We start from the raw sequence: 129,979 nt of genomic DNA on the forward strand, positions 1-129,979 counted from the left end.
TGTGTATTTAGTTACAAACTGCCCAGCTTTGTTCTGACGATAATCAGAATTTTTAAAGCACTTCTTTTTGAACCTCTGTCCAGCAGTTCTGAGGACCTGCAGTGGATACCATGCCCGGTGCTTTGTGCCCATATTGCAGAGCTAGGCGGAGGCCGGGTGTGGCGGGTGCTTTATGCCTGTGGGTCAGATAGCAACGCCAAGTCTCCTCCTCTGTTACTCATTGTGCGTGCCCAGCTCCCGACATGTTGTCTTCATCCATTCTCACAGGGCAGGACATTTGTGGATTATCGACAGCATTGCAGACAGACACTTTCTGTGGCAAAGCTGAAGTGGCTTTGTTGAGCACCTCACACATCTCTTAGTTTCCTGGAAGGAAAAGGTTCTAAGAAACACGAGGGCTTTTTAAAGCAAGCGATGCAAATAAGTCTTTAGGTTGTGTCCAAAGCAAATGTCACACAACGGTTACCTCGCAATCACACAATCATCATCTGTTGAGTTCAATAAAATAAGACCCCAAATAATGGTGAATGAGCTTTAACATTTTAGTAGACTTCAAATAAAGAGGTTTTCCATAGTTGACTATGTCACGGGATATTGATCAGTTTACCTAATTTGTGAGCATCTGCCAATAAGGGTGATGGATAAAACAGATGGCCAAGTGTTTGGTCCAACAGTGTCTCATTTTTAATAATCAGCTATCACTTTATTCTCTCAAAGCTATTGCTTATTCGCACAAAGATAGTCATCTAAAGTAACTTTTGGAAGCCATAATACTGCAAAGCATGTTGTAGCTTCCTTCATTCGCTGAAGACTGCGCAGCGATGCCACCATTCACTAAAGTAACACCAAAGATGCCCAGACTCTCCTTATTATTCATTTCCACATTTTCCTTAGTTGCCAATCCAATAAACACACGTCTAGGCTGACTTTGGTCAGGGTGGGCAGGCGGGGCCTCGCCAGGGCCTCGGTGGGGCCTGGTGGGGCCTTGGTGGGCCTGGGCGGGACTCTCTGAGAACAAAACAGTCTTGAAGACACTTCAGGCTTCCTGTTAGCAAGTTTCTAATGGGAAGTGTCCTTGTCCACAGTGGGTTTATGTGTGTGGGGACCCAGGGCGTGGAATTCCAGGGAAGAAAGGACACTCAGAGCTCACCGTGGCCTCCCCGCCTTCTGTCCTCCCTTCCCTTGTCCCCCATCCCACACGCTTGTGGAGCACGAGGGCACATGCTCGGACACTGGAGAGGTTCCCTTGTGCAGTTGCACCTCCCTTTCCCTCTCAGAATGCTCCCGCAGGCTCAGCTCTACCCACATGCATCCCTGCTTGGCACTGGAAAGGAGTCTGACTTTTCCTTGAGCGGCGAGCATTTTCCCTTTAATCCTGGAAGGTTTTTCCTTTTTCTTTCTCTTATAGGGTGTGTTGATCTTCTTGAAAAATGAATATTTGTTAATTCTAGACTGAGTTGGAAGAGAAGGGGAGGGAAAAGAGGGGGAAAGAAGGCAGGGACGGGGAGAGGCGGGGAGAGAGGACACTGGTTTGCCAGGCACAGTAGCACAGCCTGTGTAAATCATTAAACTGCAACCACACCACTGGGTATTATAAATCATGCTTTGGGAAAATGAGATTTTGAGAGTCATGACACCTAGTCTCATTTTTATTTTTCATGTGATTAGGGGAAAAATGGTCTATATGAAAGAAAATAAAAAAGTTTCTCCTCTAATAGAGCCAGTTTAAACTTTGCAACTGCGCCGTCCATGAGAGATAGGAAGTCAATTCATCATTTTTTTTTTAAAACAATAGATGAGGATCACAGCCTACCACATGGAGGGTGAGCTTCACAGGACAAACTTTCTGCTGAAGAAAGGTACTTGAACAAACTGCATGAGGGACCAAAAATTCTGCTTGCCTGGGATCTGTTCTAAACAAGGCCAGGAACTTTGCTGGCATGGACTATTGCTGTGGAGAGCCTACGGCCTCTCTGACTTGCCGATCTCTTCTTCAGGGCTTGGTTTTGCAGAGGTTTCCTATGTTGCCCCCTGCAGGACTCTCCATCAAGAAAGAAGGCTCAGCAAGGCCCAGAGCAAAAAGCACCCGGAGCCTTGCTGCAGTGAGCGTGTCTGAGAAGAGCAGGGTCTACAGTCAGATTCTGCAAGGACTCTGGGGGCCGTGGCTGCACCCGTCAACGGAAGGCTGGGAGAAGCGTGGCTTGGCTTGGCCTGCCTCGGGGGAGCATGGAGAAAGAGGCTGAGCAGAACACCAAGCGCCGCGAGGTAAGGAAAAACGCAAACAGTGCTGAACAGTTCTAGAATTCGCTCCATGAGTTCACGTTGGTGTCTGAAAGCTTTCCCAGACAGGGGCTGGACGGTGAACCGCAGGGCTAGTGAAGCAGTAGGAGGGGAATTATAGCAGCACCGAAGCATCCGAGACTTCCCAGTGCTAAAGGAATTCAGCTTGGAGGATAAACACGTACTTTGCTCATTTTCGTGGATTCTGTCTGGGGCTGCAGAGAGGTGTGCGCCTTCCTCATTTTATCCATCGCGTTTCACAGACGCAAGGCCCAGTGTGTGCGTAGTCACACGGAATATTTGAAAGGCAGCCAGACCCGTGTTTATTTGTATGGGTTAAAACAAACCCATGTGTTTAGTGCATTTTATGGGAAGTATCGAATTCGTGACTCCGTCCACATTTCTAAGGAAATTAGCCCACGATAGCACGCCTTAGCATGGCCGTGCCTCCGCTGTGCTGACTTGATATGAGGAGGAGAAATATTCATTCATTTCTGCTTGAAATTTTGACATGTAAAGATAGTTAACGCGTTATATTAGAATGTAGCTGTCCCTTGGGGAGCTAGAATATATTTGCTGGTGGTGAGTTCTCTGTGTGTTTGTTTTCAATGGCTGGCCTTAAGAAAGAGTGAATGAACTCGTTTTCAACGTGTCCTTTCATTTTCCAAGAAGCAAAATGTAGTGACTTCAAAAAAGCTAGAAACAATATCAAATATAGGAAAGAGACATGTCATGGTAACAGTGCAACCTGAGATTTGAAATAGACTTGGATTAGAAGGGTGCCATTAAAAATAGAGAGGAGAGAGAGAGAGAGAGAGAGAGAGAGAGAGAGAGAGAGAGAGAGAGAGAGAGAGAGAGAGAGAGAGAGGGGGGGGGGGGGTTGAAAGAGCTCTATATGAAATGAGTAGCAAAATATTCAGTCTGCTCCTGGAAAACTGACTTTTATTCCTTCTGCAAGCTGTGCGCCTCATGCGTCAGCGGTCCACATCAGAATTGTGAGCAAGGACGCTGGCTGGTACCACAAGGGTTAAGTTCCTTTTGCTTTTCCAGTTTCAAATTACAATGAGAAGCCTCTTCTACCCCAGCAGGGTTCTGCTGACATTTCTCCTTAGATCTCTCTTGAAGAGGGCCCTGGGCCGTGCCTGCTGGAGGTGGAAGGAGCCCTGAGCGGAGGAGGTGGAGGAGGAGGACCGGGTGAATGGGCTGGCAGGCCAGGTCTCGGGGCAGGGAAGCTTACTGGCTCACCCAGTCCAACCTGGGGTCCCACGTCACACCAGCAGGACCTAAGGGTTTCCCCTGTGCTGCAGGACCCTCCTCCAGAGCAGCGCCCAGGGGCTGATCCGCCTGGCCCTGGGAGTTTATCTTGGGAAGAGCTCAAGAGCAAGTGAAGACACCTTGGGAGAAGATCAGCCTTCGCCATTGCAGTGCCAGAGGCCCTGCTTATCTTGATTCAATTCAGACAGGAATGCCTAGGCCATCTGAGCAAGCCAGATTAGCCATCTCTCCCTACACTCCCGAGGCAAAATCTCTTCACAACTGTGGATAATTGGGAGTCTGAGGTTCAGCTTTCTTAGAAGTGAGTGCTCCTGACACGGTCCAGAATATTTAAAATAGGCCCTTGAGGTGGGTGAGGGTGCTGGGCTCCACTGGCTGAAGAAGAGTGGGTAACTTTTTACAGCCACTGGGAACCTGTGTCTCCAAGGACTGAGACTCCTCTTCCCCCCCCCCCCCCCCCCCGTCTCTTTCTCTTCTTTTACGTAGTGGACTCAAAGGACTGAAATCCCAACGTTTCCTTTGGACAAAAATGCATCCGAGTGTGTTATTTTTGCTGCGGGGCACTGTGGGTTTTCTCTGGAGCGGCTGGGTTCTGGTGGCTTGTGCAAAAGGAGGCTTGGGAGAAAATCACGTTCACTCCAGCTTTATTTATAGAAGACTCCGGAGCCACGAGAGACGGGAGATCCAGAGGGAGGTTCTCTCCATCTTGGGCTTGCCACACAGACCCCGGCCTTTCTCGCCCGGCAAGCAGGCGTCCTCTGCGCCCCTCTTCATGCTGGACCTGTACAATGCCATGGCCAGCGAGGAGAACCTGGAGGAGCGGGGGTACTCAGTGGGGGCATCCCTGGCCAGAGAGAGCCGAGGGGCAAGGAGGGGACCCCCCGCCTCTGCCAACGGGTGTTCTGGCCACACACAGCTGTCCCGAGCAGCCTCGCTGACCACCCAGAGCCCCCCGCTCGCCAGCCTGCATGACGCCAGCTTCCTGAACGACGCTGACATGGTCATGAGCCTGGTCAACTTGGGTATGTTGTTCCTTGACCTTCTTGTGGGCTTGCTTTCTCACCCAGGGGCAGGACTTGCTCCCACTCCCAGCAGAGGAGGTGGTTCTGCTGAAGGAAAGCCGCACCTAGCCTTCTCCTCTCTAGCTTCTGTTTCTTTCTTTCTTTCATTGAGGCAATGTAAGGTTTTTGCTTCAGGCAACCAAGTCCATGAGTCTGTATGTACTCGCTATGTGTACTCTATCTAATGCATACTCTATATTATTGAATGTGAGCAGCTGCAATTACACAGTCACAGTGTGACCGTGGGGGGAGATTTGGATCTTTTCAGATCTTGTAAAAATCTCAGCCTCACTTAAATATATACAAACAAAAAGGCAATAGTCTAACACAGGGAAATTTATGAGGCAAACTGTGCTTTGGGCAAAGAAGAAAAATAGAAACAGGCGCGGAGATATGGAGACGTGAGAGAAACCTTCTGGAGCCTTTCTGCTAGTTATTTAATGAGCCTATAAACAGACGCCCATTCCTACTTAAAACTTCTCATGTGAAGGGAGCTGCTACTGTCAAAACATCCACGTGAATTACCCAGCTCCTGCAACACCAGAAACTGTGACGAACCCAGAGTCCAGATGGGCTTCTGGAATCCCGTGGATTTCAGAATGCATCAAAGTCTCAGCCCAACATTTCTTAATCACGTTAGTGATTAAGTGACGCCACACCTAGTTGCTTTTTTTCCTTGAGAAAAAGAGGAAAGCTAAAGCTGCGGTGGTCTTGGCCTCTGCAGAGCTTTCTTTTACTTTAAATTATGGTTCAAGGAGCAATGACAATATGACTGAATGCTTTAAAAGCTCACTTTTACTCAATGCTTGGCTCTCCGTGGCCATTTAAAAAAATACGAACGTTATCAAGCGGTGATGTTTGATGTCTAGTATTTATTTCCTTTCTCAATGATTTTAGGACTTACCAACTTGAAATGATTTCACAAAGGCTGTAAGCGTTCTGGTACAAATGGAAGGTGAATGTACTGCCCGCAGACATTCAAAGGAAAACAACATTTGAACATATCTATTTTTGAAGACTAAAATTTGTACCCATAAATTGAATCCCCAGGAAGGGAGTGAGAACCTAATAATGTGACATGGGTTTTAAAATGCAATCTGTCCCGGTGTAAAATAACTGTACTTCATTTAAAAAGCCCCCTCGTGCAATGCTTCCCAGGAAAGTCTTTCAAGGGTGAGATCACCCCAGATCTTAGTGGCCCAGCCGTGCATTTGCAGTATTTGCCCAGTAACCTCTCCTCATCTGTTGTGTGCAGTGCTGTCCCGGGTCGGAGGCCAGGCCAGCAAGCAGCTTGCTAACCCGGTGGAGGGTGGAGGGGTAGCACTCAAGGGCCTGCCCCGGGTGCTGGCTGCACGGCTCAGGTGCTGGGGCATGAGCAGGCTATGCTGGGCATTCTAACTGGAGGGAATTACTAACCAGTTTTATCGCTTCTCCCTATGTGGGAGGCTCAGTAATGTGGCTCCTGGAACTTGTCACGCTGCAGCATTTCTGGAATACTAGTCCCCCATTCCAGTTCCACTGCCTCAGTACAAAACAACCCGCATAACTTAGATGTTTCAAAAGAAATCACAAGAAATGCCCGTTGGGGGTGGCAGGGGGGAGGCCGACTAAAATCTGACAGAGCAGAACGTGTTGTAGTTCAGCTCTGCCCTGCCCTGACAAAATGTTTATTGTCATTCAATATTTTGATCATTTATAATCATTTATGTTGTAGAAAAGTGTTAAGTACAGTTGCTAACTTTGTGTGCCATTACTTTTGATGAGTATAGAGTAAAAGACACTGACCAAAATGCATTGTACATCTAAACTAACAGGTGAAGCTAAAAAACCCCCAAGAAACAAAGAAAAAGTTTTATTTAATTATTTTTAACATCTTAAAAATCTTTATGCGATCATTTTGCTTTTAAATCAATACATGTTTGTTATATTGCTCATATTATAATACAGCAATTCATGCTTATGAGTTACACCAAGAAACCAATTCCATGTGGTCTTGAGAAATAATTTTGAATCTTAAAGTTTGGAAAACATTACTTATTTTATATCACGCTTGCTCACTAGTGATTTATCCTCAGCAAAGAATTTCTCCTTTGTGTAGCAGTTCTACAAGAAATGTCTGACAACAACAAGAAAGAAAAAAGACCGTACAGCTGGTTCTGAGGGGAGATGAATGCCTAGTAGAGTGGGAGAGACGGGAACCCCAGTTTTATGGTCTAGACGATGCTTCTAAAATACCCAGCTGCCACCTCGGGGGAGGGGGCGTGGGATTTCACCTTTGCATTCCTCCTGGGCAAAGGAGAGCAGAGCACACCCTTAGGAGATGATGAAACAAGATTTTCGGAGTCCTGTGGTGCGGGCTTCCTGCGCTGTTTCACACTCTTAGGACTCGGAGCCCTCCACCTTTCCAGTGTCTTAAAAGAGGTTCGTGCAGTAGAGGCCCCGTGGCAATAAATGGGCCAATTAGCAGCCACGAGGGGTCTGTTCTGAGAAGTCATGAGCTGTGAATACGTGGTAGGAGTTTAACCAGAATAAGGTCAATCAAGTTGAAGGGATCTCCAAACAGCCTCTTTGAGAAATGCCTGTTTTCAAGTCAAATGATAGATATTCTGCAGTTAGTGTGTCATTCAGGAAGATGTTTCTTTTCCCAGCCCGTGTTTTGCAGAACAAGGATAATCTAAACGTAATCCAAATGCACTTTCGTATTTACTAACACGTCTTCTTAAAATTCAGTGAGATTGACTTTGTATTCCTAAGGAAAAAGAAATATAATATACTAAAGGCAAAAAGAGAGGTAAAGAAACAGACTTAAGGCATATAAATATGTAAATATAACATCAAACATGTTATGTATTTTACCTTTAAACTACTTTATTTTGTCTTAAAGAAATCATATAAATGATGAATTGGGACTAGAAACTTTCCATTCTCTCATACATAATTCCTGGGCCAAACTTTGGCAATCATGTGTTGTAGACCGACAGACTGAGTTCTCTCATGTTTTTTAAACTAAAGTTATTGAATGTCAGTGGACTTTTTATGTAATCACTACCACTTAACTTTGTGAATAAGAAAAATAACATTGCGGTACCTTTTTATTTTTTTTCTAACAACTCTTAAGTGTTACCTATGCAGCTGAAAAGAATGATTCGATTACTGCCTCCAATATTGGAAGTATATGTCCTGCTTACCTACACATGTGGTGCGTTTCCAAGAGTCTTTTACAACCAATTTTTCATTTAACCTCTTCTGACACTGGAAGGAAAAATATTCTCATGTGTCGCACTGACAGATCTGTAGGAGGAATTTGTGTGCAGACCCACCAGGAAAGGCTCATCCCTGCAGTCTCTCCTGCAGGGTTGTCAACGCACATAGAACATAAGCAGATCCGTGTGCAACAGGCGCATGTGCAAGGCCTTCTGGGAGGGCCTGGTTGAGAAGGGGTCTCCCGGCTTCCTCATGGGTTATACCAGCCATACAAGGTAGCAAGTACTGGTGTTGCATTCAGCAGCAACCATTCTTTACAAACTCGTCCCTTTCCCAGAGAAATCCACTCCAGGCCCATGCTCGGCACCGTGACCAGCGTGCAACAGCTGGTGTGAGCCCAAAGGTGGGCATCATTGCTTAAATTCTTCTTTTAAAAAAGATTTTTTTTTTGCCAGTCCTGGGCTTGAGCTCAGGGCCTGAGCACTGTCCTTGGGCTTTCTCAAGGCTAGAACTCTACCACTTGAGCCTCAGCACCACTTCTGGCTTTTTCTACGTCTGTGGTACCGAGGAACCGAACCCGGGTCTTTGTGCGTGCTAGGCAAGCACGCTCCCTCTAGGCCATGCTTCCGGCGTCATCAATGGCCAGTTCTAAAATTGTAGTAAGTAGCAGCAGAATTAGAAAGGTGACCAGTGGTGTGGCCTGGGCAGCCGGCAGCCTCTCCTCTCTGCGCTCCTGCCTTCCCGCTCTCACCCGCCCAGCCCAGGGAGCCCTGGCGCCCTCCCTAGCCTCCCCCCTCCTCCCCCCGCCTCTGGTCGGAGTTCCTTCATAGTCACTGGTGCAGATTGGTTGAAAATCAGTTCATTGCACTTTGAGACGCTGGGGAGCCTCTCTTGCTTCTCCTCCATGGAGAGGGTTGACTGCCAGAGGCGCCTCTGCCCAGTTGAAAACCTCCGTCCCCCCCCACCCCCATCCCCACCTTACCTCACTCACCCCACCTCACTCCATCCCCACCCCACCCCCACCCCAGCCCATCCCCAGGGGAGATCACCCCTCCCTCCACCCCCCTCACCCCCACCCCACCCCATCCCCAGGGGAGATCACCCCTCCCCACACCGCCCCCCACCACCCCAGCCCCTGCTGAGGCGTCTTCTTATCCCCACCGCGTCTCCCAGGAATCACGATGCTCTCTCCTTTTACTTTTATCCTTTTGGCCTTTATTACTTCATCAGGTAATAACACGTTTCAAGGGGAAAGGGAAGGGAACAATGCCACAGTAGACGTGAATACCATGAACAATCCACCACTGGATGCAGCTAGTGGATCTGCTTTATAGAGGCCTCCTTTCCTTGCCGTCCCTCCCCACCCGGCGCTGAGATGGAGGAGAGGACTCGGGTGCACACAGGATGGGGGCAGTGAGGCGTCCTCAGCCTGGCTCAGTCCTGAGGGGAGCGCCAGGGACACACCGGGGAGATGCAGGGAGGGCGCCGACATGGGGTGTGTGTGTGTGTGTGTGTGTCCTGTGTGTGTGGTATGTGATGACTGTACCTGCGGTGTGCAGAGGTGTGTGTGTGTGACGGGATGGTGTAGTGTAGGTGGTGTTTTTGGATGTGTGGGTGTGTATCTGGTATGACAGTATAACATATGTGGCGTGTGGGGTGGGTGTGATGGTACCTGTGGTGTATGACGGTGTGTGTGCAAGGAGCACACGGACGGCTGCTCACACCCATCCCCAGCCATAAATCCTGCAGTGGCTGGGTTCAATGGCCCCGGTGTGGGGCCCTGTGCTCAGGCGTGTTTGTGGCCCCGGTGTGGGGCCCTGTGCTCAGGCGTGTTTGTGGCCGGTTCCCGCTCCCCACTTCACAGTGCATTTCCCCACCTGCTCATCTCTTGGACTGATGGCCCTGGCTAAGCTGTCTTTTAAGGCACGGTCAGCCCTGACCGGGCCCGGGGACTCGGAGGAGAAGAGGTTTGTTCTGACTCTGGTGTCGGGTGGGTGTTTCAGGCTCAGCTTGCAGAGCATCACAGCAAGATCAGGGTTGGGGAGGGGGCCCACCTGCTCCCCTCAGACGTGGGAAAGAGTCCCCAGCAGAAGGAGCTCCTGGTTTGCACGAGTTTTATCCAGTCGTGGTGGATGGATTATAGTCTAGAGGCAGAAGTGAAAACGCTGACGTGTTTAAGCCTCGTGTTTAGATCAATAAGGTCTTTCTTAGGTTGAGTAGCAAAGTAAACATTGACCTGCCTCCATGTCCAGAGAGAGAGAGCTTCCTTCTCTGTTCAGAGTGCAGAGTTAATGGACCTGGGGTGACGCCATGCACCACGCTGGAGAGTTTGCAGAGAACTTCAGCGAGGAACCCGCAGTTTGGCAATTTCTGAGCCGGTGGCCGTCTTTGTTTTGTAATGATAAGTCCTGTCACATTTCCTTTCATAAGCCGTGGAGTGTTGATGCTGTACAAGAAATCTTCCTGCGTCTTAGAAGCAAATGAATCTGGTCTCTTATTTAATTTCTCCCCGGAAGTAAATGTTGGCAGCCTATGTGGTGATAGTGAGCTAGGTTTTCTGGAATTGTTAGGAAGAAAATAGATAGCTCACAAAAGTCAGAAGTGACAGATGTCAGCCTGGCTTGAATTGTACTCGGCACTCCAGGACAAGTCCAGATGAACACAAGCCTTGATTTTTGTAAGGCTGGTGACATTCACCACCTGTTTTGTGCTATCACACTATGAAGGGTTCCGTATTCCTTATTACGCTCAGCTTTCATTCCTGCCTCCCCGTCCTGCGCATGCCGCTGCTCCTGTGGCTTCCAGACTTTATTTACTATTAGACAGAACTAATTCCTTTTATGTGTTTTCAGTACAGAAGTAGATAGCAGAGAGGACGCCAGGCTGCCAGATTAAAGTCCTGTGTTCTCGTCTTTCTAGCAGTGTGGCTCTGAGAAGTTGCGTGAGTTCTCTGTGCCTCTGGCTCTTCACTGGAGAAGTATGGCTAAGCAGAGCCCCTTTCACGTTGGGTGGTGGCGCTATTAAGTGAAACACAGTCAGACCTCGGTAACTATGGCATTGTATTTAGATCCCACATCTGCAGCACAGGGACAGGAGTGGCTGGACAGTCTGTGTAGCCCAGTGCAGAAGAACAAATGTGAGCCTCCCATTTCAAAATCATTAACCATCACCAGACAGAGTGCGCGGCACACTGGGCCCGGGCAAGGCCCAGCGTCCTCTAGAACTGCCCTGCACACACCCCCGGCTCGTGCCAGGCCTGCAGGCCTGTGGACAGGGGGGAAGCTGCGTCTCCATCCTGCATGTCCCCGTTCACCAGCCAGAGCAGCATCTCGCTCACCGCTCCTTTTTACCATCCTGCACGGGGCTCTCGGGGCCCCGGGTGGGAAGAGACTGCAGGCACCTGTTAAATCACTGGAGGAGAGTTTACCTGTGCCCTAATGCTTCTGCAGGGCAGTGCAGGTCCGGGGAGCAAGGCAGACGGGCGACCCAGCCTCAGGGGAGGCCTGCCTGGGAGACTGTGTGGATGACAGCCTGGCTGTGCTGGCACCATGCAGCCAACCCACAGACACGCAGCAGAGGGAGACCTAGGAACGAATTCCCCCAAGCTGCTCTTCTGTTTGTCAACCTTCACAGATAGCCACAAGGTCAGAGACCCCTTTGGCAGGGCTGCTGAAGGTCAGCTATCGGTTCAAAAGGCAGAGTGGTGAGCAGTGCACAAGGTGCCAGCTCAAAACGTCCAGCGGAGACGGTCAGACTTGGTCAGTTCCCGAGGTTGTCAGCACCAGGGCACATATGGACGGAAACCTTGTATTCTGCTACATTTCAAGACAGATCCATAATTTATAGTAGAAGATAATTACCTTAGGACTTGAAGTAAAATGATTTAAAAAAAAAACCACCACAGTTTACTGAAAGCATTCTGAAAGTTGGTTATATGAGTCAGTAATATCAGTGAATATAGTAAAACCATTTTCGAGAAAACTGTAATTGGCAATAAAAAAACAAAAAGCAAAGCCTCTCAAAGACAAACTAGCACAATCAGGCCTCAATCCAAATAACAGACTTAAAAAATTCCCAGCTAAGGAATTCAGCAAGGAAATCACTGGAGTAGAGGCAAACATAAGAAGATCTGTCTATGTATCTATGTATCTATCTATGTATCTATCTATGTATCTATCTATGTATCTATCTATGTATCTATCTATGTATCTATCTATCTATCTATCTATCTATCTTATTTCAGTCTTCAGGATTGTTCTCAACTCTGCACTACCTAAAATGACCTAGAATCCCAGGTTAAGGATCTCGAATGCTGAGTAGAATTAGATGACATTCTCACAGGCATTATTTGTATTCTACCACTGGTGTTCCCATCAAGTCAGCTGGGGTTATTATTGTCTTTCTTGTTTACAACCCCTGTTGTCCCCAGGCACTTCTTGTAAGTCAGGAGACAAAATGAATGGCAGAGCAGGCATGCCAACTATTTGGTTCTCATCAACAAGCCACTACTAGACCTCCAGGCAGGAACCCTCTCTGCCCTCTGACCCCGGAGGAGGCCAGGGGCACACAGCCCCACGAGGTGGCCTGTTTCTCCCCACAGCTGCCAGGGCGGAGGCTGGAAGGGCAGGAAGATCATTCCCAGCTGTGCCTGAGGGAGGGGTCCTGGGACAGACTGGGGGAGGGGCAAACAAACTAACAGCCTGTGCTTTAGCCTGAATGATATGCTTGATAACATTTTTAAAAGAAAAAAAAAAACTGTGGCTGCAGATTAGCTGATTCTGACCCCCCAGGACTGGAAAGTGTGGAAATGCCACAGACCTCAGCTGTACCCGCTTATTATCCCGAGGGCTCACCTAGAAAGGTTACCAGATACACTGACATGGCTAAACGAGCAGGAGTAAACCTGGAGACCCAGACAACAGAGTTCTTCAACAGAAACCCCACCTCGTGAGTAAGATGGAAAGAGCACACCTGGAAAACAAGCACCAAAATTACAGCGTAAGAAGTTTAACCAGGCCCTCAAAAATGAGGCTCATCTGACTACACCTTAGGTAAATTTAAAAAAGCATCCATCAATTCAAGGACAAACCCATTTCTTCAGAAAAGAGATGCCACATGCAAGTTTCCTACCAATCTCACTGACGCTCTCACGTGGCTCTTGGATCTTAAAAGAAGCACAAAAAATTGGGTTTGAAATAACAAGAGCAGTGAGCAGGAGGACGAGGAGGAACAGGAAATGTAGTGAGCTTCCTGCCAAATCCTAATGTGGTTGATACAACTCTCGCAACGATCACAACACTTTGTAATGCTGTACCTGTAAAAGTAGGCTAGAATTTGGGTATAACAGCATGAAGAGGGTGTAAAGCAAGCAGTTCAACCACGTAGAATCACCCAGTGTGCCCTAAGTGCATGCTCACAAATTAGAAGGGAATTAATGTTTTATTAATAATCCATCCTTATTTTGAATCACTCACTTGGGAAAATGAAAATGGAAAATGGAAATGGAAAATTCTTGGAAACAAGATAGCTAGATTTAGCTAGATCACAAGTGAGAAAGTTCTCAAGAATAAAAGAAATAATTGATTTGATTAAAAATGTTTAGTAGACCATAGAGGAAATATAAATATTGGCTAACAAATGTTTAATAAGCGTGTGTAAATTAATAAAATAGTCAGACCTTATTAGATAAAAATATCAAGCTGGGCATGGTGGCTCACGCTTGTAATCCTAGCTACTCAAGAGGCAGAGATCTGAGGATCGTGGTTCAAAGCCAGCCAGGGCACTAAAGTCCATGAGACTCTTATCTCCAATTAACCACTAGAAAACTGGAAGTGATGCTGAGGCTCAAGGGGTAAGGGGGTAGCCTTGAGCTGAAGAGCTCAGGGACAGTGCCCAGGCTGAGTTCAAGTCCCAGGATGGACCAAAAAAAACCCCAAAACAAAAATCATCAAGACTGGAATAGACATTCGATTGAGCCCTCTGAAGGGAGGGGATGGCTTTCACATCCATTTTTGAGAAGGAATCACGAAATGTCTGAGGAGAAATAGACCAATATTTCTGTTAGCTTAGTATCTGGGAAGACGTGTTTTCCCTACCCTTCTTTATATTTTTCTTTAGTATTAAAAAAATATACAGTAGCATTTATATAGTCAGTCTATACAATGTCTATACCAGTATTCATTTTTTATATTTTATGTAGGTTCTAGAGTTTTTCTCTGATATCTTTTTTCATAGTCAACAATGTACTTTATTATACATCTAAATTAATACATTTTATATATGCTTTTAAAGCTTCAATCAACAGTTTAGTACCAAATAAAAAAATATATGTATATACAGCAGTGGTTCTCAGGCACAGAAGCGAGGAAGTGGCTGGAGCAAGGCTTTTTTGTAACCTGGCAAACTATGCCTACTTTGAACTATGATAGTGGAATATATTCTTCTACGTAGCTGCCTTCTTGACTAGATTTTATTACAGCAAATAGGCTTGCTGTGAAGCAGTGAGTGAGAGTTGAGATCAGTGTGTGTGTATATATATATATATATATATATATATATATATATATATATATATGTTCTTGAAGTCTTTTAGACCTAACTACTTCTACTAGAGCTCTAATGTCATTCGTTGAAAATACATAGAATACAAACTATCTGCCTAAGAACCACTGCCTATGGTTATCCAGTGTCTTCAGGCCGTGCAGGATGGGGTAATGGTACGCTGGCTTTCTTCTCAGTATCCCTGGAAAGTGCTTTCCTCATGTCGTAAGCGTCCTCACCGGGCCCCGTAGCTGGCTGACTAGCGCTCTATGACTGTCCTGGATGCACTGTAACCCAGCCGCTTGTACACGTTCACTGCAACTTGGTTAGACACTCGGACGAAGAGATCAACAAAAAATCCACCCTTCCTTTCTGCAATCTCTTCTAATAACTCCGTAAGTTTAGCAGCCAAACCAAGGCGTCGAAATTCAGGGGCAACAGACAAAGCCGTAACATGTCCACGCCGTTCTTCTCTAGGACTGAGCCCCTGCTTTACCCATGATGGAACCCATCAACTCTCCACCAGGCCTCAGCAACATACTCTGGCCAGAGGGCAAGATACTGTCAGTAAAAAGGAATTCCATAGCTTCTGTAAGAGGATCCGAGTTAATGTTGTTGAAGCAGGCGTCCTTGAGAAGTCCCGCGGGTGGCATCCCCCCGTCCCCCGCCCGTGCCCGCTCACCCCGCGCCCGTGCGCCCCCGGAAGTTCTGATGTCTTTTTCTTAAATTTATTTTTAGATGAAGCATTGATGACTTTCAAATCCAGTTTTAATCTCACATGCTTTCTGCCTTGGGATGATTTCAATATAGTGAGAATAAATATATAAGAAGTAACATTTCTAATTTATTTATATTTAGGATGAAATGCTTGGCACATTGAGCGTTTCTCTCTCTCTCTCTCTCTCTCTCTCTCTCTCTCTCTCTCTCTCTCTCTGTCTCTCTGTCTCTCTGTCTCTCTCTGTCTCTCTGTCTCTCTCTCTCTCTTTAGCAAAAGGAAGTGTGAAAGAATGAGTTAATAGTGTTTCATCCAGAATTTACTGAAAAGTCAATCCTAGCTTCTCTTCTAGACTCATACAGTCAAGCTATCTGCATGACGAATTACGCTTCTTTAAAAACGTACAGTCCAGCTCTAAATGAAACGAAGCTTTCCCGACTTCATTGATGAGAGGAAGTCACAGGAAAAGGCGGCCGCTCCCGCTCAACTCTGAGCTCTCGGGACCGTGGAGCCCAGTGGCTCTGCTGCCTGGACCCAGCGGGCGCGTTTCAGCCTTGTCTCCTCTGCGGAGGACCTGCGCAGGCCAAGGCTTCTGACTTCCCTACCTCTCCCCAAGGCTTTGCCTCTTTCCTGACATGCACGGCACAATCTCAGAACAACACTAAGTGAGGGGCCTCGCCTCCACTTTCTGTCTTAAAACACGGTCAGCCTCCGAGTGAAAAAGTCCGGGGCCGGTCCGGCTGCTTGGGTGGCAAGGAAAGCGGAGGCGGACGCACAGATCCCCTCTCCCTCTTTCTATTCAACCAGCACACGGAGCAGACGAGACACAGTTCCAGCAGCTCACCACACCCGGCGTTGCGCCATGAGACTTATGAAAGACGAGACAGAGCCACTTTTAAGGTGGGCTTCACAATTGCCAAGTTCCAAAGACGGTGATGGGAATAGCGGCCTGGGATTGGTCATCAGCTGGGGAAGCCACAAGAGGCCGGCCACCGCGCGCCCGGCCACCGCGCGCCCGGCCACCGCGGCCCGTGTCAGCCTTCACGCCATCCTGAAGTCCTGCTGGTTGTCCCTATTGAGCTCTGAGACACCTGGGTTTTTATAACTGATGCGGAGATGGCTTCTTAACAGAGCCAGCCAATCTCTATACATTCAACCGTGACGCATGCATGTCGACAGAGCAGTCAATGGTGACAAAACCAGGGCTTACGGAATAGGGGACTGCCATGTCAGACAAGCATGGCTGCCACAGCATTGTAGGTAAGGGGCAGGAACACCAGGGTAGAGAGAAAAGTACGCAGAGGAAAGCAGGCCGTGGGCAAGATGGACAACATCAGAATTACACAGAGGGCTGAAAATTCAAGAGGATGCGTTTGATTGAGGGTGGGGGGCACCCTCACACACGCACACACTCGTTCTCTGTGTGTCTATCATCTATCTATCGTTTATCTAGTCTATTAGTCATCTATCTAACCATCATCTCCCCATCATATCTAAAAATGCATAAATTCATATACATTTCCACAGGCTTTCCTATTAGGTAAAAGCAGTTAACATTTATACACTCATTGGCTTTTACCACTCATATTCTAAGCAATTTATATGTATCATATCATTTATCCTACCGCGACAATGATAAATATCATTAATAATCTCCATTTTAAAAACAAAATGAAGCATAGATAACTCCAGTAAGATTTTAGAGGCTGTCTGGCTTGGATAGAACCTGGCAGATAAAACCTGATTGTCTAAATCCTGGTTATCCAAGAAAAGGCATTGCTTTAGGGACAAATTCGAATTTCTGCTCTAGGTTTAGGTCTAAAACCAAAAGAAAATACAGCCCTGACAGACTGTAATTTACATGTGAAAAGACCATCGGCTTAAAGCCATAGCTTAAGGACAAGTAAGCGTCATCAGAAAATGTACTTCACATTTTGGGCTTTATTAATAGAACAGCCATTTTCAAGAGTAGACAAAAGTAGTCCAGTGCACATAGAGAAATCTGGAATTGTTTTTGTCTTCTCCTGGTCCTGCTGATTTAAGAGTTGTGCAGAGAGCGTTCAGGAGAGGTGACCGCTGGCTGGGAGCATTTGGCAGTCACTAACGAGAATGTCCAGAATGGACTGATGAGCTCGGGAGCCCTGTCGTGGATAGGACAGCAATCCAGCTCCTTACCTACTCTGCCACGGAAGCCCTCGGGGAACGGTGTGTTTTCTGGCGAGCTCCCCTGGCTTTCTCCACGGCTCCTGCAGACCAGCACGTGTGCTGAGCCAAGAGCTGAGTGAGGAAAGGGTGTGTTCACTATGTAGTGCATGGAGGTACACCACACAAGCAGTGTGGCTCACGTATGCCTGCCATGCTTCAGGTAGTGTGACTCACATGCACAGCACACACACGTGTTGTGTGTGTGGCATGGATTCTGTGGTACAATGCGTGTGCTTGGGTGGCATGCATGTAGTATGAGGCAGACATGTGGCATGCATAGGACGTCCTTATCTTAAGGTGTGTGTGCGTGTACTGGCCAAAGCCTGACTCTGGGCCCATGGGCTCTGCGCCCTGACCATGGCATGGTAGTTTTCTCCAGTGGCAAACGAACTCGCCCAGAGCAGGGCGTGGGGCCTGCAGCCAGCTGCGGCAGGTAGCTCCCAGCACTGACTGGCTGGGACACAGCTGGCCTTGGCTCAGAGAGAGGGACAGCACAGGGACAGGTGTCACCTGCACAGCGGTGTGGTGGGGCACAGCCTACAGTGGAGCCAAGGCCCCGGCAGGATGTCTGGGTTTAGGATAAGCCTCAGTGAGTGAGTGAGTGGAATGTCCAGTGTCCTCACTCACATGGACACGGCGTCCTTACACGTGACGTGGAGGACAGGGAGGTGAGAGTGGAATGTCCAGTGTCCTCACTCACGTGGACAAGGAGTCCTTACACATGACGAGGAGGACAGGGAGGTGAGCGTGGACTGTCCAGTGTCCTCACTCACGTGGACACGGCATCCTTACACGTAACGTGGAGGACAGGGAGGTGAGAGTGGAATGTGCAGTGTCCTCACTCACGTGGACACGGCGTCCTTACACGTGACGAGGGGGACAGGGAGGTGAGCGTGGACTGTCCAGTGTCCTCACTCATGTGGACACGGCGTCCTTACACGTGACGAGGAGGACAGGGAGGTGAGCGTGGACTGTCCAGTGTCCTCACTCATGTGGACACGGCGTCCTTACACGTGACGAGGAGGACAGGGAGGTGAGCGTGGACTGTCCAGTGTCCTCACTCACGTGGACACGGCGTCCTTACACGTGACGTGGAGGACAGGGAGGTGATCGGGCTCTGTGGGGGTCAGGGGAGGAGGGAGAGACAAGGTGGGGAGCTGGAGGGTGAGTATTGTGCTCTGTCCACACTTAGAGATTCAAATAGATGAGGGAGTCTGTTGACCTTGCTCCTACAAGGGGGGGAATGGAGGGGAGGACTGTGCGGTGATCCTGAGCCTTGGAGACACCCTCACAGCCAAGCTCCTCTGTCCACTGATGTGTGTCCACCAATGGAGACATGAAGCACATGTGGAAGGCCCAGGTGTGTAAGGTGGGTGTGTGGTGTGGAAGGTGTTGGGAGGCCCAGGTGTGTAAGGTCGGTGTGTGGTGTGGAAGGTGGTGGAAGGCCCAGGTGTGTAAGGTGGGTGTGTGGTGTAGAAGGTGGTGGGAGGCCCAGGTGTGTAAGGTGGGTGTGTGGTGTGGAAGGTGGTGGGAGGCCCAGGTGTGTAAGGTGGATGCGTGGGTGTGGAAGGTGGTGGGAGGCCCAGGTGTGTAAGGCGGGTGTGTGGGTGTGGAAGGTGGTGGAAGGCCCAGGTGTGTAAGGTGGGTGTGTGGGTGTGGAAGGTGGTGGGAGGCCCAGGTGTGTAAGGTGGGTGTGTGGTGTGGAAGGTGGTGGGAGGCCCAGGTGTGTAAGGTGGGTGCGTGGGTGTGGAAGGTGGTGGGAGGCCCAGGTGTGTAAGGTGGGTGTGTGGTGTGGAAGGTGGTGGGAGGCCCAGGTGTGTAAGGTGGGTGTGTGGGTGTGGAAGGTGGTGGGAGGCTCAGGTGTGTAAGGTGGGTGTGTGGTGTGGAAGGTGGTGGGAGGCTCAGGTGTGTAAGGTGGGTGTGTGGTGTGGAAGGTGGTGGGAGGCCCAGGTGTGTAAGGTGGGTGTGTGGTGTGGAAGGTGGTGGGAGGCCCAGGTGTGTAAGGTGGGTGTGTGGTGTGGAAGGTGGTGGGAGGCCCAGGTGTGTAAGGTGGGTGTGTGGGTGTGGAAGGTGGTGCAAGGCCCAGGTGTGTAAGGTGGGTGTGTGGTGTGGAAGGTGGTGGGAGGCCCAGGTGTGTAAGGTGGGTGTGTGGTGTGGAAGGTGGTGGGAGGCCCAGGTGTGTAAGGTGGGTGCGTGGGTGTGGAAGGTGGTGGAAGGCCCAGGTGTGTAAGGTGGGTGTGTGGTGTGGAAGGTGGTGGGAGGCCCAGGTGTGTAAGGTGGGTGTGTGGTGTGGAAGGTGGTGCGAGGCCCAGGTGTGTAAGGTGGATGCGTGGGTGTGGAAGGTGGTGGAAGGCCCAGGTGTGTAAGGTGGATGCGTGGGTGTGGAAGGTGGTGGGAGGCCCAGGTGTGTAAGGTGGGTGTGTGGTGTGGAAGGTGGTGGAAGGCCCAGGTGTGTAAGGTGGGTGTGTGGTGTGGAAGGTGGTGGAAGGCCCAGGTGTGTAAGGTGGGTGTGTGGTGTGGAAGGTGGTGGAAGGCCCAGGTGTGTAAGGTGGGTGTGTGGTGTGGAAGGTGGTGGAAGGCCCAGGTGTGTAAGGTGGGTGTGTGGTGTGGAAGGTGGTGGAAGGCCCAGGTGTGTAAGGTGGGTGTGTGGTGTGGAAGGTGGTGGAAGGCCCAGGTGTGTAAGGTGGGTGCGTGGGTGTGGAAGGTGGTGGAAGGCCCAGGTGTGTAAGGTGGGTGCGTGGGTGTGGAAGGTGGTGGGAGGCCCAGGTGTGTAAGGTGGGTGTGTGGTGTGGAAGGTGGTGGGAGGCCCAGGTGTGTAAGGTGGATGCGTGGGTGTGGAAGGTGGTGGAAGGCCCAGGTGTGTAAGGTGGGTGTGTGGTGTGGAAGGTGGTGGAAGGCCCAGGTGTGTAAGGTGGGTGCGTGGGTGTGGAAGGTGGTGGGAGGCCCAGGTGTGTAAGGTGGGTGTGTGGTGTGGAAGGTGGTGGGAGGCCCAGGTGTGTAAGGTGGGTGCGTGGGTGTGGAAGGTGGTGGGAGGCCCAGGTGTGTAAGGTGGGTGCGTGGGTGTGGAAGGTGGTGCGAGGCCCAGGTGTGTAAGGTGGGTGTGTGGTGTGGAAGGTGGTGGAAGGCCCAGGTGTGTAAGGTGGGTGCGTGGGTGTGGAAGGTGGTGGGAGGCCCAGGTGTGTAAGGTGGGTGTGTGGTGTGGAAGGTGGTGGGAGGCCCAGGTGTGTAAGGTGGGTGCGTGGGTGTGGAAGGTGGTGGGAGGCCCAGGTGTGTAAGGTGGGTGCGTGGGTGTGGAAGGTGGTGGGAGGCCCAGGTGTGTGAGCTGGGTGTGTGGGTGTGGAAGGTGCTGTGTCCTGTTAGAAAGCATGCTCGAGGTGGGGTGTGGTGAACCCTGGTGGCATTGACGGATTGAAGGTTGCACGTGGATGACGTGGACAACGTGGACGATGTGGACAACATGGACGACGTGGACGTGTGAAGAGGGGCTCTCAGCAGGCAGGCGTCTGCTTCATGAGAACAGTTCCTGCCACATCCTGGGTCAGCTGACCCCAGGGTTGGGACCCTCGCTCCTGGAGTCCTAGGGCTGAGAGAGCAGAAGCCACACAGAAACCAAGAGGCAATAGGAAGTCATGCTCTCTGCAGGCGACAGAGCCCGCGGCCCCCTTCGGGGCCTCCCTCATCAGTAAATATTTAGGGAACTCCTGCCACATCCGGGCCCTGCGTTAAACCCTTGCGTCACAGCAGCACAGGAGGCCATTGGATTTTGTTTGTTTCTCACCGTGCTGCGCTCTCAGCAGGACCCACACGCGTGTGTATACAAGTTACAGTGTGTATCTTGAATGTATGAACTGAATGGGTAGATTGAAGTATGAGCCAATTGCCAGCCAGCTGAACTTTGTGAAAACCAGGGCGGGAGCAGAGTGGCACAGCGGGCAGGTCCGTGGGGATGGGCTTTGGTTTCGTTAGGACTTTGCATTCCTTTGGTGGAGGTCAGACCCCAGTGACAGATGCCGGTCGGTTAGCAAGTGGGAGTCAGCTTCATTTTTTCTCTCTTGCACGATATTTATTCTTACATTAGGGTGGTCTTCCAGGAAACAGAACAACAAACAGAACCTTTTATAAGCAGTGTTAACCGGAGGATACACACAGGAAGCCTGCTGTTAACAGTGGAGACTCCTGACCTCACGAGCAGGAACTATAAACGTAACCCAGCTACAGTAAGAGTTTTGACAAGGAGGGCCAACAAGAACTTTTAAAAGGTTGTCTTAAAAAATAATAATCACAGGGGTGGGAGTGTGGCCTAGTGGTAGAGTGCGTGCACGAAGCCCTGGTTCGATTCCTCAGTACCACATATGTAGAAAGAGCTGGAAATGGTGCTGTGGCTCAAATGGTAGAGCTCTAGCCTTGAGAAAAACTCAAGTCCTGAGTTTCCCAAGCCATTACGTACCAAATTTACCTGGAAGCAGGCAAGCCATCAACCTTCAGATCCCAGGTATGGTTGCCAGCCTCGCCAAAGGCTCATTTCTGTTTCCTGGTGAATCTGGGACGTCACGACTGGAGCACGTAGAGATGTCACGTCGTCTGTGTAGTAGGCAGCGTATTTTCCTCGTCTCCACCTATCCGTTTCCGTGAGAAACTCAGGTTTCTTGGCAAATGGAAATGTCACAAGTGGAGGCCTTGTGTAGGTATGGCCGCCCTGTTCCCGCCTGCAGGCTGAGTGCCTGCCCGCACTGGCGCATGTCCGCGGGTGGCTTTCCAGTTTTACTAAGTTTCAAAGTTAGAATTAGATGTGACAAAGTCAATATTACAAAAATGCAGGGATTTTTTCGGTTTGGTGGTAAGCTATGTTACTATGTTCTAGGTAAGTTTAAATTCTTGAATGTTTCATCTACATAATGTAATCAGAATTATTCTGAAGTGCTTATGGCAAGAATCCAATCATACTTAACCAGATTTTAGAGATCAGGGAATGACATTTCCACAGAGTATGTAACCGTGAGCGTCACTTAGCTTCTAGGTGGTAAGCTCAGCTCTCCTGCGAAGATTTTACCACTTGATCCAGGCCCCCAGTGCTTTTGCTTTCCATTTGTTTACTCAAAGAGGGCATGGAGTTAAGTTTTCGTGAGCTGGCCTGGAGGCACGGTCCTCTTGCCTCTGTCTCCGGAGTAGCTGGGCACATAGGCATAAGCCAGCATGTGCTGGCTTGTTTTTTTTGAGCTAGGATCTCGCTAACTTTTTCCAGAGACATCCTGGACCTGCAATCCCTGGTGAAGCTGTCTGCTGAGAAGCTCAGACCACAGATGTGAGCCTCCACATCTGGCTCAAGAGGGTGTAATTGATTATTTTTTTAAAAACAAAAGTACTGGCATTCCACTTATTGAGTGCGCGTTGAATTTTAATGACAGGCTGTGAGTTATGTGAGAGTCTCAAGTTTGAGAAACAATGCAGCTGGATTACTCATGAAGTCATTCTTTAGGAAAAGTTCCTCTATGGAAAAAAACCCCAACAAAACAACTAGTTTAGTATGTTACATAAAAAGGAATTCTTGCCTCTAATCCTAGCTGCTCAGGAGGCTGAGATCTGAGGACTGTGGTTTGAAGACAGCCAGGCTGGAAAGCCCATGAGACGCTCATCTCCAATAATCTACTGGGAAAAAAGTGCAAATGTGGCTCAAATGGTAGAGCATAAAAGTTTAGGAACAGCATCCAGTTCAAGCCCTAGGATGGGCACACATGCAAATACAGAATTTAAATGTTCTGAATTATAGTTTTACATTAGTTGCTTAATTTCCTGATATTGTCTCTTACCTTCATTATTAGTTTGTTTTTGGTGTTTCGAAATCTTGCTGCTTTTTGAGTGACGTCTTAAGGAGGTAAATTTGGCCGTATTTGTATTTGATGAAACAACTCATAATGAGATTAATAAAGGCCCTGTCCTCAGGGCAGTTAAACAGAGGGTCAGGTTCTCCAGAGCATCTGAAAGTTGGCTTTTCCCCCCAGAGCTTCTGCCCTCTTCAGTGGGCAGCCTGACCTCATAAAGTACTTAATTTTTAGGTTATTGTGAGAATAAAAAACTTGCCCAAGTAGAAACAAGCCTAACATTGATTTCCATTTTCAGTTACTAAAATGAAGGAGAAAGAGCCCTCAAATAGAACGTTTATTAGTTTGCTCCGATTATCTTTAGATAGTGATGTAGCTTATCCTCTACCTTTGATCAGAGTATATTGGTAGCTTATTTTTTTTAAATCTATTTCTGAATGGCGTCTGTGCTTAGCAGAGGTTCACCTAGGCTCTCAGGGAAAAGGGCAGACTAATCTACTGGGAAGTTTAGCCCCATCCCAAGTTAGATTAACACAGATAATCAAATGTCCTAGCAGAAAAATTAACATGTGTTTCTATACGATGTAGCTGAGCAAATCATTCTTCCTTTAATTTTTTTTCAAAGTTTGAATATTCTTCAGTAGATTGGTTTTCTTATTCATGAGGAAGTTTATTTTTCCTAAATTCTATATAGCCAGAAGAGCAATGCAGAGTATCATGGAAACATGCTACAGGCAGCTGGTATCAAAGTGAAGTCATCTTTTCTAAAAATGTATCTTTAGGTGGTTGTACAAAGGTGTTGCCCGTTAACAGAACAGTTTTTGAATACAGTGCCTTTTGATCTGTGTCACCTCTTTCCATATTCTCTCCCCCCTCCTCTCCCTCCCCTCCCCTCTCCTCCCCTCACTCCTCTTAATTTTGTAGGATGTGCAGTGGATTCTTGACTGCATTCTCCTCCTCTTCTCCTCTTCATTCCTCTACTTCTTTCCTCTTGACTCCACTCTGCCCCTCTCCAGTCCTCTCTCTCTCTCCCTGGCCTTTCACTTTGCTGAATTTTGGCTTTGCCTTTCTAAGGAATTACACTATTAGATATCTCCCTTGAATCCATGTGTGTACACGTGCATGGCACTCAACATATTTACTTGTGAGTGTATAGTCTAAATCCAGCTTCCGCAGATAAGGGAAAACATGCAGCCTTTGTCTCTTGGGGCTCGACTTACTTCACGGAACCTAAATTTTTCCCAATCTTTCCATTTCTTTGTGGATACCAGAGCCTTGTAGATGCTAAGCAGGAGCCATGCTGAGTGATATTCTCAGCCATAGTCTTTTGTTTTCTACATTTTACATGCCTAGGGAAACATGTTATTGCATTTTATTGATTGGTTGATTTATTTGCTCTAAAGCTTTCATAGGAGTTTGTGTCCACTGACCAGGACCAAGCAGTCCTCCCTCATTTCAGAGAATTGAGTGAAACACCATTTCACAGAGCATAGTCATTATTTTAGTTCACACACACACACACACACACACACACATACATGCACACGCTCATGCACACCTGTGGTCTTGGCCACCACACGTCTGTGACGACATGCACTCTTCTATTGATAATAGCAAAATGAATGTTTGGGTGGCAGACATGGGTGCTAAGCTGCCTGAGAGATGGGACCTGGTCTCACCTCAAAAGAGAAGCATGCAAAACAAAATAAACACAAGAGGTAGCTGAAACAAAATCAAACAAACAACCTCCAGCGAAACTGGAGGAAGAGCAGGTGGGTTTCTAGCCTGAAGAAGCTGTCAGTGGATGTCAGCCTGCACCTTGGCGCCCACTAGCCCGGGTTTCTGGGGTGGTAGCAGGAATAAAGAAGAAGATGGAGTCCAAGAGAAGAGCAGGAAGAGAGGAGGAGGCGGAAGGAAGGGCCAGGGCAAGCGGGGACGGGCAGTGGTGTTCTCAGGTCTGGACTGGGGGTGAGGGAGCTGGGTGAAGGCCGGCAGAGAGATTTCACACAGGGAGCGGGGCCACACAGCCCACTGCAGGACCAGTGGAGCAAGCGCCTGCAGACGCCCTGAGGTCCAGTGAGGGCCCTGAGGTCCAATGAGGGCCCTGAGATCCAGTGAGGGCCCTGAGGTCCAGTGAGGGCCCTGGGATCCAGTGAGGGCCCTGAGATCCAGTGAGGGCCCTGGGATCCAGTGAGGGCCCTGAGATCCAGTGAGGGCCCTGAGATCCAGTGAGGCCTCAGAAGCCTGCCTTTGGGGCCAGAGGACCCCGGCAGGGACAAGCCCTAGAATTAAAGGAAGGCTACAACAAATCCTTCCCGGATGGGAGGATTCACCAGAACAAGCTCAGCAAGCCCCAAAGGCCTTCTGTAGCCCGTGGCTCCCCGGGCCTGACTAGAGGAACACTCACTGTGTGCCTGAAAGGCACAAGGGTGAGCCAGGGCTGTCACAGAAGGCGACTGGGAGACAATGCACAGAGACACACCGTATTTCAGCTGCTGATAACCACAGATGAAGGAACATTGTAGAGGTAGCCGGAGGAAAACAGACAGACAGAACATTTAATAGAGCAATGATTCAAGCCAGGTCTGACGTCTCATCTGACTCAATGGAAAACAGATGACAAGAGAAGAATATGATGAAATCATGTCAAGCAAGGATTTTATAACAAAAGCACAGCTAAAATAAATACAGATTTACGGTGGATGAGTGAAAATGGAGATATTTCAAAGTGAGCAAACCTGCTCTATGAGAAATGCTAGAGGAAAGGTTAAGGGTCTTGAGTAAGGAGAACAGAATCACTAGAGATATTTACACAGAATCTACAACTGACAGACCAGGTGCTCAAATAAAATACTGAATGGCTTCATCCTAAGATGAGAAATAAAGCGATCTTCTCCATACCTTTCCATTAAATGTTACATTGGAGGGGTTTATTTTTGGTTTTGTTTCTGTGTGAATGTTATGACAAATGGCTTCTATTGAGTTGCTGTTTTACTATTCTGAGTTTTTGTTGAAAGAGTGTAATATAACTATGCCTGATTTGAATCACTTCTCTAGTATATATAATCAAAAGAGCCTTTGTGTGGCTTCTGTGTAGCTATTGGTTAAACAGTTTTGAGGTTTGGATGGAATTACAGAACACTACTAGATCGAAAAGAGGTGTGGAACCAACTGCTATTTATATTTACATATTACATTTACATTTTTAGTGTTCCCTGGAAGCATAGCACCAAAAGCATTACGAAAACATCTTCAGATGGTTCTTCAGGTTAAAACAGATCCGAATATATGTCTTTAAGAGACTTATATAACTTGGAGAAAGTCCAGGTCTAGAAAACACTTCTTAAGGTGTTTAAGAACGCATTAAAATGAAACAGCTTTGAAAGATGGGTGTAAAAGCCATTTAGCTCATCCTCCTGCTCACTCTATCTTCTTAAAGGTGTCAAAGATCCTTTTGAAATTTGTTTAGACATGATCTACGCTTTATAAGAGCAGAGCAAATTCCTTTGAAATGTGCCACTGAGGTGATTTTCAGTCTTTCTCTTCATAGTTCCAATGCTCCCAAACCCTATTTGATAGATGGCTTGATGCCTCAAAAATTTAAAGAAACTGTTCAGAATTTATTTTGATTATACCTCTCCAGTTCATTTATAGCAAGAATTGCTAAGTTTTAGAGTGAGACGATAATGAGATTGGAAGGCCTTGCTAACGTTGTAGGGAAACGAGAAGCTTCAGGGGTGGGGAGGTGGATGAGAACCCCGTGGAACAGAGTCCTGGCCTGGGAATGCTCCTTAGCTGAATTTCTTTCCCCTCAGGGAGGTAAAGGCTTTTATTTGTTGGATTTTGCTTCCCAAATGCATTATCCAGTCTTTAAAAACCGTTTCACATGTGTACGTCTTGCTATAACCTGACAATCACTTTCAAGATTACTTTTTACTTTGGTTATTAAACAGTGCCTTGCTAGTTCTTACTTTATCGTGAGCGCCCAGTCAATTCCATGTGTAAATAAAATAATTGTGTTGGGGTGTTTCTTTTTTGGTCAGTCATGGGGCTTGAACTCGGGGCCGGGGTGCAGGTCCCCGTGCTCTTTTGCTCAAGGCTAGCACCCTATCACTTTAAGCCACAGCCCCACCTGGGTTTCTGGGTGGCTAATTAGACTTTCTTGCCCAGGCAGGATTTGAACTGTGAGCCTCCTATCTCAGCCTCTCGAGTAGCCAGGATTAAAGGTGTGAGCCACCGTGCCTAGCTTATTGTTGTGAATATTTTTATGAGCCTTTTGTGTATCTCTACTTCACCAATTTGTTAATTTTTTTTCATTTTGCTTTGAGTGAATGAATTAAGACATATTGCTTTCAGTTAAATATTTATATGGTGCCATAATTTTATTTAATATTCAAGAAAGAAGAAAGCCAACACTTCATTACACTAAATCAAAAACATATTGAAAACATACCAATAATAGTATAGATTTTATGCCTTATTTTTTAGTTTGAAACTCATGCTGTTTCACTGTAAATTCATCTCTCGAGGTAGTTTTAAATTTAAACTGAAAAGTGTTTGTAACTCTTTCCCCCAAATTGCTTCTGACAGAAAATTCCTTTCTTTGTCCCTTGCCACCTCCGTGATTTCAAGTGTTACAAATCTGCTCTATCTGTTGCCTTTCCTCTCGAACCCCACACATGCTATCCTTGGCATCTTAGAAAGGAAAAATGGGTTCCTGCAAGTTGGCTGTAAACCAAGCCGAAGACAAAGGGAGATGGGAACATGGAACTGCTTGCCCTTGGGTGCCGAGCCGTGTGGTTCAGCACAAACCCACGCGTCCTCTCTGCAGTGAGCATTCTCCACAGCTTAGTGTTTCCCCTTCACGACCTCAGCCCTCCATGTTGTGCATAACAGGTGCTCAGGAAAGGCACAGAGAAGTCCCTTGGAATCCAAGTCTGTCTGTGTGTGTGTGTGTGTGTGTGTGTGTGTGTGTGTGTGTGTGTGTGTGTGCTGCACTGCTACACTGAATTTCTTTGTACTTGTACGTCGGAGTCAAGCGTGGTCCCTGTTGAGCTGCTCACATAGGGACATAAGGATTTCCCCCTCTGCAGTCCTATACAATTAGTGTTATAAGCTTTTGATAATATCTCCAGTGTCATCTGTTCATGATGGGAATTTCACGGGGGAAATTTGAGACAAGGTCTTGGTTCTCATAAAATGATTTATAGATAGCATCTTTAGAAATAAAGTGAGGAGGGGCCAGGAGTTTGGCCTAATGGTAGAGGGCTTGCCTGGCATGCAGGAAGCCCTGGGCTCCCTTCCTCAGTACCACATACACAGAAAAAGCTGGAAGTGGTGCTGTGGCTCACATTGTAGAGTGTTAGCCTTCAGAAAGCCCAAGGACAGTGCCCAGGCCCTGAGTTCAAGCCCCAGGACTAGCAATAAAATAAAACAAAATAAGCCAAATGAGGATTTTCCCCAGAAAGGAGTGTTTGGTTAAGGACTCACCAGGTCACTTTCACAGACAGGCTTCTCAGACGCATGGTGCCCAGCCTGACTCCACGTCGGGGTGTTGGGAGAACGTACACCATCTGATCCTGCCGACACGAACACCTTGTATTTGTGAGTTGGGAAGACTGAACGTGGTTCACGCAGGGAGGCTCACACTCTCGGTCCCTCAGCCACCCAGCCTAGCGTCAGGCCAGGAGTTCAAGGCAGGACCAGACTCCAGGTAGGCAGGCGCTCTGCCACGCGAGCCCCGCTTCCAGCATTCTTGAAGTTACTGGATCACGATCGTGCATCTTGTGCGTGATTCATGACGTCACGGGGATGCCATGATTCAATGTGGGGCCTTCTGCATGCTTCCCAGAAACAAGCGGGGAGATGGCAACCTCGTGCCTCTTCCATGGTTTACCTTCTCGGTGTTGTCCAAGCAACTGTTTAAGAAAATTCCTGAGAAATGTGTTTTGAGAATTGAAAGTGTTGATATCTTCCACGGGTGAAAGGCACATTGTTGTATTTAGTCTCCGATACTTTGGTTGAATTTCCATTTCAAGGCTGAACACTGGATGAGTTTCTGACCTGACTTGGAAGGCCCAGGGCCCTCTCCTGGCTTGTGCAGGGGCTGTGCTTTGCTGGGGGTGTGGGGGGCATCACTGGGGATGGAACTCAAGGCCTTGGGCTGGCTATGTGGGTGCTCTCCCAATCCAGTCTTGCTTCCAGCCTGTTATGCTTTGGTTATTTTGAGATAAATGTCACTTTTTGCAGCCTGTACTGCGAACCTCCTAATCACGTGTCACCTGTCACTGAGATGACCAGTGCGACCTCAGCAGCTTTTAAATCAGCTGAGACAAAGCCCGCGTTAGAGTCTTGGGGTTTCCATTCACTGCCCACCCACAACGAGCAGCAGCTCCAGCCCAGGTCACACGGTTTTGACTCAAGGCACGTGTGCATGGATTCACATCACGGGTGAAGATGTTATCCCCGTGTCTGCGCTCAGGGTGGTTTGGGACTGGGCTGGAGGCTGAACACACAATAGCGAGATAAACACAGAGACATTGCGGGTGTCAACCTCCAGATCTGCTGCAGGAGAGGAGGCGCGGGGTGGGGACGAGGTAAACCATCCCGTCTCGGAGACGGGCCCACCCTGGCAGCAGAGCTGCTCGCGTGCCCCTGAGCGCTTGCTCAAGGCACTCTTACAGTTTGATGCCTCTACCTAGGAAGTGTAAAACCAGTTACCCTGTCACTGTTAACGTCATAGGCCAGAGGGCGTAGTCCATTGCTCTGTAACTTCCTTCTCTGTACTGATAAACAGTCTGGGCAGAAAAAATTATATATATATTATATGTATGTATGTAGATAGTTTACTTCTGTTTCAAAATGACAGATTGAACTGCAAATTGAACTTGAGTGACCTCTATAAAAGTTATCATACCGATTTAAGTTTAAAGCAGTTAATTTGAGAACGACATTTACGTATTTATTCAGCTACAAACATTCTCCTGCTCTTTAAGCTCAGCAAACTCTTTTCAGCCCACTTGCTATTTCTGCCATGGAGAAATTTTGAGGCAAATACAGTCTGATTGCCACCTTTTACTTTTTTTTCAAGGATTCTTTTGCTTGAGTAAAACAATATTTTTTTCTGAATGAAATGTTTTCTGAATGCACCTAAATTAGCTATGAACGCATTCAAATGCAAGAGAAAACATCCTCACGGTACAGATGAAAATATGCAAACCTTTATTTTGGACAGAATCGTCGTGTTGCTGGGGCGCCATCTGTAAGGAACCTGGAGATGATGATCCCCGAGTCCTTGTCCTGGGAAGGGGGCTGGGCACGAGTGGGAGGGGCCACGGTGCAGCAGCCTCTGGACCCTGGCTCCTCACGGTAGCCCAGGAGCTCCCTGGTCTCCCAGCTCCCATCAGCAAGGGCTGCTTATCTGTCCCCCACCACACCTGAGAGCTCCAGGCTCTGCTCAGTTATCAGCCATGAGTAGCAGGCACCACTCGATTTCACACACACAACCCCCACCCCCAAAGACCCCCAGTGAAAAACCCTTTGCCCTGGGTTTTGAGATGATCCCAAATGCAGACAAGACATCACTGCATGGACTGCACCGGGCCAAGGAGACGGCTGTCACCCTTCCGCCTGTAAGTGGTCGGAATGGACGCTTGTACTTTACTGACAGATCAGAAGAATTCATGGGATCCTTTAGTGAAATCTCGTGAGATTAGAGGAGTTGACCTCCGACTTGCATGCAATCTACAAAAGGAACAGAGTTTTCTCGCACACAAAAAGAGACCTAAATATTTACTAAAATGTGATTAGCAAACAGTCGTACTCTTTACAGGCAATCACATAATTTTCCCAAGTGTTTGTGCTCAGTGAGATTAAAACCCATTCCATAGCAGATTATATTTGTTTATTAGGAACTATTTTCTCTATACAGAATAAATTAATCAAGAATGATCTGTGATAGAAGTTCTAAGCAAAATTTCTACTATCAATACATTTAATGCACATGATATGATAGTGTTTTATTTATTTATTTATTTATTTATTTATTTATTTATTTATTTATTTATTTATTTGCCAGTCCTGGGCTTGAGCTCAGGGCCTGAGCCCTGTCCTTGGACTTTCTCAAGGCTAGAGCTCTACCACTTGAGCCTCAGCACCACTTCCAGCTTTTTAAACTTTCATTTAATAATTTCCCATTTAAATGTTCATTGTAAAGAGTAACAGAAACTTTTTGTACATTGGACATTTTCAAAAATAATGAGATAATGTCAAGTGTCCTTTAAAAATCCGATCAGATGTATGAGACGAATACTGTCTGCAACCCAGCCATGTTAAAACACAGCACACTGCAGGCCCAGCAGATGTACAATAGCCAAACAACACGCCGTGATTATAGTTAGATCTAGCTGCCCACTGTTGTAGAAATCTGGTCTGAAGACTTTCAAACCCCATAACAACTTTTAAAAACCACAGTAGCATTGTATTTTTATTAGTAAACCCATTTTCTAGATATATACACTCATATTATGGTCATCGAAATCTTTGGCTTTGCAAGTGTATGTAATGAAATGTTGGTTGACTATTATTGGGACTGACTGAGAAACACACAGATAAAACACCAAACGTAAAAAGTATGAAACTTCTCTCAAGTGTGCTATTGGGTGACAACTATAATGTGAGATAGTGATTGTAACACATGTGGAGCAGAATTAGCACACCCTACTGTGTTCTGAGAGCATGCTGTTCCAAGACAGATGCAGAGACCTCTCTCCTCTCTTTCTCTCTCCCTCTCCCTCTCCTTCTCTCCCCACTCATCTCTGTCTCTTTCCAGCCTGGGCTACGTGCATGACTTTGTTTCAAAAACAATCAGATGAAAAAGGAACAAGCAAAACCAGAAGTTCCTCCTCAGACAATCACTTCACAAAATCCCAACTCGTCCTCTCCGACAGACCTGTGCTGAGAGCCGTCACACTCCATCGTGCCTCGGGTGACACGGGCCAGCGCTGTGATGTCACCATGATGACACCGCCGTCTGCGGGGCTGTTGCCAGCATTCGATTGTTCCTGGGGCTGAAGTAGGGTTAGAGAAGTTGAGTCCACAGGCAGGGAGAGGGGCGGCTCACGCCAGCCCCTGGGCCGGGGGAAAAGCGTGGTGAAGAGAAGGCAGGCAGCCTGGGTCCACGGGTGAGGGATGGGCAGATGGAGGTATCAGTCCTGGGTTTGTGCTGGGCTGTTTTAGTCCCTCTAAACCATAGGGGAAATAAACAAGAATCTACCTTTTGAGTCCAATAAGGGATAGAGACAAATGTGAAGCATATTACTTTTGTCATTATTAATTAATTTGTTGTCGTGATTGTTTATTGATGATTAATTTCATCACTGTGGGTGTTGGTTTCTACCCTGCTTCCTGACAGCTCATGAGACAGGAGTTCACCCTGTGAGACACCCAGTGCCTCACATCAGCTGCAGTGTGTGTGCTCTTAAAGCGCTGGTGTTTGAAACAAAATGATAGGGGAGTTTGGGATAATCCCGCCTCCCTCCCTCCCTCCCTCCCTCCCTCCCTCCCTCCCTCCCTCCCTCCCTCCCTCCCTCCCTGCCTCCCTGCCTCCCTCTCTCCCTCCTCCACCTCCTCCTCCTCCTCCTCCTTCTCCTCTGTCTCCTCCTACATGTTCCTGTTCTGTGTGGATCCTGGGTCTTGAACTCAGGGCCTGGGTGCTGTCCCAGAGTTTTGTTGTGCGAGGCTAGTGTTTTGCCCCTTGAGCCACAGCTCCATTTCTGGATTGTTTTTGGCTGGTGGGGGGTGGTCAACTGGAGACAAGCCTCATGGACTTGCCTTCTTGGGCTGGCTTTGACCCTCCATCCTCCATCTCTGCTGTGTAAGGTGCTGGCCAGCGCAGCTCATCCAGTTGCTTGAATTGCTAACGTTTCGGTGACCGGGGCTTTCCTGGTGGTATTAGAGTATTTACAGAAGTTAGCCCTCCCTCGTTCCTGTGAGTCCCTCCTTCCTGAGGTTGCATTCATGGAGTGTGCAGGGCGGTGGGGTTGTGACTGGGGACATTTCCAGCCTCCAGCGAGACTGCCCTTTGCAGCGGAGCGTTCGGGGGATGGTTGGCTCGCAGTCAGGCCGCACACGGCCATGTGTTCAGAGGCTCCGAGGACTGGGGGAATTTGCAGTTTACCGCACTCTCTGGGGCGGTTATTCATTCACGGGCAACATGAACGCATGCATTCACCGACCAATAAATAGGTCTTTATAGAACCAAGTGTATGCTTCTCACCGGGCAGACTGCGAGGGGTGTCCTGCGAAGCTGTGCGTCCTGGGAGTCACGTGATATCTTTGCAGGGTGGGGGGCGGCTTTCCCTCCCCCTTTCTCATTTAAAATGCAGCACAGATAAGTACTAACTCGGTGAGTAATGTCTTAATGACTTTTTGCACTCAGCAGCGAAGGATGATATGCGTTCTCCCTCCAGCTGGCGGGGCTCCTGGGATAGCTATCTCCACGCTGCAGCCACCGGCACTGTTTGTGTCTTCTGACTTACAGCTCGTGGATGGGAGATGAAGACGGATTGTCCTTGAAAGCGTGCTCTTTAAACTGCAGATAAATCACTCACAGGATAAGAGTAGAATGCTCTGTTAATTAATTTGGGGCTTCAGATACAGGAGGCAGGAACCCAGTTAGCTCACGAGAGCCCTGTCCAAGTTCGGGCTGTGATAAAAAATCGTTCAGGGAGGTGTCTCTTTGGGGGCAAGAATGACTGTGAGTCATTCATTCATCTGTGGTGTGTGGCAACAACAGAGCCGTGTCTGAGTGGATCCTAGAGGAAGTTCAGTCTTCCATGTTGTGGCGTTTTCCCACTCACCATGCAAGGTGAGCTCTGTGGTTCACATTTTATTTCCTGGATGTGTTTCCAATACCACTTTTTGAACCTAAGCAGGACAATAGCTTATCTCGCTTGCTCTGCCGCTGCTTTGGATCAGGCTGTGGCTCTGCTCAGTTAGAGATGTCTGGAGTGTAAATAAAAAGCTAGAAACCGAGGGAATCCTGTCACCACCCCTATCACAACCGCCGTTCCCGTGAAATGGAGCTGCCCTGATATTTTGATGGATTGTTTTCAGTGTGTGTGTGTGTGTGTGTGTGTGTGTGTGTGTGTGGTACTGTTAAAGAGCTCTTCATCCTGGTCACTGTGGTTGACCGTCAGCTCAAGTGGAGAGCACCACATGGTAGGGCTTGTGTGCAAGGAGGATTTTACCCACTACACCGTGGGCTTGTGGACACAGAGTCATCCTGGAGAAAAACGAGGGGGGTGCTGGGTGCACGGGGCTTTCTCTTGTCATCTTTATTTCATGCTTGTGACAGAATGTCAGACAGTGAGGGAAGCGGTGACATCATGGATCCAGGCATGGCTGATGGATAAGTGTGGAATTCGTGTGTCGTCCTGTGAGCAGGCGTGAGCAGGCGTGTGTGTCTGCACATGATCGGATGGGTGCGTGTACGCGTTAAAGGCAGTTATGTTTGTGTCTTGTCTGGTTCACATAAGAAGCCATACTCATGACTTGCGGTAGTGAAACTTTCTCCACCAGAGAACGTGGCTATGTGTCTGTCTTCTGTCCTTCTGTCCGAGGCTGAGTCTGATTTAATGGCATAACTGCCAGACTTTTTTCTTTTTCTTTTCTTCCCTTTCTTTCTTTTCTTCCCTTCTTTCCTTCCTTCCTTCCTTCCTTCCTTCCTTTCTTTCTTTCTTTCTTTCTTTCTTTCTTTCTTTCTTTCTTTCTTTCTTTCTTTCTTTCTTTCTTTCTTTCTTTCTTTCTTTCTTCTTTCTGTCGTGAGGCTTGAACTCTGGGCCTGGGTGTTGTCCCTGAGTTCTTCAGCTCAAGGCGACCTCTCTACCACTTGAGCGACAGCGCTACCTCGCATTTCCTGGTGGTTAATTGGAGACAAGAGTTTCACAGACTTCAGTTCCCCCGGGTTGGCTTTGGGCTGTGATCCACAGATCTCAGTCTCCTGAGGAGCTAGGATTACAGGTGTGAGCCATTGGCACCCAGCCAGATTTATTTTTCTTTATATTCAGGAATACAGAGTGTTTTTCCCCTCCTTCTATTCCATTAAATAGAACCAGGACTTTCAGGGAGGCTTTCATATTTCTGTCTAGTGAAATTAATTTTCTTAAGAATTATAGCAAAGAAGATTTGGGAGACACATGATGTTTAGTTATGTAAGATATACACCGAGGGAAAAACTTCAAAGGAAAATATTCAGTGCAGCTCACTAAAAACCAATGATAGTTTTTGGAATTTTTCTTGTTTTCTTGTGTACCACGTCATCTTCTCAAGCCATTGACTACTGTGGTGGGCTATGAGACATGGCAATGAGGGGACAGACAGACTGCTTAATTCTTACCAAGTCATCACAGTACAAACTAGAGACCTCACCTAGTGTGAGGAATATTCATTGTGTTTATGTTACTTGATAAGGAATATTATTATGAGGAATACTACATCCTTATATAAGGACTATTGTTATAAGGAACAGTATAAGGGGTATTATAAGGAACATTATTATGAGGGATTTTAATTGTGCATATTTGTCATTTTTCATCTATTTGGGGATTTTAATGTGGGGAGGATCAAGAGGAGAAAAGGCCGGGCATGGGGGCTTTGATGGAGAATAATTACAAGTATTTCAAAGGTGAAGGCTACCAGTGCAGTTCAATGAATGGTGTCATGAAAGTGTACTCATGTCTGTGTCAGTAACACAAACTGTGGATGCCATCATTTTTTATTCATCAACACTTCTTTAGATGAGAAATGAAATCGACAGTAAGGATAGACGAACACATTTAGCTTATTAGATAAAGATCGTAGGTGTGTTCTAGAATGAACGGAAGCCACTAATTTCACTGCATCTATATTGAAGAACAGCTTTTGAGGAAAAAGTTCTTTGAAGAAAGGAGACTAAAATAATTTTCTTTCCTGAAATAATTGTATTGATAACACTAACCAATAAAACCTTCTCCAGGAAATGCACACGGAATTGTGATGATGAGGGCCCGGGAATGGAAGTTTTGACTTGGGAGAAAGTCTTTCATTTTCAGTGATAAGGACTGGCATCTTGAGTAAGACGCGCATGCGAATGACACGCGAATAAGGTGTCACATGCCAATGGCATTTCAATGAGCCATTGTGCCTCCAGAGAAGCAGGGGTGGGGACGCGGCGGGGCCACAGAGGTTGGAGGTGGACTGGATTTCAGCTCCCCCAGGACAGCTCCTGTCATCTGACGATGAATAGCCTGAGTGATGTGGATGCGGATTGCACCTTGGTCATCAGAGCCCCTTATCCAGCCTGCCGTCCCCCATGTGTGCAAATACACCATCAAGGATGCACTCACGGGGCACTACCCTCGGTGTGGAGCTCGAGGCCGCCACGTGCAGAGGTGCCAGCAGCGTTCAGCCGAGACTCAGAACGAGGCCACCTGATGGGATCCACGGCCGCCGCCTGGCTGTCCTCACCTGGTTCTCGTTCTTGAGCCAGCACCGTCACATGTGTCACCGCCAGGGTTGCAACCACCCTTGCAGGATGCTGAGAGGAGCTGGGTGGACATTTTTGAGCATCCCGGGTGCTCAAGGCGACACAAAGCCAAATCATCCCGTTACTCACTCCTTGCAATTTACTGCTGCAATGATGGCTCCAAGCAGGAGGATACAGGAATTCGAGTCACCAGACGAATCCACCACACAACTGTGAGAGGTGTAACGATACAAATTTTTATTAAAGCCTTTGCAAATGGGTCCCCTTAGGGGGCTATGGCAAATAGCCTGGATGCGAACACTGACATTTTATACCAGTGGCTGAAATTCTAGCCTTCCATGGGCATCTCACCAGATTCGCGGGCGGCTGACTTCACAGAAGGCGAGCTCCGTGGTGATCTGCCCTGTGCAGGTGCACATATTAGATTGGATTTCGAGGAACAGATGCCCCGGTGCTTCTAGAGCCACACCTGTGTTTTTGGCTCGGGTTTCATGAACAAAAGCTGAAGTTTCTGAAAAACTGAGTCGCGGCACTCATCACTCGGAACTTTGACTATTGCCTCTTAGAACGGAGGAAATGCATTTGTGCTTCGTTGGAGAGAATACCATGCGATGTGGCAGTCCCTGCAGGGATGGGGCTGGCACATGCATGAGCATCACATGGAGAAGCAATAACTGCTCACCCGACCAGTTCATCCCCAGTTCATCTGCTGAGGAACGGGGAAACCAGACTTTCACTTCTCCCCAGCGTTTCGTATGAGCCTTGCCAATGCAAGACGGAAGAGCTATGCTGCCGTGTGTCTGTGATGGAGCCGGACACACCACGGGACTACTAGAATGTGAGCGGCGGCCATACATCTGGGCTCGTGACAGCCACATTCTGAGTGGCGTGCCCTCTGCGGCACGATCAGTCCTGATTTATTTTCATCTGGAGGAAATAACAACATAGTGGGTTAAGCTAGGTTCTCTCAAAGGAGAGGCTGGACACTGAGTTGTTAACTGTCCAGTGAGGATGATTTTCTACCTTCTCCCCGTCCAGGTCTTATTAGTGTGTCAGAATTTCACAAGCAGTGTCACTGTATTTCCACATATCATGTAATGTGCTGTGGTCAATTTCACCCCATCCTGCATTCCCTGTCGTCCCCGCTTCTGGTCTCTGAACATCTGTCAACATTCGTCAACATCCTTTAATCATGTCCACCCTCTTCCCCCGCCCCTCTCCCTGCCCCCTCCTCCCCTCTCTCCCCCTCTCTTCCCCTCCTTCCATCTCCTTCCCATCTCCTCCCCCCCTCCGTGTGCAATGGCGCTTTCCTGGGGAAGTCAACATCTTCACATCACCTGCATTATTGCCAGCAGACACAACATCTTCACACCACCTGCATTATTGCCAGCAGACACACATGCACCCTATACACTTGTCTCACCAGCATGTCACCAGAGGACAATTGATTGGCTAAGGCCCTGGGGACTTCCTGAGGGACAGGACAATGGCATCTTATGAAAGCATGGATTTCCTGACCTGGGTGCCTGGGGCTTAGAGGAGCTTCCTGCCAGCTGCCCCCACTCTTAACCCAGAGGCTGTGTGGGAGGGTGCAGGTGAGGATGGGGGCGGGGGGAGGACCGAGGGGATCTCGCCTCTGGGTGGAGCGTGTGTGGGCTTGCTCCCGATCCCGCTGGGCACGGCCTCGCCTCGCAGCCCCAGGCCTTCCTCTGGCGCAGACATCTGCACTTCCACATAGTTATGTGGCAATGCTGACCCACATCCACGCATCCTCTAGACGTGGTTTGTGTGGAACTTGGTGAGTCCACGCATACCACTGGGAAAGCTTATAAATCTTTTCGTAATAGGATTTTAGCAATAAAACATGCCATCCGGAAAAATCTTGTTTTCTTTGTGTATTTTTGCTGGTGTTAGACGAAGGCGACGTCAGAGGAAGAATACGTTTCTTCCTGGACCGTGTGGCCTCTTCCCTTGTCCTCTCCCAGTTTTCCCGTCCTGTCCCCACACATCGTACAGTTCATTTTCCACAGTGCCCAGTGAGCACCACTGTTTAATTTGCTCACCCTTTGTCCCTTCTTTCTGTGCTCACTCACCTCCCCAGGCAGGTAAATGAACAAACAAGACAAAAATGAAAGAAATTGAAAGCAACAACCAGGAAAAGCAATCCTCGCTTCTGTTTCTTGGCGTTGATTTGGACACCTATTATGTATGTCGCATGGTCAGCACACCTCGGTGCCTCCGTGCGGGAATGCCCACACACCTGAGTCATCCGCCACGTCCTGGGTTTCTTCCTAACCATCCCATGTGTTCACTTGAGAACTCATTCCAATGGGAAGTAGAACGGGAACGATGGCTGCCAGGCTCCTTCTATGAAGCCAAACCAGGGAGGGACTCATCAAACAGAGAGAACTATAGACATCCGTGCAAAAACTTCTCAAGGAAGTTCTGACCAACCGAATTCAATAACGACCTTCCCAAATCAGCCGCTGTGCTCAAACAAGCCTCACTCCAGAGATGCGAAGCTGGCCCACCAAGACAGCGCGCGCCGTCCATCACCCCCTCACACGCCAAGGCCAGAGCCCCACGGTGGAGGGTTTTCACACGTGTGGGGCATTCCTTTTTGAGCAGTCCCATTCCCTCCATGTCCACAATGTCAGCCTTCGTGGAGATTCTCACGTTTGTGGCCAACGGAATGACTCCGTGCTTCCTGAAGGCACCGCTGTCTCTCCTCTTCCCCTTTGTCCGGGTCAGTTTGGCAAATGACTGGAAGATGGCCGTTCCAGCCAAAAGGGAGACACTGGAGACCGTCCCTCCTGTAGGGTGTGGGTCAGGCAATGACGTTTCCGTGCGCAGCCAGGCAGAGGACGAGGACGGCACCCGTGGTCACAGCAGCGTCCCAAAGCAGCAGGCGAGGCTGGCTGTGTCCTCCACAAGGAATCGTTGCAGGCCGCATTTGACCACTGTAGATATGTGTGCAGATGGCATGTCCAGGATACCGACTGCGGTGCAAATAACATTTCCTGTGGAAACCATGTTTCCTGTAAAAGTGTCTTTGCCGGAGCCATGAGAAGGCACCGACACCATCCTGTCACATCTGTGACGTGCCCGTGTCCTGGTGCTGGGTGCACGTGGTGGCGTGGCAGTTGAGGACACCCCGGGGGAGCCTCTCTCTCAGGGTCCAGGCACCTGCAGGATGCCACAGAGGCCAGGGGGCTTCTGACGGGCATGGCCGCCGGCCTGTGGGACTTCCTTCCGCTGGAAAGCACACTGGTCTGCCGTTTCAGTGTTTTCCAGCGCCGCTGTCTGGTGTGGGTTTTTCTTTTCTTTTTCATTTTCAAAAGGGGGAACTGACCATTCCTTTGCATATTTTTCTAACAGGCCAACTCTCTTCCCTTCTCTCTTCTTAGTGGAACGAGACAAGGACTTTTCTCCCCAGCGAAGGCACTACAAGGAATTTCGCTTCGACCTGACTCAGATTCCGCACGGGGAGGCAGTGATGGCTGCGGAGTTCCGGATCTTCAAGGACAAGAGCCACGAGAGATTTGCAAACGAAAGCATCAAGATCAGCATCTATCAGATCACCAGGGAATACCCCAACAGGTACGAGGCCAGCCTGGCACCCCGGGCCCTCTCCGCGGCCCAAGCCAGCACCCACGCCTACAGCAGAGGCTGCTCGGGACAGCTCCAAACCTGCCTCCTTCCAACCAGGCAGAGTGGTGCGGGGAGCGCGGGATATGAGAATTCTTTCCTGCGATCCCCAGAAGGGGAAATCTGTATTGGTAGATAGATTCTTTCCACCCAGTCCAGTCTCCTTAGTTCCTAGATTCTCTGTGTGGGGTTTCTCCGCATGCTCGAGACTGGAGTTTTGTGAATTAATGTGGTGTTTTCAAGACATCGCCTGACTCATTAACCAAATAGTCTATGAATTCTTTGCTCTGTAACCAAATTTAAAAACTTACAAATCTATTGTGTCATCTCTTCCCCCGCTTATTTATCTTAGCAAAACTTACAGCCCTTGAAATTAGTTTTTCCTCCTGCCATCTCCCAACCTCTCCATTTAGGCTTACACATATTTAAGACGTGTGCAATTTAAAGGAGAGTTCTGACACTCATCCAAATCTTTGCTTTTCTTGGTCAGAAAATGTTCACACATTCTGTATCATTTCACTGATTTAATCTTTTCATATAAGCCCGGCACGGCCGTACTCTCTGTCACAGGCTGTTCCTCAGACACACCTCATATATCTGGTGTTACTGGCAAATGAGGTTTCCACATGATTGAATTTTCCAGATAATTCCGCTGAGTTTGGCTTGCAGGCTTTGGTTGAACAAGCACAGAGGACCAAGTAAATAAGAGCTCTGAAGCTTCTAGCCTGGGCCCGGGGCTGTGGTGGGCCCTGCCTCACACAGACTTGAATAACTGCAATACAACGTGCTAAGCAGAATGACGTAAGCAGGCGCGAGTGCTGTGGAAATAGAGAGGAAGGAAAATGGACTCTTTATGTGGGAGGGCCAGACGCCTGAGGAGAGTCTCAGAGGGGTTTGCCTTTGACTTGAGCCTTTCAAGTGATCAAGACGGAGACGGGGGACGGGGAGGAGGAGAGGAACCATCTTAGAAGAAATACTTCTAACTACTGAAGTGCTCACACAGAACGGTACACATGGACAATTTGCACTCGACAATTGCAGCCATCGCTACCGGGGCTGCTCATAAGCGCTGTCACTACCGTTCTGCATTGAACACGTGCCCGCTGTGGGTCTGCGGCTGTGTGACACGGCCTGGCTGGAATTAAAATGTTCACGATCATGGTCGAGATGAGATGCACACCCCACAGAGATGCGCTATGCCCGTGTGAGGCCTCGGTGCCTGCTGTGCCTCTGCCCTTCACAGGGACAGCTAGTGTCCCGGGCTACCCCATGCACCCTATGCAACCGTCCTGGCGTCCTCCGTGCTGCTCGAGGCTCCCGAGGTGCTCACCTCCTCTCAGCTGTCTTGGGAGGTGACATGGGGAGGATGCACTGCCAGGAAAGCTGCTAAGTGTTTACAACGTCATGGTAGTTTAAAAACTTGGGCACCGTGAAAAATTGATTTTCTTAATGAAAATGTAACTTTTTTTGGTCAGTCCTGGGCTTGAACTCAGGGTCTGAGCTCTGTCCTGGACTTTCTCTACCACTTGAGCCTCAGCGCCACGTCTGCCACCAAGCCTCTGACATCCACAGTGCAGCAGTGTCCTGGAGACCAAGCCCTTCTTAGATGCCCGGGTGAGCCGCCTGGACTCGAAGGGGGAAAGCAGGAGGGCCGTGGGCGCTGCAGGCCCAGCAGAGCTCCTCGGCAGACCTGGGCTCCCTCCTCCCTCCATCCTCCCAGCGTAGAACCATCTGGGCCCGCGTCCACTCAACCCTGAGCCACCCAGAGGGGAGCTGGCTTCCTGAATCCCTGTCCAGGCGGGAAACCAGCATGGGAGGTGAACAGGCCACAACCCCACGCCGGGAGGCAGTGAACGAGCCAGCCGTGGCCCGAGACGTGTCTCCGGCCGTGTTTGGCCCCATCAGTACCCATCTTGTTCCAGGCTGGTTGTTCAGCTCAAGCTGCTGGTGCTGCAGTCCTGACGATTTTTCAGAATAACCAGCCATTTTTCAGAATAAGTAAATAAATGAAGGTATGGTTTGGGACGCGAGTTGTTATTTTACGAGAGAAAATACTCCAGACCTGGAATGTGGGAACCTGCGCTCCGTTTCCTCCAGCTGGTGGGGAAGCTGCTTGATTTGTCATGAAATGTTCTCGTGAAGGGTTTGGCGGAGCAGTTCCTGTGCCCACTTAGCTCTAGTTTCCTGACTCCCTGAACCACCTTCAGAGGGAACACAAGTCGTCCAGTAGACTGCTTCACGGTAGACATTGCCAGGCACACGCTCCTTCCCGTCTCCTCGTTGTGAGATGGTCTGCGTCCTGTGTTCAGCTGGAGAGGCGTGGAGGAAGCTCTGCAGGCTCACCCTGCTTCCGGCAGGAGTTTCCCGTGGTTCCGGGGGTGCCCTGCTCGTGCGCTTCGTATTCCTCCTTGACTGTGCACATGGAGAATGGATTCTCCTGGTGAAAATCCCCGAAGAGACATAGCGATCAAATGGACTCAAGGAGAAGGTCAATATGTGCACACGGGCATTTGTGTATAGATGCAGGTGAGCTGTGACTGCACTGGAGTAGTCAGAATTCCACTAGGCGGGTAGTGTAAGGAAGAGGACCTATTTTATACGAATTATTTTAGATACGTACATCTTATGTAAATTTTACATTTGATATCAATTACATGTTTTATATATTTCTGTTATATCTATATGTCTGTGTATTTTATTTAGATGATTATGCATGTTAAATAATGTACTAAGCCATATTCCTTACTTTACTAGCAAATTGGCATGATATTTTTTTTTTTTGTCAGTCTGGGCTTGAGCTCAGGGCCTGACCACTGTCCTTGGACTTTCTCAAGGCTAGAGCTCTACCACTTGAGCCTCAGCACCACTTCTGGCTTTTTCCTATGTATGTGGTACCGAGGAATCAAACCCGGGTCTTCATGCATGCTAGGCAAGCACTTTAACCACTAGGCCAAACTCCCGGCCCCTTGAAAAAGAGTTTTAACAAGTAATGACATGAATCCCAAGCTAAGATTTAAGATCATTTGAAGGCAATATAGCTTCCAAATCATTCTTGGCTATGCTGAGATTCAACTGTAGATTGTCTTAAATCATCCTACCTACCTACCTATCCATTCTTTCTCCCCCCCCCTCTCCTCCCTCCCCCACCCTCCCTCCCTCTCTATATCATCATCTACCTTTCTGCCATCTGCCTCAGGACCTCTCTATAGATATAGACATATAGATATGATATATATTACACAGCTGTAATTCTGTCTCCAATGTAGTCTTGATAAGACATTTCAAATATGAGATTACTGTGCCACTGTCCTATCATGCCGTGTTTTACACACGAGATCCTGGGCGGGAGGACTTGGTTAATCACCTCGGCTTTCTAATTGCTCCAGTCCCTGCTAGCCTATGGTTCAGCAGGGATAGCAGTAAAAAGGTGTTGAGAGGGGGCCAGGAGTGTGGCCTAGTGGTAGAGTGCTTGCCTAGCATGCATGAAGACCCGGGTTCAATTCCTCAGTACCACATACTTAGAAAAAGTCAGAAATGGTGTTGAGACTCAAGTGGTAGAGCTCTAGCCTTGAGAAAGTCCAAGGACAGTGCTCAGGCCCTGAGCTCAAGCCCAGGACTGGCAAAAAAAAAAAGGTGTTGAGAGTTAGCCTCTAGCTCCTCCTCTCCCGTCATCTTACACAAATAGGTTCGGCTTCTCCCTCACAGTCTGGAGTTTCCGTGTGCGGGGGGAGCAGTGGTGGTTCCAGTCGTGGCCACCCATCTTTTGGGAAGGTACTTAGCCTTCTGGTGTGGAGGACATCTAAGTCTTAGTTGAAGCAAAGTGCTTTACCTTTTTAGTAAAACACACACGCGCGCGCGCGTGCGCACACACGCACACACATACACACACACGCACACACAGTGAATCCAAGCCTCCCGACCATTTTCCCCTGTGCTCATGTTTAAAGTCAGCTCTGCTCAAATACGCCCATATGAACTAAAACGTACAGACGGTTCTTGCACAGTTATTTATTGATTGTGAGTGTTTATACTTAGTTCCCAAGAAAGTGCATTTAAGTCCTTCAGAGCCTTCCTTCATCCGTTAACCACGTCCTGCACCATCTGCCCTAGGACTTTGGACTGTCAAGAAAATTATCATGCTGACTTCTGTCATACTGCAGGAAAATTCTACAATTTGCCCTGAAAAGTAAAAATCCTAGCGATGGGCGTGTCTGCAGTGTGACTGTCCCTTCACAGGGCACTAACGGTTTCCCACGCCACGCTGGTTGGCGCGCTTGCCTCCCGTGCAGAGCTGGCGCTCCAGTGGAGTAGAGAAGGCTGAGCTGGAGACGGGGCCCCGGCAGAGGTGACAGCTCAGGTGACCCTGCAGGCTGCTGCCGTATGTGAAGGGAGTCTCTGAGGACGGACCCCGAACAGAATCCCCTTAGACCGCGTGAGCAGAGCCCCGAGAGCACTTCTGTCTACAGATCCGACATTTGTGGGACTTGAACTCTGGGCCTGGACGCTGTCCCTGAGCTCTTCAGCTCAAGGCTATCACCCAGCCCTTGAGCCACAGCACCATTCCCATCTTTTAGTGATTAGCTGGAGGTAAGAGTCTCACGTTCCTTAGGGACTGGGCTGGCTTTGAACCGTGATCCTTAGATCTCAGCCTCCTGAGTAGCTGTATCCGTCTTGTGTTCAAACCCTAGTCTATATGGAAGTGTGACAGCTTTAGGAAACATGCAAATATGCTTGTGAAATGCTTGAATACTTAGGTTTATGTGAATAGTCTTTATTTCCTTTTCTAAGGAGCTGATTTTATTTTTTTTGGTTTTGATTTTATTATCTAGTTGTGTGAAATATAAAAATCTTACCATCATTTTGGCCCAAAGTAAATGTGTCTTTCCACATATTTTCCTCTCTACTGCATTCCTCTTAGATGAATATTTGCGATTTCCTTTTATTCAATATTGTAAGCTTGCCTTTGTGTGTGTTTGTTGTTGTCTGAGACAGCGTCTCACTGTGTCACCCAGGCTGGCCCTGTACTCCTCCATTCTCTCCCTCTCAGTCTCCCGAGTACAGAGATTACAAGCGCGCTCTACCACACCCAGCTCGTAAGAATTTCCTTTAAAAGTCAAATAAAAATAGTGAGACAGGGCAAATTTAACAGGCCTATTTTATCCTCTTCGGAGGAAATACTTAGGACATTTTACTATTCCCAGTGACAGGGGTATAGCATTTTAGTGGAGAAATGGTATATTGAGGGGGAAAAAAGAGAGAAAGAGTCACATGTAGTTTTTTACAGGATTAGTGTGGATTTGTTTTTAAGATACAACTATGGAAAGTATTATGTGAGTAGAAATTACAGACTTAGTCTCATTTTGTTCATTAGTAACAGACAACTTTCCCAAAGTAAATTCTGATGGAAGTCTGAAAGACTTATGTAAAAGCAGAAAGGACAAAGGGACGGTATCATTAGCCAAGAATAAAATAACTTTGCGCAGGACTCGACAACCATGGCGGGCCCAAGAAAGGATTGTACTTCCTCAGTTCTTCAGACCTACACTAGAAAGAAAGAGACTTTTGAAACCTAGCCAGTCCCCAGGTTTGAAAGACAGGACCTATGTTTGCACCACTGTAACTCAGATATTTAAGGCTTGCTTGAGTCTCTTGGATTAAAACCTATAAAACTGTACTTGTTTTCATCACAGAAATATTAGAAAAACTTCGGATGTCATCGTGGATAGTTTGGTGATTTCTTTCCTCTTTCTTTCTTTCTTTCTTTCTTTCTTTCTTTCTTTCTTTCTTTCTATAAACTTGTCAAAGAATACAAGAAAATACCATTTAGAGATGGCTGCTGATTGGTCCTCAAAGTTTAAACCTTCTTTTCCTATGTTTTGTTGTTCTTTTTTTTTTGCCAGTCCTTGGCTTGGGCTCAGGGCCTGAGCAGTGTCCCTGGATTTTCTCAAGGCTAGAGCTCTACCACTTGAGCCTCAGCACCACTTCCGGCTTTTTGCTATGTATGTGGGGTACCGAGGAATTGAACCCAGGTCTTCGTGCATGCTAGGCAAGCACTCTACCACTAGGCCAAACTCGGCCCATGTTTCGTTGTTCTTGTTCTTGTTTTCTCTGTTTTGATTTAAGTAGTTAGATGAGGATTTAATCCCACAGGTCAGCTCGTAAGTACAGTGTCGCCTTTCACCACTCTTCCTCTTTCTTCTGATCCCATCCTGCCCCTCCTAGTTCTCCTAGTTTCGTAGGACATGCATGGAGCGTTGTGATTGCGTGCTCCCCCTCGCTCTCCTCCCCACCCCCTTCCCCTCCTCCATCACCCTTTTCCAACGTCCCTTTCCTGGTATTCATCTTGTTGGGCTATGAGTTAGTTTTCCTAAGAAAACGTGAATTCTCCCTGGCAAATACCACACTTCAGCTAATACTTTTGTGTACACTTGCATATGACCGTGTTTGTGTGTGCTTGTACATTTACACATTAGTTCCAGCAGACTTCCCTTGTCTCTCTACGCCCGACTTACTTCACTTAATGTAATTGCTCGGGGTCGATCCATCTTGGCAAATGATGCAGGATCCTGGTCCTGATGGATGGCTAAAACTCCATTGTGTACGTCCACACGTGGTGTGGATCCACTTGTCCACTGGGCTGTCCCACACCTTGGCTACGGTAAAGGTGCAGCCGTGACCACGGTTGTGCTGCTGGCTCACTGTGTCCTCCTGTGTTCAGGGGTGTTGGTTAGCATGTGTCTGCCATGTTACAGGAGAGAAGACTGGATGGCCACTCAGTGTCCAAGATCACAGTCTCACAGACATTTACCAACTCTCCCCAAACTAATGGAAATAGGCCAGGCGCCATCCTTATCTGCTCAGGAGGTTGGGATCTTAAGAAGACAGTTCAAAGCCAGTTCTTGAGATTCTTGCCTTCAATTAACCACCCAGCTGGAAGTAGAAATGGGGCTTGAGCAGTAGAGCACCAGCCTTGAGCAAAAAATGCTCGAGGACCGGACCCAGGCTCTGCGTTCGTTTCAGGACTGCTCAGTATATATTATTCAGTAGCTAGACGGCTTAACCATGTTACAGTTATTTTAATTTTACTAGGTCAGCAGGAGAGCAGCATGTGTCAAGTTGAAGACACAAAGCTGTAGTTTCTAAAACAGCGCCAACATTTTTTAACTTTCATTTTTGTTAAGAAGAATAGTTCAACTCTTCAGTTTCAGTCTTTCCGAAGAACTTATGGCAATAGATACGTGCAGAATTTCCTTTCACACTTTGCAAGTCACCTCTGAGGAGACCTGTGTGACATGGCTCACACATACATTGCTGACTATGTTGTCTGTGCGGTGGTTATTGACATGCAGCTTCTTTTCCACAGCCCCCCCCCCCGCCCGTCTCCAGGGACTCTGATGCGTGGAGGCGTTCACACAAGTCGTGGTCACTCAGATCACAACATGCAACCATGGCGCTTCTCTCTGAACCCCCTCTTGACCACATTCTTAATAACCAGGTACAGGATGAGAAACTGCCTCCAAAACGGATGCCTGAACCCAACCTGCCTGCGCTCCGATCTCAGACACTCCACCCCGCACGCGGACGGGAGCAGTGACTCCCGAAGTCCCCTTCCTTTAGATTTCTGTTCTGGTGGATGATGGTTTGGGGAGCACTGACTGATGTCCAGGGATCAAATGCAGAGTGACATCAGCTTGGAAAGAGGTGGTGGTGGGGAGGAGGGAGGCCTGGCAGGCTCTGCACTCTGCAGAAGAGTGACCTCCCTGCCGTAGCCCTTCCCCTGCCCCCTCAGCCTCGGTCCACTCGTGGTGTTTCAGAGCGCGTTGGAGGCGTCTCCCTCAGGCACGGAACCGGTGATCCTCACGCGTTTCTCCCTTCCCTGTCTCGCTAGGGATGCAGATCTGTTCCTGTTAGACACGAGGAAGGCCCGGGCTCTGGACGTGGGCTGGCTTGTTTTTGATATCACCGTGACCAGCAACCACTGGGTGATGAATCCACAGAACAACTTGGGGCTGCAGCTCTGTGCGGAAACAGGCGAAGGTAAGCCGGGCTGGCTGCCCAGGCGCGGGCGGGAGGGGGTCACGCGCACACGCCACGTCCACGGGGTAGTGGGGCACTTAGGAGACACGCGTCCCGCATCCACTCGCGGCTGGGCTTCCGGGTCGGAGGGAGGAAGATCAGATTCTGGCCCTGCTCTCCCGGTCCGTGGCCTGTGTGGAGGAGCTGAGTGGGAACAGAAAGCTGTCGAGAATTCCCGGGGCCATGTCTAGATCGTGACTACAAACTCTGTGCCTCTCAAACCAGTCGATGATTATACACCAGACAAGTGAATAGAATTCCAGGGCCGTGTCTAGATCGTGACTACAAACTCTGTGCCTCTCAAACGAGTCGATGATTATACACCAGACAAGTGAATAGAATTCCAGGGCCGTGTCTAGATCGTGACTACAAACTCTGTGCCTCTCAAACCAGTCGATGATTATACACCAGACAAGTGAATAGAATTCCAGGGCCGTGTCTAGATCGTGACTACAAACTCTGTGCCTCTCAAACGAGTCGATGATTATACACCAGACAAGTGAATAGAATTCCAGGGCCGTGTCTAGATCGTGACTACAAACTCTGTGCCTCTCAAACGAGTCAATGATTATACACCAGACAAGTGAATAGAATTCCGGGGCCGTGTCTAGATCGTGACTACAAACTCTGCTCTCAAATGAGTCGATGATTATACACCAGACAAGTGAATAGAATTCCGGGGCCGTGTCTAGATCGTGACTACAAACTCTGCTCTCAAATGAGTTGATGATTATACACCAGACAAGTGAATAGAATTCCGGGGCCGTGTCTAGATCGTGACTACAAACTCTGTGCCTCTCAAATGAGTCGATGATTATACACCAGACAAGTGAATAGAATTCCGGGGCCGTGTCTAGATCGTGACTACAAACTCTGCTCTCAAATGAGTCGATGATTATACACCAGACAAGTGAATAGAATTCCAGGGCCGTGTCTAGATCGTGACTACAAACTCTGCTCTCAAACGAGTCGATTATACACCAGACAAGTGAATAGAATTCCAGGGCCGTGTCTAGATCGTGACTACAAACTCTGCTCTCAAATGAGTCGATGATTATACACCAGACAAGTGAATAGAATTCCAGGGCCGTGTCTAGATCGTGACTACAAACTCTGCTCTCAAACGAGTCGATTATACACCAGACAAGTGAATAGAATTCCAGGGCCGTGTCTAGATCGTGACTACAAACTCTGCTCTCAAACGAGTCGATGATTATACACCAGACAACTGAATAGAATTCCAGGGCCGTGTCTAGATCGTGACTACAAACTCTGCTCTCAAATGAGTCGATGATTATACACCAGACAAGTGAATAGAATTCCGGGGCCGTGTCTAGATCGTGACTACAAACTCTGTGCCTCTCAAACGAGTCAATGATCATACACCAGACAAGTGAATAGAATTCCGGGGCCGTGTCTAGATCGTGACTACAAACTCTGCTCTCAAACGAGTCTATTATACACCAGACAAGTGAATAGAATTCCGGGGCCGTGTCTAGATTGTGACTACAAACTCTGCTCTCAAATGAGTCGATGATTATACACCAAAGACGAGTCAACATCATCGTAGCGCATTTTACCTAAAGCATGTCCAAAATGACCAGTGTGTAACAAAAAGTGCTGGAAAACCAGAGGAGGTGTGGGAAGGGTGGGAGGACGGGGAGGAGAAGGGGGAGGAGGGGAAGGAGGGGGAGGAGGAAGACCGAGCAATGCTCTGCTGCCGAAGGTGATGCTGGCTTCCCCGAGTCAGAGACGTGCCTGGAATTATGAGAGGGGGATGCAGGGAGTGTGTGTGTGTGTGATATGTGTATGTGGTGTGTATGTGGTGTGTATGTGTGATATGTGTAGTGTGTGTGGTGCATGTGTGGTGTGCATGTGTGTGTGTGCGTGTGTGTGGGGTATGTGTCTGGTGTGTGTGGTGCATATTGTGGTATGTGTGTGTGTGTAGTGTCTGTGGTATGTGTGTGTGCATGTTTGTGTGCGTGTGTGTGGAGAGCGCAGTCCAAGAACACGAGGTTGACCTGTGCCGGGAAGGCTGCTGCGTTAAGGGAGCCAACTGTGTTCATGTCCTGTGTTCAGCCCTGGATGCCAGGGAGCCAGAGCCAGAGAGCACTCAGGGAGCACTCAGGGAGCACTCAGGGAGTACCCAGGGAGCACTCACAGCAGTGGTCGGAGCTGAGTGGCCATGCAGCCAGGCGAGGGGTGAAGCCCGGGGCGAGCCGTCCACACAGCCCACAGGCAGCCTGTGGAGCTTGGCAGCCACAAGGCAGAGCCCAGGCCAGGGGCTCAGATCGTTGTCCTCATGACAGAGACAGAGCACACCATCATAAGGAACATGCTTAGGACATGCACGTGTGTAGAGACGAGCTGCGCCCGCCTCCCGCCCCCCACCCCCGGGCACGCGTTCCCACCAGGCCTGGATTCGGGGATCCCGAGCAGGATGAGGGAGAGATCACTGCCTGCGTGTTCCCCAGAACCAGGCCAGAAGACGCCAGGCTGGAGGCCGGCTGCCCGCGCGTCTCCTCTGTGTGGCGCGGAGCCCCTGCAGGAGGAAAGGCGGGCTCAGGTGCCCTGGCTCCAGCCGTTCAAAGTGGGGGTGTGGTGGGCACAGAGCAGGCCGGCACCCCCTAAGGTGGGGGTGTGGTGGGCACAGAGCAGGCCGGCACCCCCTAAGGTGGCGCCACGCGGGGTGGCTGCCAGGGCAGAGCCGGCACTGGCGGCGCTCCACGGGTGGACGGAGGTTGGCAGACACAGCCTACACCCATCACACAGTGGGGTATGAGTTTTGTGTGCTCCCAGCCCTGGTAGAGAGGAGAAGGCATCTCATGGAGACTCCTCTTCTGCCCCATCTCCCAACCCAGCCAGACCTTGCTACTGATTTTAATTGCAAAGCTGAACTTTTGATGTAAAAAAAACCAAAACGTGGGAGTATTTAGGATTATAGGTTATTTTCCAATTAGGGCTTTGAGATTTCTGTTAAGGATAGTTAGGGTTCAAGCATTTTATAAATGTTGACTGGGAGGGGCATACATTTAAATAATCTCCCAAGAATTCCTCCAACATGAAACTACTGTACATTTATGGTCAGAAATGGGCCTGGGAAGGCAGCTCGGGGGCGGGGGGCCACCCTTGGTATGTGGAGCCAGCAGGGAAAATTAGATTAGTGGCATGTTTTCCTCCTCCTCTTCTCCTGGGAGATACGCTTGAAATGTCTAACTAAACAAGCCGAGACCTCGAGGAAACGCGACCAGATGGCTTGCTGTCTGTTCCGCCCCCCACCCCCCTACACACCAGTTTATGGAGTTGCTTTTACGTTCTTCTAGTCTTGTACCATTTTTCTCTCTCTTCTCCCAGTTACATGAATTTAACTTCTGTCCGGCTGTGAATTTGTCTTTTTCTCCCCGAGAAGTACTTTTTCTATTTCTGATTTATTACTCCAAGATTTCATGGGTAAATCTTAAGGCGCCATTGTATTATGTATCTCCTTTGAGCCAAAAGGAGAACTGATGTTTGTGTTGAAAAGATTTCACGATTTTTTCATTGAAGGGTGATGCTGGAAATAAGCAGCTTGTTTTCTGGTTTTTCTGTGTTTCTCCCCTGTTGTCTCACATGAAGAATAGCGAAAGGGTTATCTTCTCCAGGCTAAGCCCTCAGACCATGCTGGGGAGGTGAGTCACGTCCACGAGCGCTCCGTGTCTCAGGTTCACCGGAGCATCCACGCGGTGTTTTCCCACATGTGGCAGCTCCACACACTGCCACGGCCAAGCTTGCCCTGCAGGCCCGGCCGCCTCGTCACTGTGCAGAGTCACTTTCAAGCCTGTAGTGGAGGATGTGCTGGAGACATCTATTGAGAGAGGACGAAATGGGCAGACAGAGAAACGTGGCCGACTTCTGCCAGAATGCAGAACCCGGTGCTGAAGACCTGAGCAAACGCGATTCCGTGTGGGTGCTAGGGAGACCTCGGGAGGCCTCGGGAGGCCAGAAGCCCAGCAAAGGCCGCGTGCAGCGTGTTTTCTGTGATGGTCACAGCTGGTGGGGTTTGAAGGAGTAGAGGTGAGGAGGGAGGGAGGGGTGGGCAGGGGTGGAGTGGTGGCGGGTGCCATTTCTGGGAGAGGAAGTGAGGAAATGCCCCAAATCTACATGGCACCGCTGGGGAAAGCTCAGAGCCTGGCATGGGTCCGAGCAGCTTTCGGAGTCAGGTTGGGGTGCAGAGGCAGCCAGGAGAGTGGGGAGAAGCGACTGGAGGAAGACGGGGCCTAAGTGCCCAGCCGTGCAGGGCGGAGTGGCGACTCACAAACACGGCCTGGCGTGGTTCCTCCGTTTAGTTTGGTGGCTCAGCCGTGACCGTGTTGCTTGGTTTCATGATTACTGGGGGACTGAACCTCTTCTCCCGTGCCTGCCACGATGCCAGGCTGTGCGTGTTCAAACCTCTCTCGAAGGCTCTGCATGAGCTCTTAGTTAAATGAGGCTCTGAAGGTGTGGACACCTGGTTGTGGGGGCACTAATTAGACGGGGTGCCCCCCCAGGATTTTGTAAGACCCAAACCACAGGGTGGCAGTTACATAGTCGAGGTCGTAAGGCGAGGAGAGATTCAGTGATGTATGGTGTTAGATTCTGCGCACGCCACTGCAGGGAAGACAGAAAGAAGTTGGAATATATTTTGGAAATCCAACCCCATGTTACAACTCCTCAGAGGGCCCGCGGAACGGCGTCCGCGCGTGGACATTGGACACAGGTACTGGGAGCTGCCACCCCTTTCCCTGCTGAACCACTCATTTCCCCACCCCCCTGTGCGTGTGTGCGCCAGCAACGCAAGAGAATAGAAGAGGAAAGCAGAAAGCTGCCCCGCTGGCCAGCGAGGCCCGGCTGAGTCATTCTGTCCACGGCGAGAGACAATTTGCCCTGTGACATACTCTCCCACGGTGGCTAACAGAGCTGCTAGTTCACGTCTCCATGTTTCAAAGTTATTATCTTTAAGTCGTTGTTCAAGCAGTTTATGAACACAATATGCCTCGATCCTTTCTCCCCGTCAGCACTCTCCCCATGTTTCCCTCCCCGCCCTGCGCTCGCTCTTCTTGATTTTGTGGGCTCTGCAGTGGGTGTTTAACTGCCCTCGCCCTCTTTTCCTTCATTCACTGCCCTCTTTCCAGTACCCTCTTCCTGAGGTTTTGTTTAGTAGGCAGTAAGTAGGCTCAGATCTCTGTTCTTCCCCAGGTTGGAAGAGCACATCAATTATCTGACTCATTTAGGTCTTTGTTAGTTTTTCTAATCAATTCATGCCAGTGCCGTGCCTTTTGCCAGCACACACATGTGTGCACTTTATTACGAAAGGAGACGTTGAATCTGGCTTTTAAGGTTTTGGTGGTTCCTCAGAAACAGCACGGTTTTCCATTGTTTGGAACTTTATGTAGTTTAAACCTTCCAAATAAATTAATTTTTTCTCTTTCCAATAGGGGTTTATAGAATCATTTAAAAATGGAAAAACAAGGACAATATTTTGAGGTTCATTAGGATGTCTTTTAATAAGCCCTGTGTTCAGACATTTTGGGTTTGGCAATACGGAGAATGAATTTCTGCCAATGATTTTTTTTTCTTTTGATTCAAACCCACTTATATGTCAAGGAAAATTCAATCCGTATGTTTCCGATTCATTTATATTCAAGTCATCAATGTTGTTTTGCCAGAGTATTGTTTAATGGCCAAGAATGGTTCTTTGAAAAACAAGACTATAAAGGTCCTATTACTTTGAATCTCTTAATTTCCAACTGTATCAAGGTAAAAAATTCAGGTTTAAATTTAGAGATTTCCCTAAATTTTGGGTACTATTCAGGAAAAACAACTCCAGGTTTTAAGCTATCAAGTTAAAATCAAGAAAAAAAGGTATCAGAGGTGGTACAGAAGAATCAAATTAAATTCTGTTGTGATGGATATTCCAGTGTCAAGGGAAGAAGTTTATAAATAATTTGTTTAAGGCTTTGACATTGCATGTAAATAAGCTCTGCTCTGGATCGTGAATGATAGATAAGAAAGCTATCAGAAAAGCAAATTATCAAGTCTGACTAAAAACAAAAACAAAAACACTTTAATACTTTTTTTTTTGCCAGTCCTGGCCTTGAGCTCAGGGTCTGAGCACTGTCCTTGGGCTTTCTCAAGGCTAGAGCTCTACCACCTGAGCCTCAGCACCATTTCAGGCTTTTTTCTATGTATGTGATACCCAGGGCTTCATGCATTCTAGGCAAGCGCTCCCCTCTTTAATATTTTTTTTGCCAGTCCTGGGCTTGAGCTCAAGGCCTGAGCACTGTCCTTGGACTTTCTCAAGGCTAGAGCTCTACTACTTGAGCCTCAGCACCACTTCTGGCTTTTTTCTATGTATGTGGTACCGAGGAATCGAACCCGGGTCTTCATGCATGCTAGGCAAGCACTCTAACCACTAGGCAAAACTCCCAGCCCCTTTCTTTAATATTTTAATAGCTACAATAAAATGGATATAGTAGTAATGATGAAATTGCATTAGAGGGAAGTTTCTAGCTCCCGGCAGTCGGTGCGTGTGTGCAGGCATTTTAGGCACTGTCGCTGAAGATGCAGTATCTGTCTTTCAGGACAGATAAATTTGCCAGTTGTAGTCTACCTGGAAAAGGTAATAGTAATATATGTTCGGAAACTGAGTTGGCAGCCCAGTTCCTTATTGGTTTGGCTATTAAGTTCACGATTAACAACTTGGCCAATAAAATGACTATTAACAAGAAACATTTTTCTGTGTGTGTGTGTGTGTGTGTGTGTGTGTGTGTGTGTGTGTGTGTGTGTGATGGCACCATGGCTTGAACTCAACGCCTCACTTTCTTGTTCAGTTTGCTTGCTCATGGCTGGCGCTCTACCTCTTGAGCCATGCTTCTTTCCCTACTTTTCTTTGGTCAGTCGGAAGTGGAGTCTCATGGACTTTTCTAGTGGGCTGGCTTTGAACCTCGGCCTTCTCAGTAGCTGGGATTGCAGCGGGGAGCCTCCACCAATACCCAGGAGCACCTTTCAAACATGTTCTGATACCGGACCTGAGGTTCTTGGGTTGGAATGGGAAGAGGAGAGTCCTGGTGTGAAGGCCAGCCACATGGTGGGCTCTTCTTCATCGACCGCCACGTGGCTGCGGTGACCCCACACGTGGTTGTGGGGTCCTGTTCCACGTGGCAGCTGGCTTGGATGGTCGGTTCAAAAGTGTGATAGCCAAACCATGTTAATAGTGTCGACAACTTTGCTCATTTTTATTTTTTGTTTTGGTTACTTTTTTTTTTATTATTCCAGCCAAGATTTTTGTGAAATCTTGAAAAGTCTTTTGTGTTCTCCATGACACTGTAGTTAAAAGTGGATGATTTCCATTTCCAAATTGTACCCAGCAGGGAAATTGAATATATTTAACTCTAGTATAAAAAAGCAGTGGGATTTGTGTGTGGAAGGGGGGGGTTGAGAGAATGATGGAAAAAACAGTAGGTGTTTTGAAATGTTAGTGTCCAGATTTTCATCATCATCTTTATTATTATTAATATTGTTATTATTATTATTGCTGTTATTTTCATTCCTGAAATGCCTACAAGTGCCATAGCTATATTGACAAAGGACTAGTCTTTTTCTATGACTTTGTGTTGATTTTCACTTCCCGGGGCTCCAGACTGGGACAATGATTTATCATACTGATGTGATCTATCCCAATCATAGTAGCCCGCACTGCTTAAACAGGCCTTGTAGGCCAAATTTTCCTAAAAATGTCATGATGTCTTTTTATAGACAGCATATTCATAGACAGAAACATATCCAGGTATCTAATGTTTTCATGTGGTTAAATATTAGGCGAATGTGTTGGGCTGGGAGTGTAGCCTAGTGGTAGAGTGCTTGCCTAGCATGCACAAAGACCCGGGTTCGATTCCTTGGTACCACATACATAGAAAAAGCCAGAAGTGGTGCTGAGGCTCAAGTGGTAGAGCTCTAACCTTGAGAAAGTCCAAGGACAGTGCTCAGGCCCTGAGCTCAAGCCCAGGACTGGCAAAAAAGAAAGAAAGAAAGAAAGAAAGAAAGAAAGAAAGAAAGAAAGAAAGAAAGAAAAAAGAAAGATTAGGCAAATGTGAAAGTGTCTGACTTCATAAAGTCTTTTAACCCTTACTAAGTACATGTGTGTTTATATGAGATAAAAAGCTCTCAAGTTAGGTTTCATTTGAATAAGTCCCAGGACCTGTTCTTTCAAATGAGGGTTTCTGGCTAAATATGCTTCTGCACTTTGCTGAAGACCCCTGGGCACTGACTTACACTCCAGGGAAATATCTGAACTACGCCTCTGTGGTGTCAGAGGACTGTTTATCTGTGTCATGAGTCTGGTGATGTGTGTGGCTGGTTAAGCTGAACGTCAGCTGACAGTGCTAATAAGTAGCAGAAGAAATTCGGAGGTCAAGGGTGATATTTTTCTTTTTCTCCAGCTGTTTTGACTACAGTTTCTCATTATTATTTATCCAAGTTCAAAAAAGTTGAACTATGTCCACTTATCACAAGAATCTCTTAAACATTTTATGATTTGATAATATTCCCTTCTCTTATCTGAATATTATCTTATAAGGCAATTAAGTCATTTTTATCTTAAAACCATATGGTTCCCTTTCTGCTGAATTTATGGAGAAGACAGTTGGGTTCAGGTAAATATATGAGGGGAACTGTAAGAATCTCAGCTCTTGCTATATGTTCCGAAAGGAAAACCTCATGACTGTCATGCACGTGTGTGTGTGTGTGTGTGTGTGTGTGTGTACTAAAATTACTCTCATATTATCTAGTGCTGAGGGATGGAGTTAGAATTTGAATAAACTTTTAAGCATAAATGAGGAAAAGTGAACAACAATCATTTTTAAATACTTTACAAAATAAAATGAAGGCAGACATTTTCTCCATAGCCCGGAGTTCTAATCAGTGTGCACAATGGATAGATCTAAGGCCAAAGTGCAAGAAAAATAGAGCCTGAAAATGGAAGCTAAGAGCCATGGAGCTGTTTGCTCTGCAGGGGAGCAGCTACATGTGCTGGAAGGATTTATCCTTCAGCTGACCTTTAGCCTAGAGATTAGTACTTTGGGGGAGATAATTTTCTTAGGTCAGTACCAAGGTTACTCCATAAAATGATAAACATTTACAACCTAGCTGTATATTTATTTTTAAGTATTATGCATACATAAATACTGTGTCCACAGAGAAAGCAAAGAAAGTGTGTGTGTGTGTGTGAGAGAGAGAGAGAGAGAGAGAGAGAGGGGGGAGAGAGAGAGAGAGGGAGAGAGAGGGAGAGTGTGAGAAGGGGAGGGAGGCAGGGAGGGAGGAAGGAAGGAGGGAGGGAGGGGGAAGGGAGGGAGGAAGGAAGGAGGGAGGGAGGGAGGGGGGAGGGAGGGAGGGAGGGAGGGAGGGAAGGAAGGAAGGAAGGAAGGAAGGGAGGGAGGGAGGGAGGGAGGGAGGGAGGAAGGAAGGAAGGGAGGGAGGGAGGAAGGGAGGGAGGGAGGAAGGGAGGGAGGGAGGAAGGAAGGAAGGAAGGGAGGGAGGGAGGAAGGGTACTCCGTGCCACCGCGCGCTCCTCCGACGTGCTCCCCCCGTGTGAGGCTCGTGGAGGAGCTGGACACCTGTGTGGGGGCCGCGCTGCCCTGTCACTCGCAGGTGAGAATTTAGGAAAGTCTGCACTGGGAAAATGCCTGTACTTGTGTGGAATAAATGAATCCGTGTCTACTGAAAACACCCACGAGGCCGTTTTCCCCGAGGGGGTGAAGTCAGTGTTCGTGAACCTGCCACCGCGTGCTTCCCCTGCTGTGTCCATGCGTTCGCAGGCTCACAGCCCCGTGCAGGGGACGGCGCAGGTCGGCCCGTCCTGCTGCCAGGACAGACCTCTCCACCATGCCCTCCAGAGCCGGCACTGTCCCCTCCACGGAGAAGCTCAGAGGCCTCATCCCTGCTCAAAGGCAGCCTTTACATTAAGACGCTCCCCTCCCTCCCTCCCTCCCTCCCTCCCTCCCTCCCTCCCTCCCTCCCTCCCTCCCTCCCTCCCTCCCTCCCCTCCCTCCCTCCTGTCTCTCTGCCTCTCCATTTGGTCTTTGGTGGCCCTGGGGTTAGAACTCAGAGCCTTGCACTTGTTGGGCAGGCACTGTTTTGCTCTAGGCCTCCCCCCGCCCCTGTTTTCTGCCTGGTTATTTTGCCTCCTGAGTGGCTAGAATTACAGGCATGAGCACCAGGCCTTGGGTTTTTTTTTAATATCTATTTTTTTTAAGAACAGCGTTTACCTCCCTTCTTCCTTCTACCCGTTCTTTTCTTCTATATCTCCTTCCCTATCCTCAGCCCTAAAATACAGTTTTGCCTATCTTCCTCTTGGCGTCCCTTCTTGTTTTTGAACTTGTTGTGTGGCCTGTTTGGCTTTAAACTTACCTCCTTCCTGCTCCATCCTCTCTTGTGCAGGGGTGAAAGGCGTGTGCCACCATGCCTGGCTCGACTCCTGGGGTTCTGAGAGAGTTTGTTGAGCTGGAAGCGTTCTTTATGTGTTTTGGATTGTCCTTCATTGACTATGTCTTTGTGTGTGTGTGGTGGGGGAGTCGTGGGGCTTGAACTCTGGGCCAGGCGCTGTCCCTGAGCTCTTCAGCTCAAGGCTTGGCTATGTATTTTGCAGACACACTTCTCCCGTTGGCAGCTAGGCTTCTCATTTTCTTGAGAGAGAAGACAGTTTTAAGCGGAGCGAGGTGGGGGTCGATGCGCCTTTTCTCTCCTGGACCAGGCCTTTGTGGACCTTAAAATATCAGTGGATCCCCTGGAGCAGGGAGCAGCGAGCTCGCCAGACGGCACTCCAGCGTGTGACTTCTAGAATGTGCTATTCTTCCATGAGAGGCTCATGTAAAATCCACACTTTCTCCATGTCACCATCCTCTGTCCCCATAGCCACGCTGACAGCCAGCCAGCATTTCAGCCTTTCAGGGAAGCCACACACGGGGGCAGTTCTGTCCCAGATTCCCTGTGAAGGAAACCAGTTTCCACTTGTCTTTGTGCCTGGGTTTGTGGTGTGTCCTGCCAAGAGCGGCTGCCCTCGTGTCTTGAACAGGATGGTTGCAAGCATTCGGCCACAGTTACAATATTTAGTTCTGTATCACGGATCCTGTGTGATCTTTTTCTCCCATTGCCCCTCTTATCACATGACATCTCTTAAGAAGGAGTTATCCTGCCGAACACGCTCAGGGCCAAAGCGAAAGGCTCAAGTTGGGTATTTGATCAATCAGTCAGTGCTATTTTAAAGCGACCTCTTAAAAGTGGATTTCTCGTGTTTTGTTATAGCATGCCCCTATTTGAACAGAGCTACATGGCAAACACACTCGATTTATCCGAAGCCTGGCATGCCAGCTCCAGAGCATCCATGCAAAGGCGTCCCGCAGCGAGGGGCAGGGTGGCCGCTGGCTCCTCCTGACCGCGTTGTGTTTCGGCATCTCCTGATGAAGGGCGATGCGGCAGTGTTTAGCGACATCTGCGTGTCTGGTTTTTATTTTCCCTAACGCGGAGCAGGCACGGTGAGCCCCCGCCTCGCCAAACGAATGCCTTGTGAGGAACATACTCCAGCTTTCCTTAGGGCTCTGACTCTGCCCTGCTAACTCTGGCTAAACTAATGATCTGATGGGTAAATGCTCTTTGTGGTCATATCACGTTACGGCCACAAAAAAAAAAGTGAAGCGTTGCTTATTACCATTGCACACTGGAGTTAACCCCGTCCGCCCCGCCTTTCCCGGAGGCTCAGCGTCCCATAACCACTTTGCCAGCATGCCCTGCAGTCACTGTGAGCACGGGCACTGCGGCTGAGCCCGTCGCACACGGGGTGCGACCGGAGGCGTGGTGATCGAGGAGGCCGGGCAGGCGTTGCGTTTCTGTGCTGCATGGTGTGAAGACCCGACGTGCAGGATGTCAGTTCAGAAGAGAGAGGGGAATCCAAGACACAGGTGGGCGAGCCCCAGGTCCGCCAGCGAGGCCGCCAGGCTCAGTCAAGCCTCGCGTACAGCAGTGCACGAGCACCCTGGGCCCGCCAAGCTTCACTTCACCCTGAGGGAATCAGGAAATGGGGCCACCTGCCTTCTACAATGCCCAGGGGCCCCAGACCTGCGTTCTCCTGTTCACCAAGGAAAATCTACTGCCGTGTGTGTGTGTGTGTGTGTGTGTGTGTGTGTGTGTGTGTGTGTGTGCTCGCGCACGCGCTTGTGTTGGTTCTGGCACTTGAACGTGGGGCCTTGTCCTCCACCTTGGCTTTTTTGCTCAAGGTTAGTTCTCTGCCACTTGAGCCACACTTCCTGCTCCAGAATGGCTGAGAATTTGGGCCGAGCCGCTGGCACCTCCCCCTGTGTGTGCCTCAGACGTGCAGAATGGGTGTGCATTCTCCATTCCCACCGTGTCCTGCTGTGGACATGGGAAACCAAGGCGCAGAGTTCCACTTCCTTCTGTTGAACAGCGTGCTTTGTCATCGCGTCGTCCTCTAGGAAGAAAAAAATTAGATCCCAATGGCTTAACTCCACAGTTTGGGGGACAAAAGTTAAGACATATGCCAGGTAGCTCAGCCTTGATTCGCCAGTGAACATTTTAGAAAGTATGCCTCATTTCCCATCATTCCTCTTTAGTTGTAATAAAAATAATTTTTCCCCATTTTGGGGAAACAGCCATGTTCTAAAGACTTGGGAAGTAATTTAGGATTACAGATTCATTTATCAAGTGCAAAGGGAGGGCCAGATATTTAATGAACTATGATTTTCTGTATGACAAAAAATTTTAATAATATGTAAACCGGTAAAAAAAATGTGTTTCCTTTAGATACTCATAAATTTCTCAAGTCAGTGAATTAAGTGCATTTAACGACAACTTTCACCGCCATAGATAAAATGCCAAGTATTAAATTAATTTCACTGCTGTGAAGCTAGCTCAAGTGAGTTTGAGGTTTAAAAGCTTTTTTTATTGATATCATAACACATGGTGTTTGAAAAGACTTTCGGTTGGTTTCTGCTGAAACTGCTTCACTCTAGTTCTGTTTAAATTTCCTCCAGTTTTTTTTTTTAAAGAAAGAATTCTCTGTAAGTCCACTATTTTTATTTTTATTTTTTAAAAAAGTCACATAATAACTGGAAAACAGACTAAAAATAATAGGGCTTTGTGAAGGGAACATTTCTGCTTTCTTAAAATAAACGAGGGCTGTAAAACCAAGGGCTCTCCAGTCTTCCTGGACACGTGGCAGACGGCGTCTGTGGAGTGGCCTGGCCTGAGGAGAGGCGCAGACACATGCAGACAGGAGTTACTCAGGAAGAAGCCTTGGCACTCTGGGCCTGAGCTCTGCATTCCCAGCTTGCTGAGAACTGGGTGTGTGTGGGGGGGGGCGGCGCATCTGTTAGACCTGCCGTGCAGAAGAGATCCAGACCCTCGTGTCGGACCTGAGTCCGCAGAGGACCTGGTTTCCCATCATGTGGCTCTGCAGCCCGTGCAGTGAAACCCTGGAAGGTTGGGACAACGTCACAGCCTGGCACAGCCCTCTGGCTTTTCTCTGCTGGGTTCTCAGATTCTTCAGCCCCGTCACGCCTGCAGTGGTCCCGGTGTTTCTGACTGAATATTCCCATTTCCTCTGTGACTCCCCACTACACTTCCAAGTGGGGAGGCAGTGCAGACTCCTCTGCACAGCTTTTGGGAATAACGTCAAGACTTTCCCCAGGCTTCAGAGGCTTCTCCCCTCCAGCAGCCCCTTCCACTGCAGACAGTCCCAAGAACTGAGGCGTGAGGTATCCACTGAAAACTCCTAACTTGTGATTAGGCAATATTCGATATAAAGCAAAGTGGTTTGTTTTAAATTACTCTTTTAAATGTTGGGATAAAGGACAAGGGAAAAGCCAGCAAAGACACGGAATCTGTTGTTTGTTAACCAGAAAAGGAGAATGACTATGAACACTCATTTTTACCTCTTCCCTTGTCTTCTAAAACTCCTAACAAAGTCTCACAAATACCGCCTCACTATGTCTTTCCAATGTCCCGGGAGCAGCTGACAAATCCCGAGTTTCCTTTGATTTTCTTGGGGTTTATAAGGTCATGTAAAGCATTTTAAAATCTGAGTAGGAATGTGAAATTATGGTTGCCACACGTCAGTTCTGCGTGCTTCTCTTTGGAAACGGGAAACCTTGTGGTTTTATTTTTTTTCTTGCCAATCCTGGGGCTTGAACTCAGGGCCCGAACACTGTCTGTGAACTTTCTCAAGGCTAGATCTCTACCACAGGAGCCACAGCACCACTTCCAGCTTTTTTTCTATGTCTATGGTACCGAGGAATCAAACCCGGGTCTTGGTGCACGCTAGGCAAGCACTCTACCACCAGGCCAAACTCCCAGGCCGGGTTTGTATTTTTGCTCTAAAACTGAAAGGATGCACATTTTTTTCATGAAAGCATCACCACATTGCAGCGAGAGTACAGTATGTCTCATTTAAGTTGAAGCGTATGTGGCATTTAGTAGACGGAATTCTCTCCTCCCTGCACTCCTTAAAATCTGATAGAAACCTGATTTAAAGTAGAGAATGCTGCACACTTAAAATCATCTGTTTCCAAAAAGGGTAAAACTCTAGTATAATTTAGAGTCACGGAATCCCTAATTTCAGGGTAGCAGAATCAGATGCGACCGCAGGAGGGAGAGGCCGCTGTGGTGGCGGTGCCTCTTCCCGAGGTGAAGGTGGCGGAGGCTCTGGGTGGTGGAAACGGAGGCCGGGTTGTGTCTGCACAGGTGTCGTCACCTGTGTGTCGGGTTCCAGAGTCCATGGCTGTGGCTGAATGGGAGAAAGGAGCAAACGGGAGTCTGTGGGAGCGTCGGAGGGCACGCCTGTCAGTGGGCAGGCCAGATTCCTCCCCAGGACTGCTGGCACGCGGGGCGCTGCCCATTCTACCCCCTCTCACAAGCTCCTCTCACACCCTGGTTTTGTTGTTTCTTCAAAAGAATCAATAGTATGACCCTTATATGTTTCAAAAAGTCCCAGTCTGAAACGCAAAGCCAGCAACTTGCAGAGACATGTCTGGGCACTTGGCTCTTAGCTCTCTGATTAGAAATTTGAAATACTCTCCGCTAGGTACCTGGGTAAACTGGACCACAACGTTTTCCTCAGTACTTTCACCAGTTTGAAAGGGTCGTGGAGGAAGTCTTGCCAAAGGGACAGTGACCTTTAGCGGGTCTAGATGTCCAGTTCTGTCTGTGCTTTAGGGCCTCACCCTTCCCCCGGGAGACGCCCTGCCTGAGAACTAGCTTAGTCTTCACTCACTGCGGACCTGTTGAGTCAAATCTACCAACGCCCTCAGTCCCTACACATGTCTGCATTCCAGCTTGCGGAAGCTGGCTCAAGTTATCCTCTCCCCACCTTTCATTTGAGTGCTAATTGCCTTACGCCATTCTGTTCTTATTTCCTGTCTGTCTGTCTGTCCGTCTATCATCTGTCCCTCTATCTGTCATCTATCTCTATCATGTATCTGTCAATGGTCTGCTATCTATCTGTCTGTCTGTCTATCTATCTGTCTGTCTGTCTATCTGTCTATCTATCTGTCTATCTGTCTATATGTCTATCTATCTATCTATCATCCACTTCCTCCCTCCCTTCTTCATGCCTAGGCTAGAAACTGTTCAAAACATGAGCATCAGCTTTGAAATGTAGGTCCATATTGATTCACAGACATGTGCCTATGTCCTAAACTAAAGTGCTTTAGGCTTCCTTAGTGGTACTTTTGTAATAACGAAGCATCCTGCACATCCAATAATAAAATTCACAACGTTCAGGTGACGCTTTGGTGAATCGTTCTGTATGTGTAATACATGCAGTGCAGTGCAGACGGTGTCAGTGTGAGGAGTAAATCCACTCTTCAGTGGGGGGGGGGGCGGCATCAGGCTTCTCCCAGGCAGCTCGGGATCGAGGGCTAACTGTGCGAGCCCGGGCTCTGGGCACCTCCCCAGCACCTCCTTGCTGAAGGAAAACGGAAACGGAGGACCATTAAAGCTTGTTTTAAAGGCAGTCCCGTTGATCTGAGAGCTGTTTGGTTCCACATTAAGAAAACCTACCCGTGTAAAGCCAGGAAAACAGAGTTTATAACATACTTCTTTAGCGTGTGTGGAATACACATTTTGAGAGCCACCTTGTTTCGCTACAGATAAAAAAGAAAATATTGAGAGTCTTTGGAATAAGACTAAAAGAAACAATCTTGAAAACTAGAGGAAATCTGGACCACTGAGCTAAGTGCAGATTTCACTATGAAAGGGCCAGTGTGTGGTAACAAATGGAGACCCGAGTCTACTGTATCCCACATCTGCACATCTTAGGGCAACCTAATTCTCTATTAGAAAGACCGTATATTCAAAGCAATTTCTGCCGTCACCATTGTATACAAGTAAAAATTTAATTCCTGTTAAATTAACACTTCATTAAAATATCAAAAAATAAGAGCTTCAACAAATACTTTCATATGTTGTATTCCAAGTCACAGAAAGATTTGAAGAACAAATCGCTAGTTATTCCATAACAGTTATGCTTCTAGATTCCATTTTTTCCCTTTTCTTTTGCTGAGTTCTCTGTCACTGAAAACATCTTAAACCAATTTCAAGTGGTACACCTGAATAAACATGTTGTAAAAGTGTTTATGTATTGAACTGGGTCAGTTCAAGGTATGGTATTTGGCTTGAACTTCTAATTTCTCTTTTTACAGAGAAAGGGTTGCCAGAAGGAGTGAGTCTGAGCTGAATTAATACATTTGTTACAGTGGAAGTAGAATGGAAACTGCTCTGACCACAAATCAAACTGCCTCTTTCATTTATGCCAGTGATAGAGTTTTTCTAAGAAATACAGATGCTGGCAGGCAGCCACTGTAAGTCTGCCTGTAACAGAGAAACCTGTATTCTTATTTGCTCACAGTTTGGGTTTGCCACTTGGCCATTTATGAGTTCTTTTTCTGGGAAGGCCGAGTGCCGTGGCGTATGTGAGGCGAGCAGACACCCCTCAGGCGTGTGCTCTGGGCAGGTTTTCCCCGGCGGAGGCGGGCTCTGGGCCGTGTGGAAGTGTGCAGACCACCTCTTTAGTGCAGCATCTCCACATCTCCACCCTGGTGTGCACGCCACGCCGGCAGCTGCGTGCCCTCACCAAACGGGTCTCCTGTCCTGACGCACAGCACAAGTGTCCACACAAGTGCTTTTGATGCCAAAACAAATGTTGGGAAGAGCAAGGGGTTTCTCCGTGCAAGCACACAGCTCTTGTCTTCCATGGTGGACTGGCTCTGAGCGCGGACGAGGAGCTGGCACGGCAGGCGTTACTGAGTACATAGCTGAGGAAACACATATTTCCCAGGGGCCAGCCAGAGTCAGTCATGCTCGTGTGTGTGTGTGTGTATATATGTACACACACACACACACACACACACACACACACACACTGGCCTGGCTGGAGCATGCCTTCTGTATGGAAAGCACTAACTTCACGAGCATTTTGAGCAGTTCTCCTCTAAATGTACAGCTGAAGGTTACATGGTCCACCCTATCTGAGTGATTTTCGTGGAGCCACATACAAGTTAATGGTTTTCTTTGTGTGCTTAGATATTTGGTGTATGAAGGGCACAGCATATATATCGCATATATTATTCATTTCTACATAGCACATAAAATTTCAATGACTTTTCCTTTCCTTCTCTCTTTCTTTCATAAATTACTTCTTTATGATCCTGTAGCAGCTTTTTAAAAGGGTCCCGGTGACACATAGTTAGAGCTCCTGTGGATCAGGGCCACTTCCTCGATGCCCCCAAAGTACCTCCCGTCAGCTCCATGTTCACATCTGGACCCAGGATCCCGTGACTGCCCCACTCACACCAGTCGCTCTTCAATTCCAACTACTTTAACCCAGAAGAACCTGGTAGAAAGGCATTTTAAATAGGGGCCTCCTAGTTCCCAACTCCTGTAGTACTGATGAAATCCTTTTAAATAAGGCATGGGAGCCCCTAAAACACTCCCTGCCCCCCCACACACAGCAGGCTCTCCTAACACACAAGACAGGCCCTCTGCTCTAAGCGTTATTCCCTGAGTCCTAAGTGACGCAGAGCCTGGCTCTCTGGCTGCACCTTTATCTTTGGTGCCCTAGGCAAGCTGAGAGCACAGACGAGTCAGAGTCCACCAGGGGATATTTTTGTTTTCTTTTCTGAGTCCCCGGGTTTGGTTGGCCTCTGTTGAATTTGTTTTTCTGTATGGGAGCGTTTGGAGGTTTCAGATCCGAGAGGGAGCCCTAGAACTCACACATCTCTCCATCTACTCAGAATTACAGCGACTGGACCCTCAGAGGCATCTCTCCTTCCCCAGGCCTTGCCCACTGAGCTCTGTGAGGTGTGCGGGACCCTGGCCATGGCGGAGGCGGGTGGTGGGCCATGCGGATCACGAGTGCAGAGTGGACACTGGCCCGAGGGACTGGCAGATGTGGCCAGGAAAGCGGGGACTGGGCTGGGAGGCCGTCGTAAAATTTAAATCAACAGCAGCATCTAAGCGTGGTTGTTTGTCTGTCTGTCTGCCTGCCGCCCCTGGGCCTGTCAAGCAGAGATGATGTTTGAGCACGGTTTCCCCTTTCCCCCCAGGGTCCCCCGAGTTCCCTGACCCCCGGTGCGCTGTGTCTGCCTTTTACCAACCCCGCTGTTGCATGCTGCCTTCCAGGACGCAGCGTCAGCGTGAAGTCCGCGGGCCTGGTGGGGCGGCACGGGCCTCAGACGAAGCAGCCCTTCATGGTGGCCTTCTTCAAGGCCAGCGAGGTCCTTCTTCGGTCCGTGAGAGCAGCCAGCAAACGGAAAAACCCAAACCGCAATAAATCCAGCCCTCCCCAGGACGCCTCCAGGACATCCAGCGCTGGAGGTAAGAGGACATGCGCCACCTCGGGGGCAGATGGTGATAAATCCACCCTCCACACCCACTCTCCCCGCGAGCTCCCCGGTCCAGGGCCCCTCAGCCTCTCGCTCAGTAATTCACTTGAAGATGCGTACGACTTGCCTGTAGACACCCCGAGATTCAGTTCACGCTGGGCTCAAGCTGGCAGTAATAGAAGGCTGGCCTAGGCGAGCTCACCCCGAAGGCTGCGGGCGCTGGGCCCATCTCCCCACGCCTGGGCAGTCAACCGCAGGGCTTTCTACCTGAGCACTGTTCTGTCTTTTTGGAGTTCTTCCCGAATGTGGGAGGACAGACTGTGTGAGGGTGAAGCAGAGTCGACCAGTTGGTTAGTCCTTGGGAGGGCTGTGTTCTAGCATCTTCTCTGGGCGTGCGTCTACTCATGTGGAGTCTCTCAGAAGATGGTTACGTGCACAGCTGATTCCCATGACCTTGGACTTTAGCCCATCTGTCGGGAAATGGAGGTGAGATCGCATCTGGTTTCTGCAGGGACTTCAGCCTAGAGCACGACACCACGAAGCGGGGGGGACGGAATCCCAGCGCCCCTGCCTGCTGGCCCGACACTGCCTGTGTTCACAGGCGGCAGGCATAGTTTAGGAAGCTGTTCTCAGATGACACTGAGGGCCATTCTAGTGTGAGGAGTGGGAAGGTGGATTCCCACTCCGGACCCTCCCAGCTCCCGGCTGCCAGCTCCCAGCTGGCTCACCAGTGTGCCTGTGTGTCTGTCCTTCCTCATGTCCTTCCATGCTCTGCTGGAATGCTCTGCCCGGGCACCGAGGGGTATTGTTGTGAAGTAGAATTCTAAAGCCTTTATCCCGAAAGCCTTCAGTTTTGTCTTTTTTAACGACTACTGTTTAAAAATGTAGGGGCAGATAAGACATTGTGACTCCGTGAAACGAGAGAACACGGTACTTTTGCTATCTGGGACTCTTAACAAGAACAGCAGACAGAGCTCAGTGGGTCCCGCCAGGCGGGCAGGTGGCGGCCACGTTAGAAAGAAGCCCTCGCGCCTCGCCACAGAGACAGTCCAAAGAACTGCGGACAGGTCTGCATGCTCCTGAAATCAATCCTGCAAGTCCAACGGTGATTTCAAATCATCTTCTACTGCAGACACGCGAGCACCTCCTCCTCCAGGCGGTGTAGCACGCCTGCCTTGTGCTGTGTTACAGAGCTGTTTGGTGAAGCTCTTCAGAAGATATTTAGTTTGGCAAAAAGGTGCAACTGCTTAATATGAAGATGGAGAAAAATAACTTTCTAAGACCTTTTCTTCCTTGTAAATACTAGCTTGTCAAAATTGTATATTTTCCCTTTCATGTAGAATGACTCCGAATCCGGCTGAAATGGGTTTAATTTAATACAGCAGACCACATTCAGAAAAGGGCTCAGTAATGGTGAACAGAATGGTGAATAATTATTTTTTTGGAAATTACAAAGGGAAAAGCAGAAGTCATATGCTTATTCTTAGAGCTCACGGCGCCTCTGGCGATGGCGTCTCGCTATTGGCTGAGCCCGTTTACCTTTTCCTGACCACAGCAACAATGCTGTGTCTGTATCCGCAGATGGGTAAAACACGTGGAGAAAAGTCACGGTGCTTTTCACCCGGGACCAGCACCATTTACAACACAAAATTATTCTAATGGAGACCAATATTTTCTTTCTAAAGGTTTTGTCATTGGCAACCATTTCTGTAAACTGTGTGGTTGCTGGTTTTGGAGCATGCTCCTGTTTGGATAGGAGGAAGAAAGGAAGAAAGCAGCTGGTGTGTGTCTACCAGACGACCTTTCAGTAGGTAGTAATCAACAGACTGGGAAAACTCTCACAGGATTTGTCCTAAAAGCCAGAAGTTGAGTGAAAGGGAATGCGAATATAAACAGAAAATTTGATACCTAGTGGGCTTGACAGGCCAGCGAAATTTAAAAATTATCCAACTATAAATAATAAATGTTAAAATAGTACCAGGCTTTTATAATAAAAGACTATAAGAAGGGTCCCTCGCTAAGAAGGGATAGAGATCGGAGATTACAGAGTTGTGTTAGATGTTTGCCTGATACACACATTATATATATATATATATATATATATATATATGATAGATACTATAATATATATCTATGTGTATATGTATTCAGTGCAATGCATGTAATGAAATATTAAAATTTAAACGGAGGTCATTATTGGTCACTTTAACCCATTTCTTTGCTGGTTTAAGCGTTTCCGTCCCAAGTGTAGTGGTTCGTATCTATAATCCCAGCACTCAGGAAAGGGAGCAGGAGGAGACGAAGGTCAGCCTTGGTGGGAAAGGTTCTCTCTGTTCTCCGCCTGAACACAGACCCCTCATTCCCAGAACCTGCCTTCCGGGTTCTGGAAACGACTGAAACCCCACTCCAGGTGCTCTGACCGTAGCCTCGCTGGGTTCTGAGAGTGCGCATGTACCTTGGCCCCCAGGTTCTCTACCCCACATGGAGCCCCGCTGCCTGTTTTCTGGCTGTACATGGAACCCGCTCCAGGTTCTCTGGCTGCACAGCGACCCCACTCCTAGGTTTGGGCAGAGTTCTCCCTGCCTCTGCCCGTGGGGTTAGGCCAGGCTGCTTGGGGGCCCGGGTGACTGGCTCTCTGAACTTGGCGTGGTTTAGGTTGAAGCAGCCGCTCCTGAAGACACAAAGGCAGGGCTGGGAGGTGTCCAGCTTGCTTGCTTGCTTGCTTGTTTGTTTGTTTAGAGAGAGGTCTCGCTAGCTGGCTTTGGATTCCAGCTCCTCTTGCTTTTCCTTCTGAGTGTCTGGGCTTGCAGGCCTGCACGACTTTGGCTCTGTTCCTCTGCACTTACCGTGTTCCATTTTTCGTGGGTAGTTAGGCGCTGGCTTCCTGCTCCCTCTCCCTTGCCTCTGAGAACTGTTGGTTTTGGAGGAGTGAGGGCGTTCACTTCTCCTCGGGCTTGAGCAGCAGGCTCGCCCCATGCTTGGCCCACAGCAGCCCCGGTCATGCTTCAACCTTAGGTTCCACGGTGGGTGTGTCCACGGCTCTTACACACGGGCGCACGGCCAGCTGGGGCCCTGGAGGGACTCTGCCTTGGGGAAGCGCTGGGGACACCAGGGGGGCCGGGACTTGCTCATTCGTGCTTTTTTCTGCATGTCTACACCAGCTTACACTTATTGGCTCTGCAGGGACTTGTGCTTGCACTATTGAAATTCTCTGTGGAGCCAGAAGAAGATTTTTTTTTCCTGGTTGCAACTTGGAACTGAACTCAGGGTCCCCTGTTTGCAAGATGAGTGCTCTACCACTTGAGCCAGCCGCAGCGCGGCATTCTTTAATAATCTGGCCCAACACATTTGCTCCACTCAGGACCCATTCGTGTTTACTTCTGACAGCATGAGGATATAGTCCTCTCTTAGGCTCTGTAACACCTGACGGGGGACCTGCTCCCATTGTAAATGTCATTGCTTGTTGGTTTTATGCGACACAGCACATATTCTTCTTAGCCTGCATGAAAGCTACCTTGGTGAAACAGATATTTGGCCTTTTAAGTTACATTTTATTTTGTATAAGCACACAATTCAACTAGCCTTGCACTCTTTTTATGGCTTCCCATATGTATTTGTCTACTTTATGCCCCTTGCCTGAATAAAGTTAAATCTTTATCTATTATTCAGGTTGGAGACATTTTCCTGAAGGACAAGAGGCCAAGTCTCAAGTAAATTCTTTTCCCTTCGTGAGCCACTGCCCACTTATTTGATTTAGAGCATCAAATTGCACAATAGGGACAACTGGTTTACAAATAAGAACCATCGGTTTGTGTCCAAAACATAGTGCTTTATTTCTTGAGACTGATGTTAGGAAACCACATACAGCAGAGGAGGAGACAACGTGAGATGGCTGGGTTTGTCCACGGGCGCCAGGCTCATAGAGCCTGCAAACTAAAACTGGAAGGAATCTCACCTCAACTCAACTTTCTTTGAAAAATTAATTTTATTCTTTCCTTTCCCCTAATCATATTTCAGATTGTAAATAAAATGTAAGTTACCTTTTGTTGTTGAAGTTGTTGGTTGTGGGGCTTGAATTCGGGGCCCGGGTGTTGTCCCTAAGCGTTTTTTTTGCTCAAGGTCAGTGCTCTACCACATTGAGCCACAGCACCACTTCCAGGTTTTAGGTGGTTAATTGGTTTAAAATATGATTTCTTGCACCTCCAGATTATAATACAAGTGAACAAAAGCAAGCCTGCAAGAAGCATGAACTCTATGTGAGCTTCCGGGACCTGGGATGGCAGGTAAGCGTGCCCGGTCAGCTTGAGACTATCTCTGCTTTCCCAGAAATACTTAGGCAGCCATCAATAATTTCTGACAGACCGTATACTGTATTACTTAATAGCGGTGTATATAACTTGCATATCTTTACACTATTTACATGCATAATAACTATCTGAAGAAATGAAGCTCTGATATGTAGGAAAGGAAAAAAGAGTCCTATCATCTCAGAGTCCTTTCAGCATCCCACACTGTTTTCTTTTTTCTTTTGACAGTGCTGGGGTTTGATCTCAGAGCTTTCCACGCTCGCTGTGTGAGTGCCGGAGATTTTAATTCTGTTATGTACAGATTTATTCAGTTTAGTATAAACACCTTCATTAGCACATTTTTGCTCTCAAATTGTCAGTCTAGGCAATAGAACTGTCAAATAAACGGCCACATCATGAGGAAGACAGCCTTGCACCTTTGTTTCACTGAAAGATCATCATTTTGTCTCCCACGTATGCTTCGTAAAGAAGGAGAGGGAGAGAATTTAACCAAAGCACTCTTAATGGCTTCTGAGAGAACAGTTTAAATGAAGTATTCAGATGTCTTCACATTTATTATAATGGATTTTCAGTGTGTGAGCTACCTTATTGAGAAATAGTATTGAAACATATGAATATTCAAATTTTATGATAAGCTTTCACCATTGGCTAAATCTTAGAGATTTACACCAAGCTTAACTTCACTGGGGAGAAAACCAGGGCATGTGCTAAATGTTTAACTTCCTAAACCTTTCAAGATACAGTTTTTAGTAATTGGATTTGTTTTCTTCGAAAGGACTGTAAGGAGAGTAGATGGTTGAAAACAAAAGCAGCACACGGGACATATACTAAAGCCTCGGGAGGCCTCAGACTTCCAGGTCTGGGAGTGAGTGACCCAGAAATAACGACGGCTTTCTCCTCGGAGTTTCTCCTCCTCACTGGCTCCCTAGACTTTTCCCGAGTTTGTTCCTGGCTCTTTAAACAATATTCAGAATGCTGCTTCCCGGTTGTGGTTTTATTCTTGATTATGAATTCCTCACACAGTGACCTCCTGCGGGAAGTCAGAGCGGACAAGGTCTTGGGGAGATGGCATGCTTTTGTGATAAGCTTCCACTCGGGATGGACGTGTGGAGGGGCTGTCCTGTTAGAGTAGCTGCTGGCTCAGAAAGGGAAATCTGTTCAGGGGAAATACTCTGGACTCGCCTTGGCTGTGTCACTGCTTTCATGTAGAGGGGCTGCCTGTTGAGCGTCTTGTCTTTGTGCTCTGCAGGACTGGATCATAGCGCCGGAGGGGTACGCAGCCTTCTACTGCGATGGGGAGTGCTCCTTCCCGCTCAATGCCCACATGAACGCCACCAACCACGCCATCGTGCAGACTCTGGTACGCCTGCCCTGGTGGGATTGTCGCGTTTGGGCTCAAGCCCAAAGGGGAACTGGTTTGAGTCTCTGCTCATTGAACGGATGGATGGCCACAGCCACCTTCTCCCACTCCCTGGTGATGCTGCCGAGGTAACAGGCAGGGGGGACCCATCGGGGATTGTTACAGAGAAATCCAGAGTGGAGAAGGATGCCGCCAGGAAAACTGAAGTCCCTCACAGGCATCCATCCTGCGCTGAGTGCTTTAGCACGCCAGTCCCCGCGGGCCCATTCGACCGTGGGGATTCATTAGTGATGGCTGCCCAAACACGGAGTGTTGTTGCCATGGACATTTCTCTGGGATCTTTTGATCTGATTACATAGGCACTTTCTTTCTGTTGTATTTAAGCATTTCCTATAACGTATTTTGACATTATAAAAGTACCCATGGCTACTTTCCACTTTGGTGATCATTCCTGTCTCCCTCCTCCTTTTCTCTCCTCCTCTCCATCCTTAGACTTCAGGAATCGTTGCCTCTTTAGCAACCTTGGCTGCTGCTTCTTTTTGTGTGAACAAAGTAGTAAAAGGTAGACTTGGCGGGCTCAGCTCTCACTGCACCTAATGAGCTTACCAAACCGCCTGTGAGTCCGACAGGCCTCAGAAAACCAAGCTCTGGAAGCTGGCAGGCTCCTAGCAGGTGTGCCATGCCGCGTGACAGGCTTCTGCTTAGTGTCTGGATTTGTAGGACTAATTCAACTCTGTATTGGGAGAAAAAACGGGGAACATGTGACTTTAGAGTCAATACCTAAGGATGAAAGTGGGCCCAGGATAAAGAAAGGAAAATGGTATTTAAGAGAGAGGGAGGGAGGGAGGGAGAGAAGAGAGAGAGAGAGAGAGAGAGAGAGAGAGAGAGAGAGAGAGAGAGAGAGAGAGAGAGAGTTGAAATTGTTACTTTGAAACGAGTGCTGGGTTATCTGTAGATTTTTATTTCGAGACCGTTTTCTCACTTCCGTCATCACGAGGACCTGGCACAGCTGTAGGAGTTGTTGTGCAGAGCTTCCTCGTGTGGACAGGCTGTAGCGTCACCATTGTGTGCCTAGCCTTCGGATTTCTCAGGCGGTCACTGAAATGGCGCCTCCCAGCGTCAGCGTCTCCGCATTCCCCCCAGGATGCCAGACTTCTTCCCTGGAAAATGTTTCTCCTGCGCTTCCCGCAGACTCGTCCCGCTGGGAGGGGGTGGGCTGGGACCCCAGCACTGGGTAGAACTGGTGGGCTGGTTCTTGGCCTGATGAGTGAGGACTCGATCTTTACTCTTGACTTCTAAGGCCCCCTCAGGGGCAGAGCCCAGGCCCTGAGTTCAAGCCCAGGACTGGCCAAAGACCAACAACAAAAGCGTGCCTGGTTGCGTGTGAGACGGCAAAGCTGCAGACAGCATGTGGCTTGTCTGTAATGAAGATGGTTTTCTCTTTCCCAGGTCCACCTCATGTTTCCGGAGCACGTGCCCAAGCCGTGCTGTGCGCCAACCAAGCTGAATGCCATCTCAGTGCTGTACTTCGATGACAGCTCCAATGTCATTTTGAAAAAATACAGAAATATGGTGGTACGTTCCTGTGGCTGCCACTAGAATCAGATGATTGCAGCGGCAATAAAAGATCTGTATTAAGGTTTATGACTGCAATAAAAGGAAGGCAAAGGGGAATTTCCTAACCTTTTTTTCTGACTCATTTCATCTTTCTTTCCACATACAATATCGTGTATATAGTCATTTTTATTTATTTGAAGATATATATTCTATGTTAAAAAGCTATGTCACTGTATTACATAATACATCACCCACTCCAACCTTCCATGTGTTAGACGGGGTCCAATTTAATTCTGTGTCAACATTTTTCCAATATGATTTTTATATCATTTTGGAGGGTAAACAGAGGTTTTTTCTTCTTTGTTCTCTGGCTCTCGCTCTCTCTTTCTCTCTTTCTCTCTTTCTCTCTTTCTCTCTTTCTCTCTTTCTTTCTCTTTCTTTCTTTCTTTCTTTCTTTCTTTCTTTCTTTCTTTCTTTCTTTCTTTCTTTCGCTGTTTAGTATTATCAAAGGGAATCAAACACATTTGGTTATATGGTGCCAGTGGAAAGGATAATGGGCTATATATTTTTAGAAAGACCTTACAAAATAACAACTCAAATGAGAAGTGCTTGGATAAACACAGTTTTTGTTTTATGGTTTCTGCTTCATGAGGTGAAGTGAAACACTGGACTGGATTGGGATAAGTAAAGGGCAAGGCAGAACCAGGAGCTGAAGCCAGGCTCGGAGGCCGCTGCGTGGCTGTCAGAGCTGGTGAGGCCGCCGGCCGGCCGCTCTGCCTCAGCTGGAGAGCTGTCTGTTGGCTTCTCCAGGAAAGCAAGGCTTTGGGAAATCTGCAAAGACAGGCTTAATGGAGCCTGGGCCCATTGCTTTCCAAATTAACACCAAAAAATATAGATTGCAGTACAGCCTTCCGACCTCAACGAGTCTTGTCCAGCTGCTGAGGATTTTTGTTTCCTGATTGGCCAATTTAGCCCAAAATAAAGACCCATTTAAACATGCGTGGCTCTCCGTGCAGACGAGAATCTCCTGCACACTGGCCCGGACCTGAGATACCAGCAGAGCCACGGTCTACTGCAACCGAGTTTGCAGACTGAGATTTTTATTTAGGGGAAAGTCACTGAAATCAGGACGCCTCCCTGGAAGAGAGGACCAAAAGCCTGAGCGGCTTTGGCAAAGATGCCCTTTCAAAGCAACACAGGGCTACACTTTGCATGTCTTTGAGAATGAGCCCCATGAAACACTATTTTATGAAAGGATTTTGTAAACCTTCCTTCAAGCACCAGTAGTTCTGGCGGGGGTGTGCACGTATGTGTGTTCTCACATGCACATGGTATATGATGTGTGTGTTCCATGTATGGTGTGTGTAGATTGGTATGTGTGTGTGTGCATGGTGTGACGTGGGGTACATATGTGTGTATATGAGTTTTCTTCCCTCTGAACTTCCTCTCTTCCCTCTGTGGCAAAGCCTTCCAGGCCTGTCTCTTTTCTCTGTCTGCGGCAAAGCCTTCTGGCCTGTCTCTACCCCATGCTGTCACTGAAGAATGACCTTCAGAGAGACACAGGGGTGGACCCTGGTCAGGCTCACATATAGTCCTTCCAAAATATCACAAAGCACCACTTGTTAATGACCTCTTTGAACCCTTCACACAAAGGATGTTGGGAATGGCTTCAAGATTATGATAGTTTATGTGAAATTCAGTTATATTTTGATGTTTTAAGACCTATATTGGGGCACACTAAGTAATATATTTTCAATTAATAGTGTATTATTAAAAGAGTAAAAATGGAAGTCTATTATATCATTCTTGAAATGTGCTGTTTAAATATATTTCTATATTTTAAAATATATTAAACTTGTTTCTGCTGTGCTTTCTTGACTGTTTATTAAAGAAATGCATAAATGTAAATATATTATAAGTGCTGGATGTTTACCAGTTTTAGTGTGTTGTTGAATTACATGATTCGTTTCTTGCCAATTTCCAAACTGTTTTTCGTATATTGAATGATCAGTATAAAAGGGGCCAAACTCTGATCCACCATTCACATTTTTTCTTTGGATCAAACAGCAAAGAATTCTCAAGAACAGCAAACTTTAGGAAAGCAAAACACCTGATGCGATTTGCTTTTCATGAAAGAACGAGAACGAAAGGAAGGAGATGATTTCCATTCTGACTGTTGGTTTTCATTTTGTAAAATTATGTAAGCTTGTCCCTGTCAGCCGGTGACCTCCTCACAATAACCGTCCTCACACCTTGTAGCATTGTTGTGCTAATAATCACCGATGACCGCTGCCTGTGTGTGTGTGTTGCCTTCCGCTTCTGTTCCCAAGCTGTGCAGATAAAAACAGGAAGGGAGCCGGAGGGCTCGGGAGGCGCTGGCCGTCCCCTGCCTTCGGTCTACCGAGGAGGAAACATCCTGCTGCCTGCTTTTCCCGTGTGAGCTCAGAACGCCCTGTCTAGAGCGACATTTCAAACGCAGAGAAGAGCTATGAATGGAGACCTTTGCCGCAGCGTCTGCTCCTAGTGGAGATGTTAGCGCGGTGCTGGTTGCTTGGAGCATCCTTGTCTTTGATGCCCATCGACGGTCCTGGCGTAGAGCAGGCCCACAGAGCCCCCTAAGCGTTTGGAAGTGTTGTTCCTTGCAAAAGATGAAGCTGTTTTGTGAGAAGGGAGATCTTTCTCCAAAGCCACCATGCTAGTAAGGGAGGCCCCTTGGAAAACAAAGCCTTTGTTGTTAAATGGAACGGGGCTGGATACTGTGTAAATGAGAGACAAGGTGAGGAAGATGGTAGTGGAGGCCAGTCCTAGAAAACACAAAATAAATACAACAAAATTAAAGTGTGAAGGAGACTCCCTCTGAACCAACTCAGTCTCCACAAATGAACTTGGCGTGGGGCGCTCAGGGGCTCCCTGTCGTCTCTGCCCGGGGCCTGGCAGGGGGACTGGGTCTGTGGCCAATCCCAGGCAAAAGGTGAAATTCTACCTAAAAGGCAAAAAAGCAGGGCTGGAGTGTGGCCTAGTGGTAGAGTGCTCGCCTCGCATGCACGAAGACCCGGGTTCAATTCCTCCATACCACATACATAGAAAAAGCTGGAAGTGGTGCTGAGGCTCAAGTGGTAGAGCTCTAGCCTTGCGAAAACCAAGGACAATGCTCAGGCCCTAAGTTCAAGTCCCAGGACGGGAAAATAATAATAATAATAATAGTAATAATAATAAAAACAAAAAAGCAAAATAAAATAAGGCAAAAAAGGGCTTGAGATGTGTGACTCAAGTGTTAGGACATCCCAAACAAGTGAACACACATGAACAAGTAAGGCAAAGAAAAAAAGAAGAAGAAAGAAGGTAAGAAAGAAACACACACACACACACACACACACACAAGATATAACGTTTTTATTATCAAGGGCTATTACGAAGTCAAACCACTCCTGTGTCTCTGGACACTCACGCAGCCATTAGGCCTTGCTCGGATTTTCTACTCATTGTAAAAACGCCCTCCAGACACTGTCTGCCTCTTCCGAGGCCTCCTGAAGATTCTGCCATTTCCTCCCATGCCACGTGGTGGCTGGGCTATTCTTGCTCCAGAGCCACCCAACACATTCTCACCTGCTGTGGGGGGTAAAGGGAGGGGGCTGTTCTGGAAGGTTCTCACACTTGTGTTGCACTCATTTATAAAGTGATTCCACAGGTATTTGCACACCCGATGCTCACCAAGTGATCTGGAACTGAATGGAAAGAAGCCTTGTGTGCTAATGGAATGGAGAGGAACTCTGCACAGCCGCCCGAGCCCGTGTGAGGACCACATTCCTAACTGTAAAACCAGTGGCCCCAGAGTGCTTTTTGCTTTTATGGCCCCCCTGCCTGGATAAAAATAAAAGAAAGCAATCTTGAATTAAATCTGTCTGTGATTGAGAAAGCTTGATTGGAACGCCATCCCTGTTCGGCAGGACAGTGAAATGTAGGCGTTGATTTGTTCACATCTCCGTGTGGTTTATAATAGGAGTGCTCGCTGCACCGTGAAGTTAGACAACCCAAATCGGCCATCTGGGAGAGGAATTTATTTTCTGAGTAGGGTCTTTATGGACCAAGAGAGGACTGATCACATTAAAAATTCCTGTGAGTGGCTCTGCGTGCACTCAGGAGAGAAAGGCTATCACAGTGTTTGAAGTCAGAGAGGCAGAGAGGCTTGGGGTGTGAGCGTAGCAAGGGTCAACAGGCCTGGCAGATGTGGTGGCTCTCGAGGGATCAGCCGAGGGCATCTCGCTTGGATTTGGGCCTAGAATTTTCCTCTTGCTTATTGGAGCCATTGCCTCTTGCTTCTACAGCACGTCTCACACACTGATCTTCTTATAGTTCTGGACTTCCGAAGTCCACAGCAAATTCCTTCCAGCAAAAGTCAGGGCTGACAGCGGCGCCTCCCTCTGGGGGTGCAGGGCTAACGGCCTCCCATCCGGGGGGCGACTTCAGATAAAGGTGTTGCTGGTCACTGAGGTCAGCTACTTCCATGACAAAGCCAGTATCAGAGCAGCTTCAGATCTCTGCCTCTGACGGGGACCCCTCAGTCCTTCCCTCATAAGGTCCCCCAGTTACAGTGGGGTAAACCAGGATCGTGTCTCTTCCTCCAATTTCTTGTCAAGTGATAACTCAGGGTCTGTTGTGCCACAGGGATGACGAGAGATCCGAAGCGGGACCTTGCTGGAGTGGCAGCATTCTGCCGAGGCATCGTGCCTTTCCTCCAGTGGCCTTTGCGCCTGCTCCGTCTGTGCTGCAGTGACATCTCTGCAGCAGAGCGTTGGTCCTGGACCTGCTGTCTGCTGAGGTGCGGTGGGGAAGCCCGGCCAAGCAGAGCGGGGGCTTCGCAGCAGCAGATGAGCGTCCATTATCTACTGGAGTCAGAGTCTGGTGAGGCGTGGCCAGTATCTGCGGAAGCCAAGTTCTGTGATTGGCCCACAGGCCCCCTGCCTGCGTGTGTGCTTCTCTGCCCCCACATGCTTTATCTAAATGATGGCCACTCACGTGGTCAGCGAGGAAAGAAGCCACACTATGGCTGGAAAATGGGAAACAGAGTTTCCAGTGGACTCGAAAGTGAAACAGTCAAACTCTGCAAGTTAAAAAGCAGGTGGGGGATGAAACTAACGGGGAGAACAGAGGGGAGAAACCAGGCCAAGATTTCAGAAGTGAGAGCAGCAAGTCCAAGGGCAGCCACGGGACTGCAAGGAACGGGAGGGGTCCTGGAGTCACCAGGGAGACTAGTTAATTACCGAGCAGCTGAGTCAAGGGAGCCCCCTCCTCTTCCTCTGCCCACCCTTCTGAACGAGCAACGCAGATGGCTGACACCCAAGCCAGATCCTGAGTCTGCCTGGGGAGGTATTTTAGCGTGGCTTCGGTGGGGTCTCACCTTTACACCACGTAGGGGAAATAGAAAAAAGAAGGAAGCAAAAGGAAAGTTCAGCATGGTAGAACTTACAGTAATTTGTTTTAGAGTAAAGAGCTCTCTTGGGTTTGATCCCGAGGGCTGTCCTGTCCTCTAGCACTCTCTAAATAACAGACCTGCTCACGTGACCTTCTCGAAAAGAGGGCAAACTCTTATAACAAAGGAGAAACAACACAGACAAAAATCTGAGTCAACTTGGTGCTCTTCACAAAGGTGTGAAAGAGCTAAGATCAACCCCCAAGTGAAAAAAACACCTCCTGAAAGTGACATTTTATACCCAAGAATCCTGATTTATTTATTCTTGTGGGTCATAAGGCCTGAACTCAGGATCTGCTCAGAGCTAGTGCTCTGACACTTTGAGCCTCAGTGTCATTTCTGTTTCTCTGGTGGCTCAGTAGAGGTAATTGTCCCATGGACTTTCCTGCCCAGGCTGGCTTTGAACCACTATCCTCAGATGTCAGCCTCCTGAAGAGCTGGAATCACAGGCATGAGCCGCCAGCACCCGGCTAAGAATCTTCTTTGGAAGGTAGCTGTTTTGCAATAGGATATTTGACAGCACTGAGCCATACCAGTAGCAAGGAAGATGAAGGCAAATATGCTGGGAGAAATTTTCCTGAGAGATACTGGGTTTATTCAGAGAGCTTTAAAGAATATTGTATCAATTAATTGTTGCTAAAACCAAACAATTATGCATAATCCATGCAGAAGTCATAGGAAATAAATGTTAATTCCAAAATGGAGAATAAATAGCTATGCATAATAATACTCGGAAATGTTATTTCCAAATCCCATGTATGGGCTAAATAATAAAACAGACAAGTCTTGGGCGGGGAGTTTTGCCTAGTGGTAGAGTGCTTGCCTAGCATGCAGGAAGAACCAGGTTTGATTTCTCAGTACCACATACATAGAAAAAAGCTGGAAGTGGTGCTGAGGCTCAAGTGGTAGGCTCAGGCCCTGAGCTCAAGCCTAGGACTGGCAAAAAACAAACAAACAAACAAAAACCAGACAAGTCTTTTTTTTTTTTTTAAGTAGTGATCTACAACATAAAAGCAACAAAGCAGGAGAGCAAATAAGAGTCGGTGGTTGTTTGATAAGATTCATAGGCCAAGAGAGTGGTGGAAATAAATGAAAAATGAAATAATGTTTCCCCAAATCAAGACACCGTTCTTCCACTGAAAAGACCTGTAACTTGCACGAGGGGCAGATGAAGACGTCGCTGTGTGCACAGCAAGCCCTGGGTTAGGGGAGTGGCGTGGTGGTAAAGGTTGTGGGGAAACTGGAGGAAATTCCCGGAGATGGGAGCCCTGAGGTTCCCCACAGTGCCACGTGGCCGGCAAGCCGCGCTTCTCCTCCCGGGCCCGGTGGCCAGATAGCAGAGCTGCGTCCTCGCCTGGCGCCGGCTGCCTCGGGCGGGCGTGACGGAAGGCTTCTCCAGCCCGGTGACCCTCAGTGACACGAGAGGCAATGGGGTGCCTCTCTTTCTTCAGGAATTCTGCATCCTTGCACCGGAATACTGGTACAAATTTGAGACTCGATGTTGAAGGACAATAAACCCCCAAGTCCTTTAGTGATGATGAAGCAGTTTACAAAGTCCCGTCTCTACTGAACGAGAAAATGCAAACCAAAGCACCACTGAGATTCTTCCTTGTCCCAGTCACAATGGCTGCACGAAAGAAACAAGCCACAGATGCAGGTGAGGACATGTGGAGGGCCGGCCTTCTCCCTGCCGGGTGTGTAAACCGCTGCAGACACTGGAAATCAGTACAAGGTCCCTTGGAGAAGTGAAATGGGAAGTAGCCTGTGGTGCCACCAAGCCTCTCCTGGGAATCAAGACATCAAAGCAATCCTGTCGCCCCACACTGAGTCACCACGGAAAGGAGCCCTTGATATGCCAGGAAGCCATAGTCGGCCTTTAGCAATAGAACCATGTTGTTTCCAAGAACTTGGCTGAAGCCCAAGACCGTCACCATGTCGATGAAAGTGGTGAGACTGAAAAAATACAAACATTACACGTTCTGTCTCACACAGAGAATCTAAAAACCTGAAAGCAGCTCGGGGGCTTTTAGAGAGGAGGAAGGGGCTGCCGCGGGGAGAGAGGAGAGCTCCGAGCAGGGGGTCAAAGTACCTTATATGCACACATCAAATCCACTTTTATCCAAGTAATCTAATAAAGGAAGACCTGCAAGAATACTGGATAATAGGGGGAGAAATGCACAGATGTCCTTAATTGCTTTAAAAACACACAATATTCTCTCAAAATCCAGAGTTTAAAGTCAAAAATGATTTGAAAGCATATCTGTTCAGAAGGTTTCCTGCTAATATATTACAAATTGAAAAGAATTCTCATGAGAAGTTGGCGGGGTGGGGGCGGGGGGAGACAGAGGAATTACTCTGAGAAGAAATGTCCAGATGGAAGGAGAGCGCCAGAATGGCCGCTAGCTAAGACATCAGAGCTGGGGATTGTTTGATTAGCCTGCACTGGAACTTGGTGTCTGGAATGTTCTTGGGAAGTGGCAAGCGTGCATTTCCTTCTCTTAGGCACTCAGCCTGCTTCTCAATCTCTGTGAAGGTGCCTTAGAATTCAGAAGAGACTGAAGTCTATACAACAGCGGACCATTCAACACACTGGAAAGAGAGCAAAAGTGAACTGAGGGTAGAACGCCTGAGATGACACAGCCAGACAGCGGAGGAAATCACACCACATCTCAGAGCCCGGTGGCTGACCGCAAACCCAGCAGCCCCGCAACGGCCACGCGTGTCGTTCTTCTCTTCGTGTCTCCTCGATGGCCGGGCTGCGTGAGCTGTCCCCTCCCTGGCTCCAGCCCGCCCGGGGCTGGGACTGTGGTCACCTCAAGGCCTCCCCCGGCGTCTGGTGGTTGCGTTTGGCTGTCATCTGGGAAGTCAGCTGGAGCTGCTGGCTGGGACACATGGCCTCCCCTGGCAATCTGGGTTTTCTCAGAACATGGAGGCACTGTGCCAAGATGGAGCCTCCTGAGAGAGCCACGAGAGACCTGTTTTGTCTTTTATGAGCCATCCTTGGAAGACAGACACCGTCCACAGCCTGGGAAAACTGGGGGAGGAACGGGAATTCCGTGCCTTGATGAAAGGAGAGCGAGCCCTATGGCGTGTTATCTTGGAAACATGAAGTGACGCCTAATGTACAGATGGATGGGCCTGCCACCGCGCTCAAGTCCAGTGAAGACGGGCGCCTGCCTCGTTCGCAGGAACTCACTGGCTTCTGCCATGGGTTGCTCTGTGGTTCTAGAAGAGACAGGAGAACATCCAGCTCAGTTCCTCCAGGGGCCGGCTCCTGGCCTGCATGGGCTTCCCTCGCCACCGACTCTTCTGTCGGAAGGTAGCCGTCGGGGATGCCACTGGAGGAAGCGGCAGCCGAGCCGTGCGCCCCACTCGCAGCTCTGTCTCTTGTCTTTCTAGTGCCAAACCCTACCCCAGACAAACTGGCTTATTCCTTCATGGAGTATCTGCCATTTCCCAGTCCCATGTGATCCTTATCAATGTTAGCGTTAGTCTCAGTACCTATAGCTTCATGTATGTGTTGCAGACATGAACAGTCTTCCTTGCACAGGTGATAGTTTATCAACTATGCATGTACATGTTCACAAGGCAGACACAGGCACATAGATGAAACAGGAGAAAACGAAGGTAACTTCCAAATTTAACCCCCAAATTAACTTCATGATCTCTAGTTCTAATATTCCATAAAATTAAAACAACTTTTCCTTAGTAATGGCGTGTTTATTTTCTTCTTGAGGAAATCTTTAGCACGTTCCCTGAATATTACAAAATGTGTGCTCATATGTGTGTGTGTGTGTGTGTGTGTGTGTGTGTGTGTGTGTGTGTGTGTGTGTGTATGGATTTTTATTTAGCTCTCACTTTCCAATTTAACACAGCAGTTTAATTCAGACAGATGGAAAACTTCTCTTTTCTCTGTTTTTTTTGCATTTCCGCAGGGTTAAACTCTGATTTGTTATTCTCTGAAATTCTAAGAATGTTTTACACAGAGAGGAACATTTGGCCTCTGATAAATGCATGAGGACGTGAGCTCGGACGGGCTCCCAGCCTCCGCAGCTGTGCAGGGCCGCTGCAGCCTTCAGTGACTCACCCTGCTCGGCTGAAGTGGGTAATTATTTTTCCTGTTGATCTGCAGATCAAAGGTTATTCCCAGGAGGCATGGGGAGGGCAGTGGCCTTGGCTGGGTGACAAGAGATTTGTGGAGCCCGCCTCTGACCCCTGCTTCGCAGTGACCCAGGGCTAATGCATGCAGAGTGGAGGTGGCATTCATTAGAATTGGCTCAATGTAAGAGAATCCACTCATTTTGAAGGCTCTCTGTCCTGCCTTCTGCCTCAGGCCCTGCCTCAAACCATTAGAAAAATGGACTTCAGCTGGGCTGCACCACGCTTATAAATAAGAGTGTGTCAATCTGTGAATCCTTCCTATGCCTAATGTTTGTCCTTTGACTCTCTCCTCACTAAATCGTGTCACGCTAAAAGCTCTGACTTTCAAGAGCTTTAACAAGTGAGATTAGTCTAATTCTTAACGAGGTTGTAACACTTATGAACTCACTGGATAGCTTCAACATTTAAGGCTTCAGTATTCGTCTTCTTCTTCTTCCTAGACAAGAAGGAGATAACTCACAGAAATCTATTCATCCGATCCCTGCCCCCTCCATGTCTGCTTCTCTCCACCTCTGCCTCCCTACCACTCCCAGTATAGTTCCTTCAATTTCTTTTCTTTTTTTTTTTTTGCCAGTCCTGGGCTTGAGCTTAGCCCCTGAGCACCGTCCTTGGACTTTCTCAAGGCTAGAGCTCTACCACTTGAGCCTCAGCACCACTTCTGGCTTTTATCTATGTATGTGGTACTGAGGAATCGAACCCGGGCCTTCATGCATGCTAGGCAAGCACTTTAACCACTAGGCCAAACTCCCGGCCCAGTTCCTTCAATTTCTATCCCGACAAACACATCACATTGATTATTCTGGATTATTCTACTATTCAAGATTGGAGAGCTATGGGTCTCAGGTACAGATTTCATTTTCGATTTGCCTGCCAGTCTGTTAATCATGGCTATTCCTAGTGTATGTTAGGCATTAGCCAGTTAGTAGATGTTATTTTCTCCAATATCCACAATTCAATGTGGTGTATGTTACCTTACTTTACAGATTGTTAGATTGAGGGTCCCTTATGCTCTGGAGAGGCTGAGGCCACAATGCACGTCTTCTAAAATTCAAAGTAAGTCTTACAAGCTAAGCAGCGAGGTAACTTCTATCATACGATGCCAGAAAACCTAGATTAGGTTTGCTACGCCCCTTGCAATTAGCACAAGATGAGCGCTCAAAATGTTCAGGTACTGCCTACATTCAACCACGGAAATTCCCAGTTGCCTTTGAAAAGAAGTCAAGTTGTTAAAAATCCAGTGGACTTCCTTCAAAAGACGTTTTAATTGTCTATGTGTCTATTTTCAAACACACGGGGCTTTAATGGTTCATTTCATAATTTGCAGTTTTGTCGCTTTCAACGATTAATCGTTATGAGAATTCTAGGACAATTTTATTGAGTCAGGAAGACAGTCTTGTAAAAGTGACCAGATGAGATCAGGGTGTGTGTGCAGACACATGACACGTGACACATGACACGGAGGGGCCAGTGGTGTAGGGAGAAAGAAGCGGTGATGAGAAAAAGCAACACTTTGCATGGAATTCATTTCCTAGGGCAGTCACTCCTCCCAGGGCGGGGCTCAGCCAATGCTGAGTTTGGTAAATGGAGTAATATTGGTCATGAATATTTATAGCTGTGGTCCTGCCAGATTCATAAAAGAAAAAATATAGCACTCCTTTTCTTATCTTTCTTTTTTTTTTACTTTTTAAAGCCAAATAATTTTAAGAGAGAATTGGGATTCTGGAACACACTGAAAATACTTGTCATAATAAAATAAAATAATCCTGTTAAATTTAATTTTATTTACTTATGTAGAAAAAAATTGCATAGATGTAGACTACTTTCATACAAAGTATATCCAAGTTTTTTCTTTAATAAGATTATTTTAGAGGAAAAAGCTCAGTAGTTTATCAAGAGTAAGATATTTTGCAAATGAATATAAAATATTAGTTCACTCCTAAAGATATTTCCAAAGTTATTCAGGGCAAACCAGGACAGTGCTATAATAAGAAAAGACAGAATATTAGAAATAATATTTAGTTCTTGCTTCCAAAACAAGTAATTTTAAAAGTTTGCTCGCTCACTTGCTTCTCTCTCTCTCTCTCTCTCTCTCTCTCTCTCTCTCTCTCTCTCTCTCTCTCTCTCTCCCCTATTCTTTTCTTTTCTTTCCTTTACATGAGAACATTTTCTTTCTTCTAATATATTTCACAAGTTTGCTTAGATTTACAGAAGCTATGAAAATGGCAAAATGGCAGCAGGGGAGCTCCGGGCTTCTCATCCCCTCTAGGACGAAGCTGGGGAGAAACCTGGGAACAGGAGAAGCGGTGGCACCAGGGGGCCTTTCCTGTGTGTGGCTGTGCCAGGAGGCTTGCTCAGAGATGGGTGCTGCCTCTTCTTTTCAGCTCTCTGTCACATGAGCGATGAAAACATCATGAAATCAATTAGCTTCCTGGTTGTCGCCTTCTCTGTGTTTTCCCAGGGTGGACCCTGGCCCAGCAGAATGGATTACTTGAACACATCTAAGGTATTGTAAGTCTTTTTTTTTTTTTTTTTACCTAAAGTGCTGCCCTCTCCATAAGTGTCCTTTAAACCATGACAGAAGATCTCAGAGGAGTCTTAGGGAGAAAGACTAGGAAGAATTCTGAAGTTGGGAAGCGCTGGAAAGTGTACTTTTGCTGGTCCTGAAGCTTCCACTGAGGTCTCTGCTGACTCTAGGGCCTGTTCGCAAGCCTCTTTTGGGGTACTGCACTTGATCCATTTTATAACTATGTTCAGGCCGAGTTTTATATACCACTGTGTCCTTTGAGTTGTGGCTCAGGCTCCTAGCACGCTGGGAGGTGGAGATCTTTGTGTGGCAGTTCCAGGCCTCCTGGGGCCGAGACATGGAGGAGACGTGTCTCTGGCTCTGGGTGTGGCAGCGGGGTCGTGCTGGCTCAGCGACCGAGGAAGCTCGATAGCCAACTACAGCAGCAGACATCTGTCACCACAGTGCCCAAGGGCCCACATGCAGGGGGACAAGAGCATAAAGGGAGACCCCACCCCCAGCATTACCCAGACAACAAGGGGCTGGGGCTTGGCTCAAGGGGCAGGGAGCTGGACGTCCCAAGTTCAATCCTAGAATCTCCAAATAGGCGCAGGCACACCATGGCTGGCAAGCAGAAGGCTGATGCAGTGTCTGCAACAAGACCATCCCGTGGATTCATTTTCACCTGAGAAGACGCTGAAAATGTGTAGGCTAGGGCAACATCTGCTGTTAGGAAACATGGATTAGGTAGTAAGACAGTTTTGTAATGGAAGTATTCAGAGCTGTGGAGCTTGAACCTTGGGTCCTAATAAACAGGCCATTAAGATACCAATGCAGTAGCTGAAATGGAAGAAAGAGGAAGTGTGCAGCCAGGCCCAGAACTTGACTGCGTTGGCTTGTAAACCAGCCTCGAAGAATGCAGATAAGAAACCCACAGAATCATTATTCACTACCAAGATTAAATTGCTCAGTAACTGTCAATAGTCATCCAACCTTTGTGTCCTTTACCATCTTGGATTTATGATAGTGAGTAACATTACATTTTCTAGCCGTTTTAGCCATCAGACTTCAAGCACAATCACAGCTTCTGTGTTTTCTCTTCAAGTCAGCCCACTTTTTCTAGTGTGTCTCCCAAGAAAGCAGAGCAAGTCTGAGCAAATTTCTGTGCTGAGTTTTAATTCTTCCTAATGCTGCTTCTCCATAAAATGGGCTTCAAATTCCTCCAGCCGTGTAGCCCAGGGGAAGGAGCCAAGAAATGGAGGCACAGAGGTCAAGTGCTCCTTCTTTATTTTCTATATTGACAGATGGAAGGATAAGCCTATTTTCAGCAAGTCTTTCTAACTTCCCGGTTGTATTATGCTTGGGGAAATAAAAAAGAAACCCGTGTTGGCATTCTGAATGGGGAAGTTTGGCTCCTTCGTTTTCTGGCTTTCGTCTGCATGTGTGCTAAGGGTTTGGCCCAGATTCCTGGCTTCTGGAATACTGGGAGCTCTGTGTCCACAATGCAAGAAATCTTAAAGACACTGCCTGCGTTATAGTTTGAGCCATTACAATAATTCTGTAGACATACTGTTTATATCTTGGTTTATTTTCTCCGCTATTTCTTGGTAGGAAGCCCGTGCAGTCTAATTTTGGAGACAACTGAAGACACAGTTCCATGAAATGAAGTTGCACGGGTGCTGACTTCACCGGCTGACCACCTGCCCCCGCCCCCCCGCCAGCGCTGGACACCTGCCATCCGTGACCCCGCAGCCTCCAGCTTCCTCTTTGTGTTTGTCAGGGTGGGAATATTAACTCTGCAAAAGTCAGGGTAGTGAAAGTCACTGTGATTTCTGTGCAGTTTGGTTTCCACACTCGTAGACCGACTGGAGCTGACAGCAGGGTATCACGGGGACGGGGACCGATTGAGGAAGTAAGAGGCCGCTGTCACCCCAGAGTACCACCCCCGCACACCTTCACCCCAAAGCTGCTGCGTCCACAGCCTCTTTCTCCAGCAACGGCATTGTGCATGCGCTGTGAAAGCCGTCGCTGGCGGCACTCTGCCAGGTGAGCTCAGGCTGGGGGTAGGCACAGTCACTTAGGGAACTGACTGCACCAATGTTTTGCTAGAGAACAAAACGTAAAACAAAGAATTAAGTGTTAACAGAACACGCATAGTAAAAGCTGGATTTGTACATAAATGCTCATTAAAGTAAAAAAAAGATGGCGAATTGTGCTTCTATGAAACAACCCACAAATGTTTATTTGTTTGCATCTTTTACCAGATTACATGCATCTTAAGAGCAGAGAATTGGGAGGCTCTAGTGTTTCTTTCTTCACAAGTGTGTATTCCATGCAGTTTTCACAGAAGAGTAGTAGGTTAAAATGGGATCCAGAATGAATGAGTTATGAAACTCATTATAGAAATTCGAGAGATGTACAGAAAGATCTATGTTTACAAATTGAGAGATTAGATGGTTGTTTATTTTTTGTTGCCAAAGAGACTGAAAACCCCAATCAATGTAGTCACTAGGTCTTGGGAAAGGATCCCCAAGCGCGTCCAGGTCTGCGTTCTGAATTCTGGGCTCCCTTTCCTGGGCGTGAGAAGTAAGAGAGCCTCTGTATTCCTGAGAATTTCTGGATAAGAACCTGAGGTAAGTTACTACGTCTTGAACATGGAGCCCCACCCACTCTGCTCGGAGCTGGAGAGGAGGCATCTGTGTGTGGAAGAGGGGAGGCCAGACACTTCCTCCAGCCAGGGAGCTCAACAGAAGAAGAGGAGACATTTGAACAGGCACAGAGGTCTCTGCCTCTTCTGTGAAGATGACACCTCCCTCCCCACCCCATCCCAGCCTGATTGTCACAAAGTTCTCTACTCATGGCTGGTGTTCAAATCACCTAGGCAGTAAGGGCTTGGAATCTGGAGAAACATGCTCCCCGGAAGAGAAGGAACGAGGTCTCAGGGAGGACAGAGAGCTCCCCACGTGTCCCTGGGTTTCAGCAATGGAGTGGGAATTCTTAAAGTTTAGGTAGAAATATGAGAAAATAGGGTCCTGGCTACAACTCTAACTACACAGGAACTCCAACTACTACAGCTCAGGTACAAGGGACTGGAGTTCAAAACCAGCCCAGGCAGAAACATCCCAGAGACTCCATCTCCAAAATAACCAGCAAAAAGCAGGACTGGAGGCATGACTCATGGGACAGAGCAACAGATAAACAAACAAGCCAGATTGAGTACAGGGCTCTGAGTTGATAAGATAAAATAATGCGATAAAAGAGAGAAAGAATACTTGAAGAAGAGCAGAAATAGGAGCGCATCAATTGGAAGAAAAGCAGCTAGCTTGGCTTGGGTTCTCATATAGTATTCTTACTGTTCACCAGTTTAGTACACTAGGACCATGGAAGGACAAGGTAGAATTTATAGTAGCCACTTGCTTGTGGAAGGTAGACCAGTTCCCATAACCTCAGTCCACAAAGACAAAGGGCATTCTTACCTCTGAAAGATAAAAATTCTGCCTTTCCAAGACAACAAAATATTAAGCTAATAAGGGACTTTTGCCACCCATTCTAATTTAAATAATTAGTATAAACGGTGAGTGTCTTTGAGTTCACATTTAGAAAGCTCTTGAGGAGATGTGGCTGTCATTGGGTGTTTGTTTGTTTGTTTGTTTTGCCTGTCCTGGGCTTGAACTCAGGGCCTGGGCACTGTCCTTGGGCTTTCTCAAGGATGGAGCTCTGCCACTTGAGCCACAACACCACTTCTGGCTTTTTCTGTGTTATGTGGTACCTAGGAATCGAACCTGGGGCTTCATGCATGCTAGACCAGCACTCTACCACTAGGCCATGCTCTCAGCCCCACTGACGTCATTTTTGCAGCATCTTGTTTCGTCTCATTTAAAACGCCAAGGGACTGGGGGTTTGTGGCTTCTGCAGGTAGACTTACCTTGAGATCTGGTTTGGACTTGGTCTTCAAACCACCGAAGATGACTTAATCCTGTGGCCTATGTTAGGTTAATTTCCCACAAGCTCATTCTGAAAGTATCTGTGAGGGTGATTCTGCAGCTCCTTGAAGTAGAGATAGTTTAAAAGTATAACATGTGAAATCATCAGAGGACTGAAAGAATGTACTTTTCCCCTCGTAAAATTCCGGTCAGTCACCAGAAAGCCAAAGAAATGTTTTCTGTAAGACACTGAAAGGCTGTATGGGAAACGAAGGCCAAGCTGCCTGGCGGTTTATCATTTGTCATTTATTATCTATCCAGTGACCCTCGGCACACAGAAGGTGCCTTGTGAGCTGTGGTTTCCTTACAGCAGGGAACATGGCCTGGCCTGTGTCCTGCTTCCTTGCAGACGTCAGCGGCCGGCGACTTCCAGGTGCAAGGGTGTGGCACTGTGCCGTCTGCGGCCACCGGGCCAGCCGTGGGTACCTCTCCCTGGCACCAGGGCCCAGGCCTGTTCCAGCTCCTGGAAGCTTCCACAGGAAGCCTCTCCACTGCCGCGATCTCAGCACAGCGTAGCCAGGAGCTAATTCGTGACCCACCTGCTCATCCTGCCTCTCCTATCCTTTCCCTCTACGGCTCAGATGAAGACACAGTGTGTGCTTGCTCCAAGTCACTAGCAGGTTATTTGTTCTTTTCTGGAGACCAGGTTCTCATTTCCACTGGAGAATGGTGAGAGTGGAATCAAGCACCCACTCCTGAGCTGGCTGACACACGGGGCAGTGGTGATCACTTCTTCCTTAATCGCTCTGTCAGTGTGAGGGGGCCCTCACGGCCTGGCCGGGGTTCGATCCCAGCCAAGATGCAGCGCTGGGAAGCAGAGTGTCCCTGGGAGCAGAGACAGGCTGCACGGGAGCCACACGGACAAACCCTGACGCTGGGATCTGGAGCACAGGAAGTGCGCAGAGCGGAAGAGACGCCATGGAATGAGCAGGCCAAGCAGCAGAGCTGACCCTATTTTGAGGTGGGAAAATGAGTGACATTCCCCATGATGGAGTTGGAGTCACCGGGGAGAAACGGAAATGGTAACTTCAGCCAGTAGCTCCGTACTGACTTCATACGCAGACTCTTTGACTTCCTGTGGAGGAGTTAAGGCTTCATATGAAAGCAGATATTTCTCTTTAACCGAGCCTTGCGATGGCACATGTGCTGTAAATAATTTCGCGACACCTTTGACCTGTGCCCAGCTGGGCTGGAGGCTTCTTTGTGTCTTGTGCACCTTTTTGTGTGTCGTCTGTGGAGCCAGCATGCGGCGCTGTCAGAGCTGGGTGGTGTCTGGAGGGAGCGGGGTTGGGACAGAGGAACCGGGGTCGCCTGGCTGCGTCTGCTGTGTCTGGCCATGGCGGAGGTCCAGGAGCATTCGGTGTGCACCTGGTCAGAGCAGAGGCCTGCCCTGCCTTTCTGTTCCAGGGGTAGAGGTCAGCCCGTGACCTTGGACTCGTTTTCTCCTCTGCAAATGGAAGCAATGTGTCTTGTGGAAACAGAGTGAAAACTAAAAAATCCCCACAACGTGTCCTGGTCAATAAAGTCACAATGTGATGCAGAGTGAAGGAAACGGAGGTCGAGATGCCGGCATTTAAAACCTGCCACAGACATTTGCTGTTGTATTTTTTTTTCTTTTTGTGTCGGTGCTTGAAGTCGGGGTCTCTCCCTCTCCCCCTGGCTCAGCTGAGCGTGCAAGGCTGGCACTCTACCACTTGAATCATGCCCCCACTTGTGTTTCTTTTTGGCTAGTCAGTTGGAGGTGAGTCTTTCAGATTTGTCTGCCTGGCTGACTCTGAATCATGATTGAGTCTCAGATCTCAGCCTCCTGAGTAGCTAGGATTACAGGCGTGAGCCTGCAGCACTCGGTTGTTATTGTAAATTCTTTACCTGAAAGCATTTTGGGGCAATTATAGCTAAAATACAATGTAAAGTATCTTTTAAATAATCTTTAAAATCTAAATGTCCAGCACCAAAGAACTGACTGAAGAGATGCATGGAACACTTTTTCAGTTTCTCTATTTTGGTCATTCTCTCTGGAGAACGATGGTGCTACGGGGTCCTGCTAAGTTGGGGCGAGAATGACTCGCGGCTATACAGAAAGAAATGTTTTCACACTGCACCCAGAGAAAGGCAGCCCCTGGCTTGGAAATCCTCCTGCAGGCGTAGATCTGCTCTTGTTAGTGACGTGTGTTGATAAGAAGGACATAAAACGGCAGATTGCCATTGATTTAGTAGGAACAGCTTTACCACGTTCTTTTTGTATTGCCAGTTTTTCTACACTGGGGATAAGAATGTGATTTTTATTTCACTTCATCCTTTTATAATGTCAACCACAGTAAAACAAACAAATCAAATATTAAAACGAAGGGCCCTTGTTATCCTACGGCACCTTCCTGAATTTCCTACATTTTTTCCATGCTGTGATACCTGCTCTCATAATGCTGTTAGACAATCCTGATTTTTTAAAATTTTATGTCTACTTAGTTCATATGCAACAAACCTGGAACATACATTTAGACTTTTTACTTCGTGTGACTAAGAGAGATACACAAAAGCAAGCCCCAGGACCAATCAACCATCACCACAAAGAAGAAGAAGAAGAAGAAGAAGAAGAAGAAGAAGAAGAAGAAGAAGAAGAAGAAGAAGAAGAAGAAGAAGAAGAAGAAGAAGAAGAAGAAGAAGAGGAGGAGGAGGAGGAGGAGGAGGAGGAGGAGGAGGAGGAGGAGGAGGAGGAGGAGGAGGAGGAAGAAGAGGAAGAAGAAGAGGAAGAAGACGACGACTGTGGAGCAGCCTGGCATTCTGCCTGAGGTTCTCCTGGAAGATTACTGAAGGTCACAGCGTCTCCCAGCTGGGATTCCCTGTGGCGTTTGTCAGTCTGCTTAGCCTGGGAATCCTGCTTTTGGGTTGGGGAATTCAGAAACTGGAAGTGCGGGGATACCATCCCAGCAGAATGAACGACGCCATGGTTCTTCTTCTTTCTCAGCCTCCCCAGGCTTAGCAAATTTCATAGACCCTACTGTCTTAACTTTGCTATCCCCCACCCCCTGTCCTTCCCCGCTCCAGGGTCGTCCCTTGAGACCGTGACTCAGCTTTGTTTGTAATTTTAAAGCAAGATGAGGCTGCATATTGACTTCTATTCCATTTCCTGTTACTTGGTGTTTGTGACATGCACGGAAACTCAAGTCTTTGCTGTTGACCTTTTCCCTCCACCCTTCCTAAATTCAGACTCCTCTGTGAGTGTATCTCCATAATGTGTGGTGCACAGGTAGTCTCTCAACAGCCAGGGCATCTCGGAGCCAACACGCCGAGGGAAAATGCTTGGACTGCACGGCTAGGACTCTGAGCCGTCTTTGCCGGGCAGATGTGGGCAAGGCAGTGTGGAAAAGGTGCTGTGGTGGCGCATGTCCGTCGCTGGAATGATTGAGTCCCGCCCAGGGCCGCAGGTTTGTCAAGGGTTACAAGGGATTTGGCAAGATGTAAGTACCTGTTGCTCATTTCATAATCGTTCCAAGCCTAAGTGGAGATTGTAATATTCCAAGATGTGTTTATGGCGGGTTTTAATTGAAGAGTTATTTTAGTGGAATCATTGATGTAAAAAATCAAATCTAGTGTTTTGTTCTTCTAAAACAGAAGCCTATATGTATGAAGCAGTTTCAGCACTAGAAGAAGTACCAGAAGAAGATTTCAGTACTGAAATCTTGGATTTCAAAAGTGTGGGTTTTAATGGGGTAAGTTTCTTGTTATAATTTATCTCTGGGTTGCAGGAACTATCCATTAAAGTTCCTATTATCTGGGCTTGAAAAAAAGAGCAATTGTGTGACATTTGTTATATTCAGATGGTATTTATTAGGATACCATCTGTCTGTGCCATGATAATGATGAGCTGATGGTGTTATTTTCAAGTACATGAAGAAAATGGACCCCATTTGCCAAGCAAACATTGCATTTTCCCCCTTGCATAGAATAGCCATGCCATAAGTACCTAATTCTGATAATGAATGGCAAGCGGTTTAAGTTATCTCTGTGTTGTCTAGGTAAGTTAAAATTTTATTTCCTTTTAAATCTTTTAACTCTCAAAACCAAAGATTTTACTGTTGATTCTTATATAGAAACTGCAGGCAATTAAAGCATTTAGCAGTGTGAAGTTTTTCCGAAAGTGTCTGGAAGAGTTTGTGCAGGCCTACGACTTTGGATAGTGCACAGACTTCAACTGGAGGAGAAAGGAGGACAGTGAGGACATGGGGAGACTGAGGCCGCATCTTCCCGATAGGAACGTCCCTGATGCGAGACCACTTAATAAACTCAGGGCCCCTGGATTCTTGGGACTCTTGGGATTTTGGAGGGCGTGTGTTCAAATATTCACCCAGTTTCACTCTACCATTTCTCACCAAGATGATTAAGGAGCATTTTCCCTATCTGTGAAGCATGGAAGCTTTACGGAACCTGAGATGTTTGCGCTTGTCTTCATTTTCTTGTCCTCCATTAGTGGAGTGTAGTCTCTGCCCCTGCGAGGCTGCGTTTCCCTGGCGTGTGGGGTGAGTGGTGCTTGCAATTCCCCGGCTGTGGCTCAGAGTGAAGAAAACCTGTAAGGACGGAGTGTGCCTTCTCCAAAAGCAGCCTGTGCCTGAACTATGTAGAAGACGTCAGACAGGTAACGCTGGCCTGCAGGCGTCCGGGTGAAGACGGATGCTTTTGTCCTGAGCACTGCCGTTCAGCCACGGAATCACAATACTTACAAACACATATGCAATGTGTGCGTACGTGGTAGGCAAACGGAAAAGGAGTGTAGTGCAGTGCCACTATTTCAGGCAAACAGTAAAATAGGAGCACAACTATTTTGTCTTGTATTCAAGTATCATAAAGCTGGAACATAGATACAAACAGAAATGATCAAATTAAGTTACAGTTCTCAAACCAGCAGTGAAATAAGAGCACCCTTATTTTATTTGGCATTTAAATATTAGAAAAATTAGACACACAGAGGATGGCCTAATTAAGTTTACCCACGTTGAAGGAGTTGTGGCTGTTTCAAAGAATAATTCATGACCAAAACAAGAGCCAGTGATGGTCGTGACCTTACACATTTCCTGCCTGAATTCATTAACTCCCATACCTTAAGGTCCTGAGGTTCTTAAGAATCACAAGAAGATACTGTACTCTTTAGAAAGCAATCAAACTTTGATATTTTCGTCAGTTTGAACATGACCCCGAGAGTCTAATAGATTCATCATTTCCTCGGGGTTAAGTTCTGATAGGTTGCTATTCTTTCAGAATGTCCCCCAGGCCTGGAATCTGAAAGATAGAAAAACACCCCAAGGTTGTCCACCTGAAGGAATGTTCCAGAGCCTCCTTCCACAGGAGGGTCTGTCTGGGTGCTGGAAAGGTGACAGGTGGCCTGTGGGGTTGGGCAAAAGTGAACAGGAGCATGGAGACACAGCCACACTTCTGAGTCTGGATGCAAGTCTGCGTGACATCACTGTGAAGACTGGCACACAGCAAATGCTCAACAAAACCTCGTTATACTTAATAGCATTCATGTCTAGGATCTTCCAAGATAATTTCAAAAAAGAAAAAGAAAACACCTGTGTTGAGCAAAATGAAAATGATGGCTCTTTCGTGATTTACAATGAAGCCATCCTTGGAAAATGCTTAGTAAACTAGCAGGCTTCTAAATTTAAAAACTGCCCAGTCTCCCTGACAGAAGTGGCCTCTAACAGGCCCTGGGAGTCTGGATTCTCTCCCGGGCACATCCATTAGCTTATCTTCACCCCAGGCCCAGCGCTCTTCAGAACTAAGAGTGCAGGTCAGAGGTCCCTGTGGACGTAGCCCACCGCATTTATAGCCTCTGGTGTTTAAGGGCATGAGATAGAGAAGCCCAAAACGCACCCCAAAATCTAAACCATGCTGTGCATGTCTCTTGGCTCCCAGATAAAGTGCTTCAAGAGAGACTCAGGATCCTCCCCCCATCACCCCCGTCTATTTAAGGGGTGGCCTGTGTGGTGTCAGCTGCAACTGCTGGTATTTTCAAGAATATGGACATGTTTAATGCTATGTTCGACTCTGCCTGCCACCCATGCAGCGTGACGTGGTTCCTTTTGGCATAAATCAAACATTTGAGATGATAGCTCAGAGAAAATAATTGGAATTTTATTGCTCTGGAAAGAGGATCTGTGTGAGTCCTTCACGCTCTGTGAGTTAGAAAATATGAAAGTAAAATGAAAGAGCCCTGCTTTGAAGCCCAGTCTCTAATAATAATAATAATAATAATAATAATACAATCACCCCCCCATCTTCACAAGCAATAGCCATGCAATATCAGGCTCGATAACATGAGTGACAGCAAGGAAAGTGGGTATAATTGTTTCTGCTCCAGCCACAGAAGTGACGACCTGACTTTTCCTCAGGGACTTTGCAAAGCTCAGTAACGGATTGCCGATGCTTTGAGTGGGTGAAACTGTGGTTTTCCGTGAAGTGGGTGAACTGAGGAGCGGAGCCCTGAGCGTGGATTCTGGAGGCATCACCCTTTCTCTGGCATGCTGCACTTTGGTTTGTGCCGTGAAATGATGGCCCAGCCCACGTCAGGGATCCCCGGGTGCCCAGTGCCCACCCTGGATGAGGATTTCTAGAGTGCGTCCATGCTAGGGCAAGCTTGCAAGCTGAGTCCTGGGCGCAGGAGTCCCAGGCTCCGCCTTGCTCTGCAGCCTTGGAAGCTCCCGTGCTGAGGAAGGAGTCAGAGATCTCACCCGTTCCTGTCGGGCCCTGGTGGCCTGTCTACAGGGCTCAGACCGATAACTTAGGGACATGACGGTGCCATTCTGCGATGTCCTTCTTGCCTTGAGAAACGTCAGAAGTTGCTGTGTGGAGGGCTCGTGACCCTGGCTCACGGGACTTCCCTCTGTTCCCACCTCAGTCAACATGACAGCCAAGACAGAAGACAGACAGGTGCCTCGGCAGTCACGCCTCCCCTCCCGAGAAGAGCCGGCAACGGTCAGAGGCGCGGTTTGAGTGGGGCTGGCTGAGGTCAGCGCTGTGGGGTTGGTGAGAATGCGAAAGGATTTGCTATACCAGAGCCGGGAGCCGGGCACTGTCCTTTCCCTGGGTTTTGCTCACTGTCTGGGGGAGGCGTTCGGACTTGGTTGTTGTCAGAGCTTTCTCAGGCGGGCTTGGCCGTGGTGTGTAGCTGCGTGGCTGCCCTCACTCACCCGCTCTCTCGCTCACCCTCTCTCTAACCCACTCACCTGAGCTTCGCTGGCTTCATGCACTGTCAGGGTTTTCCCAAGTCTTGATTCTGGGATCTAAGTTCTACTTACACAGCTGTTTGAGGTCTGCATCGTTATGGAAAAATATTTTCTTCTCTACCATGCATCTCTTAAAAAAAAATCCAAGTTTCTTTTTTCCAGTTCTGGGCTTGAGCTCAGGGCCTGAGCACTGTCCTTGGACTTTCTCAAGGCTAGAGCTCTACCACTTGAACCACAGCACCACTTCCAGCTTTTTTCTATGTATGTGGTACCGAGGAATCGAACCTGGGTCTTCATGCACGCTAGGCAAGCACTCTAACGTTAGGCCAAACGACCGGCCCCCAAAAAAATCCAATTTCTTTTGAAGATAAAAAATTCTGTTTCTGCTCTAGGCTAATGAATTTTATTTTAAAACTGATTTCTGCAAATTATTTTATTCTGTTGTTTACTGGGCTTGAGGTGATGTTGTCCTTTGTTTCAGACGATTGCTACACAGCAATACATGTACAGGGGAAAACAAATGACTAGCTAAATGTTTATTTTGTGAGAGTAGAAACAAAGAAACTGAATGTCATGAGCTTTAGCAGAACAGATATTACATGTTTTAACCCTTTGGAAATCAAGCTGAGAACAGATTGTGTTTGTATTTTCCCTAAGTGTGTGTTTCAGAGCCTTTGGAAGTTTTCAGAATAAAGCCTTAGTTATTTAAAGCAAGTAAGCAGAGCTATAAGGAAGGTACAGGCAGTTTCACTGGATGAGTTATACCAGCAACAGATGCTCAGAAGCAAATGGGTGGCATGCATCCCTGAAGAAAATGTCTGGACATGGCACATTCCAGGACCACAGCCACTGCTTCCTGGGTGTTCCCGTGTCTCTATGATTATTATAGGATTTTTATAAGAGAAAGACCAAGTAGATAGAGTTAACAGAACACAAGGTGCCAATTTCCCTCTGGAAGTGTCTGAAAGAGAGAAGGGAGGGGGAGGAGGAGGAGGAGGAGGAGGAAGAGGAAGAGGAGGGGGACGAGGAGGAGGAGGAGGGGGAGGAGGAGGTCGAAGATGACTAAGACAACGAAGACAAAGGCGAGCTGGGGATTCTAGGATTTCCCTCACTGCCTTCAGAAATGCCTGCAGGCAGGCCTACCCAATAATATTTTGTGAAAGTTTCTCACCATCTATTTCTGTGATTAATTTACTTCTTAGCTTTATAGAATGGTTTTGTATTTGATGATGTTAGTGTCTGTGGCTCAGCCAGGCGTTCCTCTATTACCACAAATTAGTTTATCCTTATTTCTTTATAATCCATAGTACAACTGACATATTTAAATAGATGATTGCTTACACATGGTTTAAAAAAATTTAAGTTAATTAGGAGGTTGAATAGAATTTCCACTGAACAACAGGAAAATACATCTTCATGGCAGTATGCTTTTAAAGTAGTCTATGAAATAATTTCACGCAATGTATACATCGCATTGAGGTGATAGATAGTATAGGACCTCGTAAGTGTGGGGCGTGCTGCGTGCCTGCAGCCACATGAGGAGTGATGTAAGACACTCGGGCCACGCTCACTCCAAGGCCTTCTGCCTTCCACCCAGTGTCAATCAACAACAGGAAGGTTAGAAGTCAGCACTCAAGGGGCCACGGGTGTGGCCTAGTGGTAGAGTACTTGCCCAGCAAGCATGAAAACCTGGGTTCTATTCTGAAAGTGGTGGAGCTCTAGCCTGAAGAAAGCCCAAGGACAGTGCCCAGGCCCTGAGTTCAAGGCGCAGGACTGGCAAAAAAAAATAAATAAACAAAAACAAACTCTAAAACAAACAAAAAGTAGAATTCAGGAGTCAGTTGAGATGGGAAAGAGGTCTGCTCTGCTCAGCTTACATATTTTTAAAAACGTATCTCCAGCATAGAGCTGACTTTTACCCTTTAGTTTAGTTTAGTTTAGTTTAGAAAACCAATATTCTTTCTTATGGAGAAAAGTTTATTTCAAAATAAAATTTAGCTCCTAATGTCTAATGTCACCTTGTGCTGTTCTGCCATTCTGGCTTGCCCTCTTTCAAAAACTGTAGGATGATCAAGACTGAAATCATGGCATCACCGCAGGCCCAGTTTAAGACGAGGTTTGTGAACAATGGCTAGTGTGGAAAGAATCAATGCCTGTGTTGAGGCCGCCCAAGTTCACGTTTCCCTGGCTTGCTCTCTCGGTGCCTTCGTCTGAGACTCACAAAACCACTGTTAGAAAAATGATTTACTCTCAATTTTCCTCTGAATAATTCTGTGGAATATGTATATGTATGTGTGTGAGATCAATTTAAATCAGATGGGAGCACAGACACATCAAATTACAGAAGAAAGACTGGGCCAACATGTGTCGTTTCAATACTCACCCTGTGCACGCGCTCCTCTAGTGAGAAATACTGGAGGCCATGTGATTAGATGTGGTCTCTACCCAGAGGGCTTTTTACAAGTTACTTGGCTGAAAGAGCTAGATGAGATGAGCAAGGATTCTGGAGAACAGAAGAAATTCCTCAGCTATGTGTATTTCAGAAGAAACTCTGGTCTGATTGTTTCTACTTTTCAGTTGGAAGAAGGAAATCCATTGTTATACTCCTTTCTTTCCTGGAGTGGCAACTGGGTCAAGGTAGGAAAAGACGGGGTCTCATCCAGCACTCTGCTCCCCCATGCTCTCTGCACGAGTGAATAATGGCTCCAGGAATTCCTTGAGCAGTCCTCACTTTGGCTCCAACTGTTTGTTATTGCATGGACTTAAAGATGAGACATTTTGCTGGAGACTGTGATGAGCAGAGACCTGGGGTGTGCAGCGAGCCCCCAGCCTGGTCTGGGTGAGCTTTCCTGGCTCCCGGCAGTCTCCTCGCTTTAACTCAGCCCTGCAGGCAACAACTCAACCCAAAGCAAGGAACAGCCATGTGACATTTCCCTGACCAGAAATCGAATTTAGAAGATCGGGCTGTGAATGTTGCTGCAACAATGAGACAAAGGTAAGGACACGGGGAAACTTGAGGGCGCCCATCCCAGCACAGCCTTTGTTCTTGGGAGAGCCTGGCACTGTGCACTCCCTCTTCCCTTATGTAAATCCTCAGTCTGACACCGGATCACGAGCTCTATCTGAATGTTGAGGCATGCCCTGTGTAATTCCTGCAGAATACTGTCCACTCTACGTGTCAGAAATGCGCACAGGTTATTTTACTCCTGTTTGCATCATTGTTGGGTTATGTTCCAACAGAGGCAATGGCTATGTCATAGCCTTTGAGCTGACTTCATCCTTCATAACTTGAAGATTTTCCTGGGGACACCCGGCAGATGACTCAGTCCCATGCCTGTTCAGCTTAAGCTACAGAAAGACTAAGTTCAGGACGGAATGGAACGGACATATCGGCATCGGATTTGATGAGCGTGGAATTCCATGGCTAGATCTTTGCAAGTGTACTCACTGCAAGGAAAGGAGCTTTTATTCCCCAGAGCCAGGGCCTTGAATCACGCAGAATTCTGTCACATCACACGTGGATGAAGACCGCCCAGGCAGTGTTCCCTAGCTGTATAATTAAAGCTAAATCTCCGTGGTCAGTGTATCTGGTTATTAGCTACGGGCAAAGAAATTAGGTTTTCCTTTGAATGAAGTCCGGATAAACTTTCTTATGTGTGATTTAGGGCCTGGGACCTTTTCCCTGCTTGGTTCCGTACAGGAGCTGAGATGGGCGTGGACAAGCATCTTGGAGGGTCACTATCGCCCATGCAGACGGCACAGCACAGAGAGCATTGCGTAGCCTTCTTTGTTTCCATCCCTCCCTTCGGAAAATTCTGAGATGTATCTTCGGGTACTTACTTAGACAAAAGACAAGCAGGTGAACAAGGGGAGGAAAATGTGTTCCAGGGATGGGGAGCTCCACCGACAAAGGAGCTGTCCCTGGAGACGAGTAACCTGACCACCCTAAAGAGGTTAACCTGGTAAAGTGAGAGTGTGGGAGGGCAGAGGCGGGGGGGGGGGTCCCGCTCCTGCCCCTCAGCATTCCGGGCAGGGAGGCCGGGGGAGGGAAGCGCTGGTGGGTTTAGAAAAGCCATTGATCCTTTCTGGTTAACCAGATGAAGATGTCACAAGCCATCCCTGCAATTCCTTTCTGCTTCAACTTCCTGCTGCGTTCACAGCGGAGGTCCGGGGAGCTTGTGCTAAAGTCAAGTAGCAAAGCTGACTCAGAGTCTCTGTGGTTTCCAGCGCAGGCTGCCCCGGCACCCCCTCCTGTCCCTCGCCTCTCTTCCTCTTGCTGATTTATTCCATTCCATTCTGCCACACCACGCATGCATAGGAGCATGCACGCGTGCACACACACGTGCACACACACACACACACACACACACACACACACACAGCGGAAGCAAAGGTCTGCACCACCACTTTCACTAGCGTCTTTCATCTGGACAGCGACCTCATTGGTTCCAACTGCTGAGGACATTTGGGGCTCTAGGCCGTCACCAGCCCTCATGGGCCTTGCTCCCTAGCGGGAATGATGGAGCTTTGCTGGTGTCTTTTCCAAAACCCACTTCCTTCTGCTAGCAGATAGAGATGGTGGTGTAAAGGCCCATAAAAAGATGGGGATCCTCTCTTCATTCAGAAGTAAGGGCTCAAAAACAGTAAGATGCAAGAATCCAGGACTGATGTATGAATATAATCCAAAAAGCAAGTCCTGACTGAAGTGGAGATTCAAACAGGACTCCAGATATTTCTCTCCAAAATGTCACCATTGTGTGTGTCACATTCTGCGGTTTTCTCATTGCGTCATGTCTGTCTGTCTATCTATCGATCTATCTATCTCATCAATCTATCTAAATGGTCAGTAAAAGTCCCTGGACAGTGAACTGTGGCCTGAAATTCTCTATCCCTGAATTCTAGTAGAGTTCAAGGAAAAACACAAATATGGTTTCAGTACTGTAAATTGTTATCTGACCCTAGAGGTTCATGATGCACTGCCATGTGGCATATGCAATGAAAGCTCACTTGTTTCTGAACTCTGCTTCCTGGAAGTGAGTGTGATTCCAAAACCTAGTAACATAAATCTGAACCAAAAGAACTGGCTTCATTAAGTAAGTTGAGTCAAATCGCCAGGCTTGCTCTCTTTTAGAGATTTTCTAGACAGGTCATTATCTATAACAAATTGCCTATTATTTCACATAAAATCACATCTTAGCAATAACTTGAATATATACTAAGTTAAATATGTTGAATGCAATGGAATTTCACAGTCATGCTAGAATCATATCATAAATAACCATGATATTTGTCGTTTTGTGTAATCATAAAGATAGATATGGAAGCCTGGCCCTGGTGGCTCACAGCTGGGATCCTAGCTACTCAGGAGGCTGAGACTGGAGCCAGCTGGGGCAGGAAAGTCGACGGGGCCCTTATCTACAATTAGCCACCAAAAATCCTGAGAGTGGCGCTGTGGCTCAAGTGGTAGAAGGCCAGCTTTGAGCCAAGAAAGTGCCCAGACCCTGAGCTCAAGCTCCAGGATGGCCCCAAGGAAAGAAAAAGGAGAAGAAAGAGTGGATGAACAGCAGAGCTTCCTGCACGGTGTCCTGCTTGTACCGCATGGCCTTCCTACCATAAACCCTAAAACAGCCCACCCATTGGTGCCATTGTGGCATTCGTTCTCCAGGCTTTCTCCTCCTTGAAGGGTGAAAGGATCCGACTCACTTCCAAATTCCAAAGCTGCCCCGCCTTACACACTGGGGAGAGCAAGTTGGCAGAGGCTGGGAGCGCGTGCAGGGCTCTGAGGTGGCGGGTCCGGCTTATAGGGCGCTGGGCTCCTTCCTGCCCTGGCTTCCCAAGCCCTCTGACGACAGGCTGGGCACTGGAGCGTGAGGTGTACAGTGACCCGCCCACTCACTCCCTGCCAGTCCACCACAGAGCCCTTCGGTGGTTCTGGCCACCGTCACCTCTAGTTCTAGCCAGGGCAGAAAGAGCCATGTAAAATGTCCACTAAGAGAATGCAAAACGGTGTCGCCATCGGGTGTTTCGTTCACTCTATTTCTGTAGACAGAGTTCTATGTTAAAGACAAAAAAAAGAAAGAAAGACTGTCTTTCTCAGGGTTCTCTCCCTTTCCACCCCAGTTCTGCCGCTTGCTCTAAGGCCTGCTGACAGTTCTGGCCTTCCTGTGATGGACCCAGTGCTTCCCAGAGCCCAGACTCCTCACCCCGCGTGCCTTTTATCTTCTCTTTGAAGGAAACGCCTCCTCTCCTGACTTCCTGGAAAAGTTGCACAGACGGTAAAGTCTGCAAAACTCTGCAGGCCTGAGAATCCCATCAGTCCCCTCACATCCGATGACTGTGCCCGGGCGTCTGAGTTGGAAGAACTGTTCCCTCCACAATTTGTAGAAGTGTTTAAACTTTAAGAGGTTTTAGGTGTTCAGTTACTAGCTTCTAAATTTCCGTTAAGCAAAAGATTTTAGTTGTAAAGATTGGCAAACTAAATAGCTGTCCAGTCTAGCTAACCAGTAATATTCTCTCTGTGTACATATTCCTCGTAATCTTTTTTCTTCTGCTCTACTCTCTGTAAACATTTAGAGCTTTATCTGTTTTTAGATTTTTGAGGCCTGAAAATCATGTGTTATCTTTTTTTTTAAACTATTGGACAGTAACAGGAAAATATATTCTCATCTTGTTAAGAAAAACTCTGAATTATTTTTTATTTCTTCTGTTTCTCTTTTCTCTGAAATGTTTATTTTAATATTCATGCCCTGAAACTAGTTCTCAAATCATCTTATACATTTCATTTCTACTTTCTTCCTGAGTAGTTACAGGTTTTTGTGATTGTATCATCCTATGTTTTGTCTATTACATGGATATCATTTTAATTTCTAAGAGTGCTTTCTTGTCTCTAAAGTTTTTACTCTTCTTACAAAGTAAAAACTCATCACTCCCCTCTGTAGAGGTTTAAGAAGTGCTTGTGAGGTTTTACTGGGTCTTCTTTACCAGTTTTTGTCCTAGTTGTTTGAAATGATACACAATTAAGAATCCCCTCCTGTGTGAGTTTAGATAATACTTGATTTTTTTTTTTATACTTTAGAATTCGATCCTAAGGCTACTGGAAGTTCTGCACTGACAAATGGTTCTTGCCAAGTTCAGCTGCTCCCGCCAGTGATCCCAGCCACTAACCAGAGATTAGGGCCAGAGCTGGGAGCGTTGGGATTCCAGGGGCATAGAGGGGCCTGGGCAGGGCACTTGTGGTTGGAGATGGCTCTTGCAAAACAGGGCTTGGTGTGACAGGGGGAGGCAGTTCAAGTGGCAGAGCGCCTGCCTTACAAGCACAAGATGAAACCGCTGTGTTCAACAGCTGAGCTGGGGAGGGCACCGAAATACACACGGTCCCCACCAGAGCAGCCTAGGAAGTGGAGTTATGAAGGAATGGACAAGAGTGTTCCAATTACTCTTCCTACACGTGTGGATGCATCACTGAGAAATCTCCTGGTGCCATTAATAGACGCTAGCTCAACATTTAAAAAATTCCCACTTATTGTGCACTAGGTATCGTCATGGATTGCTCAGCCAGTATGTCGCCTAGATTTGCTTTGCAGCAGATGAGCTTCAAGGAGCCTCAAGTTATCTCACGTGCTTGTGGTTCAGGAGAAGTGCCGTCTGGGGCAGCTGGTGTCTGGACTGAAGGCATGTATCTGGGCCCACCTGCCGTGCAGGGGGGTGGAGGGTAACTGGGAGGTTTAGCGCCTCACATGTGCCCGGCAAGTGGTCGGAGCCCCTTGGCTCTCTTTGTCCATCTCCTAGCCGACGAGGCTGCTTGTTTGCATGGTGTCTTGTGGGCCCAGCACGCCATGGTTCTGGAGCATCTGTTTTCTGTTTGTGAATGTTGCTTGAGCCAAAGTTAACCATGTACAAAAACCAGATATCTAGGGTGGAGAAATTGTCCTGATCTCTTTCTAATGGGAAGCTCTGCAGCATTTTGCTGCAAGCTGAGGAGAAGGCTGTGGGCTATTTTTATAATCCACCGTGGGGACCACTCCCAAGCTGTGGTAGTGAGGATTTTCAAATATCATGTTCTGTAAGTCTGTTAGGAGAATTTCACCAGGAATGAAGTTCAGAAGGGAAACAAGCCAGACAAGAGCCGTTCCAGATCAAGGAAGGGCTGGAAAGGAATCTGCAGTCGCCATGCTGCTTTTCTCTATAATACCCTACAACTAGTTCGGTTCTCCGTATTATCTTTTGCCCAGTGGTCTTAAACCAAGAGAATGTTGTACTCAGTTCTCCCACAGAGCACGTGTCCAGACTTCTTCTGTTAATATTCTGGAGAAGTAGTTGTCCACTGTGTAGAAGGCAAAGCCTTAAGATGACCCAAAATTAAAAAAAAAATGAAAATAAGAAAGCAGCAGTTGCACTTGTGCTGAGCTGAGGCCCTGGACAGAGTCTGGAGCAGGTCAGTGGTCAACAGGGACCCCCTGGTGGCCTGGTGACGGGCCACACCACACCCATACTAAATGACCTTGCTTCTACAGGATCCAGATTCACAAATAAGCACAGAACAGGCATCCTAGGAAGAGATACGATTCTATGAGAGGATAAACAAGGGAGGAGAGGGGAACCAGCATGACCGAGATGAAAAGTTCTAACCAATGACTTCCTTTCCCAAGTGCAAATCTCCGTACAGAATCACAAGAAATAGGGAAACACCAGGGCAGTCTACTCGCACCCCAAGTAAATAATTCCACAGCAGTGGACGTTAGCACTAGCGAGACGGGTGCAATCCCTAGGAATTCTGAGGAAGGTTTCTAAGAATAATCAATAACATGCAAAAGGACGTGAATAGCCAATGAAATGAGTTCCAACAGACATAAATCTGGAAATGAAAAGCTCGACATGGCAAACCCAGACCCCAGATAGGATCAAGTTCAAGACAGAATGTCAGGGTGTAAAGACAGTGGAGTCGATAAGAACATTTTTAACAACAACAACATAACAAAGGGAACCTAAAAGGCCTTTGGGACATTGTTAAAAAGACCAAACTTATCAGTCATGAGCATAGAAAAGGAAGTGCAATTTAAAAGCACAAAAACGTATGGAATAAGAAACTACAAAGAAAAGTTACCAAACCTTGGAAAACGAATGAGTATGGGATACAGGAGGGCTTTAGAACACCATTCAGACCCAAACCAGTAAGTTGCACTCCACATTTTATGTAGTTAGGACGTGCAGGGAAGAACAGGGAAAGCATGCTGAGAGCTGCAAGCTGTGTCACGTCTCCCATGAAGACACACCCGCCTAATACTAGCATAGCTCTCAAGAGAGCTCTGAAAACAAGGAGTCCATGAAGCTCTGGAAACAAACAACACTCAATCTAGATTGTTATATCCACCAAAGCTATTTATCATTATAGAAGGAGAAATGGAAACTTTCCATGATAAACACTCTAAAAAATGAATAGGTAAATAAAACAAAAACTCCCACAAACCAACAGCAAACCAAACATGACCCTCTCAGTCAGCACTACAGAAGGCATTAAAAGATTCCCGAAAGAAACTACAGATGCAACCATGAGGCCAAGTAAAACACAGGAAACTTGAAATTATATTCTACGCTTTATCTAATCCCAATGGATACAACCAGAAATCACCAGCAAGAGACACTACACAAACTAGTTAAAACAAGGAAGACTAAACTATGAACTTTGGAGTGCTCATTGGTCATCACGGAAATGAAGACAGAAAGAAAAAATGAGATATTAGATGAAGATGCAAACAAAATTTATCAGTACAGTTGGTGCATGGCCAAAGAATGCTAAGAACATTTGTACTAAAGCACCTACATTTAAAAATTCATACAAAAGCTGGGAGCCGGCGGCTCATATCTGTGATCCTGCTACCCAGGAGACAGGGCATTGTGGTTTGAAGCCAGCTGGGGCAGGAAAGTCCAGGAGACTCTTATCCCCAATTAGCCACTCAAAAACAGAGTGGTGTTGTCCTCAAGTGGTAGAGTGCTAGCCTTCAGCACAGAGAGATTCAGGGGCAGCATGTAGGTCCTGGGTTCAAGCCCTACAACTGACATATCCACACACCTCCTCCCCACACACAGCCATCGACATCTCAGACGAGTGATAATAATCTCAAACTTTCAAACGATTAGAAAAGAAGAGGAAGCTAAAAATCTGGAGATAATAATGACATCGGCATAAAGAAATGAAAGAGAGACTAACAGAATGACAAAAGTCAATGAGACAATTGGATATTTTTGAAAGACAAATAATATTTAGAAGAGTTAGCGAAAGTAAACTATGGAGGGAAAAAAGTAAACTTATTAATCAAAGGACATAGAAGAAGCAGCTCAAGCTTTAAACACATATTTCCTACTAAAATTAAACTAAATGGACACAAATAACACACCAATCTATAATAATCAAGGAGATGGACAAACTAGCAGTCTTCCAACAAAGAAGAGCCTGGCCTGGATGGGCTCACAGTTCACTTCTTTCAGACCTTTTAAAAAAGAACAAACTTGAATGTCTCTCAAAAAATTCCATACAATTGAAAGCAAGACTGCCTACCAAACTTTTTAAAGTAAATATTATCCTGACACCAAAACCAGATAAGGAAAAAATGTGGAAAGAAAATGATATGCTAATTTGATGAGCACAGACACAAAAGTTTCCTATATAACACTTACAAATTGAATTCAATAACACATTAAACTGCTCATATGCCATAATCAGTTTGGTTTCACGCCAAGACTGGGTACCAATGGCTTCTATCTGTAATCCTAGCTACTCAGGAGGCTGAGATCTGAGGATTGTAGTTCAAACACAGGTGGGGAAGAAAAGTCCAAGAGACTTTTATCTCCAGTTAACTCTCAAGCAGCCAGAAGTGGCTCTGTAGCTAGGTGTTAGAGAACTAACCTTGAGCAAAAAAAGCTCAGGGACAGTGACCAGGCCCTGAGATCATTGGTCCACACAGACAGAAGTCAAATCCTGAAATTAAGAAGGAACACAAGAGACCCTGAACATGCCCCTTCCCTCCAATGTTGAACAAAAAGAACAATGCTGGAGGTGTCATTTTGATTCATGTTCTCGGAACGACTATCTGTGAAGGGTAAAGAAAGAAATAAGGCTGAGTAGAGGGAGTTTTGGGGTAAGCTGGATGATGGTTTCTGGGACTTAGCTGTTCAGCTGGGATGAAGAGACCACGTCATCTTTCACTCTGGTCTCCATCTAGCCATGGGGCTCACCCCGTTTCCCCCCCCCCCACCCCGGAGAGGGTACGCTGAGGCAATCCAGCAATCCCACCTGCTGACGGCATCTTCCAACTGAATTTCCAGAAGCGGAGCCAAAGTCTTCTCACCAGAGAGGATCTGGACAGTGAACTTCTGGGCTTAGCACCCAGTTTGAGTTTAAATATGATCAGTTAAGTATGGTAAACTCTTCTTGCATCTCTACAGCTAGCTTTGTTCTAATAACAATTGCCTTGGAGATGTAAAGATTTTTTTGCCATTGGAATAGTTTCAAGAAAAGTGTTTCCTTTATAACTAATTTTAAAACAACAAAAAAAAGAAACCTAAAAACTTCAATGTTGTATATCACTATTTCTGGTAACTTTCATTGTTTGTTCAAGATATTGCAAAATGTGTCTCTGGCTAGTAAAAAAAGCACAAACATGTAAGTTTTTCTTTGGTGTTCCTGTAAAGCATCTGCAAATCCTATGTATGGTCTTAACACTGAATTTTTATCATCAAATCTGATTTTAGTTTTCTTTTTCTTTTATTTTGTATATTAATTGTCAAAGGGATTTCATTTGACATTCTTATACACTATAGTCTCCTCAATTACACATCACACTTTATCTCCACTCAGCACCCCTCCCTGGATTCTTTTGCGCAGTTCTAATGGGTTTCATTAATTTCCATACATGCATACTATTTATTTCATATTTCCCATCATCCTCCCCTTCCATCCATTCAACAAAACCAGAACAGATAAGCAGAACTTGCAGTGCCTTAGTACTGGAAGGCAGTTCATTTTGTGAACCTGCCAAATATTTTGGCAGAGGTCAGAGGGACTTGTTTTGTTTCAAAATAATTATGGGAGCTAAAGAATGTACATGATTTTCTCTTCCTCAAACTGATTTATATGTAATATTTATTTTCTGATGAATCAACTTAAAAGTTCGTATTTCCAGGCTCCTCTGTCAGTAAGAAACTTGGCAAGGGTTCTGCAGATAAAATAGGCACTGGTGGTGGGGTCGGAACTCTTTGCTTTCCTCTAAATAGTCTCCTTTTAAAGAGAAAGCAAAGAGAAGGAAAATTGTGGATGAACCAACTATATCAGTGACCTTTCCACCAAACCCTGGGGACACCCAGCCGACACCCCCTCAGCCGACGGCTCCTCTGTGGGAATAGATAGTGTAACCCTGTGTGTGTGCTCATGGAATAAAACCAAGTTCCATTTTGTAACTGAACATTTTCACTGAGAAAACAAATCTCACTGCAGTGCCTGAGAAAAGCACACATTTCTTGCTCTTTGCCCCAAGTCAGAAAAACTAAAGTTTCCTGTTGCAGAAACTATAAGCTATAGAAGAAAAGTAACACTGATTTCTCATCTATGCCTTGTGGAAGCATAAACATGCTCTGTAACCTCTCTCTCTCTCTCTCTCTCTCTCTCTCTCTCTCTCTCTCTCTCTCTCTCTCTCTCTCTCTCTCTCTCTCTCTCTCTCTCTCTCTCCCTCCCTCCCTTCCTCCCTCCCTCTCTCTCTCTCTCTCTCTTCCTCCCTCTTTCTCTTTTCAAATGAAAGCAGACCTGGCGTCTTCATGACTTTCTCAGTGGTGAAACACTGAAAGGACCCAGATTAACAGCGGGCCCTGAGTATTCTGCCATCCATTTTCCTACACAAAAACCTCCCTGGTGACACAGATCCCAGGGGACTGAGGCACCTTCCCCCACTGCCATGCAGGGATGGACCAGAGCCCAAGGTCATTGAGAATGAGAGGAGTTCAGTTGTCATGAACAGTGTGTGTGTGTGTGTGTGTGTGTGTGTGTGTGTGTAATGAAGAAGCACAAGATGTGGACATGATCACCCTTCTCATTAGGCAAGAGGAGGAAAATGGATGAAATGCTGGAAACCTATCACCAAGGAACTTCAGGAGGGATTATAAATTGCACATCTGTCCAGTGTATACATGTAGATTGTCTGCTTGGGAATCAGAGATGTCCTGAGCTGTCACTCGGCGGCTGATTTCAGGGCATGGCACGGATGTGGAATTATCTCACTAGTTAATGCTGGCCTGGGACCCTGGCCAAAGCCAGTCTTTGCTTTTCCTTCTTTGAATACAAAAAGTAAGTACTTCTAATTGTCAGTCCTGCCTGAGACCTTCCTTCAGCCCAAACAAGAGGAGTTAGGGCCAGGACCATCTAGCTCTTAATTGGTGGAGTGCAGCCCTAGATGAGTGCTGCTGTGTAAGTGATCGAAACTCCCATGATCACGGCAGAAAAACAGTGCTTGCCTATCTGGGCACTTTTTGAGGTTGGCTGAGTGAAGAGCTATCATGGCTTCTGGTCAAGACAGAAGGCATCCAACACAGGGAGCTTGTGTTTGAACAGGGCACCTGGCAACTCTCATGGCTACAGATGACGGATGGAATTTCATTTTGCTTCGTTTTGCCCCAGTATCTGAGCATGTCCAGTGAAGAGGCCCCGGGATGCCTGGCCGCCGTGCGGAGTACCCAAGCAGTCAGAAGGCCAGCACCTCCGGAGAAGCGGTCTCCTCCCCATCGTGAGCTTAACACTTCAACACCAGTCTGACTCAAGTCTCTGTCACCATTGAGCCAGTACAGTGAATGTCCCCTAAAACTTAGGGATTAAATTAAATTAGTTAATTCATTAAATTAGGTAAATTAGGATGCTTTCTTTGTGAGTTTTGTCTGGATGAAGATGCAATATCCAAATACTTATTTTTATTTTCTGATCTTAAGAGGCTATAACACGTCTTGTCCCCAGCTGGTCTGCCACAGATGTTTTCCTGTCCTACTCTTTTCATTTTATCCAGAATCCTGATTAGAATTAGTATTTTAAGTCCTGAGTTTTTATTTATTTTTTTAACAGTGATTTTATTTTACCTTGGCCATAAGTATTTCCTTTCTACAATTTCACACAGGTAATGGCGTAAGTGTAAGGATTTGGTTTTATTTTGCTTTTGGAATTCCAATACAGTGGAGATACGTAATGTTCTGTCTGGCTTGTGAGCTCTGAACTCTTACACGTTCTTCCCTTTACAACTTCTTAATACGTTTCAATTCCCATCTATCAACTTCTGCATCCTTTCCAATCACAGCTTCGGAAATCTGGGATTAATTTCTACAGAGGACTGTCTTGTTGTGAACAAAGCTATGTCTTCATAGGCGGAGAGTGGCTGTAAATCATATGTGGTCCTGTTGTGAGAAATAGGCCCCTTCCCAGAAATGCTGTATCTTGAACTTTATACAACTATACACAATTTCAAGTTTTCTTTATTAAAAATATTATTGTTTGTTGACATGGTGTTGGTAATGGAAGGCGAAATTCATGATATTTTCACTTCCATGTGTAAAGTTTCAAGGGAGGTCTTGCATTATTCATAACATCTGAATGCTCCAACTCAACCTTGAAATGAAATCCCAGCAAAATGAGGAGAAGCAAACGATACCACATTTGGTTGCCAGTCATAGCGATTGTTGTGTTTTGTGTATAACATTTTAATTTTTTTTATATTCAGCATGTTATTTTAATATATTTTTCATTTAGATGGTAATATTTAATTTAAATATTTTTTCATGTTGATAAGTCACAACTGGCTTTAATTATAGATTTGTGTGTATTTTGGTATTGTTCATTGGATTTTAATGTCTGTAGTAAATAGAATTGTTACAGCTGTTTTAAATATAAAATGCTCAGCTTGGTAAATGAGAGGGTCATTGGGCTTCTAGAGAGAAACGTCATGAACTAAGTGCTGATAACAGATTGGGAGAAAAATAAATGTGTTCTTTTTTTCCTAAGGATGCAGGCCATTGAAATGCACACAGAAATGGACTTGAGACTTTTAAAGTTTCCAGGCTTTATCAACCTATTTTATAGACATGTTTTGAGTTACACAAAAGCTTTAGGCCCAGAGATTCTGTGGACCAGGACATCTGGCTCTGCTTCCTTGTGGTGTGGTGTGGCGTGGCTGTGGTGCACGGCTGCCTGGGGGACTGTGGCGTGACTGGTGGAATGAGCCACACACAGCACCACCTGGGTGCTGGCCCAGTCCTACAAGGCCCCACGCACCACCATCACGGGAGCCACTGGGTAGAGAAGACCCACGACCACCAGCCCTGCCTCAGGAGAGCTTCCTGGGAGCAGGAGCAAAGAATTCATGCTAATCTTCTAAAGCCACCATGAGAAAAGAGCTATGTGTGATTATCAGTCTATGGAGAAATTATCCAAGTAAAAATGGAATGTCTCATCATAGTTCCCTCACAGGAAGGCCGCAGTGAGGCCTCCATGGCACGCTCTCCTATGCAATCAGTCCTTCCTGTGACTCACTGCTGACCAGTGATATACGCTCAAGATAACGGGATCAGGGGGTCATGGTTGCTGGCGTGGCACCCAGGACTTGGAGACTCTCCTGGGGTTTGGTTGAAAAGTGAAATCCATCCTGAAGGAATCCAGGGGTCCAGGGCACACAGGGCCATGGAGCCTCTGTCCTCGCTGTCCACACCTGCAGTCCCACTGCCATCCCACAATGTCACCACCACCCTGGTGAGCCCAGCAGTGAGGACAACCCTGTGTGTGTGTGGGGGGGCGGTGCACGCAGACATACAGGCAGAATAATACTTGAGGACCTTTACTCTGATTCCAGCAATAGCAATGCACACCACTGGTCAACAGAACAACACACACGGGTGTGGAGTCAGCAGAACAAAGCACACAGGTATGGAGTGTGTACAGGCCACGGTTAGGGTTGACTGTAGCCATTTGTGGGAGGCGAGCTCGTGTTCTGTGAGCCGGCTTGTGTCACCACGCCGTGGACACCATGGGTGTGGCTCCACATCCTTCCTCGCAGATGCTGATGTCCTGGGGCAGAGACTTCTGAGAGGGCTGAAGTTTGTGGAGTGGAATTGTGTCTTAGGATTTCATTGCAAAATACGGAAGAGATAAACTATGAGGTTAATAAAAGCTGTAGATTTGTACCACATGATGAATTATTCGCAACAACGGCCACGCCAGCATGTCCACTCCTGTTCAGAGTGCAGCAGGATGTCCCTGGAGTTCCTTCACAGAATTTCTGCACGCAAAACTTAAAATATCTTTCTGCTTCAGCCCCTGGAAGTCCAGGGGACTGCGGGGCCCGTGGGTGATGACGGATCCCCTCGGGGACCGTCGGGAGCGACTGGATTCACTTCCCCATCAGACTCACCCCAAACCCACCAGCGCCGGCTCAGAGGCTGCTTCTCTCCAAGCCGGTGTCGTGTTATGGGCAGGCACCCTGTGCTGCCTCCGGGAGGGAGAGAGGCAACGTGATACATCTGGAAGAGATCAAGGAGGCAAGAGGAATAGTTGTCGGTCGTCTTGCAGTTTTAGCCATGTGTTAAAGTGAGAACTCCATTCTCAGAACAAACATCTCACACACTGCAAGAAAAAAAAAATTGTTGGCAGGAGCTCCAAGTATGATATGGAGGCCAGCCTCCCCCGCCCTGGGCCTCCCTCAGTGCCACCATCAAGCCATCTGCTGCTGTTAAGAATCATGTATCTAGGGAATATAAACAGTCCAGGACAAGTGGTAAGCAGGGCAGAGCCAGGACAAAGGGGCCCGTGTGGCAGGGGATGGTCTTGAGCAGACCAGAGGGAAAGCAAGCTAGCTGTCCAACCATCCCCAGGACCAGGGGATCCAGAACTATTTTATGACTATTCATTCATTTATAAACGAGAACTCGAACCCCTTGTCACCAAGCCTTTCAAGGGGATAACAGAATCCATTTCCTCTGGTGCCATTTGAGCATGTACGATGCCGCTGAGTCCGGCATTTGGTGGAACTTATGCCACCTTAGTAGAGTGGCAGACTTCAGGAAGGTGGGCTATGGAGTAACCTGCTAGCTAAATGCCCTCTCTGTGGCTCCGCTTTCTTACATACAGAGGCACCCGCCTTACTTGGTGGGTCAGTGAGGCAAGTGTCCTCTACCTGACCAGGCAGTAAGCGTGTGGTAAACGCAGGCTGTTAATACCGTGCTATTCTTGTACACACCAACTTCTCCAGATGCTTGAAAGAGGACGATAAACAATCTCTCCGGATATGTACATGAATTATGTTTGTGAGATGTAAAACTTGGGCCATCAAACTTAAAAACAATTTTTCATCAACATGGGGAAACTTTCTAAAACCCAATTTTAGGGCCTAAAGAACTGCACGTTGTGCACACACACCACTGACTGGGCGAAGTCTTGGTCAATCACACTTGCTAAAGTGATGGTTTTGGTTTTGTGTTGAAATGTGAACTCTGCTGGGTGCAGCTGACAGAGCAGCTGGGGGAAGGACTTGAACTTTTGCCGGCTTCCATCTTGTTGTCGCTCACTGGTGGGTGAGGGGACTGAGTCCATGGCCCAGCAAGCCCCATCCAGGAGCCACACCTCCAGTCCTGGGAAGATTAGAAAGACCACATGTGACCAGATCCTGATAAAACAATTTACATGGTTTCCCTTTGAACTGCAGATGCTCACTAAAATTAAGATGCTGACTGCTAAGTGATAAAATGTGTGAGTTCCTCTCCTTATCTGTGGTCTCTCAAATTCCTGCGTGCTTTTGTCAGGAATGGCTCTCGGAGCTCTCAGAGCTCTGGGCTCCTCTCTGGCTGAGGCATGTGCTGGTGCAAGGCTTTCAACAGCTCCCCAACAGAACCAGGTCCCTAAGGAAACTTGTTTATCAGAAGAGCTCTGCAGGAAGTCTTATCTCTGGGTAGTTGGGAAGCACTATGGGATGTGAGGATTGTATTTTTGAGAAGGACAATGCGAGGCCAAAACCATTTTCAAAGGCTGCAAAAAAGAAAAGAAAAGAAATGAAACACCCTGATTCAAAGTTATATTCCTAAGGTTCTCTTAAGTGCCCTTGGAAATCTCCAGGAACATCTATGACTAAGCATGAGGCACCTTTCCTCCAGGGAAAGGTTTGTGCAGCCTGGAGGGAGAGGTGGGAGTGAGGACTGGAGGAGAGGAGGAAGGGAGGACTGGAGGAGACGGGGGAGGGAGGACTGAAGAAGAGGGGGGAGGGAGTGGGAGCATGGAGACTCCTCTCTTCCATTCTCAGTCGCTCTCCTGGGACCCAGCCATGGATCACAATGCTTTAGGTCATGCAACCCTCAAGTGCATGAACACAGAACTGATGCAAATATCCAACAGGATTTGTAAGAAGCTGATATGGATTACAGAATACCATCTTGGTGCATTCCATTTGTGGATCCAGTGGCAATTTGAGGCTCTTGGAGGATAAGCTATTGAACAATGCCAGTTATTAATGCTCTCTCCGAAAGTCTGCCCTGTAACACTCAGCTAAGAGGCTAGTGGAGTGCCAGCACCCTCGAACAAAAGGAAGGGTCTTGATCCAATCCATTTTTAACGAATTATTCAGAGAACTGTAGTTGTAAAAGAAATGTTGCAAAGTGTTGGGCAGGAGGTGGTTGTCTCCTTCACATGGTCCTGTCTGTCACTGCGCAGGGCAGGCAAGGTAGAAGATGAATAAAAAGGAAAAAAACAAAATTCTTAATTGCTAGTGGCTGCCTGGATGCGCGGGTCAATGCACACTCTCAATCATGAAATACCTCTTTCTTGAAGGCTGGCTGTGGGAGGAGAGGGCCGGCGCCCAGCCACAGCCCAGAACCAGTGCTGGGAATGACAGAAAATGACCTTGGGCCCCCAGGTTTGGAGAGAGCTTGGGTTCCATATGTGGAAAAAAGTCTGCAGCCTGCAGCTGCCATGCTGTGTGCTTTACACTTGCGATCAGCATGGATGTGTTTTACAGGCCGTACTTGTGGAGTCAGTTGTGGGGGTTCACGCCTAGAATCCTAGCTGTGCACGGGGCGGAGATGGGGCCTCATGTGTGGGATCAGCCCAGCAAGGCCCTGAGACCCCCTTCCCATCCGGGAACAAGGGGGGGGGGCATCCCTGCACTGCTCCCAGCAGACCCGGGACAACCTCGGTCCAGGCCAGCCTGCACAGCAATCTGACGGGTCAACAGTGCGTGGGAGCCAAAGCAGAGAGAATCGAGTTCCTGCGTGGCAAATACCGAGCCCTGAGTCCAAACCCCTGAAAGACCCAACCCAACCAAACTGCAGGATATAAGTTAAGGAACGCTGCCGCCCAAGGATGTTGGGGACCGACTGTGGAGTCAGTCAGTGACCATGACCGTGGGGTCAGTGACCATGACCGTGGGGTCAGTGACCTTGGACCCACACAATTGAGTACACAAGGAAGTAGCTCTTATCATGATTTTGGGCTGTGTCAATAGCTTCTCATTTAACCTATTTGGGACTTGATTGCTTCTCATTCAACCTATTTGAGGCTTGATTCTGTTTGTACGAATGTAGCCCCTGGCAGTTCCCGAGTTTAAAGAAATGTATTTAAGCTCAGAACTTGAAATCAACTGGGCTACGGTCTTGGGCTACCGGCTTCTTAAGCTGTGGCTCCTGATTTGGGCTGTAGCCCTTCCGAACCCCATCTGTTTATCTCTCTTCTATTTTTTCCTAGTCCCTGCCCCCCATTTCAGGAATCCCAACCTGCGAACCCTGGCTGGCACAAGGATACAATGTAGCGCAGCAGAGTCACAGTGGCTGTGCCTGACGATGGAGTGAGACAATGTCTCAGAAGGGTCCCTGGAAGGCGACTTTCAGGCACCCTGGCAACCATGCCCTGAGCTGCAGCCCGGCCTGTCTGTCTAGGCGAAGCTCCCAGGGGTGGATGCTTTGCTTTTATTATTGCTTGGTTGGTGGAGGGTCTTGACCTCTGCGCAGTGTCTCCAGAGCCGGGGACGGGGCGGGGGCGGCGGGGACGCCCTGGTGTGGGGGCGCGCGTGGGAAACCAGCCCGGTAACCTGGGTGGGGGCTTGGGGGACAGAGGAGAATGCGGGGGGAGTGGGGGGGCTCCAGACTCCCTGGGCCCAGGAACGGAGGCGCGTGAGGACGGCGCGGGGGGAGAGCGGGGCCTCCCCGCCGCCGCCCCGCCCGGCGCCCCCGCCCCGCACACGTCCGCAGCCCGGCCCTGCGCGCTCCCGGCCCCGCGCGGAGCTCCAGCGCGGCCCTGCGCCCGACCCCGCCCGCCGCCGCCCGCGCCATGGGGAACGCGCCCGCCGGGGAGCCGCCGCCCGCCGCCCCGCGCCCCCGGGACCCGCCGCGCCCGCGCCCGCCACGCCCGGGGGAGGACCCGGCGCAGGTACCGCGGCCTCCCGCCCGCCTCCCCCCGGGGACCCCGGGCGACCCGCGCGCCCTGGCCGGAGGAAGCCGCTGCGCCCCGCGGGCCACGCCGGCCTGGCCGCCCTGGGCCCGGGTGCGGGCAGGTGGACCGCGGGGGCCGCGGGGCCCCTCCTCCTCCCGGGGAGATGAGCTGCGCCCTTCGGTAACCCCGAGCCATGGAGGCCTTTCCAGGGGCGCGGAGGCCGCCTGCCAGCACGGCCTGGAAGCCTCCCCGTCCTCCCGCGTCCTCCCCTGTCCTCCCTGTCCCCCTCGTCCTCCCGTGCCCTCCCCTGCCCTCCCCTGTCCCCGCTCATCCTCCCCTGTCCCTCCTCGTCCTCCCTCATCCTCCCTGTCCCCCCTCTTCCTCCCCTGTCCCCCCTCATCCTCCCGCTTCCTCCCCTGTCCCCCCTCGTCCTCCCACGTCCTCCCCTGTCCTCCCCCATCCCCCTTGTCCTCCCGCATCCTCCCTGTCCTCCTCTGTCCTCCCCTCGTCCTCCCTGTCCCCCCTCATCCTCCTGCGCCCTCCTCCGTCCTCCCTTGTCCTCACCTGTCCCCCTCGACCTCCCCCGCCCTCCCCTGTCCTCCCCTGGCCCGCTGTGAGTCCCCGTCTTGTCACCTGCAAGGCTGGGTGCCATGGAGATCCCCCCTCCGCTCAGTGGAGCCAGCCTGTGTGTTTTCCCTCCCACCAGAGACTCTAGGGTGGGGCGAGGTCAGGAGAGGTCAAGGTGAACCAGCAAAGAACAAGGGGACAGTGGAGGAGGAACCCAGGGGGACGGCTGTGTCGCGTGCATGCGCCACTCAGCCTGTCTTCGTACTGCCCAGGAGGCCCAGATCTGAGGATGGCGGTTCAAAGCCCGACCGGGCAGGAGAGTCGGTGAGACTGACCCAGGGAGCCGCCAGAAGCCCGACGTGGGGCTGCAGGCTCAGGGGCGTCCAGAGCCAGCCTCTGTCCACAAAGGCCCAGGGCCAGCGCCCAGGCCTACACACAAGCCCCACAGATGATTAAAAAGAAAAAATGCCAAGCAGAAGCCTGGTATTTTGGACGTCCTCATAAGTCCGCGTGTCCAGGGTTAGCCAAGTGGAACCTGTAGTCAGCAGTAATAGATGGCAGATTATCTTTGGTATCCGTACTCGTCTGTGTGTCTTCTGTTTAATCTTCCTAAATTCGATTTTGAGTTTCCAGTGGCCCCTTTTCTCCTAAGGTTGTTGGTGTCAGTATTCAGTTTGCTCTGTACTCAGAATGGCCCAGCTGTCCTCACTCCTGGAGCCTAGTATATGCGACTCTGGTCTTCGTAGGTGGCTACTGTGTTTTTCCATCCCCCCCGGTGTTCTGATTCGTGTGTTCTATGCGTTTGGAGTACCACGATAGAGGGTAGATTGATAGGTGAGTGTCTCTTCATCTTCAGAATCAAGAAAAGTGGAGTTGACCGGGATTGCACGCCGGGAAATAGGACTGACACGATTCTGGCCCGTCATGTGACTGAGGTGGCTTCATTGGTTTTGTTCTGGAGAAACCGTTCTGTTGGGGTCCAGTACCGCCATGTCTAATAACTACCTGCTGAGACCTGTAGTAGGGGTAAACACGTGGACCTCTTTGTCCTGCCCGCCTGTTGTGCTGATACAGAAGAAGGAGGGATTTGGGGAGTGGAGAGAGATTTTCCTGCCTTGATGAAGCCGGTGGCGTCTCTGGGTAAGAAGGCTGAGTACGGGAGGACAGTGGGCCCTCTCCTCTGGCGGTGGCTTGTCCTGGTCGGGCCGTGTTTTCCCCATCCCTCCTGCTGATCCAGAGGGACTGGGGAGGAAGGACCCCGACACAGCTCTACCGCCCCTCCTGCCCTGACCCTATTTTATGGCTTTCAAATACCCATTTTCTGGTGCTTTATTTTGTTGAGGTTTGATTTAGTCTTTCTGAGGACTTGCATTGTGGTCTCCCCTGTATCTACTGTTTTACTTAACATGTTTGTATATACATTGCACTCCAGATTACTCGTGTGTCTATTTATAAACAAATTCCAGCTTCTACCTGTGAGTGAAAACTTGTAAAATCCGTCTCTCTAGGCCTGACAGCATTCTTTCTTTCCAGGCCCTTCCATTTCTTTTCAAATGGCGCAGTACCATTTTTCCCTATGGATGAGTATGGTTCAATTGTGCATATACGCCACCTTTTCTTGATTGGTTTGTCCATTGAGGGGCGTCCGGGTCGATTCCATACCTTGGCGTTGGTGAACGGTGCTGTAGTGAACATGGTTCTGCTGCTGGCTTCATTTTCTTTCTGATTATTTTCTCCTCACTTACGTTCCCATTCACTGATTCTCCATTCAGCTTTATCTACTATTCTTGCAAATCTAATTTACTGACTTCTTTTAATATGTAGTCATATCTCTACATACCTACTGTCTGTGTATAGTCTGTATGTACGTGTGTATGTGTGTGTGCATGTATTTGCGTGTGGTGTGTGTGTGTGTGTGTGTGTGTGGGTGTGTGTGTGTGTCTGTATGATCTCAGGTTCTCATGGTGTATCCCAGAATGGCCTTGAACTCGAGACCCTCCTGCCTCAGCTGCCATTGCAGGTATCCATAACCACACTCAGATAGTTAGAGCAGTTCTATGTGATTTTCAAAGCTAGTTTGTGTTCTAGTTCTGGCTTGCTGTGTCATCAGGCCTTCTTATAAATTCCTCAGCGACACTGTTTATATCTTCAGTCACTCTCCTTTATGTGTCTTTCTCTGGAATGCCTGCTAAATTTCCTTTGTATTTTAGCTATCAGGTTTTAAGTAGCTGAGCCAGGATTTGAACTCAAGAAGTCCTGGAAGTTTAGAGCCTATGCCCAAACTGGCAAATAGACAGACTTGTGATGGCAGTGTCCTGAGGCCTTTGCTGAATAATTGTGGAAATTGTGACTCAGGAGCGTAGCATTGGAACCCAGCTGTGTTTTTTCTTCCTCTCATTTTGGTAAACAGTGTGTTGCAAGGCGCTCCCCCTGACCCCCACCCCCGGCCTCCACAGTCCTCTCATGTTTCCTGTCCTCCATCTTTCCAGAGCCCTTGGCCCTGGCCTGCCAGAGAAGAAATGGCCAGAACTTTTGCTTCCTTTCTTCCTTTCTGTCTTGGAGGTGGAGTCTAGAGTTCAGCCTGGAAGAGAATCGCATTGGTTACAAAAGGAAAAACAACTTGGTTTCCAATGAATTTCCGGTTCCCTTCAAGCTTCAAGACTTTCTGTCCTTGGATTTCTGTTGGCGCTCTCTTATTCCAGCTGGCTTCTACGTCCTTCCTTCCCCTACTCCGTGTTCTTGTTTTTTCCATCAGATCTGAGCTCTTACATGTCTCCTGGCTTGCTTTCTGCTTTTCATGCTGAGCTGTGTGTTCTCAGATCTTTCTTCCTTCCCTTTCTATTCCCCTTCACGTTTGCCTTTCTGCTAGGTTTCTTTTTATTGTCAACTAAGAGGCTAGCTAGACTGCCATGACCCATGACTTCATGAGTCATTCTCAGGCACTGCATTTTCTTTAAAGCGGGGTGGGGGGGGCGGAAGATCACATATTCGGAAACTTATTTTAACAGAAATTTGCCTTTGAAAGTAATTGTCCAGCTTGATGAGGCACAAGTAACAAAAGCGACTTTTAGAATCCTGGTTTCCCCCTAGGATTTTGACCATTATAAATCTAAGTAGGAGATACAAATTACTGTGCATATGAGCCAAATTTAATCTCTGGAAATATTTTGTTGGGTTGTTATTCTTTTAAGATGTAGGTTCATATGCGCGCATCTAGGCAGAACTCAGAATCTTTGAACAGATATTGTGATTCTCAGTGGACAATCTCAGGGCAGAATTGTGACGAGTTCTTCTGATTCATTTCTGAATATTAGCACAGTTTTCAGCTCTGCAGAGTCTTATACACATTTAGCTATTAGGAAAATGCCTTTAAATGACCAGAAGTTTTCCATCCTCCTATTTTGCAACTTTTCTTTTTCTGAAGTATCAGAATGTAGTCTGGAACGTGTTTTGAAATGTTTTAATTTTGCCCTTGGACCTGAGTATACTTATAAGCCCGTGTGTGTGTGTGTGTGTGTGTGTGTGTGTGTGTGTGTGTGTGTGTGTGTGTATGTGTACATACTGACCTGGGGCTTGAACTCAGGGCCTAGGCACTGTCTCTGAGCTTTCCTGCTAAGGCCAGCACCCTGGCATTTGAGTCACAGCTCCACTTCTATTTCTTTGGTAGTTAACTATAGATAAGAGTGTCACAGACTATTCTGCCTGAGCTGGTTTCAAACCTGGATCCTTAGTTCTCAGCCTCTTGAGTAGCTAGAATTACAGATGTGAGCCACTTACACCTAGCTTATAAGCCATTTTTAAAAAAAATTTGTATTGTCTTATGTTAGCTATGCAGGGGGTATTTTACTTTTTATGGCATTTTATTAAATAAAGTTGGTTATTGAATTTACTGTCAAAACACTGTAAAAAAGCTTTGCATAAAAATAATATGTGAATGTGACTTTTAGAATCATTCAGGTTCTCGAAGGCTTACATTTTAAGCTCTTCTCATGAAATGTATATCAATGTCGTTCTGTAAATACTTATATTCTTCGTTGGCAGTATGGCTCAGTGGATGTGTCCTCGTCCAGTGCCGTGTGAGACTCTTAAGTTCCATTGTGCCCTTTGGCAGTGGAAGTGGGGTGGGGAGAGGAATTCCATGTCAGAACCTGAAGTGCGAGTTCTAAACCTGCTTTCCATAGGAAGAAACCAGACTTCCCTCCCCTGCCTGGAAGAGGAAAGACTGGGCTCTGTTGCTCAGATACTCCAGGGTGGTGAGGAGAGGGAGGCATTGTGGGAGCCCCTGTCCCAGGCCCTGGAGGCTGCCTTTTCTTTCCAGATGGCTCTGCTCCCCTCAAAGCGGCTTTTCTCATTCTGCTCTTCACTGGGGTCAGTTTTGTTCTGCGTGTCTTCCTTGTGAGTGCAGTGTTAAAAGCTGGTGTTAAAGCAGTGCCTGGGGCCCTGAAGGGAAGAGGACAGTAGCTGTTTAGGTAGAGGGGGTTCGGGGGTCACAGAGATGCCCAGAGATCAGAAGCATTCTGCTTGATAAGAATAAGATGGCTGAAGATTTATTTATGCATAAGGTTAAGGAAGTGAAATGCGGGAGACATATCTCACATACGCACACGTGTGTGTAATATGTGTGTATGTGTGTGTAATATGTGTGTGTGTGTAATATGCATGTGCATGTATCTCCCTGGCCTGTTACCTCTTATGAGAAAAAAATTGAAGCCTCATCATCTTAAAAACTGCTTTATTTGTTAGGATTTGACTTGAGACAGGACACGCTCCTTCACTTTGAATCTACTGAAACTGTTGCCCTTTCCCAGCTTCCTGTGCAGCGTCTAGAGTCCAGGGTTAGTGGTCCCATCTTTGCTGTTTGAATGAATTTTCTATCAAATATGGCTACATAGATTTAAATGTCTGTTAAGTCTGCAACGGTCCTATGGCTAGATTGAGGTCTTTTTAAAGAAAACGGCTGCATTTTACTTCCATTTCTGTTAGCCACACGGTCTAAACCCTTAGCTCGTCATTTAACATTTATGGAAGCACATAGTTTATATGTAACAAACATACATAGCAAACTTCTGTGGCATAAACATCCGTTGCTTCTAGCCAAATCAACTAATGCTAAGATCTATCCTTACTAATCGTGATGGATTACATCATTAGAAGTTCTTTACTTCATGTCAGGCATGTAACAAGTTTAAAACCTGATTTTGCCTTTCTTTTCTCAGCTGCCATTGTAATGTCAGAAAATCACGTGGCTTTTCCTGCCAACTCCCACACTGCTCTCGGGTGTCCCCCTTGGTTCTTCCCTGGGGGAGCAGCAGCACGTGGGGGGGCGCCCCCTCAGCTCCTCCAGGGACCTCGGCCAGGGTCTCAGGCTTGGGATGCAGTGCTTGGGTTCGGTCTCCACTGGGAGTGAGTCCTCCTGGGGTCTGTGAAGTGAGGAACCGCCAGGGGGCGGGGGGGAAGCTCCACCAACGAGAGTTTCACCCCATGAAATCCGCGTCTCATAAAGTCTTGAGTGAATTGCTTTCGCGGCCTGGGGCGTTCAGCAGGTGAGGTGGCTCTGTCCAGTTGGCCATCCTCCTTCCTCCTCGAGGGCGTAGGGGAAGCAGAGGGCTCAGAGGGCTCCGGCCACCCTGGTCCTCCATCTGCAGATCTGCGCCACTGGGCGGGCAGAGCGGGGCGTCCCCTCCTGAATTCCTCACCCAGTCTGTATTCATTTCACTGGGAAGTAGAAGCTGGCCAAGTCAAAACATGGATGTCATTTTCTGTAGACACAATTTCTTCTTTTGGGGAATTTTGATTTAAGGGCCAAGAGTTTCCTAGTTTTTGAAGTGATGGGGAGCGATTCCTACCTCGTGTTTTACAGAGCAGCTGATTTAGAGTTCGGCTTGCCCACGTTTTGAGGCTGTGTTTAAAAGGCATTTATTTCCAAGCCTCTTGGGAAACAGCTGCAGTTGTTCAGGGTTCTACCCGCAAATGTCTGCGATCACTTAGCCCCAGTCCCTTATGACAAGATTCTAATATTTAATTTAATTCTGCCAAATGTGTGCTGTAGCAAATATTAAAGGAAAACTTGAGCCACACGAGATGTAACATAACGCTTGCATAAATTCCCCGAGACCCACATCTCAAATTCACTTGTTCTTTGAAGAGTGTATACACCTGTTGACCTAATGAGAAAGATAGAGTGGTAATTTATTACACAGAATGTCCAGCATTTGTCTTAATCAAAATGTACCTCATACGGGGAAGAGAATGTTCCCATTTTAGCACATGTGCTTTGTGTTGGCAACTGGTGTCACATGAAATGAATCAGATAAGGACATATGTGACACAGCATGCCCTTTAATTGTTCCTAGAGTTCTGTTCACAAAATTTTTGGAGGTCACTTCATTATCTCACCCTCTCATAAGCCTCTCAAATGTTCCTGATCAGATAGAGAAGGAACTTACTTGTGTCACTGTCCTGGAACACCAGAACTACAGGGCCACAATGAGGTATCAAGGCTTCTGCTTTGTCCTGAACAGTCTCTAGTACATATCAATACTATATTAGATGACTTCTTTGTAAATTATTCTTTATCAGCAACTAAAAATTTGAACACCACTGCACTGTTTATAAATTTCAGTTGCTCTAATTTCCATGAGGACAAACACAGATTGCTTTTCTGTTTGTTTCTATAAATATGTATTTATTAGGACATGTATCTGTAAACTGTCTGAAATTGACCCAATTGTATTCAATATATTTGTCAATGCATGACTGCCTTACACAGCTTTATGTCAGTGAATATGTAATTCTACAATTGCTGATTCGTGCTGGGCCAATGGTGGCATCTCAGAGCATATATATTTACTAAGAGGACTAGGAGCTGTGGGCTAAGTGGCTCACAGAGACACCCGCTACTGGAATGGTTGAGGGGGTTACAGGCAGTGGGCTATCAGCATTGTACTTAGTGGAGTGCTTTGCTTGCACACCTGTAATCCTTGGAACTTTGAACTGTTTTTGTCCAGAAAGCTTTCAGATGACCCTGTGTAGTTACTTGGCTTGGTAGAACATGACTTAGGATATAGAACGTAGCCATCGTTAGATTAAACTTATCTAGGTCTGTCATTGACATTCCTAGCCTGTCCTTCCAAAGAATGGAGCCCGAGCCTGAAAGAATCCCTTGCTGGAAGCAGTGGCTGATGGGGAGACATTTCCTGTTTAGTTATTCCCCATTCCCCATGTCTCGAGAGCATCCTGCACTACAAGTGTGTGTGTGTGTGTGTGTGTGTGTGTGTGTGTGTTCCTGCTCACTCCAAGTTGATATTTCTGCTATTTCTATTTCTAAAATACCACCAGAGGGTTAAAGAGGCATGGAACAAATGTTGAAATGACTCTTGAACTTTGTGAGAGGGTTTTCACTAAGTTGTTTAAGTAATACGGTGTCCTGCTGAGGCGACCTATTTGGCATGTTTGAGTTGAAGAGACATCAGATGTCCTTTGTACTGAAACATATACTGGGAGAACAGGAAGGGGGCAAAAGCCTCTCCTTTTTTTCCTGCTGAGAAACACGGACTGCTTCCTTGGACTCATAAATTAAGTAAAAACCAGAGAAAACCTGGCTCCCCCACCCTTCCCTGCTTTGTGTCTTCCTCTTGTGCTGAGCCACCTTCTCCTGCAGTTGCGTTGGCAGCCACATCGGAAGCCAGGAAGGAGTAGACAGTAGGGGGCCTGGGCCAGGCCCTACTTCACCAGAGGAGACCTCAGGTGACAGGCCGCCTCTGACCACCTATAGCCAGGAGACCACATCTACGTCCAGGATGGTTTTCAGTGTGCATCCCTCTCTGCCCTGCCCCTAATTCTCCATCTCTTTAAACCCGTTGCTCCTGTCTGAACCACGGGTGACTGCTGAAGGTGGACCAAAGTCCTTACTCTCCCTTCCCAGGGAGATGTGAGCTCTGTAATAAATCTCCTTTCTGGCCATTCACAACAATCATCTCTCTCTGGCAGAAGGCAGCGAGTGGCCTGACGTGACCTGCAAAACTCCTGCAGTATTTGAAAAGAACAGCCTAGAAAGTGCCACTCAAAGTCTGGAGTGGGAATGCATGAGTTTTCAATGTACCGCATTGTGTTGCCGAAGAAGGATTTTTAAGGATTTCAGTGAATGGGTGTGTACCGTTACTTACACATAACCATGCCATTTCTCTCTAACTGGCTGGGTCTAGAGTCCTGCCCTCACTCCAGCACCATCTGTGCGCTGCTTGGAAATGCAAATTTTGGACCTAACTTGACCTAATGAATCATAAGCTCTGGTGGATGCAGAACTAACCAGCTCTCCAGGGGATTCCTGTGCATGTTAAAATCTGAGAACCACTGATCTGAAAGCTCAGTGACAAGGTCACCGCAATCTATACAGGAAACAGCTGGGACCCAGGCAGCCTGGGTTTGTCTCAGTCTTATGGTGGAGTGGAGGGGGGGAGGTATCTGATTTTCTTGATTTTAAAAAAGAAGCTTTATTAACTGGGCTTGTGGGATGAAGGTTGTAGTTTACCAATAATTCTTATAAGATGTGATAGTTCCATTATATAGTCAGATAGTTCAGTTATATCTTGTTGGTTTGGATACTGTCGATAAAGCGAGCGTTTACTAGGATAGTAAATGATGCTGTTAAACTCAGCTCTCCACTCATAGAGTACAATTAAGCATCGCTGAGCCCCTTGATGGCTGGTATTAGAGACTGATTTCCCACATAGAGGTTTAGTGCCCTTGGCTGGAAGGCAGAAAGACTAATTAGCCATTGTGTGCATCTAATTTTTAACTATTCCTCTGAGGGGAAATTGTACTTGGCCACTGTGGTTTATTTTTTTTTAACAGATTGTGAAAATGAGAACACTGATTTACTGCTTTAGATGGCCAGTAAAGGTTGCATCCAACTTCAGCAGAGCTGCGCAGAGGACTTCCTTGTTGTGATGTTTCAGCCTGCAGATGTTCGCTGCTTTGGTGAGGAAATCACGGTGTCCGCTCTGAGTTCTCTTGGACGGAAGGGGCTTACGAGGCCTGCAGCCCTGGGGCTGCAGCTTGCCAAATGAACATGGCTGGAGCGGGAGGCGGAGGCCTGAGGGGCTCATTGCACGGCAGCATCTGGAAGGAAACAATAAGTGACGGAAGGGTTTACTCTTCAGCAAATGATTAAGGGGCGATTAAAGGAAGGTGTGAGGACGTGAGCGAGCGCAGGAGGCGCTGAGGTGTCTATATAATATGGAGCCGAGGGATTACGGAAGAGACAGCAGAATGAACTGCAGGTCACGGCTGAGCTTGTGGATAAAACAAAAACGTCTGGAGTTGGAGTTTAGATGGAAAAGCTTGCAGGTATCACATCAAACACAACATGAAGTTCGCAGGACACAGAACACACCAGGATGCGCTTTTCTGGAGCAGAAAGGACAGTGATGATGTCTAGTTATTCAGAGCCACTGAAGAGCTTTTGGTTGGAAAGACATCTGCTCTTACAACTCTATGGTCTTCTTCCAATTATATTGGCCCTACTTCTAAGTCCTAGGAAAGCTCTGGGCTTGGGAATGAGAATTCAAGGCTTTGATTAACAAGTGGTTTTAGTTTGGCAGTTTGATACCAGCTCACTCATAATGTAGCAGGCAGTGTTGGTTTAAGTTGAACAAATATTTCTTTTTACTCTAATTGTGAACAAGTGTGTCTTTGTGTTCTGTTTCAATTAGAAAGGAACCAAAAAGAAAGCTCAAGGCTTAGGTTGGAATCAAGGTTTAGGATAATTTTATCCCCCCACATAGGCTCATGTTTGTCTATATAAATAAAATCAAATGTCCTTCAGAATATAGATTTCTTCTTTCTGTCAGGTATTTAAACATCTCAGAAAACTTAGAAACTATTTAGGAAATGTAAAGTCTTTGAATTTGTCTCAGGTCATCTACTGGCAGTCACCTAGAGCTCCTTGAATCTTGGTTAATTCTTAAGTGTTACAGAAAAGGTGATGTACAGAGGGGTTGTGGTTACATAAGTCAGGTAACGACTGTATTTTTTGGACAATGTCGCCCCTTCCCCTGTTCATTCCCTCCCAGTTTTTTCCTCCCATCTCTACCCATAGGTTGTACAGGTCATTTTCAACATGGTATCTGGCTAGGACATTTATTTGCCTGTTGTCCCTCCAATTCTGTGCCCTCCAGACCTTCCCAAAGATAGATAAGGTGAACCAACAAGACAAAGCAAAAGCAACGAAGGAAAAAAATCTCTCATTTCAATTTCCTGGAGTTATGATCAGAGTTGACATGATCAGAGGCCCAGAGGCATGGAAATTCTCTCCCACCGCCCTCGGACTGGGCATCTGAGAACTGGATCCCAGTTGCCAATGTGTTTAACTTCAGGATCAGAGAATCTCCACCCCAATAACTGTATATTTTTTGATAGTAAATTTTGCTAATTTTTTACCTCTATTAAAATAAATCTGCAACAACAAAACCACAGATGGTTTATTGCTTAAGTTTTGTGTGGAAGATCTGGTCATTTCCTGGCTCTGCCTCTTCAGTGTGTCCTTTCATTTATCTGGAGGACAGGGAGGGAGGCCTGGCAAGACCCCTCTTCCTGCATACCAGGACTTGGCTCCGCCCCTGCCCTGAAGCCACTGGATTGGTCCGCCCCAGATGTGAAGGCAGCTGGAGGGCCTGGTCCAACCTGCTTCCCAGGAGTCTGCGGCAAAGCCTGGAGCTTTCTGTCCAGTCTCTATGCAACTCTTTCTTGACTGTAAGAAAAATGTACAATTATTGAGGTGCATGAAAGGGCAGACAGGACAAATTAAAGAGAAATCTACGTCGGTAGCATTTTTTTTCTTTACAAATTGTTGTAGATCAAAACTTTTCAGAGAGGCTTTTTTTTTTTTAACAAAAAGTCTTCATTACTTCTATTTAAGTAGTTTTCCATCGCCTGTCCAGCCTTGGTACATGGTCCACTGTTCTTCGAGTGATTGTTTCACTGAATGGCTCTGAGAGGCCAAGAGTGTTAGAAACTCCAAAGATGCTTCCTAGGCTTGCCTCCCCTGGAAGGTGAAGAATGTGTTGTCTGCTTGCCTGAAACTCGCCATGGGCTTCAGTGTGGCAAGGTCACAGTCCTGACCTTGAGACCTGAAAAGAGGTTGCAGTGCTGATGCTTCTCTGGTTGG

At 47.6% G+C, this 129,979-nt stretch overlaps 1 protein-coding gene and 1 pseudogene across 1 annotated transcript; one reads left to right on the forward strand and one right to left on the reverse strand.

Annotated features, from left to right (window-relative positions):
• The first annotated feature begins 3,684 nt into the window (after positions 1 to 3,684).
• On the forward strand, positions 3,685 to 74,594 carry Bmp5 (bone morphogenetic protein 5). The gene is made up of 7 exons (XM_090355467.1): positions 3,685 to 4,577; positions 40,032 to 40,224; positions 48,161 to 48,309; positions 67,051 to 67,245; positions 71,460 to 71,536; positions 72,810 to 72,920; positions 74,370 to 74,594. The coding sequence occupies exons 1-7, from the start codon at positions 4,085 to 4,087 to the stop codon at positions 74,517 to 74,519; spliced, it is 1,368 nt and encodes a 455-aa protein (XP_090211593.1). The 5' UTR covers positions 3,685 to 4,084; the 3' UTR covers positions 74,520 to 74,594.
• LOC150047550 (N-alpha-acetyltransferase 20 pseudogene) lies at positions 14,499 to 15,013 on the reverse strand (annotated as a pseudogene).
• Positions 74,595 to 129,979: the final 55,385 nt, after the last annotated feature.

Source organism: Megascapheus bottae, chromosome 22 (genome assembly GCF_031878675.1).
Source record: "Megascapheus bottae isolate mThoBot1 chromosome 22, mThoBot2.hap1, whole genome shotgun sequence".
In the NCBI taxonomy this organism is placed as follows: Eukaryota; Metazoa; Chordata; class Mammalia; order Rodentia; family Geomyidae; genus Megascapheus; species Megascapheus bottae.

Excerpts from the sequence above, each read along its gene's own strand:
- Bmp5 (XM_090355467.1), top strand. The coding sequence starts at position 4,085 with ATGCATCCGAGTGTGTTATTTTTGCTGCGGGGCACTGTGGGTTTTCTC. Across the intron at positions 67,246-71,459 it reads CAGGACATCCAGCGCTGGAG|ATTATAATACAAGTGAACAA; the intron begins GTAAGAGGACAT and ends TTGCACCTCCAG. Across the intron at positions 71,537-72,809 it reads TCCGGGACCTGGGATGGCAG|GACTGGATCATAGCGCCGGA; the intron begins GTAAGCGTGCCC and ends TGTGCTCTGCAG.